Source organism: Caretta caretta, chromosome 7 (assembly GCF_965140235.1).
Source record: "Caretta caretta isolate rCarCar2 chromosome 7, rCarCar1.hap1, whole genome shotgun sequence".
Classification (NCBI taxonomy): domain Eukaryota; kingdom Metazoa; phylum Chordata; order Testudines; family Cheloniidae; genus Caretta; species Caretta caretta.
The window spans coordinates 84,957,286-85,101,464 of NC_134212.1; the positions used below are offsets into that span (position 1 = coordinate 84,957,286).

A 144,179-nucleotide genomic window follows, 5' to 3' on the forward strand; every position below is an offset into this window, starting at 1 on the left:
TCTCCCACACAGAACTCTCTCAACCCACACCTGGATCCCCCCACACTAAGCCCCTCCACACTTGGATCCTACCTTGCTGACCCTGCCTGCCAGCACACACCTGGTGCACCTGGCACGGAGAGGCAGGGCCCTGGGGTGTTTCTGGGGCAGGCCTGGTCCTTGCACTGTGTCAGGGTCAGGTGTAATCTCATTGCTGAGTCCGTTTCCCCGGGGGGAGAGAGGGGGAAGGAGCTGCACAGTGATCTCCTGATCTCCCACCTCTGTGCAGCCAATGGCCTGTGCTCCCCAATGCCATGCTGGAGCCTCCAGTGTTTTGCAGAATTTTAACATATTGTGTGCAGAATTTTTATTTTTTTGCCCGAGTTGTGCCGTGTGGGCAGGATTCACCCGTGCTGACACTGGGACAGGAACTGAGAGGAGGCATCTTACACCTCCATTGTTCAGATTAGCTCAAATTATTACCAGGCCTTAGGATAACCTCAGGTCTCTGTCCTTGTCTCCTCTAGTCCAACCTATTATGACCCCTGACCCCGGGGCTACTGCAGTGGGTGTACAAAGCTGACACAGCCAGTCTGTACCTGCAAAGTGTCCCCCTCCCTCTAATCCACATATCCCCCACTCTGGGGACATTCCCCAGAAGAGACTCCAGGCTGCCAGACTCCAGAATTTGCACCTACATGGATGGAGTCACTCCAGCCACTCTCTCCAAAACTGAGCTGAGGCTGGCAAATTCGTTGCACTGAAATCTTCAGCCCTGCTTATTTAAAGATGTTTTGGTTTTTTTAAGGGATGGATCCCCAAGTCCATTATCAACCGTGTCATACCTCAGTCTCAAGTGGACTTTATCAGACACCTACGCCGGCACCTTTCCACCACAGCACAACCCTAAGCTTCTGGGAGGACGGACTCTCTCACAGCACAAGGCTGCCATAAAGGGAGAAGGAGGCTGCAGGAAACAAGGGCTAGGCCTGTGCCTTTCATGTTTACTTAAACGCTGCTACAGCCAAGGCGGCATTATAACTGGAGATCGGCTGAAAAGCAAAATTCTCATCCTGGCGTGAAACACCCCAAAGCTTGGAGGGTGTGCAGCTGCAGCGCATGGGCTGCATTGTAGGGCTAGGGCCTATAGGGATGGTTTGGGCTTCTCTCTACTTACGTCTTTCTCCACCACTTTTCTGTCCACAGCTGGACTGGGCAGCGTCCCCAGCAGCCAGCAACATACAAGTTGCGATCCGGGTAGCTTGTAACACTAACAGGAGCTCAGTTAGGGGCTGTTGGGCTGTGTCCGGAAGTGTGGGGATGTCACTGAAATAATCTGTGCTCCCTTGCACTACATTCTGCCCAAATGACAAGGCACTTGCCTCCAGAGCCTAAGGATTACCCCTAACTGTGAGCTCACCCCTTCCTGTACTAGAACAGTAATATGGTGTCTGGCTCCCTCTAGTGGTAAGTCAGCTCCTACCACAGGACCTACAAGATATTTTATACTTTTTCATATTAACTTCTGTTCGACGTTTATGAAGCAGAGTTTCTCTGCTTTAGTCTGTTGCCAGTTTCATCTGACACTGAAACACTTGGATGCTGGTCTTTGGCTTGAACTGGTCAGTCACCTTTTCTTTAGAAAGTCGAAACTCATTTTTATTTTTCTCTAATTTGATAGTACCAGATATTAAGAGGGAAGCTTCAATCCCCAGAGCCCTAGGCCCTGTCTTGATTGGCAAAAAGGGTGTGTTTTTCAAACACGTTAGCCTGTGTCTTGACGGAACTTTCCAGTCTTATTAAGCTAACACATTTGAAGCCATGTTAGCAGGCTGTGCAGTAGCCAAGGATGTAGTCAAGGTTAAAACAGGGCCAGGGAACATGGCTTCAAACATTCGAGCCTAGGTCTTGATGGGGCTCTCCAATCATGTTAAGCCAAGTTGAATGAGGTAAGACACTTTTTGTCCATCAAGGCAGAGCCCTGACAATTAAACTGTACAGAGAAAAGAGATAGAATTGCAGTGAGTTACAAATACACTTGGATTCCAGTGACATTCTAATCTGTGAATAGAGGTCATGATCTGTCCATGAGATGGGATTTCCCAGTGGTTGCATTGCTACACATTTATAACTAGGATAAACCATACTAACTACTCCAAATTAGAATCTTAAAACCACTGGGAGCAATTTTTCTGGCCCTTTAACTAGCATGGCCTTCTTAGAAATGGGATGTTTGTTTGAATGAATCCATCCCCATTTTGCTCACCGAACAGATGGCCGCATGTCTCACTGCACAGAAACTATGAAACATAATTAAAACCAAACACTGTAATAGTGGGTCAGACTGCATGAACCAAGCAGGCTCATCTGGTTTTTATGAAATGTAGTTATTGCAGCCATTTCAGTGTGCTTGCTAATTTATAAGTGTGTGTGTTTGTGTGTTTCTTGGGTCACTCTCATTTACTGAATAGAAACATTGCCAAAATGTCTCTAAGATTTCATGGGACACAGCCAGGAGTGTGTGTGTCGGTTTTGTTGAAGTTAAATAAAGAAATGAAATACTGTTCTCCTTAAAGCCTGAATTAACTGATAGTGCTTCTGATTTATACCCCAGCCAGAGAGGTGGACTGGAGGTGAGGAAAGGGTTATTGAACACAGTCCCCTAATGATAGAAATATGGACAAAGCTCATTCTTTGGATGTTACACTCCACTAATCCAGACTCAGCAGTACTGCATACTCACTTTAAACAGGTGCAAGGCAGTGGAGTCACTTTTATAACCCTCCTCCCCATATCATTCTTCCTGAACCCAGGACCCCTGCTACTGCTCAACCCACTTCTCAATAATCACACACAGGTTGCATTATTCACATGGTATATTTCCCCCACTGCCCTCAAAAATAAACCAACAGAAAAGGGTGAGGGCAATGACTGGATTTTTTACATTAAGAGTTTCAAAAAAACCCCACCAACAACAAAATTAATAAATATTAAAAAGCTCTGAATCTTATATGTACAAAACTTTACACATCGTAACACTGGACAAGGTTACATCACAGGAATGATTTGACGTGTTCATCGGCCCAGGAGGAGATAGGAAACTATCCCAAGTCCCAGCTCCACTCACCCGGTTAGGTATCAGCTGCAACATACAATCTTCTTGTGGGTGGGAGTGGCAGAGGTCGGGGAGACAAATCTTCACTGCTGTGGGATGGAGAGATTGGTGATGTGACTTGCCCCATACACAGTGTCATTAGCTGTTGTGACACTGGTACATCCCTGTGCAAGACCTTAAACTGCACCTACTTCACATAAATTTGAGTCTCACTGTTGTGCCCAGCTCTGGTGGTGACTAGTGTTTTCTCTGGGTTTGCAAACCAAGTATGTATTAGGATCTCACCAACATCAAACAAATGCCCAACTCACTATAGATCTGTCTACACTACGCAAGAAAACCATTTTAGGCACATCAATCACATCAACTGGTTTGTTGTGTTGCTTGTCCATGCAACATTAATACTTTTGCAGAACTCTCTTGGTACATCCACACACAATCTTACAACCATTGTTGTACCAGTGGGTTCCAGGATTCTTGAAGCACCATCCTACAGCACTCAGTCATGTTGCAGGGAGTGAGGGCTTTGGGGTAATTTCCAAATCTGACATACTGCACTGTGGAACATAGGCGGCAGGAATCCGTGTACTGGTGTAGCTGCTAAGCCTATAGCTTCCTGCTCACAGTAGGGACAAACTACTATAGACTGTGCTTATTCAGCCAGTCCTGAGATAAAGACTTGCTCCTAGATGCTGCAATACAGAACTCGTACAATGCCTAGGACAGCTGTTGTGTGTGGAGTGCAAGGGCCTGCACGTGTGCTGCTTTCTGGAGACATCCCAAGCAATGATGGTTAGCAATCATTTTTTAATGCTTGAAGTAAACAGGTTTTGTGAGAGGCAAAGAGCAAACGTGTTGAACCTGCTTGAGGGAAAAGTTTTGCTTCACGGGGAAAAAGCTGAAAAACCGCCTATGTTCATCTTAATCCCAACACTGTATTGAGTTGCCACAGGCCACAGAACTAGCAGGAGAGATGCATGTTACCATCTCCAGCAGGGAACAGTTCCCTCCTCTCAGCTTTTCCCTGTGGATTCAAAGTAAATGTCATAACAGATGTGGCCTACAAGTTACTAGTTCACGTTGTGATTTTGGAGCTGATGCAGTGAGTCATCACAATTATGGACTACGTTTTAGTGCATAATTTATATTAATTATGTGCTATGTTTATATAATGTGTCACACCCACCCCCTGATGTCAGGGCTCTCAGTTTGACTCCACATGTGACAGGTTTCCAGATCTTAGCCATGCTGGTGCACTGGGAGTAGTTGTTGATGAGATGGAGAACGGTTCCTACCCCACCCCAAACTCTCCAGAGGCTGGGGCTGCAGTGGAGCTGCTGGCATTCTGGCACTCAAACCTGCTCACAATACTGATCAGGGATGACCACTGACTACAGACAGTAATTGTGGAGCATGATGCGGTATTTCCTAACCCATTCGTCCCAGTGGGTGTTGCCATCTAGGTAATGTACCTTGGTGGGAGCTGTAAGCTTCAGGTGAAAGTCTTAGAAAAGAATGCTCTTTAAAGAGTAAACAACACACAAAATGAAGCATTATCTCTGGCATAATAAATAAACACTGACACTCAAGCACTCCCTTAAAGAGTTCATAATGATATTTCAATCAGAGGGACAAGCCACTAATGTTGTGTGCAGTTTGCAGTAAGAAGTTATCTAAGGGCCAGATTCTGATTTGTTACACCAATGTAAATCTGGAGTGACTCCATTAAAATCAGTGAGGTTACTCCAGATTTACATTGGTGAAGCTCTTGCCAGAATTAGGCCCAAGGTTTGCAGCAAACCTATGAAAGGGTCCCTGATGGTTCCAGAAACCTGCATGCCTCTATCACAGACATCCTGTTACTACATTTCCTTAAATGTGTTGTTTGTTTTAAGAATGCTTGTTTCTTACATTTTGGTAAGGGGTCTGCGATGGTCTGACATGAAATTGCACTAGCTCCCTGAATTAAATGAACCTTTGTAAACCAATCAGGTTTCTGCTTTCACTAAACCCATTTTATACACCAGTATAAAGTGTCTCTGAGGGACAGCGGGTCACAAGCAGTTTGCATTCAGGGACTGATTGATCTGATCTCCAATAGCTTCAAATTCCTTACAACAGAAACTAACCAGCTGCAACAGACCAGGCCGGTATTATTGATACAGCATGCACAGTGTACCAACTAGACACTCTGTCCATGGCTTCCTTTTCTTGGGCTAAGTCTCCCGCACTACACTGGCCTTTAAATACTTAATGTAGCCTTCAGAAGCATATAGCTGGGACTCTGAGTTCCGAGCCTGCCAGTGACCTCACCTCAGGCCCAAAACACGTGGGCAGCCCAGCTATCCCTCCCCTGTCTCAGATTCAGAGAGAGAGTTCCCTACCCATCTTGTCAGCCACCTGTGAGGGTGCAGAGAGTCACTACCAACCCAGACACTCAGCATTTTTTGCCCTTGGTTAAAATGTCACAGCAAGCCTTCCAATGCAGAAGGTAAAAAACATAAAAATGTAAGAGGCAGTAAAGAAAGAACAAACCATTTTTCACTACTCCCCATTCCTTCCAAAAGGCCCCAAAGGATTTCATTAGTTTAACAAATTATTGTTTTTTTGAGCATTTCTACCCCTTTTGTCACTTTGGTGTATGTACACTTCATTCATATTATAGAGCTCTTCTTCTTGCAAACATATCATTTAAAATTAAAGCCTTAAAAGCACTAACCAACAATATATGCGTATGGACTGGATTACACCTTGTTATGGGCTGAGTTAAAACCTCAATGCAACTGACATATGAATGTGACCTCCACTTAAAATCGCTGTGAGACATTTAAGGAACCACACTTAAAACAAGGCCAAACAGAGCCCACTCAGGAGTTTTGGATTGTGTAGGTGGAGGGGTTGAGTTGGGGGAGAGAGGGAGAACACACAGAAACTAAAGACAGACAAGAACAGAGAGAGAGGCACGCAAAAATCAAGAAAGCCAAGCAACAGCCCGTGAGCACAGTGTGATCCTGGACAAAGCTAGTGAGAAAAAGCTTTTGGGCTGTTGGCTAAAGAGGCTTGGGGCAGTAAGCTAAGGAAATGTCCCTTTGCTCTTGATTCCTCCTGCGATCAGAGAAACAGGGCTTTGCACATTCCTTGTAAATAAACAAGATTGCAGCACAGAAAATAGCAGACTCCATCAATTGTTACTTCCAGCTGGAACATCCCCATGGCCCTGAAATTTGACTAGCTGCTCGGGTCAAAAAGGGGTAACAATATCTTTCTCTTTACAGCATCCTTTTGAGGCAAGTGAGCGTCCTAGTCTCTGACACAAGAGGAAGATTATCTAGGCCCCACACCTTCTGGATGCTGGGCATCTCCTACAAAGGGCTGGACTTCCTCAGCAGCCAAGTCAAGAGGAGGTCTGGACCAGCCCTTCACACGAGGCATGAGGTGGATCTGACGCTTACTGAGCTGTGAACACTCCATGAGGCTTGCAGTCTACAGTCTGAGGGCATACTGCAGATCAGCTGACCCACGTTCTTTCCTGCACTAGTGACAACTACAGGGGCACAATCCTGCTCCCACTGAAGACAGCAGGGAATTTTGTCACTGATTTCCGTGGGAGCAAAAGTAAGCCCACAGTAAGCACAAATTTCAGAAAAATGTATTTTTGAGAACGCATTTGCAGCTGGACTAATGTCTCAACATCCGTCTGCCAAGCATGGCCTCGCTTTCAAACTCACCTACTATTCCAGCAATTTTGCCTACCTTATTCTCATTTGCAATCGTCCCTCACCCGCCTTTGCCCGAACTGTTGTCTTGTCTTATTTGTGTCCATCTTGTCCAGATTAGGCCTGGCTCCTGCAAAGCACTGAACGCCAGCTGCAATCTTCTGAGAGCTCTCAACTCCCACTGAAGTCAGCCCTCTCAGGAGATGTTCAGCACCTTGCTTGACTGGGCTCAATCCTGCTCGTGGAAGTTTTGCCATTGACTTCAGTGGGAGCACGAACAGAGTCAGACTAGATGGGTATGTCCACACTGCAATTGAACACCAGTGGCTGGCCCGTGTCAGCTGACTTGGGCTCACAGGGCTCAGGCCACAGGGCTGTTTAACTGCAGTGTAGATGTTTGTGTTCAGGCTGGAACCTGGGCTCTGGGACCCACCCACTCATGGGGTCTCAGCAGGAATCAAAACAGCACCTTATAGAACAGTTTTAAAGGACAAGCACACGCCCCCACAGCCAAAATTTCAAATGAAGAGAAGTGCATTGTGGGAGCCACACGTCGCTAACCAAACTGTTCTACGCAGGGGCTGCTCTCCTCAGCACCTTCAGGCAACACACTTCTGTCACAAACACAGGAATCTGCAACATATTTATGTACTGAATTCCCTCATTTTCTCTGTGGTTAATGCCACCCTCCTTCCCCCACTTCTGCCTCCTTCTCTGGTGACTGACCTTGCCATTGCCTCACTGCGTAGGGCCTCCAGACACAAACACAGGCTGCCCACCTTGAAAGGACACCCTACGCAGCTGGAGACAGGTTGTGAGCGAAGTGCAGTCCAAGGACCACCACACCCCCTCCCAAAGAAGCCAAACACCCCTGCCATGTACCATCCCTCTGCCAGCTGGGTCAGGATGCTGACAGCCCCTCCCCTGACCCTGCTTTTGAAACTGGGTCTCCCTATCCACATGTATGGAGTACAAGTCCATCTGGCCTGCTGTTCCCTTGCCCCCTGCTCTGCTCTTCACTGAGGTTAAGAATAGAAAATCTATTTGCAGCACCATTTCCAACAGGATTTCAGAGTCCACTGTGATCCTTGCCACATGGATAACAGCAGCAGGTGAGTGAGGACTGAGCTGAGGGTCAAAAGGTCCTTTCTGTTGCCTTTTGTTTTATTGCTCGAAAAATCTCTTTGTAGCACCTTGGAAGGAAATGCCCGATTGATTCAAGCCACTCTCTGAGGTAACCAGGGGTTGGCTGCACAAGCCATGCAGGCTCAGCCACTGCTTGGGGTTCATTTGCAACCCAGTGGCCTGTGCTGTTTCTTCCTTCTGTTTCTTCCTTTGATCTGATCTTTTTTCATTATTCCAATAAAGAATGAAAAAGTGCCACTGCCGAAAAGTCATAAAAATGAATCCATTTTTTCGGTAGCCTTCCGTTCGGTTTTTAATTCTGTGTCTCATTCGTTTCCGAAAGTGGCTCGGAAACTCAGCTGCTCTGCCCATGTAAACCGTCGACAAGAGAGACTTTGGAAAAATACTTCATGTCACAACAGGGGAGGAGATCCTGAGACTGTTCCCCAGCTGCTTGGTTCCAGTATTATGCCTTCTCCGTCGTGCTATGCCCTGGGAGGGGACAGAGGAATCACTTTCGCTGTGTGCACCGGCAGGTTTGTTCAAGGCTGGAGAGAACCACTGAAAGGCAGTTCTGCCCCAGAGTTCCCCAGAACTCTGCCCTGCTGCAGCCTGCCGGCTAGGAGGTAGTGGTCTTGAGGTGTCAACTTTTGAAGTATCATCGACTGGAGTGCCCCGAGACTGGGTCGCAGCATTAGCCCAAGAGGTTCCATGGGAAGCTGAACCTTCTGTGCTGGACAGCTGGACGTGAGCAGCTTGGGATGCATCTGTCTCTTTGGCAGCTGTGCCTTGTATCCTATGTGGGCGGTGCCGGGCAGTGGGATGAAAGGGCAGTGGTGTGACTGGGCTGGGAAAGAAAGCACCCTCATGACTTTCAGTCTCTAAAGCACTTTGGTCTACACTGGGCGGCATGCTGGTGGTGGAGGCCTTTTTGCCACAGGACTCACAACAGAGTTTGTTGTAGCCAGGGATGGAGCAGTAGCGAGCCAGAACTTCCATCTGACAGAATATGGACTTGTCCCCAAGGCAAGGCTCTTCTGTGACAAAGACATTTATAAAGAAGCTAGTGAGTATAACCAGACATACAATAATAATGTGCACAAAATACGATCCAAAATCACTGCATACATGGGTTTAAAATTATCCCATAAAGCTGCTGTCAGAGTAAAATGCCATATTACACTTGGTGTTACATCATGTTTAGCATTGGTCAAATTTCAAATTCAAGGTTTGGTTTAAGCATGGAAAACTGTGAACTCTCCTGTGGCCCTCTCTGATCTGTAGATCTTGACTTTCTGGTTTCAGGCATGTTGGAAGCACTCAGCTCCTCAGAGGAAAGGTGTAACAGAAGTAACAAAATATTATTAATTATTATTATTATTAGAAAGACTGTGCATACCAAAGGTACAGCTTGCTTCTCTGCAGTACTTTGGTACTCCCACTTCCTAATAAAATCAAGATGTGCAAAGATGCACAAATGTTTTCTTAAATGAACCAAAATGGTGAAATGTTTGGCTGAAGGGATTAGTAATAGGACGTAGGCCCTTTCCCCTTTAAGAGACCAGTTCAAATAAGGCAGGCATTTCAGCTACAATTGTCACTACAAACCAAGATAATCGAATGACTCCATTGTTTTAACTTTACTAGATGACGTTAGCGTTGAGTGGTGGGTGCTGGAGTCACATTGCTGCTGGAGACATCCACCCACCGACAGGACAGAAGTAAAATCAACAGCAGTGGAAGCTCCCCCACGCCAACAGGCCTCAATGCTTCTGAGGAACAATCATCTTAAGAGATGAGACGCTAATTAAAGACTCCAGGCTCATTTAGGGCCTGATGCAAAGCCCAGTGAAATCAGTGGAAGGCATTCCAAGGGCTTTGGATCAGGCCCTTAATCCTTCTCATGTCTACTTCTTTGGAGTACTGATATAGCAAAGTACTTAAGAACATGCATAATTTTTAGCATAAATCCCATTGAATTGAATGGAATTACTCTGTATGCATGTGTTAACATGCCTTGCTGAACTGGGGCCTGGGACAGGGACTTTGTCTTCTTCACACCTAGACAAGAATCTAGCATACTTTTGGCAGTAACAGATAAAAATGACAAGAAAGTCATTTGTTAGAATCATTTTCTGATGTTGACATTTGCCCACTAATAGAATGGGACTATCAGCTTAACCCAGAGAGGCCATTAAATGATAACTTCCTGTGACTACCTCCCTATCAGATTTGAAATAACTTAAAAGTTACTAATTCCCTGTCCATGTAGCTATCCAGTTTCCTACCACAACACAAGATGTCTAAGATTAGGAAAAGGCCACCTGACCCAACGTGTCACTGCTCTCTGTATCACCACAAGGACTTTAAAAAATAATGACAATATTTACAAGGGAATTCACGGGCAAAACCGATACTGGCGTTTGGCCACATTTGTGTGAAAGAGAAATGTAACGCAAGGGATCCTTTTAAATGCAAACTCCAAAAGTTAGCAAATGACATTTCTTATCCATAATGGTAGTATTGGTGAGGCAAAGGACAGAAACCTTATGCTCAAATAAATCTGTTAAGTCTTTAAGGTGCCACCAGACTCCTCGTTTTTGTGGATACAGACTAACACGGCTACCCCTCTGATACTAGGAAAATCCTTACAACTGTATATCAAGGGCCACTAGATGGCACCCTAATTTCAGGGTTAGATACAAAAGTGAACCCTCAGTGACTTGTTTAATTGTCAAGGGAAAGACTCAGAAGAGAGTTTGGGTCATCCTCCAACTGTAAAACCCACAGAAGGGAGCAGGGAGGGTGGCAAGAGAAGAAATGGGGAAGGGAACCTCTAACACTTGAACAGAATGCCGCAAAGGTCAGGTTTCTGAACAAGCAGCTCAGGTGAATGCTGACTTTAGGGAAGGACAAAGAACAGTGTTAGTGGTCTGTAGGGAGCCAAGGTGGCCTCCTTCCAAACCAGAGGGTAAAGAGCCACTCTCTCAGCCTGAGTGGGCGGGGCCAGGCCAAGCTTACTCCACCCCCCCGGAAGGGGAGGGGTGGAACCAGAAGTACAAAAGGTGGGGCCCTTAGCCCAGTGAGGGCAGCACCAGGGAGGGAGACAGACACAGACACAGACTGCTGGCTGTTCCCTGCAGACCCTGCTGCCGAGCCAGGGGAGGCCCTGGACCAGGGGAAACCTGACCTTGAGGAAGGACTCGGGCTACCAGGACTGCCAGCCGCAGAGTGCCTCAAAGAACTGGAGGAGCTGGGCAGCGACCTGAGCCAGAGGGAGCCCGACACTGAGGGTTAGCAGGAGCTACCGGGGCTACTGGTGGCTGAATATCCCGACGAGTTGGAGGAACCAGAGGGACCCACTCGAGAGACCGGGTAGGAAGTAGCCCAGGGGCAGAACTGGACAGTGTGGTGAGTCAGTATTTGGTCAGCATGTTGCGGACGGATCCCCGCTGACCCAGTGGTGGGACCCTCTCCTCCCGCCACTCTCAGGGCCCTGGGCTGGAACGCAGTGGAGTCAGGTGGTCCTGCGTTCCCCTACCCTGGCCACCCCACCTCAGGTAGCAGAATCCCGATAAAGACCACGGACGCGTGCCGGCGCTCCCCTGCCTGAGGGGCGCGCCACGGACTCGTGCCGGCACACCTCCCTCCGCTAACTCCCCATCGACAGAAAGGTGTGACCAAGGCCTTTCGGTGAGGCAGTAGCTCTCCACCGCCCCCCAGCGGCTGGGCGGACCAACTGAGACCCTGCTACGTGGTCTAACTTCAATCTCACTAAGCATGAAATAGGGAGATGGTGGGACATTTTCCAGCACACCCATCTTAGCACGGTAGCATTTGACAACTTCAGACTGCAACCAAACTAATCTTGTATTCTCTTCTGGTGTCCATTATGGAGCATTAACCTTTTGATCTCCCTTTGAGAAAGGTCTCCACTAGCCTTCAAAAAATGGTGTCCTCCATTAAGTTATTTCCACTTCAGTCACGGAAGAGAAAGAGGGCGGCTTGTAAACATTTAATAGCAGAATCCCTTCCTATGTAATGCAGGTAAAGAAACTTCTGCTCCAAGAGACAAACTTAGGAAAAGTGGAAACTTACTTGAAGATATCTTATTAACAGGATTTTTGGGCCCATCCTGGGGTACCCACTGTACTTTCGGAGTCACATGATCACTGGTGTCTGTGTTTGCTGCAATACTTGGTAGCTTTCCTGTAGGTAGATCACGGCCAAAAAGTTTAGTCATAAACATTAGCCCAACAAAGGCATTTCCAAAAAAATTTGAGACTAGGTGTGGTGGGGAGGGTTACTTGCACTAGCCCTTGTCTTCTAGAGACCCACCTCAAGATTTTTTAAAGTAACATCGGTTTTGGGGTGCCTCAATTTTTGGGTGTGCAACCTGAGCCACCTTAAAAAGGGACCTGATTTTCTGAGAGCCCGTGCTCAGCTTTCTGAAAATTAGGCCTCGTAAGGAAACTTAGATTGGGCACCCAAAACTGAGGCATCCAAAACCACTGTTAAAAATCTTGGCCAAGGATTAAAATAAATTTGATGGTCTCACCGTAACCATCAATTATTCATACATCACAACATCCTCAGAAAATTTTACACGGTCTTTGGTCCTAAAGAAAGGACGAAGACTGGAAAGGCCAGGAGTGCTATACATTTTGGTAATGTCAGTCTGGTCTGTTAACATTTTTCCCTGCTGGTCCTCAAGGTCACTTCAGCTGTGTTGCCAGTGTTTCATCAGCATTCCCCTGAAGCTGATGGAACATCAGGGCTTACTGACTAGTACAGTTAGCAGCACAGCACAGGTACTTTACTAAGACAGTAACAGTGGCTGTTTTAAATTGAAGCGAATGGGAATATGTGAATACCGGTATCTAGGGAAGTGGATTTTCAGGAACAACCTGAATCCTTAACTTATATCTTGTAATACCTTCTTCTGCTCCTCGGCATGTAAGCTATATCACCCTCCATAGCCTTACACATCAGTAGAATAGATCTACATGCAAAGGAGTCCAACCTGTACCACATCACTGACCATTTCTCAGTTTGATTCCATGACTGACTCTAGGAGAGTCTGCTCCAGTGACATTTCAGCTCCTCTCACCTGGGCATGCTGCCATTTTGCAGACATGGACAGTCTCTGGTTTCTCATCTTCACATTGCCCAATGCTATTGTCACTGGCCTTGCACACCACCTGGCGCTGCTGGATGCCTTCTCCACAGCTGACTGAGCACTGTGTCAAATCACCAAGGAGGGGAAAAAATACACCTATCAGTGCCAGGGGAAAAAAGCAGGGATGGAGACATCGAAATGCACCTCATGCTACCAGGAGCTTCAAAAAGAACTCTGTGTGTGTGTGCACACATGTGCAAGACTATATATATAAACACACACAAATTAGTATTCAGACCAATGGATAGAGATCTTCCCGGCTCTGGTGAAATTTGTCCCCTTGGCTGGATACTGCTTAACCTTCCAAGCCAGAATGACTTTCATCTCTATATCATGAAGGAGATGAAATGTTTGGCTTCTCAAATGCACTGAAGTGAATTAAATACCAAGTATTTCCCCCTAGCTTTGATACCACTGGTCACCCATTATAAGCGCCCCCCGCCCCCCATCCCTACTCTGCCACCAATGACTTAGCTTTCTTCTGGGCTGGACAGAGGCATTACCATGCCCACATATACACACCCCTGTCTGCCTCTAAAAAGGGACTACATGGAAAGCTACTTTTCTCTTGTCTTCCTACAAACCCAAACAATAATATCACCTGCCGTCTATGTCATTATCTAGTTCACTATAGAATTCATTTGCTATCTAGGTGATTTATATTAACCCATAGCAAATGGGTTCCTCCACACGCCTTGTTCTCTTGGGCCTGATGCAAAGCCCAAGGAATTCAATGGAAACCTTTCTGTTGACTTCACTGGGCTTTGGATCAGGCACTTAAGAGTGAAACATATCTCCAGATAATGTTACACTGTGTGTGCTGTATAAAAATATCCTCCTGACTGTGAAAACGCTCTCAGCTCCCACCAGAATAAGGGAGGTTTCAGTGCTAACCCCCAGCTACTTAGCATGGCCACTGGCCACCAATCACCAAAGATTGGTGGGTTTTCCATGGTAGTGAAGCAGGTTCTTTTGCAAGTCAGCAGGCTCTCGAGATGTATGATGATCATGCTTTCTGGAGTTTTTGAATCAGGTAACAACCAATTACACTGGAATTGTAATCTGCAGATCTTTGGAATAAAAGCTTTACTATACAACATCGTATGCATTGCAGAACCTGGGCTCACGCACCTGGGACCAGGCCCCTGTCCTCCATTGGGCTGGACAGGGCAAGCGGCTGCAGGCCCTGCGTGTGTCCGGTCGATCTCCTGTGCAGTATTTGGTGTGTACCGTCCGGTTCGTGCCATTCAGGAGGTGCTGGACACACTGCACCACCCTTATCTGAACTCCTAGCTTGCCACAGGACTTGCTGCAGGCTCCCCATTCCTCTGCCATCCAGCTGAATCATTAAAATACAGCACTGTCAACAGGTTGAGGGGGAGAATATTTGGATTTTTCAGATTCTGATTGGCTTATCTTTCTGGAGCTTTGAGATTGAGAGTCCTCAGAAGAGATCTGGAAGCTCATATTCCTAGCTGTAGCACAGTCTACAGATTAAGGAGCAAATCCTCCTCAGGTGTCAACCAGGATCATTCCATTGAACTCAGTAGAGCTACTTGATTTACAGAAGCTGAGAACCTGTCTCTCTGAGCCTTACAGTTGGGTTTTCTGCTGATCTAATGTGTTGGACTCCAGTAGGCCAAACAATGGCAAGTTTGTCTTGGTCCCTCTATGACAGCCTGCATAACCCATTAGGAACAGTTATGCCTTCCATGACTTAAAGTCATTGTCAGTTCCCTCGCACGTGTTCCTGCCTTATTTGGACAGTACTGGGTCACCAAGATTTTATCCTTTTGTACTTTTCAGGATGGGGGTGGGATCAGGGGAGGATTTAAAAGAAAACAACTTACTCTTTGCAATATTTGGATCCCTCCACCTCTTTGTCTTGGGAGGAGGAGGGAGAAAGGCTGCTCATGCTAGCTCTCACATCAACGCCAATAATGAAAATGACCAGAGCCTCCTGCCTTAACCCTGAGAACCTTCATGCAGGCACAGCACAGTGTCATGATCGTAGGGGGGAGAACTCACGCTGGCTGGGAGCACTCCTGCGGGTTACAACGCCTCCGGATTGGCTTGGGTTTCTTGCCATTATCACAGAAGTTCCGATGCACCATCCGGTTATCGCTTTTCCTCCGACAGCCATACTTGGTGTACTGGATGCCTGAAGGAACCACAGAAAGAAAAATACACAGGGAGTAAGGGAATCACAGGTATACACACAACTTGGTTTGGAACTCCATCTTGATAACCATTAGTTGGATCCCCCTAATTAGCTCGTCTTGCTTTTCTGCTATGACTTTGCACTCCAACTTTGGAGTTCAGCATGTCATACAAGGGGCCATAATGCAGCCAGATAATACTTCCTCTAGGCTGTACACACACAAACACACAAAGGCACCAAATATATTTGCAGTCAACAAGGAGGTGGTGGTGATATAATGCTACTCAGTCTGGAATACCCCAGTCATTCCCATATTCCTGCCTGACCCATATGGTTGCTGGCTGCTATGTAGCAATGGGAAATGCCATTTCACCTCTGCAAAACTAGGACCAGATTCCTGACTGCAATCCAATTCTGCTCAGACACAGTGTGAGTGTGCAAGAGAGTAGCTCTAATTTAGGCCACTGCCATAAGGTCCCTCAGGGATCACAAAGCAGACGAGCCCCTGAGCTCTGGTGAATTTTTGACTATTGAAAAGAGTTTGATGGGCCTTAGTTTGGAGCTTACTTCCCCTGATGGAAAAGAAAAGAATCCACATCACAACAGAGACCCAAAATGTTAGAATTTGGCATACTGGTCACATTTGCTTGCAAAAAGACCAGGTCTGGGCTAAGCTAGCCTGAAGCATGAGCTTCCATTCACTCTTCAAGAGGGTGGTCCCTCCATCTCAGGATTATGTTCATTGGTGGAGTACATATAAGAGAAGGTCATATTGTAGCCGCTTGTAGCTAAAACAAGGACTTCGGTTCCATCTTTGCCAGTCCCTAAACCTTCCCAAATGCCAATATTTATTTTTTAAAAATCACAGTTACAAGGAAATGCGGACAAGCTGGAGCCATCAGATCTGCATTGACTTTTAAAAACTGATTTATTTCAATGCTCTGGATAGAGTTTACATTTATTTGATCCATAATTATTATGATTTCACCTGCCTTGAAACGGGAGCTATAAGGATTTGGTAACTTGTGTAAGTGTGGCGTCTTATCCATTCATTTGGGTAACAAGCACCCCAGAACCTGCACACAGACACACACACTTCCTGTCTCTCAGTGTAGGGAATGACCCAGGTACTGGAGGGAACAAACCAGCAATGACAGGTGGAAGTGTTACTGGGTCTTACAGGTCTTTCCATTTCTGTAATTTGCTATGATTAGGCCCTTCCCCAAATCTGTAAGAATAACAGTGAGATGATTTTCATTTGTATAGAGCCTGGGTCTGTACTTTTAAGCAAAGCTTCAGAAACCTGACTTAAAGACCTGGTTACATTTTCAGAGATCCTCCTTAAGTGAGATTACAAAAATTGCTAGTGCATCTTGTGATTGTGCAAAACCAACATTCACACATAAAAAATGGCACCTGTGTGCACAATTACTTGTTCTGTGTGCACAAAAGATATCCACTCAAACTTCTGCAGGTGTAATTAAAAAAAATATTGAAAAATATGACATGCATTTGGAGTGGAGCTGCATCAGAGAATGCTCTGCAATAATTGCAAAGGTCTTTATAACTGTCATGGGGCAGCCCCTTTGGTGCCCTCCAGCGTCATGCTGCAGCACATGCCATGCACATGCCTGTTTCCCCTTCAGTGGATCATCCCAGAAATAGTGCACAAAGACTTTCCAAGGATACCTAGCCTTTGCAGGGTTAGTTTATTACCAAATAAAGCTCTGTGCACATAAACCATAACAACAGCCCCACAACCATAATCCAGAATTCCCCAGCACAGTCCAAATAGTACAGTCAGTCTCCAAGTCCCAATAGTCTATGAACACACCAAGTATGGTCCCATCATCTCTCACCATACTCAGGCTCTCCAGTACAGCTCCAACGTCTCTCACCATGCTCACCTTTCTAGTATGGCTCCAGTGTCTCTCACCGCACCTCCCCCAGTCTTAAGTCCTTTCCTGGCTCTCCAGCTCAGCTCTCCGGCTCAGAGAGCCAGCAGGTATCTCTCTCTACTGCTTTCAGCCTTCAGCCGTTTCCAGCCTTTTCTGGCAAAGATGGAAACTCTCTGGCCCAGGAAGGTCAGCAAGCTAGCCCCTCCATTGGCTTCTTGGCCCTCAGCCCTTTTCAGACTCCCAGCACTGGCTCTCTGGCTCAGGAAAGTCAGCAAACTAGCCCTCCCTCTTTTCAGCTTTCCCTGGAGACCTCCTCCAGATTCCTGATCTCTGACAGCTATCACCTTCCAATCCCCTGACTGACCCGGTCTGTTGTCAGGCTCTCCCACTTATATGGCCCAGGTCCCATCTCTTAAAATCCAATTGGGAAGCAGCTGACATGTCACAAGTGCATTGGACCACCCCAAAACTTCCTAAAGAGGCCAACCTCCCTGTGACACTCAAATTATCATCTTGTAAATCCCAGGTTCTAAGAAGCCACAGAAATCTTAAGCAAATGGGAGCATCAGATGATGCATCAAACCAGACTCAGAAATAAAGCAGTATATCAGAGTACTGCCAAAGGAAGTTAGATTGGCTCCCCAAGCATGCTGGAATTTAAGGCTTGGAATTGCTAAAGAATAGAGAATTAGGTAATTAAAGTATATGGATATCTAAAAACCAGAGGTACTTTGACTCATACTGCCCTACAGGTCCAAGAAATCTGACCGCAACATACATGTGACCGAGTATTACAACTTAACAGACATATAAAAGAGAAACAGACCTCCTCCGCAAGCCTTTGAGCACTGAGACCAGCTCTTGAGGGCCCACTCATAGGAATCCATCTCTTCAAGAAGGACATTATTGTTTCCAATCACTGGCAGCAGGTCTTCATGGATAATGTACTTATACATCAGGCTGCTCTTGGACTCATCTTCCTCTGGGATAACCTGTGATCAGAGAAACAACAAAGGCAGTGTAGAGGCAGCAAGGAAGAGAGAAAGAGAATGCAATTGTGGGAAAGGGTGAGAGTGGAAGGAGGAGAGGAATTAAAGAGGACGCAAACAATGACAATGTAGCATATAGACACATAACATGAAAAGTAGAAGAAAAGAAAGAAGAAGAAAGTAACAAGGAAGAAATTAAACAAGTACCACAGGTAGAAAAGAGAAAACATTTAGTTAACAAGAAGAACTCTTGATCCATTCAAAATATTTCAATTAATCTAAAATGAATCATAGAATATCGAGGTTGGAAGGGACCTCAGGAGGTCATCTAGTCCAACCCCCTGCTCAAAGCAGGATCAATCCCCAACTAAATGATCCCAGCTAGGGCTTTGTCAAGCCTGAGTGGAAGGATTCTAAAATACTCACAGAACATACTCTGTATTGGACCACTGCACACGTACAGAAGATGCCCATGACATATCAAAATATATGCTCAAACTCTAGACTTCATACACAGAACTTTCTACCTTATCTACATAAATAGGAACCTGTACTATAACTTTAGACAGACGAAGAGGCATAGAAGCATTGTTTGTAACACTCAATATCAATAAGTGAACATGTATTCCAAGACATTGGGGGGCAGGGAGGATGAGCTTTTCTTCCAGGGAGGCATGGGGAATCTAGATCCCGTTAATGCTGGGATAAGCCAGAACAGGGTGTGTATTGGTAGGCTATGGTCGTATGCCTTTATACATTGTCAGATGCAAGGTCAAAAACATTCAGGCTTCTAAGAAGTGCATTCATAGTGTATTTCTGCACATCCTGAAGTATCTTAATCATATTAGATTATGGCTAGTTACTTTCACTTTTTAAAATAACTTTTAAGAGTTTTGTAGGATTTACGCCCTATGTCCTTCCACTATGAAATTCGGCCACTCCATTCTACACTGTATATCAGTCTCTTCTAGCATTTGTAACAGTGATTGCACTGTGTGCTCTGCTTCAGTGAATGACTGAATGATTCTCCAGAGGAGAAGCCAGTGTGACTCACCAGCACACTGATTGCTTCATGCAGGGGGCCGCTGGTTTTCAGGCTCTCCTTGCCATTCTCAATTGTGTATTCCCACTCCAAGCCCATCTCAATGAAGGTTTTGCTTTTGCCTTCCTTGGCTTTGGCATTAAGGATGAAGTTTCCAGTAGCTTGATTCTTAACAGCTGGGAAAAGAAGTTCACAAAGTAATTTTCCCCTGTCAAAGACTTTTAGGGACAGAAAAATGAATTGTGAGCATAATGCATGGGAATTTAACTGATCAGAAGAAATCCCTAAAGATGGGAATTGTATGGATAGACCTTCATGGTGAAAATATTCCTCATAACAGACCAGATATTCATAAAAAGAATTCAGGCTCAGCTGGTTGGTCTTTTGAAAATCTGGCCATAAGTATCACAGTGGGAGCAGCTGGAAGCTGAGCAAACGGGAAAATCTGGCTCTTGTTTAGGTGCCAAAATGAGCGCTCAGCACCTGCAACTCTAGTCCTATATATTAGCAATTGTATACTATTGACTGTAAGCAAAGCAAGTCCTATTAGTCTTTCGATTGTGGCCTAAACATCAGAAAGGTTAATGTAATGTTATTCAAAGGATGAGACTGCAGGTCTGGACTGTGCCATGGGTTAATGCACTAGATCTTTACAGAAAAACATCTGGGCTCAAATAGTAGCTTAAATGGCAAGTCAAATGGGTTTGCCCACATCACAAACCGACCATTTAAGATAACACCCCTAGGAATCTACGTACAAGGAGGCCCAAAAAGGAGATAGCAGAGGTGCTGTGGGTCAAGAGTGAGATGCACTGGCAGAGCTGTGTAAGGCCCACGACTGGAATAGCAAAGTGTACTGCCAGTTGGAACTGAGGGGCACTGGCAGAGGCCTCAGGCCCAGAATTCAAGGGGACACACAGGCAGATGAAAGTGTCCCTTTTCAGCCCTTGTGTCACTTGTCTCCGCGGTGCAGAGAACAAGGCTGTGAGCAGCTGCTCATGGAAGAGCCTGGATACATTCCATTGAATGAACAGGCATGTGCATGTAGGGCTGGTGATCAAGAAAGGGGCCTTGGCAGGGAATAACCCTTTAAATGTGTAAAATCTAGTGACCACGCTCCACACCATGCCTCTCCAGCCTGAATCTCTTATTTCCCCACCCTTTAAGAGAATCACACTCCCTCCATCCCACCTCCCAGTTGTTCCAGGGTCCCCCTGCTTTCCTAACATTAACTCTCTTCATCTTCTCTAAACAGTCTGGTTTGACCGTGTTGCTGACATACCAATCCCCCTGACATTCCAACTCATCCTTTGAATTAATGGTCTTCTGAGCAGAAAGAAAACACACATACACATACACACCCTTCCTATGTCTGAAAGAGATTTGGCTTCAAGACCCAGCCCTCTGAGAATATACCTCACACAGAGGCATATTGTGTGATTTCTCACTACAGGATCACACAGGCAGAGCTCGACTTGCCAGCTTCACTGGAAGGTTCACTAAGAAGGATTTTGGAGACAGCAGAAAAGGAAAGCTGCAAATTGAAATGCAAGAGGCTGGGGAACAGCTACTCCAGCTTAACTCCTTGGTCATTTTCAAGTAACTTTCTCTCTCAATCGTACGCACACACACAAATACTCACTCACTCTAATGTGCTTTTAAACAGAGAGGAATAAGAGAAACAGAAGGGTCACTCTATAGAAGACCTTAAAGGCCAGGATGTTGCCCCGCTGTGCCTCCCTGGCTTAACCAGATACATGAGCTTCCCCTAGTGTGGAGAAATCCTCAAGTGGCCTCGGGCCAGCACAGCAGCTCCTACACTATCCCCTATGCTCCTGGTATAGGAAGATGTGGCTGGCGAGCTGCTCTATCTAGCCAATCCCCAGTTGCTGTAAGGTCCCTTGGGAGCCATTAGCAGCCAGTGCAGCTTAGAACAGCCATAAGGATGTTCTTAGATGCACCGCAGGACAGGCTTGGCACCCAGCAGCCATAGGACTGGGTGGGGTAGGATGGGTATTAAGGTTGCCCCTTAACATCCTTCCCCTCTGAAACTGTACCAGGCACAGAAGGCCCCGTCCCAAAGATTTGGCCCCAGGACTCTACACTTTCTTTTTTTTCAGCTGACTGTTAGTGCTCATGGAAGTGAAGGAATGGAACCAGTGGCTAGCGCCAGCCATGACCAAAGGCAAATGTTGTACTAATTCTTTGGCCCTCTGCTGCCAGCCCTGCCAACATACCTCAATTCTGACATGGACCACGCCTTGCTATTCCACTCCTGAGGACACACACCCAATTCTGCCCAAACAGTTCAATTCTTCACCACCCTCTGTTATTCCATTCCAAGGCTCCTCCTAAGCAGCAACTGATAGTCAGACAGAACTGGGCTAAATTGTCTGGTAGTTCTGTGATAAGAACAAATGTTAGTCTTCTCTGACGTTTGTGCAAGAAAGTGGGCTGAGAGCTACTCATTTTACTGTGATCAGCCTTTTGCACTCAGTTTCCCATTTTATCCATGCATCTAAATATTTTGTGTGTGCAACTGCCCCTTTGCACTTCCATACACATTTTGAAAGTGTGACTACCACATCTATTTTAGAAAAAAGAAAAGGAGTACTTGTGGCACCTTAGAGACTAACCAATTTATTTGAGCATGAGCTTTCGTGAGCTACAGCTCACTTCATCGGATGCATACCGTGGAAACTGCAGCAGACTTTATATATACACAGAGAATATGAAACAATACCTCCTCCCACCCCACTGTCCTGCTGGTAATAGCTTATCTAAAGTGATCATCAGGTTGGGCCATTTCCAGCACAAATCCAGGTTTTCTCACCCTCCACCCCCCCACACAAATTCACTCTCCTGCTGGTGATAGCCCATCCAAAGTGACAACTCTTTACACAATGTGCATGATAATCAAGTTGGGCCATTTCCTGCACAAATCCAGGTTCTCTCACCCCCTCACCCCCCTCCCAAAAACCACACACACAAACTCACTATCCTGCTGGTAATAGCTCATCCAAAGTGACCATTCTCCCTACAATGTGCATGATAATTAAGGTGGGCCATTTCCAGCACAAATCCAGGTTTTCTCACATCCCCCCCACCCCCATACACACACAAACTCACTCTCCTGCTGGTAATAGCTCATCCATGAATGAGCTATTACCAGCAGGAGAGTGAGTTTGTGTGTGTATGGGGGTGGGGGAGATGTGAGAAAACCTGGATTTGTGCTGGAAATGGCCCACCTTAATTATCATGCACATTGTAGGGAGAATGGTCACTTTGGATGAGCTATTACCAGCAGGATAGTGAGTTTGTGTGTGTGGTTTTTGGGAGGGGGGTGAGGGGGTGAGAGAACCTGGATTTGTGCAGGAAATGGCCCAACTTGATTATCATGCACATTGTGTAAAGAGTTGTCACTTTGGATGGGCTATCACCAGCAGGAGAGTGAATTTGTGTGGGGGGGTGGAGGGTGAGAAAACCTGGATTTGTGCTGGAAATGGCCCAACCTGACGATCACTTTAGATAAGCTATTACCAGCAGGACAGTGGGGTGGGAGGAGGTATTGTTTCATATTCTCTGTGTATATATAAAGTCTGCTGCAGTTTCCACGGTATGCATCCGATGAAGTGAGCTGTAGCTCACGAAAGCTCATGCTCAAATAAATTGGTTAGTCTCTAAGGTGCCACAAGTACTCCTTTTCTTTTTGCGAATACAGACTAGCACGGCTGTTCCTCTGAAACCTGACATCTATTTTAGAGAACCCAAGTCTTAAGGTTTCTTTGATTAAACAACACTAGGCCAAACTGGCTAACACCCACCTCTGAGTCTGTCTGTGCTCTCTGGTTGTTCAGTACTCACCAATGCTATGGGAGGCCGGCTCCATCTCTTCTATCTGAATGTACCTGGCCCCAGCCGGAATCTCAAACATTTTCAAAACACCCACTGAAAATCAAACAAAAGTAAAGCATTCTCAAAACTGATAGCAAAGCAGGCAAGTTTAAATTCTGTGGAACACTCCCACTAGGTTTTGAAACCACAGGATTCTTCAGTGAGAGAAAGGAAATGGAGAAGAGCATTTTGGTTGGTGCATTTACCTTAGGTTTTTGCTAATGGTAAAAGACTGGTTTTATATAACTGTGTTCACAAGATCAGCCCCAATCCAATTATGCAGATAATAAATACAGTAAAGCACTAGGAGGCAGTTTACTGAGCTAACAGGAAATGTGTGTTTTTATTAACTATGGGTCAAATTCAAAAGATCCAGTGATTCAATTCAGATAATCATCCAAAAATATGGATTCTTATCTAGAATGTATATGAACATGAGTCGTTTGCCCTCCCATTCTGCAGTTCTCTCATAACTCTGTTTTCTCTCCTGAAACCTCCCCAAGATTTGCCTAACAGCCTCCTAGCTCCCCTTCTTCTCCCTAAATCTTACTTCAATGAGAGCCTTGCAGCTTCCTATCTTTCTCTTTCTGATGACCCCACCCCTGCAAAAGTATTGCATTATCCTTCTCATCTCCTGGTCAGGTTCCCAGCATTCTGTGGCTACCCCCTGCACTCTTCCTTGCTCCTATCACATCTCTCCCTTCTTGCAACACCATGTTTCTATAGAAAGGCTCTTGCCTTTCCACTACTTTGTCCTACTCCTAACCCCTGTGAGATATCAGCTAAATAGACAGACATTTTCACATGGATTGCTAAAGATACTGTAGTATCTTGACTACTCTTATGCAAAGTGGTGCCCCCAGCAAAGCTCTCTATCCTTTCTCACTTCCTTCATAGTGTCTTGAAGGGTCAGACTCCAAGTGGCATCAGTGTGATTCCACCCATCTGTTAGCAAAACACCTACATGAGGATGTATGTCTTGAAACATGCACTGAAGTTGGTAAGGTTGGGGGCTCAGGCTGATTTACAACAGAAGCAAGCTCCATAACCTTCACAAGGTACGCCCTGGACTCTGTCAGCTAAATGAAGCTGCCACACATGGGCACAGACAGGGAAGCAGTAGCTGAGATAGCCTGGCCCCAGTGCACCAAGGGCTTTGTAGATGAGGACCACAACCTTGAACTCAATAGGCAACCAGGACCTGATCCAAGCCCCACTGACGTCAATGGGACGTCTCCCACTGATTTCAATTGGCTTTTGATCAGGCCCCTGGCACAAGGGGGAAAGCAGTGGTATGATACAGTTGTGCCAGTTTGTGTGGTTTAGCAGGTAATCCACCGTGTGCTGTAAGAACTGTAACTTCTGGGTAGTCTTCTCCTTCAGTGCATTGCATCGGTCTAGCCTGGTGATGCAATAGCTTGAATCATATAAATTGACAGATAATAGATAGGCAGAAAGAAACAGATACCATAAATAAGCTGTTGTAATTAACTGAATAAATGATTCGGTCCTTGCTCAATCAACAGAAGACCAAGCACAGTTCGGAGCTATCACTTTGGCAGTTATAGAGGGCACATCCTCAGGAAATGTCAACCGGCAGAGCACCAATGAAGTCAGCAAAGATACGCTACCTGACGACCATCGTATCTGAGCACAGAACCAGCACCTGGACATCAAATTTCTGGGCTTTCATTTTGTTTGCCAAAGGTCTGCAGAGTAAGGCAAAGGTCTAGTCTTCTTTCTCGGTATTTATTTTTCATTTCAAAATGCAAAACCTGGATGTAAAAGCCCATTGACTAATGTGCAGTTGTCCAGAGGCAACATAAGCAAGCACTCCGAGCCTGTAGATACACTTCTGGCTAGAAAGACATGGCCTTCATTTCAGCAGCAGTATCGCTCTGTAATGGTCTTTCTGTTCTGTTTGTGCTGTGCTTCTCACAATGGGGTCCTCATCAATGACTAGGGCTCCTAGGCATTACAATAATACAAATAAATACTACTACTACTACTGATGATAAACTACGAGATGTAGTTGTACTTCTGTCTGTAGGGCCAACTTCTCATTTCAGCGACACCCGTGTAAATCTGTAGTAATTCCAATGGACTTCAACAGAGATACTCTAGAATAGGTTTACACAGGCAGAACTAAGAGGAGGTTTTAGCCCACAGATGGATTATATTTGTTACGTGCAAAGGTATATTAAAGCAATCACTTCCAAAATATGAACACTCTTCCCCTACTCCTGGGCCAGACTCTCACCTGGCTGCTTCGGGGATTTGATGAAGGTCCCTTTCACCGTCCGGCAGTGCGAATTGTCACCCCCACAAACACCACACTTGTCATCCTGCTTCAAAGAACCAATTTCCTTGTCACATCCAACATGCTGTCACCAAAGAGGGAGAGAAAGAGATTTTAAAAAGGTCACATATGTAGAGCCTCAAAATGCAAGGCAGGCATCACACCTCATAGCTCATCCTGGGCTTTAGCCACCCTCCAATCTTACAGCAGTATGACAGCAGTGCAGATGTGTATGGCAGGGGAAGATGGTAATTACTTTCCGGCGCAAACCCTCACAAAAAACTCTGCCAGCTGGTGAATCATTCTCACTAGCAGTTGCTCCCCATGACAAACGGGAAGATGGATCTGATATCATGTGCCCTACTTCTTTTATGGTGCTAGGGAGCTTTTAGGCTGATGTAAGCCTTCAGGGTGGTCCTGCTTCAATCCTCTGCTACACTTGACCACCACCTGGTAGCTCCAAGTCCCCCTACTTCCCTCAGAAAGAGTCTATAGGGGTGAACTGTGCAGACTCGGGTGCCAACTTTGGATGGAAGTCTTAGCCCATCCACCACTATAATCAGCCACTCCTCTACAGGCACACTTGATTCTCTGTTTACAAAAACAGTGTGAAGTAAATAAACAGAACCTAGCGGAAAGTATTTAACGGGCTTCCCCACATTGCTAGTTGAATGCATATGAATTGCCTCCTACACACACACAGCTTCTTTACCATTGTGAGTGCCAGGGAAGCCTGGGTAAATAACAGTGCACCTAAAGCTTTACTTACTCTTCACACAGTGCTCCAGTTTAGAAAGGAATTTTAGATTCCTATGAAAAAGTCTATGAAAAATGTAAAATGTTTAAGATTCCACTGACTCCAGAAATGTTCATGCTTGTTCCCTCTCTCTTCCTCTCATTTGAATAGAGGACAGGCAAAAACTGCCAGACCCAATGATTAGTTACATACGTACCACACACTCCCCCCGAACACAGGCACTGTAGTGGTCTCTGTAGCTGCATCTGGTACCATCATGAACCACCTGGTTCATGAACACCACATCTCCTGTTTCCTCTGACTGACAAATCAGTTCACACTTCTGAGCATCTGCAGCAAAATACATATTGAAAAACCCATGTTCATGGAAACAAAATGGAGTCAATACAAAATACAAAACTATCTTAATAAGAGGAACTCGCTATCTTGAATTAGAATGTTCTCAAGAGCCATTCCCTTCTTGTCTCTAAGTCCCTCCTACATTTGCCATTCGGTACTCTATATTCTCTTACAACAAACTTAGGGAGGTGGATGTTCACCACAACATATTAAGATTTGACTCTGGCAGAGCAAATGAAATAATCTAAGTAGTACATGATTGGGCAAACAATTTTCAGACTTTGTTGAAATCTGAAATGATTGTTTATGTAGTGAAATACCAAATTCTGCCTGCAGATATGCACGTCAAGTCCCTTTGACATCCTCGCAACTGCAAACACGTTGAGTCAGCTGGTACTACAAAATCACTTGATTCCTTTAATTCAATGAGAGTTGTGCATATCTGAGGACAGAATTTGTCCCACAACAGCTACAAATACAACATATCGTCCAGCACTGTAAAGCAACACAGCATTATGAAAAGACTGTAAAACAGTGACAAAAATCCAACCTAAAAAGGTGCAGACAGATAAATTTATGTTTAAAACAAGCAGCAGATTCTCTCCTGTATCACAGATCCTATTGGTGAAAGACAGTGAGGGAGATATCAGAGCACTGATTATGGCTCCCCGATTCTGTTGGCTTTTCTTCACTGTCCCCAGCCCTGATGTAGGTCAGAGCAACTACCTATGGGCCGCACTAACGAATATCCGTGGCACAGGAAAATCAGTTTTGCTCCTCTCGCTTGCCTGGATCTAGGTGCAGGGGTTTTATTTCCCCTGCAATTACTGACAATATCACAGATAATGCAAAGAGCATTTTCCTGTTGTATTTCAGGTACTTGTGATGTCCTTAGTGCTCACAACGGAAACCCTCAGCTTCTGTAGGTAAGGGAAAGTGAGTTTTGGGAACCTAAAGGGCTCGTGATGGAATATGGAGCTTTTCACCCCTGGTCTTTAAAGAGCACTGAGATAATACAAGCATGAAAGATATCACATAAAACCCAATTCAATTTTTTCTCTTTAAATGACAGCTCAGTGGGAGGGTCTTTGATAGTGTCCTACCAGTGTGAAAGGCATAATCACATACACCTGCAGGAGCCACTACAGTAGGTAAACAGTGGCAGCAGTGTCATTCCAATAGCAAGGAAAAAAATATATACAGGTCATAAGTTGTGGTAACTCAGGACCAATCCCAGAACTGTCCAAAGAAAGAGCTATCCCCATTGCCATACTGTAGCCTATCCAACCTCTTCTGAATGGTCCCCAGGGAATGTATGCAGCCCACAAAGCAAACAGAAGTCCGGTCGATGGCTACACTAGCACTGCCTGGACGAATGGGCTGTCTCCACTCACCATCATGGTGCTCATAAGGAAGCCACGTGTGTTTGGAGTTCTGGTGGGTATAATAAGAGTTACGCTTAGAACACTGCTGGGCACGGAAATCTTCATAGGGTCCACGACACTCTTCAGTATTGCAGACCTGGTACTCATAAATGGCACCTGGGCAATGGCGCCCACCATAGGCTGGACTAGAAAATAAATAGGGGGATAAAGAATTTTGAAACTATTTCAGAAAGGGGTACTGAGACCTGACGCAGCACAGCTCTACTTGGGATTGTGTGTGAGGGAGGCTTTCATGACTACCTCTCTGAAGCATGGAGGTTCTAATACAATAGCATAAGGTCTCATGAAAACTTTAACTCTAGAAACACCGTCCACAGGTCTCCGTGAAATCTTTTTTTCTCTTCACTTGACTGACTTTCCCCACAATCCAGTCCAGACGACCATCATGTTAAAGGACAAACGGTACACAGAAAGACTTATTTATATTAGGTTAGTCATTAAAAGCACCAAAGTAACAGTGAAATCTGGTGAGCCCACAATTCATACCTATCACTACCAACTTCGTGCTACTTTGACAGTCCATGTGAGCACACTTGGCTCACAGGTTAGGATTCTTGTCCCCTGCCAGCATGTAAGAGCAATGAAGTGGTACAAAGTGCACGTGTATTTCCATAACTGCGAACTGCTATCACCAGGTCACTGAGCCGAGAAGCTGGGTTTGATCCGTTCGGAGCCCATCTGCCTTAACAGTGCTTCCTTATTGTTACTGCTCCTCTGGGCTAAAGGAAGGTGACCAGCTCAGTTTGATTACGTCAAGCTTCAATCCTATTAGGTGCATGTGGAGAGAAGGAGTTAAACAAATTGTAGCTCAGCGTTTAAATTTAGGGATTACAGCTGGGATTTTCAAAGGAGCCTAAGGGAGTAGGATAAACAAATCCTATGGGAGTTAAGAGCCTAATTCCCTCAGGCTCTTTGACAATCCCATCTTACATATCTGACCATAAGAGATGCCCATGATTTATAGCAACCCAAACGAAGAAAGGATGGACAAGTATATCCCTAAAGTTTGCTAGGCTCTGTGAAGGAGAGTTCCCTTTAATGCTCTGACACTCCGTGCTGTGGTACCTAGGCATGGCCCTTCCTCTCTCCAGTTTATTCAATTGTCCAGAACTTCGCCTTCCTTATGACTGACCTACTGGAGGAAGGAGGAGGTGGCCCTGGTTCTCTGCCACTTCCAATACGGCCAGGACTAAGAGAATCAGCAGAAAGCCAAACTTACGGTGGGTTGCTGCAGTTCCTGCTGCGGGAGCGCACCCCACCCCCACATGTCCTGGAGCAGGAGCCAAATTTGGACCAGGAACTCCAGCTGCCATCCTGGCTGTAAGGCTGCTCTGAAGTCTTCCAGATGCAGTGACCCTTGAAACACCACTGGAACAGGAGAAGAAACGGGTTACTGGAACACCTGCCTCTTCGTAACTGTCTAGTGTTAGTGAGGAGAGAGATTCTACAGCCACAGGGGCACCCGGCTTAACAACATGGTTTGGAATCTGGGTCTCCCTCTCCTATCGGTCAGATGGACATGACAGACAGTGGCGACTGTGAAGTCATGAAACCTTTACGTAAAGAAAGATCTCAGGGGCCTGAGTGGAGGAGTGGACTAATGAACTAGCCTATCACCTCCGGAGAGCCAAATTCAAATCCTGACATAGGTCACCAGTGAAAGTGAGCTGGGTTTGGTGGTTTCATCCTAGTTCCCATTTGTTCACATCACATTAGGTAAAACTTCTGCTTAGAAGACTAGGAATGGTTGGCAGGGTTCACTGCACAGGTACAGTTCTCTGGGTCCCAGGACCAATATATCAAAGGACATCACAGATCAGAACTGAGGTGCATTGGCAGAGCTTGCACAGCATTTGCCTCTATTATGCTTGGTTCTCACCATGTGCAACAAACTTCTCACTTTCACAAACACAAAATTCAGTAACAAAAGTTATAACAAAATCTCCCATAAACCAGAGATTTGTCTCCATGAAAATTGCCTGGCTCCAGAACCTCAGCTACAGCCAGAGAGCACACAGCTCAGTTCAGAAAGGGGTGTGAAGGCTGCTCTAAGTCAACAGTTGCCAACGGTTCTAAGGGGCACATACAGCACCAGAGGCACTGGAGGAATATAGAGATGTCCTAGCCATGCCTCCTTTCTCTCAGCCACACCCATTATGCTGGCACCCTGTGGCTGGTTCTGCTAGCTACGTGCCCAGATTACAATAGTGAAGTAGCAGCACGACACTCCAGGACCTGAGCCATAGTTTTGGTTGACTTTGGTTTTGGGCTTGATACACTGCATCTAATTATTGCGGACCGCAGGGTGTATCCCATGGATCCCACAGCGTGAATGGCACGTGTCCCTCAGCTTCACATTTAAACAGACAGTGAAGCAATCCAAATCCAGTGGCTTTGCCACAAGAGCATAGAATTACTCTGCGGCCAGGACTAATAGTCTATACTACTTCAGAGGAACATTGTCAAGCAGTTGAGGCTCAAAATTTGACTTTCCTTAGAACTGTTACAAACTGATGAAGAATATCCTCTAGTTAGTAAATATATAGGGCCAGATCCTCAGCTGGAGTAAAACAGCATAATTCAACTGAAGTCAATATAATGCTTTATACTAGCTGAGGGTCTTGCACCTGGTTTATTTTGGGTTTTTTTGTTTTGTTTTTGTTTTAAATCATCTCTTCATATCTGAGAAACTGAAAAACACAATGGTCACTGTTTATTCTTGACAATATCGTATGTTTGCCCCATTGCTGTAGAGACAGAGGCAGAAAGTACATGAGGACAAGTTCAAGTTTGTTACCTGTGAATGCACAAACCTTGCTAGAAGCTGTTGAATGCACAAACACACATCATTAGATGATTCATCTGCAAGAGATGCCCTTTAAGATCCTTTTTTATGTAAACTGTTTTTTTGGGTTCGTGGCTTGTCTTTCCCTCAACCCGTTAACTTTCTGTCTGTTCAGACACTCCAGCATGCACTGCATTGATGATGTCAATAACCCCTGTCATTAGCGCTGCAGTCTGCATATGAGGCAGGATAAGTCTGTTTGCATTCAATATTCAGCAGCTTTCTACATTTTCTGGATTTTTACATTTGAGTTCTATAGGATATCAAATAAGAATATTCAGCCAAAGCATTTCCTTGGCCCTTCTGCAGGCAAAACTCTTGTTGAAATCAGTGGGAATTTTGCTACAGTAAAAACTGAGTATAAATTTCAGGATCTGATCCTTTAAGGGGAAAATGTTATTTTGAATAAAAAATGACTGGCTGGAATGATTTAATTGAGATTGGTCCTGCTTTGAGCAGGGGGTTGGACTAGATGACCTCCTGAGGTCTCTTCCAATCCTAATCTTCTATGATTCTATGACTTGCCTTATCTCGAAAGCATTTGGTAACTTCTAAAAAAATTAGCTTGCTTCTTGACAAATCATGTCCAAAAATATTTGCCAAACTGAAAAGGTCCCAACCATTAGGAAAAGGAATATTAGGAGGCAATAAAATATGGATAATAAAACAAATAAGCATCTTAGCAGGTTTGGCTATATTCCTAGCTCTGCCACTAAACAGTTGTATGACCTTAGGTGAGTCACTTCATCTCAGTTTCCTCTGCAATCCTTTGTCTTTCCTCTCTATTTAGACTGTTAAGTTCCTCAGGGACTGTCTCTTAGTCTGTGTCTGTATAGCACCTCGCACGATGGGTCCCTGATCAGTAGATGCTACTGTAATAACAACAAATAATTTGATACACTGCATAGGCTTTCACATCTAGTCAGCCAATTCAAATCCAACCCAGGCAGAGATATGGAGCTGTCTCTACAAGGTCCTTTTTTGAAATGGGTTGGTCTTCTCAATCCAGATCAAGACAAGAATTCATAGCCCCAAACCACCACCACAACTGGCATTAACTAGCCCCTTTTTGGCAGCCACAGGAGAGAGGAAGGGAAATGAACAGGGCTGCAGACTGAACTATCTTTCACCTCTAGAAGCGACAGCTCGTGATCAGGGTTGAGAAACACTGGCAGGATGATGCCACTGCTGCCCATGCTATGCCTGCTGTGTGGATAAACCACAGATTTCAGTCTCCAGATGTTTCAATCTCGGCACCTTTCACCACCATTATATGTAATGTGCACACACACATTTACAACCTAATTTTAGAAGTTCTAGACAGGGCTCATTTAAGGACAAGCTGTTCAATAAGGCAACATCTTGTGTGAGATCACTGTGACTTATTTTAAAGTTATTAGAAATTGTTCATTATTTTAAACATGTCCATCCACTATGACAAGATTTCATTCTCAAATGTTGGCATGATATGGAATAGGAAGTTTCATACCACAACATCTAAGCATTTTATATCCAGATTTCCCCTTCAAATAAGTCTATTTTGGGGGCAGCTTCTTCAAAATGCAAAGTTTTCTGCTGTCATTGCCTCTGGGACTTCATGGCTGAATAAAAATCGAGTCCAACGCTCCAGTTGCTTTTCTGACTCATTGGCACTTGCATACTGTGGTAACGAACATTATAGGAAACCCTGAAGTAGACAGATCCTGTGATCAAGTCATAATCCTGAATTTATGACATCACAGTCTGTTACCATGGCATTAACTGTAACATCACAAAGTTAGCAAGCAGTGTGGCTTCACTTTAGAACAGAGTAGCAGGAGCAAATGGTCTGTAAGGAAGAAAATCCCTTGTCTGAACATAGATGTACTGGATAATTAGGGAAAAAAACAACAATAACTGTACTCCTTTAAGTGAGGAAAATGTTGAAAGCCACATAAGTGGAAATGATTATGAGTGAGTTATTATAAAGTAATGCTTAGCATGGACACTTCTCTCAAAGGCGCACTGTTGTCTCTAAAGGAATGGGCCCTTCCAATCTTTCTGAATAAAACATATGGTACAGAGCAGATGTAAAAAGAGATGTGCTTTTCAAGATGCATGAGACTATAGTTCCTCTTTTCCCCAGGCCTGTAATTTAAATATGACTTACAAACACTTTTCTTACGGAGTACAGTGTACATTCAGTGTGTGCACGTGCCTGGATCTGCATGAGTCAGTCTGTGCACACATAAATAAATATCAGTGCATGTATCAGTGAGTTCGCATGCCTCAGCATGTATGTGCATGTACATTTTTGAATGTACCATTATGATGAGGGTCATGTCTATTTCCCAGTAATAGTGAATCCAGTTTGTATCCTGCCCACTACCGCAGGTACCTTGCCTGATGAACATTCGGTCCCATCCAAGGGGGGCCCTTTCTTCGTTTTGCAGAAGTAAGGGTTATCTGGATGGCTGCACCACAGCTGCTTGCAAGGGTCAAAGGTTCTGAACTGTGAAGCAAACAAGAGCCCTTCTGTTATTGTAATGGGTAGATAGTCTAACCACCTCATCCACTCCCAACCCTGAAATTATGAGCATGTAAGAGAGAGAGCAGGTAGAGTCAAGAACTCTGAACCTTTCCCATTGCAGAGATTCAGACCCCAGGGAGGCAGAAGCAACATCATGAAATTAGTTTTGAAGTGAAGCTGAGAGTGCCTCTTGTTTCAAACAACTGTTTTCAACCCACTTGGACCCCTTCCCTCTCCTACAGTCTGAATGTGGACAATCCTAGCTCCTTCATTTTGAAGTCGCTTTTCTAACCCCCCCGTCCAGAAATTTGTTGCAGCTCTTCCATCGGGCCAACAGAAGATGCAATCATCCTCCAGGGTGCTCTCACTTCTGATCCAATCTGGTGAAGGGGAGGGAACAGAAAAGACTGGAGCCAGTCCCTCCACCCTAATCCTCTTGGAGGCTAAATAAGCCTAATAAACCACGCCAGACAATGATGTGACATTGACATCGCAGAGACATCGCAAGATGCTACCAAACCCAGGGCTACTTCACACTTGGCCCACAGAACCGCTACGCAACAACCCCCCCGCCACTGCCTCCTTAGTGCACTCTGTCACTGAGTGGGACTTCCTTTCATTCTACAGCCAGAGAACGGGAAAAAATCCAGACCCTATTAATAGGAGCAATACTCACAGCTGTGCATGTTTTGTAACCCACACCAAAGTCAAAGCGGCACTGTTCATCCATAGAGTAATTGATTCCCGGGAGCTCTGGTAACTTGGGCCATTCATGCTCAAAGGGATCGTCTAGCAGGCAGTCATAGGAACTGCAATGACATCAGGCAAAGACAAAGTTGCATTGAATGTTGCAAAATCTACTCTTTCCCCACACCTTTCTTCTTTATTGTTTTGTGATTTTACCTATCTATTCCCCTGACCTCCCGTATTAAGACATCTTTACTTTCTTGACCCTCCCCCACAACCCTTACAATAGCCACCACCACCATGTGCATTTTTCCATCAGCTAGGAGAAGATGATGCATGGCCTCCACCATAGCCACTTCACAGGCTGGGAGCAGCACCCTCTGAGAAAAAATTTGTCTCTGCTACAACAGCTCTGGCGGTGTCCATCATCACTCGCTGACAACTCCTCCCTTGGGGTGAAGAACTGGCAAGTTCACTACCAGGTGCCTAACTGTCACCATCAAGGAAAAACTCTACTTTAGCAATAGGTGCTGTAGTCACAACACATGCAAGGTGGTCAGAAGATTCCAGTCCAGGATTTATTGCTACTTCTCCTTCCCAAAATAAAAAGGTTGAAATGAAACCAAATCCTGGCTAGATTCAGCTGGTTATAAAGCTGTTCCTCCTGTAATTCTTTTTAAATTTTGCTTCAAACAAATGCCCAACTTACTGGGGTGTTACACTTTCTGCAAGATGCAAAACACTGGCCAGTCTAAAGGCTAGGCAGGGGCATTGCAGGTAGAAACATGTGAACTGCTCAACTCAAGCTGCAAAATTACTTAACATCAACTTTGATGTGTCCTCAAAATAGCAATGATTCACTTGAATTTTGTGTGAGAGTGTGTGTGTGAGAGAGACTCTGTGTGTGTGTATATAACTCTGTGTGTGTGTATATAATATCTGCATCTTTTTTCAGGCTACTATTTGCACAGTCCGTTGAGTAAGAACCTGATTTGTTAAGGCAAGTCACGGGAGGAGGTCACATATTTTTCTACTGTGTTTCTGAATGGCTAGACCTATCCCAGGTGATCAGAAGTGTCAGTTCAGCAAAAGTCACTTTCACATAAACATTTTTTAATGAAGATATGAACATGATCTTTGGAGAGACCCAGGGGCTCTCCCTCCCGTACGTTTTTTCATGTGTTGAGTATGGTATGTTCTGAGCCTATTCAGCAATGATCATCAGTCCATAGCACAAAATTAACAGATCAATAAATGCAATAAATGCAAAATAAATGCAATTCATTATATCACTAAAAGAAGGGGAGAATTAACAGGGAAGCTAAAGTAAGCACTATCTTTCAAGGTTGGGGTTCAGAGACCAGAGTTAAGGCCCTAAGAGAAAGTTTATATTGTGTCTGCTGCACAAGATTCTTTTTGGTTTTGCTTTCCTTATTCAAATGTATCTTTGCAATAAGAATGCTTCCACTCTCATTCTTCCATGTCTACACTAGTTCATACAAATGCATGCAATCATTCATTTGTACAATAAAAACATAGACTAGCTAGTCTAAATCATAGTTGTTGAAATTGACCTACTGTATGTATCGGTTCAACTCCTGCTTGCTGCATCGGGACCAATGGTAACGGTGGAATGCAGCTTGCACTAGTGGTGCCATAATGCTCCCCATGCTGGTCTCATCTGCACACCGGTTCCCCTGGCCATCATGTTCCATACCTAACCTGTTAAAAAAGCTGGTGAGTTGTGTTCCAAAGGGACATGCCAGATAGACAGTTATCAGTAGCATTTTGGATAAGGACATTTCCTGTAAAAGCCTCTATTTAACTGGATGAGGAAGGAGGCATATTCACTGCATCTCTTCCACTGGTTGAACCAATAGTTGCGACTTTTCCAGCATTCCATGCGATTCCTGCACCAGTAAGAGTGCTGGTCTGCACAGAGACAGAGCAGGAATAAAATGCAAGGAACTGAACTTACCAGCTATGGCTATTAGAACTAAGAGCCGGCCTCTAGGATATGGCTCAGGCTCAATTCAGGGGCATAAGAAAAGTCTTTGTCCAAGACAGGAACTTACAGAAGAGGCTTCTAAATTTTTCACAGCTAAGATCCTGAGTAGTGATGTACTAGAAATTCAAGGATTGCAGACACTACAGGTCCTAGCAGATAATGCTCCATTTTGATCCTAACAGTCCCTTCTGAGTTAAATAAGGAGCCTTTTTTGATGGAACATGTACTGTCTGCCTGCTGCACACCAAGTCTAAACGTGGGCACAGGCACAGACCTTGTTGCAGAACTTTATTGGTCACATTTGGCCTGTGGGCTTCAGTTTGGGCATTTTTTCTTTAGAGGAACTTCAGAATGCTGACTTGAGAAAAACTCAAATGTCTGAAAACCAGAAAATGCAAAGTTAAGATTGCCCATGAAACTTAACACATTGACTGCAGCTGGAGTGTATGTAAACAATTCCCATTGGCTACTGCCATGTCCAGGGGAACAGAGGGTAAGTGGCATGGATATTCTTTTTTTTTTTTTTAATTTTATTCTCTAATAGTGCTAGATGGAATCCTGTGAGAGACACTGAATGGATATATAAAAGGAGGTGAAGAGACTGTACATTTCTGGGGTTGATAAAGTAAAGATATGTGTGTTAACAGGGCACACTGGCGCATTGCTGAAAGACGGCAGAGTTAAGGTTGCATAGGCAACCTTAACTCTGCATTTCCTGGTTTTCAGAACTTTTGAGTTTTGCTCAAGTTAGCATTCTGCAAGATGACATACCACCAAGCAACCTTAACTCTGCATTAATGTAGGTTGGGTTTTTTTTGCCACTGAATACATATACATACTCCCATTAGCATTGCTGAGGAGAACAGAATAACGGAAACGAGATGGAAGAGGTCTATTCATATCAAGATTGCTCACTACAATATTATTTTCAGAATGTTTGTCCAGTCTAGTTTGAAATTATTCAAGCAATAGGGCTTTCTATCACTTTGTTCAGAGCCTACTGTTTCTCACTTTTGGAAATATTTCTTTCTGTATACACCAAATATTGCTATTCTTGATTCCATCCCATTATTCCCTCTTACAGCCCCTTGAATCACTCTGTTCTCGACTGAGAGGCTGTTGTACTCACAGGAGAAGCAGGCAGACAACCTGGGGGCACTTGTACATACCAGAATGTGTCTGGTAATTAAAGGACTTTGGAGGTTATAGTTTATATCTATACATGAGTAGTAGGTGAAATTTTATGTTTCTGCCCACTTTACAGCACCTCCACCTACAATTCATGTTTAGAAACAAAACACAACATCCAAGGACATTCAATTTCCAGATGCATTCTGGTACCAAGGTGACAGATTTTAAGATGTGCAGATATGTAGACTGTAAACTCTAAGGCAGAGATTGCCTTTGAGTTGCTCACTAGACTTACTATACTACAAAGAGATTTATTCACTCCTGTATTTGCCCGTTTTGGCAGCCATGTCAGTAACTTGGAGGGCCATTATTTCATCACATCACAACTTCTCATACGTCAGCAAGTCCACTGCATACAGCAATGCTGACCCTGGGGGACTAAACACCCTGCTGAACTACCATGCAACGATGAAGAAAAAAAAAAGATAAAATGTCCAACTGTCTCTTCCAATGACTTACACATGGCCGGTCTCGTGGGCAACCACGAATGCTGAGGAGAATCCATCTTCGTGGTTGAGAGTACAACTGCGTAGAGGGTGGCACATACCAGTGACGGGAGCATAACCTGGAGCAAGACAGAAGACAAAGCAAGAGAAAGGAGGTCGGTGGTTCAAGAGAAGGGAAAAACCACAAGCTAGAGCTATTCCAAATGTATTTCATGCCCAGCTCCCTGCTGAGGGACACGGAATCCACAGCTGCCTGGGAATATAAATGAAGTCTATCAGATGTTCCACCGGCTCATATCTCACAGAGGGAAACGGGCCTGGAGGGTATTAGAATTACACACTGTTTGAACCTTGCCTTGCCACCTGAAATAACTGTGTTGCATTCATTCCTGGCTCATTCTCACCCTAAGGGAACAGAAACATTGTCCATATCTTAAACAAATGCACCAGCAACTGCTATAATCCAATGGCCACCTGTTCAGATGGATTGAAAACATATTTGACAGCCTCCTCGCCCCTTTCTGCACCTATTCGCATCTCTGACTGCACATCTGACTTGCCAGCTCCTTCTCAGATTAATCTCATAGTAGTTTCCTCTGTAATTTTCCTCAGAAGCTTGTTGCACTAGGTGGCAGAAGGGATTGCTCATGGGTTACAGAGTCTTTTACCCTGAGATTGCTGTTTCGACTCTGGTCCAATCCACAGTCCCGAAAACTGTAATCATCTGATGGCTGTTTGATAGCCTATGTCAGTGGCTCTCAACCTTTGCAAACTACTGTACCCCTTTCAGGAGTCTGATTTGTCTTCCGTACCCCCAAGTTTCACCTCACTTAAAAACGGCTTGCTTACAAAATCAGACATAAAAATACAAAAGGGTCACAGCACACTGTTACTGAAAAATGGCGTACTTTCTCATTTTTACCATATAATTATAAAATAAATCAATTGGAATATAAATATTGTACTTACATTTCGGTGTATAGTATATAGAGCAGAATAAACAAGTCATTTAGTTTGTACTGACTTCACTAGTGCATTTTATGTAGCCTATTGTAAAACTAGGCAAATATCTAGATGAGTTGATATATCCCCTGGAGGACCTCTGCATACCCCCAGGAGTATGTGTAGCCCTGGTTGAGAACCACTGGCCTATGTGAAACGGACTGGCAGTCTCAGCCCAGTTTATAATAGAGAGGTGGACACCAACTGACAATCTCATCAGACAAAAACTTAATCAGCCTGGAAGCCAATCTACCTTCACAGTTTTCCAGGTCAAGGAGATGGGTGGTGTGGAGCAGCCTGTACGCTGCAGCTGCCAGCGCAATGGATATACAAGGGATAGTCTCTGTGGCAACTTTCATCAGCGCTAAATACAAAAAAAAATCCCTCTGAGCCTGGAATGCTCCCTGGCATTTCAGGCTCTTTTGGGGCAATGAGCAAATGGAGAGAACTGATCAAGGATGTGCGGGAAGTTCTCCCCCGTCCCTCTCACAAGTTGATTTAATTTGCACTAGTTATTCAGCAGTGAGTGACAGTATCTGGAGCAGTGCCACAGCAGGCAAAACTAAGAGGGCAACGTGTCAGGTAGGTGGCAAGAGGGGAAAACAAACACTACCAAGAAAGAAACCTAAGCCAAGGAGTTGACCAAATACCTCAACTGGTGAGTACCCAGTGGGACATGGACATGGTTTCTAGTGAGGTCATCTTGGTTGCCTGTGCCAAGAACAGGCTAATATTACACTTACATACCCAAACATTCCTAATATTTTCCATTCCATAATGGTAATGCATCTTGCCTAACCAGACTGCATGTGCAGAATGGCACCACTGTTCAATTTAACCCCATCTCCTCCTACAGGCAGCAGACGAATGTACAGATTCTATGTCAATATTGGTGGCTGCCACCTTCTGCGCCACGGGCCATGAGCACCCAATACAGCTGATGATTCTCATTGCTCTGAAGAAATCCGATATAAAACAGGCCATAGAAAAAGCACCCCAGCCAGGGCAGCAGTTCCTTTAGAGGGTGAATTTGGGGACTAATGAAAGGGAATGGATGAGAGGTAAGCATAATGTGTACTAATGTGCAAGGTTACACAAGCAGCCTTGTCAATGCACCTCTGTGCTAATCTGCAACACCCCTCAACTCTCCTATAGCTGTGTGAATGCTGCACTTCCATCCTGACCTGCAGATCTCTACTATACACATCCCGGTGCTCTCCAGACCAGAGATTACAAAAATGAAGAATTATGTGGCTGATAGGACATGGACAAATGTTCACAAGGAACTGAGATAGGATCAGAGAGCAGGGAAGGATATGCATCTACCCAGTACACTATCCTTCGATCAAGTCATGTGCAGTGGGTCAGCTGTGCATGGCGTAGCAGATTCAGTGATGTCCCATTTTTCAATCTTGTGGGGAGGGGTGGTTTCATACTTCATTTCTGCCAAATTCAAATTCAAGCTTCTCGAATGAACTCTGAAATATATGGCTTTTAAAAGACCCTTTTTGGGATCCAGGGAAAGGCAGCTAATGAAGGAAAGGCTTATAAGTTCTACAGAGGTTTAGTAAAAGTGGGGCCAGATCATGCTGTGCCACTTTGTCACCAGGCATTTTTGGATAGTAAAGATATTAAAGGAAGTCTAAATGAATTATTTATGGAGCTGAGCTGCTACTAATCAGCAGGAGATGGGAGTTTGGTGACCATATTCTCACAAACATCCATGTTCTCTGGGATAATTAGGATAGAGGAGAGGATAATTAGAACTGTAAGAATAGTTCAGGTGGAAATCTGAACCCATCAGAATCAATCCCATTCACATGTGACAAAGGAACTCAAACATATGAAAGTCTGGGTTCAACGCCCTTGGCATAACGTCATAGCCTGATGCTGCTTGCCTCACAGTGATCTGTCAGCACAGAAGAGTCTGCATTCCAGAGGATGGGCACAGGGAAGGTCTCTGTGCATGGGCAAGCAGTCAGCTAAGAACGCCCCTGAACTCTGGGAGCCTGTCCCTATGTCTGCTTTCCATGCCGCTGCCCATCTCATTCCCACGCTCTGGAAACTGATGCTTGGTCTATCCTGAAAAGTTGGCATTTTAAAGCACATGAGCTTGCTGCAGTGGCACTGAAATGTCCGGAAATGTGCAACAGACACACTGTCAAAACTCTCAGTGCCAGACTTATTACTGTGATCTCTAAGTTACTGTAGCTTCCATGTTTAGTCATTTTGGCCCAAATTTGTTCCCACTACAATCAATCAATGATCAGTGCTAGCAAATAAATCAATGCAGCTGACCTTAACAGGAGCGGCACTGTGCTCTAACGACTGTTTCAGCCTGACTGACTCCCTCCCCTGGCTGGAATCCCTATTTTGAACATTGACACTATGCTGCCATTTTTCCAGGAAGCTCGTGACTGCAGTGACATCTCTGTACTATGTATCTTCCAGGCCATTTGTTTCCCAGAAACCCAGTAGTGGTGGAACAACCAATATTAATTACTCTGGAACAAGGTGGAGTGGGAAGGATGTGAGTGGAACTGAATCTAATTCATAAACAATGGATTAGTGGATCGGCACTTTGTACAGCTGGCCAAGGATGATAAAATAACGCAAAAGTGAATAGTTTCCTGAGGACTCCTCCCAAATGAAGGTCCGGAAGACTTTAGTAGTTGACTCCATGGCCACCCTGATAGGACTGAATGCCTGCAGTAAAGGCAGTTGTTAAGAAAAAAGGAGTTCAATTAAATTGTTGTGTAATTCTTTACACTTGTGCTCTCTGTCTGTGTGTTTACCTCATGCTACAAGGAGTTTCCAAGACCAGCAGCTATGTTCCAGTGTTCCCATAGTAATGGTCCATCACAAGTAAGGTAGTCAACTGGGCAAACACGGAACTGGACAAGACATGACTTCTAGGCTTCTACAGAGACAATGGATTGGGGTTCCGGCCATGAGAGTCATGTTTGTAAATAGGGATCTTAAGGAGGTAAATAAACAGGGCCCTTCCAGGGACCTTCTGGAAATGCACTGAGAGAGTCATAGAAGCTACATATTTGGGGCAAGGGCCAACAGTGTAATACACCTCTAGGTGCTCCATGGTTGGTATCCTAGCAGCCGCCACTGTTAAACAGGGATTTGGGACAGGGAAAAAAGAAGCCTCCCTGAAATAGTCTGAAGGAGGCAGCTCAAAGACTGAGCCACATGGAGCCCAGAAGAGACTAGGGAAGAGGAGAGGAGGGAGGAACGACAAGAGACCATGTTGTCTTATTGGGCTGTGCTGGGTCAGATACAGCCAGTTATGACCATACTGCTGGGCACACTAGCATTACTGCAATACAATCCCCAGGCCATTAAAGAGAAATCAAATAGTGGAAGATGGGAAGCAGGACAGGAGCTATTGGGGCTTTGACTGGTACAAACAACACAAATACACTTCAGGAGGACAACAAGGGGGGCATATAGCTAGCAAGTATGCAGCAGTCTCCCAAACAGCTGATTCCTAATCATTCCTTAAGGAGAGTTCAATAATGGTACAAATAGGCACCAGTCAATCAAATGACTACTCCTGACTTTCAATCATTCCTATTTATGCGCCCTCAGGGTGCAATGGCCAACTCTGGTAGCTGCCTCTGACTCGAGCTCAATAGTGTGGACCTTCTGAGATGCGTGCGCACACACAGTATGTGCCATATTATGTGTATGTTTATTGAGAGACTGGATTGAGTACTATTTGGTGAATATGTTATTTGGCAATTTTGTCAGTTTTCAACAAATAATTTTTAATGATATTCAACCAGCTCAATAACCGGTGAAATACTACTTATCAATTAAATTGTTTGCTAAAAAACCCAGCAATTTTAAGTGACTAATTTGTTTGAATATTTTTTCTGACATTCAGCCAATTGTCCTTAGAAACAGAATGTATATTTTCTATAGAGCCTGCTTACTCTGGAATTTTCAAAGGATCATAAGTTTCTTAAAATACCATTTTTCTTTTTTTTTCAAACCAACCCAAGTCAAGTTCTTAAAAATGTAGCCTTCTCTTTGAACAAGTATGGTGAGAATTTTTTAACATGGAAAATCTGCGTTCACCCTCTCCAAACTCACATGGCTAAAGGGACTTTATTCAAACTCAAACTTTCAGACAAAAAAATATTATCTTCAAAAAAAGACTGATGCACAATTTTTGAGAGCTTAACGAAATCATCTGCTCTTGGTGAGGTGGTGGTCAAAATGGCAAGCAAGATGTAACAGGCTGAATCAAGAAAAAGACAGAGAGAAATGCTGAGAGTACAAGAATCTCATTGTATGGGCCACACCTTAAATACTGTGTTCAGTTCTGGCCAAACCTTTTAAATAAATATATTGAAATGGTCCCGAGAGGGTGCAACAAAAATGATTAGACCCATGGAAAGTTTTTCTATTTGAGGAGAGATTGAATAGATTTTGTTTAGAGTCCAATACTGAATGGTATAAGGAAGGTCAATTTACTCTCTCAAAACAGAAGACCACCAATGAAGGACGGTACCCAATGAATTAAAAGGACAATCCATTTGAAAATGATAAAAAAATTACTCAAAAAATACTTAACCTGTAAGCCTCACTGGCAAAAGGTTTTACTGAGGCAAAAAGCACAGTAGGATGCAAAAGATGAGGAGATATTTATATGGATAATAAAAATGTCCTAAGTTATCACAGCTAGCATTACAAAATATTCAGTAATATAGATGTTCGTGTTTCCAAACACTTGCTAACCACTAACTGGATTTAGCAAGAAACTTCCTCCAGCAACTGCCTGTTATCAAATTATTGCCCATTATTGAGGGTTTACTCCTTCCTGTGGCATATCTGGTGCTGGTCACTGCAGAGGAAGCTACCAGCCAGATGAACCATTCGTCTAACCCATTATTATAATTCCTATGTTCAGGCAAAGACCAGGCACGGAAAATTTCAAACCAATAGATTAATGTTTTGGAAAATTATGGGCATAGGAAAACAGAATGCTATAATGGACACAGTTTGCAACCTTAACTATAGTGGCTTCACTGTGTACATGCTATAGGGGGAGGGAGGGAATCTTATTTTGCTTCAGTTTAAAAATTCATTTTTTTCTTCAGTTTCAATGTGCGCTTGAGTGTGTTTCTGAATATGATCAACTTGATTCCCCTGATTCTGACACCTTGTGGGACAATTTCAAGAATAAGACACTAGCTACTGCCAAGGATGTCTTTGGAATAACAAAGGAAAAACAACCTGACTGGTTCGCCGTGCCTGAACATCTGCTGCTCCCACTCATGGAAAAGAAGAAGCAAGATCGCTTAACTTTACTTCAACTCTACTAGGTCCAGAACTCTTACGCTTAAAGAGGCTACAGCTGTGGTCCAGAAAGCCATCAGAAAATGTGCCCAGAAGTATTAGCAAGACCTGTGCAAAAAAATTCAGACCTGCTTAGAAAGAGGGGACATTCGTGGTACCTGTGATGGAATCAAAGAGGCACTTGGTTCAATTTGTAAAAAGACTGCAAACCTGAAAGCGAAAGATGGTAACTATGCTGACAGACAGGCAAGAACAACTTCTCTGTTTATCAGGGTTGTGTCCTCAGTACCTTCCTTTACGGCTGTGAAAACTGAATCACATACTCTGAACAGGAGCAGAGATTGAACAGCTTCCACCTTCGCTGTCTCAGAAAAATCCTTGAAGTCACTTGGGACCAACAGATCACTAACTACGAGATCCTTGAGAGAACCGGCCTACAGTCTATGCAGACTACGCTGGACACTCACAGACTTCACTGGCTGGGACACGTGGAACATATGCCTCAAGATCATCCGCCAAAATCTGTGCTCTATGGCCAACTCAAGAACTACTCACAATGCAGAGGAAGGCCAAAACTTTGATATAGCGACAAGGTCAAGCAAGGCCTCAAGAAATTCAGCATTCCCACTGACAACTGGGAGAACCCTGCCTACTGCTCAGTCTAGAGAAGCCAGGTCAAGGCTCATGCAGTCATCATGGAGAGCCATAAGAAACCCCAGCCTGAGGCCTGCAGGCATGCTGGGAAGCAGAGTGTGCTCCAACCTCCAACTGGTGAATGGATCTGTAGCCACTGTGGGAAGGTGTGCCGTTCATGCAGTGCACTCTTCTCCCACACTACTGTTAAGCACTATTGACTAACTGACTTTGCCATCTTTCCTTTCATCTCTCAAGATGTTGGATGGCCACGTAGTCCACATATTTAGGCTAATTCAGACACCTGTAATTTGTTTTATTGGGTTGGACTTCCCCATGCTATGGTTCTAGACTCTGAGGTCGGTGGCTCAGTGCTGTTCCCTGCAATTTGAGCCAGCTATGCTGCTGCATTCTGGCACCCATCCGCTCACTCAAAAATACTGTGTGAAGAACTGAATGACTATGGATGTCTACTGCAATTAATCTTTGAATTCACTGGTCCTAGGAAATTAAGAGGAGCTATTCCAATATGAAGTCTGTCAGTTAAGCACACAGATCCTATTGTTTGTTAGTTTGCACTATGTACTAGACTAAAGCACTCTGCTTTGGAATAGAGTTCTATGGGCTTGGCAGGTTCTGCAGTTTCTTGTGTGGATGAAGAGCAAGGGTGGACCTGTGATCAGCTAAAGACTGATTCTTGGAAGAGCTAACAGAGGCTAGCTCAGGATTCTTTTCCTATTCCTCATCCTTCCCACACATACCAGAATGACTCAAACCAAAAATGAATGTGTTTTTATGCAATGTTCCAGTTACTGATGTGTTTCATTATCTTCATCAAAAATCTCAGACATTGTCACCACAGAGGGAATGAGTAGAAGGAAGTCTGGAACTAGTCCTTTGAAAATGATGGTATTCAAAAAAATGGAACCTGCTAAGACAAAGAAAGGAATTAACCCTCATATGGCCACAGAAACCCTGCCACAGACACTCATTTTTCAAAATGAAAACGAAATGCTGGAAGGCACTTCATCAAATTCACTGATATCTGAGCTTTTGCGTTCCTATGCACAGTATAATCTCAGCCTCTAAGGTCAGAGGGCCAACAGAAGCACAGGAAGTGCAAGGGAAGAAGGCTTTTTTGGGTTCATGGAATGTTCCCATTCTCAGCTCTATGGTGACCAAGGAACTGGACCTTTTAAAACCAGGTTTTAAAATATTTTGTGTGCAGAGGTCCTCCCACTGGGCACAATGAGCAAAGCTGAAGTTTTATGCTTTCTTTACATTGTTGTTGTTTTGGTTTGGTTTGGGTTTTTTGGCAGTACCTGGGACATTATTGATAGGTAAGTGTCTAATGTCCAACATAGTCCTAGTTGGGTTTGTGATGACCAGGAGAGCCACATGGTGAACTGACAGCCAGGTGTAAAGATTTCGGATCTCTCGAGACACATAGCAAGACTTATGTGCAGTGCTGGGGAGGAGCTGGTGGTTCTGGTACATGTAGGTACCAATGACAAAGGGAAAGGTAGGAGAGAGATCCTGGAGGGCAAATTTAGGCTACTGGGTAAGAGATTAAAATCCAGGACCTCCATGGTAGCTTTCTCTGAAATGCTTCCAGTTCCATGCACAGGCCAGTTAAACAGGCAGAACTGCAGGGTCTTACCGCATGGATGAAATGACGGAGTACGGGAGGAGAGGTTTCAGTTTTTTTAGGAACTGGAGAACCTTTTGGGAAAGACAAAGTCTTTACAGGAAGGATTGACTCTACCTAAACCAAAATGGTACCAGATTGCTGGCATGTAGAATTAAAAACTTTGTATAGCAGTTGTTAAACTAAGGGTTAGGGGAAAGCTGACAGATGAGGAGGAGCACATGTTTTGGACAGGGACATCCCTTAGGGGAGGATCTATAACAGGGATTATCTATATTCTAGTAAAGAGGAGATGATAGAAGTTGATAAATACAGGTAGGAGCTGAAGAGAAACAGTCAAATGAAAAGAAGTACCATTCAATTACATCACATGAAGGTGGACAACTAAATATCGACAAATTTTATAACTGCTTGTGTACAAATGCTAGGAGTCTAAAATGGGTGAATTTCAGTACCTGGTATTAAATGAGGATATTGATATAATAGGCATCACAGAAACTTGGTGGGACCATAATAATCAACGAGACACAGTAATATCAGAGTAAAAAATATACAGAAATGACAAAGTAGGTCATGCTGGTGGAGAAGTGACACTTTTTGTGAAAGAAAACATAGAGTCAAATATAGTACAAATCTTAAATGAATCAAACTGTACTACAGAATCTCTATGCATAGAAATTCCATGCTTGAATAATAAGAGAATAGGAGTAGGAATATACTACCAACCACCTGCCCAGGATGGTGACTGTGACTGTGAAATGCTGAAGGAGATTAAAAGAGGCTATAAAATCAGAAAACTCAGTAATAATGGCAGATTTCAACTCACAGATCAGTAACTGGTTAAAAGACTGGAAACAAAGGGTAGGAATAAAGGTCAGTTTTCAGAATGGAGAAAGATAAATAGCGGGGACCCTCGTGTATCAGTACTGGGATCAGTGCTGTTCAAAATATTCATATATGATCTGGGCAAAAGAGTAAACAGTGGCGTGGCAAAGTTTGCAGATGATCTAAAATTACTCAAGATAGTTAAGTCAAAGCACACTGCAAAAAGTTACAAAGGGAATTCACAAAACTGGGTGACTGGTCAAGAAAATGGCAGATGAAATTCAATGGTGATACATGTAAAGTAATGAACATTCAAAAACATAATCCCAACTATACATATAAAATGATGAGGTCTATCTTTCTTGAGTGGTAACAGCTAATTTATTTTGCAGTCATTGTGGATAGTTCTCTGAAACATCTACTCAATGTACAATGGCAGTAAAAAAACCTAACAAAATGTAAGGAACCATAAGGAAAGGTCAAAATAATAAGACCCCCCCTGGGGTGCAATTTTGTCTTTTCTCCATTCCTTTTATTAAGTTCTCATCTGTATAACTTTTTCCAAAACCTTTCTGGACAGTAACCTCAGCCTGTAGGCACACAGACTGTGTCAGCAGGAAACCCCTTCCAATTACTGGCTTTCCCCCAAGCCCAGCAAACTGCACATACATGATCGAGATGAATACAGTACCTTGCATACCTGCAGGACCAAAATCTTGCCTGGTGAGGAATACGGCATGGTCATGGTATTCAGCATGGTCTGGGTCTGAGCGCTGCTGAGAATGGGCCCAGCGGCAGACCTGTTCCAAGCTCCGAGATGGGTTCCCCCGCTCTATCAGGCTGACTGACTGGGGGGGTGAAAAGAAAGGAGGGGGCATTAGTAGGTGACAATGAACCTGACCAGAGTTTTGAGGTAGAGGGTATGGAAGATCCCCAGATAGAGTTTCCACAACATTAAAAATGAAAAAATAGTGTTTTAAATTTCATAGATCATAGCTTAAAGCCAGCAAGGACCACAAGATCATCTAGTCTGACCTCCTGTATGTCAGAGGCCACTAAACACCACCCAGCCCCGCGCTCTAAACCCAAAAGCCAAAATCAGACAGATGAATTACTGCCCTCAAGAGACTAAGCTCTTGTGTCCCACAGGGAGAGAACAGGAGGGGCCAAGGTGCACCGGTGCCCAGTGCCCCTCCGATGGCAGGGAACTGATTGAGATATACCCAGATGATCCCAGCAAGTGACCTGCATCCTGTGCTGCAGAGGAAGGGGAAAAACCCCCAGGTCACTGCCAATCTGATCGGGGGGAACACTCCTTCCCGACTCCATGTACGGCGATCAGTTAGTCCCTGAGCACATGAGCAAGAACCAGGCAACCAAGCAGAGAGAGAAAATGCTTCGTGCCACCTCAGAGTCCTGGCCCACTCCTCTCCAGCCACGGCCATCTCTGATGCTTCAGAGGAAGGAGACCAAAAAAAACACAAACAGAATATATTTGGGACAAAAAAAAATCCTTCCTTGGCTCCTCCCAGAAATTACAGACATGCAGCACCCCCAGGAGTGGAGGCTGTCTGGCACACAGTAAACAGAATAGCAGTATGGGGAGGGCTAATGCTGGACAAAGATCCCAAAGTAAGTGCCTAATCTGATGAAAACCTAGGTAAGATCTTCAAGCACAGCAGAGAGGATCTTGATTGTTAAGTCTTGTTCAGATAACCCATACATAGTAAACTGCATGGAACTCAATTACTGTAGAAGGATGAAAGGCTGAGTTGGCCCTGTCAGGATTGCAACCTGTGGCTTCTAGTTCACCTCTCAATGCTGAGACGTTCTGCTCTTGACTCCCTTGCATCTTCAGTATATCATCATCAATTAGATGCCAGCATTAACACCTTAGCTGAAAGGCCAGACACCCTATCTCCTTCCTCAGATGGAAATGATATTCTATTGTCTGGGGGGTGCCTGCCACACTGTGGGCTGTCTCAAGTCTTTGATCACTACCATCAGGATGCATGCAGTTTCTGCTCACCAGGAATATTTCTCTCATAATCAAATATCTTCCAGGAAATGCTGGTGTTCTGTATCTCCAGCAGCTCATAAAATGTCTATTTGCTCCAGTTCAGCAGTTACCAGACAGAAAAACCCTTCCATCAGTATAGGTTGTGTCTACATTACAGGGTTATGGCAGTACAGCTATGCTGGTAGGGAAGACATACCCTTTGACTCCTTAAAGGTGTTAAGGGTGTTCAAGACCTCAGAGAAAGCTCTTTATGCCATTTTGCTAGCAGCACCACAACACTTTGGGCTTGTGCTGTACATTATAGCACACTTAATGAGAGGATCTCAGTGTTCCACCTCAGCTGACCAGCTTTGTGATTTAAATATTCTAGTAAGTGACAAAATCAGGATTTCAACCCATGATACTTGACTCCCACTCACTGAGAGGCAATGTTGTCTAGTGGACTGAGAAGCAAACTAAGCCTGACTCCAATCCTGGCCCTGACACTGATTCACTGTGTGACCTAGGGCAGTTCACCTAACCTTTCTGTGCTCTGGTTTCTCCATTTGTAAAATAGGAATTCAAATAGTTACCTGATGGACTGTTGTGAGGATTAGTTAATACCTGTCCCCTGCTTTGAAGAGGTGAATCATGAGGGCCCCAGTTTGGGAAAGCATTTCATTAAGTGTATATCCATATTCAGGACAGCACTTAAGCCTATGCTTCACTGGAATTCAATGGGACTTGAGCATGTGCGTAAATCCTGTCCTGAGTAGCAACATTTTCCTGAATTGGGGTTTATGTAAGTGCTAATTATCACTGCTAGTAGACATTAAACCACACGGTTGCTGTGCACTTAATTCCCTTTTGAAAGGCGACAGGGGAGTATTGTGCCTTGACTCTTACTACATACTACACGCGCCCTCCACATTGCTCTTTGTCTTGGTGAAGAGCTCAAAATGAGAGCAGCTATAGCAAAACAAAAACCAAAGGCCACAGAACCAGTCCAAAAAGCTTCTTCTCGCTGCACTGTGGTGTGACAGAAAATCCCTGCAACCAAAAATTAACCTCAGTTAACCAAATAAGATGTTAATTACTGAGAGATTAACCCTCCTGCCCTACCCCTTCCCAAGCCAGCTCAGAGCTGTAGTCAGCAGCAGCAGTGGGGGAAGGGTAAGAGCTCTCAATCAAAAACACAGGGGTACTGTAAGGCACAGATGTCCTCATGTCTGCCTTCTATAGAAGGAAAATCTTTGGAGTCTAGGAATTTCAGCAAGTCTCACGTGAAACTGAGAGCGATTCAAGATAGTTTCGTTTCAGTCTGGCAAAGCCACAGCATGTGACAGCTGCTTACAGAGGGAATGGAACTAATATTTCATATTTAAACAGAAATCTATTCGCCTTTCACACTTTAGCAAAAGATCAAAAATAGCTCATCAGAGCAGGAAACTTGCCTTACTGTTTGTAAAGCATTGTGCAAATTTACCGCACTGCACAAGTTATTTTTAACAACAATAATTGTATCTGCATTTAAAGTAAAGCATTTGCTCCTTTGTTTTTCCATCCTAGCAGGTCCTGTGCTGAAGTTACAATGCTGACTGCTGACCTTGTGAGATCCCAATCATTTCTACGGTAACGGATTTTGATACCACAGACATATGCACAGAGGATTAGCTCAAGGAGAAGCTTGGCTGTGAGGAAGAGGATCTCTAATGCAAACACTAATATAGAACTAGAATGAATCCTGAGTCATCTCCCCAAACATACACACCAATCTGAAAGGAGAGGGTGCAGACAGACAGGGAAGTTAGCTGAAGGTGTTGTTTTTATAGACATAACCCAGTCTGGAAGCTCATTGCATCCCTCAGCCCAAGCCTAAGCATGCTGTATATTGTGACTGTCCTCTTCCCCTAGAGAGCATCTTCTGCTCACTCCACCCCTGTATTTACCTGTCTGTATCCCACCATGATCATTCTGACCAAGACAATGTTAATGTGAACCCCCAAGGACTCGTCGTGGTAAATTTCATCCACCTAAGAAAAAAAACAAAATAGAAAATAAAGTTAAAAATAACCCTGCTATTTTTAAAAAGAAACTGGCTTTTGAAACATCCTCATGTCTTCAACAATAGGCAAACCTCTCCAGATCCTATGACAGTTCAAAGGATCTGTTAGCTTTCTTCATGTGACTATTGATCTAAACAGGTGCAGTGGAACACTAAGGGTATGTCTACACTATGAAATTAGGTCAAATTTATAGAAGTTGGTTTTGCAGAAAATGTGTTTTTACAGTCGATTGTATGTGTCCCCACACAAATGCTCTAAGTGCAGTTAGTTGGCAGAGTGCATCCACAGTACCGAGGCAACCATCAACTTCCGGAGCGTTGCACTGTGGGTAGCTATCCCACAGTTCCCGCAATCTCCGCCGCCCATTGGAATTCTGGGTAGAAATCCCAATGCCTGATGGGGCAAAAACATCGTCGTGGGTGGTTCTAGGTACATATCATCAGGCCCCCCCTTCCGTCCTTCCCTCCGTGAAAGCACTGGCAGACAATTGTTTCGCACCTTTTTTCCTGGGTTACCCGTGCAGACGCCATACCACAGCAAGCATGAAGCCCGCTCGGTTCACAGTCACCGTACGTCTCCTGGGTGCTGGCAGATGCGGTACTGCATTGCTACACAGCAGCAGCTCATTGCCTTGTGGCAGCAGACAGTGCAGTATGACTGGTAGCCATCGTCACCGTACTCCAGGGTGCTCTTTTAGCCGACCTCGGTGAGGTTGGTCAGGGGCACCTGGGCAGACATGGGAGTGACTCAGCCAGGTCATTTCCCTTTTAAGTTTTGTCTCATGGCGATTCAGTCCTGCCAGCAGTCGTACTGCACTGTCTGCTGCCAGCAAGATGTATAAAGATAGATGAAGTCGTTCAAAACAAGAAAAAGACCAGATTTCTTTTGTATTCATTTTCTCTCCCAACTCTCCCTCCCTCCGTGAAATCAACGGCCTGCTAAACCCAGGGTTTTGAGTTCTATCCTTGAGGGGGCCATTCTGTTTCTCCTTGATGCAAAGCCACCCCCTTTGTTGATTTTAATTCCCTGTAAGCCAACCCTGTAAGCCATGTTGTCAGTCGCCCCTCCCTCCGTCAGAGCAATGGCAAACAATTTTTTTCAGCGCAGACGCCATAGTACTGGGAACATGGAGCCCGCTCAGATCACTGCAGCAATAATGAGCACTATAAACACCACACGCATTATCCAGAAGGATATGCGGAACCATAACCTGCAAGAAAAGCGAAACCAAGCGAGGAGAAGGTTTCCCCTGCAATGTGCACATCATGGTGTCAATTGGGCAGGTTCATGGCGTGGAACGCCAATTCTGGGCCCGGGAAACAAGCACAGACTGGTGGGACAGCATAGTGTTGCAGGTCTGGGACGATTCCCAGTGGCTGAGAAACTTTCACATGCGTAAGGGCACTTTCATGGAACTTTGTGACTTGCTTTCCCCTGCCCTGAAGCTCAAGAATACCAAGATGAGAGCAGCCCTCACAGTTGAGAAGCGAGTGGCAATAGCCCTGTGGAAGCTTGCAACGCCAGACAGCTACCGGTCAGTCGGGAATCAATTTGGAGTGGGCAAATCTACTGTGGGGGCTGCTGTGATGCAAGTAGCCAATGCAATCACTGAGCTGCTGATATCAAGGGTAGTGACTCTGGGAAATGTGCAGGTCATAGTGGATGGCATTGCTACAATGGGATTCCCTAACTGTAGTGGGGCAATAGATGGAACCCACATCCCTATCTTGGCACCGGAGCACCAAGGCAGCAAGTACATAAACCGAAAGGGGTACTTTTCAGTGGTGCTGCACGCACTGGTGGATCACAAGGGACGTTTCACCAACATCAACTTGGGATGGCCGGGAAAGGTACTTGACGCTCGCATCTTCAGGAACTCTGGTCTGTATGAACAGCTGCAGCAATGGACTTACTTTCCAGACCAGAAAATAACCGTTGGGGATGTTGAAATGCCTATAGTTATCCTTGGGGACCCAGCCTACCCCTTAATGCCCTGGCTCATGAAGCCGTACACAGGCAGCCTGGACAGTAGTCAGGAGCTGTTCAACTACAGGCTGAGCAAGTGCAGAATGGTGATAGAATGTGCATTTGGGCATTTAAAAGCGCGCTGGCGCAGTTTACGGAGTTGTTTAGACCGCAGCGAAACCAATATTCTCATTGCTATTACTGCTTGCTGTGCGCTCCACAATATCTGTGAGAGTAAGGGGGAGACGTTTATGGTGGGGTGAGAGGTTGAGGCAAATCGCCTGGCCTCTGATTATGTGCAGCCAAACACCAGGGCAGTTAGAAGAGCACAGGAGGATACAGTGCGCATCAGAGAAGCTTTGAAAACCAGTTTCAGGAATGGCCAGGCTATGGTCTGAAAGTTCTGTTTGTTTCTCCAAGATTGAACCCCCTCTCCCCCGGTTCACTCTACTTTCCATTGAGCTAAGCACCCTCCCCTCCCCCCTTCGATCACCGCTTGCAGAGCCAATAAAGTAATTGTTGCTTCACATTCATGCATTCTTTATTTATTCATCACACAAATAGGGGGATAACTGCCAAGGTAGCCCGGGAGGGGTAGTGGAGGAAGGAAGCACCGGGTGGGGTGGTGGAGGAGGGAAGGACAAGGCCATACAGCACTTTAAAAGTTTAAAACTTATTGAATGCCAGCCTTCTGTTGCTTGGGCAATCCTCTGGGGTGGAGTGGCTGGGTGGCCAGAGGCCTCCCCACTGCGTTCTTGGGCATCTGGGTGAGGAGGCTATGGAACTTGGGGAGGAGGGCGATTGGTTACACAGGGGCTGTAGTGGCGGTCTGTGCTCCTGCTGCCTTTCCTGCAGCTCAACCATACACTGGAGCATATGAGTTTGATCCTCCAGCAGCCTGAGCATTGACTCCTGCCTTCTTTCATCAAGCTGACGCCACCTACCATCTTCAGCCCACCACCTCTCCTCGTGGTCATATTGTGTTTTCCTGCACTCTGAGATTGTCTGCCTCCACATATTTTGCTGTGCTCTGTCAGTGTGGGAGGACCGCATGAGGTCAGAGAACATTTCATCGCGAGTGTGTTTTTTTCGCCTTCTAATCTTCGCTAGGCTCTGGGAAGGAGAAACATATGCAGCTGGTGGAGGGAAAAAAAAGGGAGAGTGGTAGTTAAAAAGACACATTTTATAGAACAATGGGTACACTCTTTCACGGTAAACCTTGCTATTAACATTACATAGCACATGTGCTTTCATTACAAGGTCACATTTTGCCTCTTATTGAGGGTCTGCCGGTTTGGTGTGAGAGATCACTCACGCAGGGCCGGGCAACAGAATTCGGCTTGCAGGCAGCCATGGTAAGCCACAGTCTTTTGGCTTCTTTAACCTTCATAACATGTGGGAATGGTTTCAAACAGCAGAGCCCTCATTTCCCATATGAAGTAGCCATTGGGTTGGTCATTTAACATGGGTTGGCAATTTAAAAGGAGGGGCTGCGGTTTCCGGGTTCACATGCAGCAGAAACCCAATTAACCCCCCCCCCACACACACACACACACCCAATTCTCTGGGGTGATGGTTTCACCCCTCCCCCCACCACGTGGCTAACAGCGGGGAAGATTTCTGTTCAGCCACAGGCAAACAGCCCAGCAGGAATGGCCACCTCTGAATGTCCGCTTACTAAAACCACCCTATTTCAACCAGGTGACCATGAATGATATCACTCTCCTGAGGGTAACACAGTGAGATAAAGAACGGATGTTGTTTGAATGCCAGCAAACACTGGTACCATACGCTACAATGCTTTGTTCTGCAATGATTCCCAGCTACGTGCTACTGGCCTGGCATGGTAAAGTGTCCTACCATGAAGGACAGAATAAGGCTGCCCTCCCCAGAAACCTTTTGCAAAGGCTTTGGGAGTACATCCAGGAGAGGTTTATGGGGATGTCCCTGGAGGATTTCCACTCCATCCCCAGACACGTTAACAGACTTTTCCTGTAGCTGTACTGGCCGCAAATTCCAGGGCAAATTAATAATTAAACATGCTTACTTTTAAACCATGTATAATATTTACAAGGTACACTCACCAGAGGTCGCTTCTCCGCCTTGAGGGTCCGGGAGCCCGCCTTGGGTGGGTTCGGGGGGTACTGGCTCCAGGTCTAGGGTGATAAACAGATCCTGGCTGTTGGGGAAACCGGTTTCTCCGCTTCCTTGCTGTGAGCTATCTACAACCTCCTCCTCCTCATCATTTCCTCGCCCTCAAAACCCGCTTCTGTATTGCCTCCCACTCCTTGGACGGAGTCAAAGCACAGGGTTGGGGTAGTGGTGGCTGCATTCCCTAGAATAGCATGCAGCTCATCATAGATGTGGCATGTCCGGGGCTCTGAACCAGAGCGGCCATTTGCCTCTCTGTTTTTTTGGTAGGCTTGCCTGAGCTCCTTAATTTTCATGCGGCACTGCTGCAGGTCCCTGTTATAGCCTCTGACCTTCATGCCATTGGAGATTTTTTCAAATATTTTGGCATTTCGTCTTTTCAGCCAGAGTTCTGCCAGCACAGATTCATCTCCCCTTACAGCGATCAGATCCTGTACCTCCCGTTTGGTCCATGCCGGAGCTCTTCGGCGATTCTGGGACTGCATGGTCTCCTGTGATGATGGGCTCTTCAGGGTGACCTATGCAGGTGAGCTCGCCATGCTGGCCAAAGAGGAAATGAAATTCAAAAGTTCGCGGGCCTTTTCCTGTATACCTGGCCAGTGCATCCAAGGTGAGAGTGCTGTCCAGAGCGGTCACAACTGAGCACTCTGGGATAGCTCGCAGAGGCCAATACCAGCGAACTGCGTACACAGTACCCCAAATTCGACCCAGCAAGGCTGATTTCAGCACTAATCCCCTCGTCGGGGGTGGAGTAAAGAAATCAATTTTAAGAGCCCTTTAAGTCGAAAAAAAGGGCTTCGTCATGTGGACGGATACAGGGTTAAATCGAGATAACGCTGCTAAATTCGACCTAAACTCGTAGTGTAGACCAGGCTTTAGAGGAGACACTGTCGGACAACATCCTTAAAAAGCAGTTTAATATTTTGTCTCTCTTGCAATTGCTTCTTCAAAACTTGAAAATAACACTTACAGTAACTGCTGATCCCTTTCCAGGTAGGGCTGGTATAAGCAGTATCTCTCTGAAGGTTCAAACCCTATTTCAGCTTGTTAATCTCTTTTATCCCATGGGAGTCTCTGGTCACAGTCAAGAGATTCCCTGCTGAGTGATACCTCAAGGATTTACTCCGCCCTTGTGTGGTACAGTAGCATGTTCTTTAATTTCCAGATACTGAACGCAGCAGTGCCAGCTGAACCCCTCTTTCCCCTCACAAGACCGCCAGTGTATTAGCTAGATCTTTCTTCCGAGCTGCTCCTGCACCTACATATAAGAGATTGCCATTTGCTGTAGTAGTTCTGGTTTGGGGGAAGGACTTACGTAGTATCCCAGCTCTGGGGGTGCAGTGCAACAGTCCTTATGAAGCAGGTATTTCTACACGTGGCTTTCATTACATCCATTTTAAAACTCTCTTGGGGAATACAATGCAATCATCCCCCACTGTGGTGGTTCCCTCTCCAAAAGGGTCTTGTTGCTAACTCCTTGAAGAAAAAGGCATTGTACTGGATAAGAAGCAAGTGACACTAGCCCACTACTGGGGGTGTAGTCCCAGAAAGGGGACACCCCAGATCACTCTCAATTGAAGGAGACAAAAGCATGCTGGATGCAGGTCCTTGTCCACACCATGGACCATCAATGGCTATGCAGGGTGTGGAAAGTTTTGCAAATCGCAATTCAGCTAGGTGGACATCCATTCAATGCTTTAAAATGTGCGTTATTGCTTTGATACATCACTGCCCAACCCCCAGCCCTCCAAAAGCACTTCACACCCATCCCCCATACCAAAAAAAACCACCAGGAAAAGCCTCTGATAAAAAGCTTTCAGAGTCTCTCTTCCAGCTATGCTGTTTTGGGCTTTGCTGGAGAAATTGTCCTTCTGCCACTGCCAAGAGATCCTACCAGGGGTTCTTTTTGAGGGGCAGCTGACAGAAATGTCCCAGGGACACCAGAGGATAATACAGAGACAAAGGAAACTTGCTAGATGTGATTCAACTCTCTTCTCTCTCTCACCGCTCCCTTCAGTACACAAGCCCTTTCCTCACCCTCTCAAAGCAGACTGAATTCAATCTGTTCCCACTCACTCTGTGAGGTCTCTCCAGACCACTTCACCTTCTCTCTCCTCCCAGCTCTTCGCCCCTCCCTTCCTTTCTCATGTTTGCTATGCATTCATCTTATGAAGTCCTAACTCACATGCCTCTCCGGAGCAGGAAATGGTTAAAATAATCTTCCCTTGCTTCATTTGAAGAAAAACACTGTAAAGCAAAACGGACAGCAGGATGACAAGGGTAGAATATCCTTCCTTTCCGGGGCGCCTATCACATAACCCACATGAAAACGCCTTTCATTTCTGGAACATAGTGGGCTGTTTGTCTCCAGACAGGGCAAGAGACAGACTCCCTTCAAAAGATGTAACACCAAATAAATATTTAAACACATACACATACACCTACACATAGTCTGTTTGAACAGTCTCCATAGTGACACTTAAACAAAGTCCCAAAGCCTTGCCTAACCCCACTCCCGCTCCTTTCCTCACTCTGATTTTGATATACAAAGTCATACATGGCTGGGTGCAGAATTAGTGTCTTTCTTTTTTTAATAAATGATCCATTTTTAAAAAACAAAATTTCCAAATGATCGGACGCTTTGCTGTCTGATGATATCCCTGTTATCATCAACTGAGTCCAGAACAGCTAGATTTCCCATGGCAAAAGGAGGCCTGCAAGGGTCTTTCCCATCAGCTTCAAAAAAACTTATCTTCCACATATGTTTAAAAGCAGAAATTCAGGTCTTGTCTACCCTGCTTTTCCTGGAAGACCCTCTGGACAGCTTGAGAACTAGTAGGATCATGACATCACATATAACAAGCAGGTGAAACCTGATTGAGTGAGGGGAAGTTATTTTTATTCAGACTGTTTACAATATTTATTTACAGGTTTTGTTTGTTTGTTTTTTCTGTTAACGCCTATTTCATGCATCATGTGCTGTAAGAAGAAGAAAATATCTGTTTCTTAAGATTTAACACCCAGCACCTTACAGTTAAAGTTTTTAATAAAAGTCTTAAAACATAACGGATACCTCCAACAAAAACAGAGAGGAAAAGACTTGACATTCTTTAAATTTCTTAGGTAAATAAAAGCGGGAAAAAATAATTTAAAAAATCAGCCAAGATTTCCAAAAGTCAAGAGTGATTTTGGGTATCTCGTTTTTTGGATGCCCAACTTCAGGCACATTAAAAGACCCCGCTATTCAGAAAGTGCTGAGCAGTGCCCCTCCCCCTCTCTGATAATCAGGTCCCTGTAAATTGTCTCAGGTCGGTCACCAAAAAATCACTAGTCACTTTTAGAGATCTTGGCCCTCAAACCTTCATTATACATCATGGAGAAAAGGGACAAAGCCAAGGTTTATTCTTTGCAGGTCACCTTTAAGAGAGACAAATCCAAGGTCTGAATTCTTACTGCTATTCCCATTGGTCCTTGCCTTCCATAACTCAAGAAAGGGTTTTCCTGCAGTATTTCACCGAGAGAGAGGATATGGGACAGCTTTAGGGGCACAGGAAATAGGTCATTGCAGCAGAAAGGAGCACTAACATGTGCAGGTACTCTTTGTGCCTAGTTATCTCATGAAATAATCTCTGCGTGATAGAATGTGTCAATTTATCATCTGGCCCAACAAAAATTATCATGAAGCTCCAATCTTACAGACCTCACAGGGCTGAGTCTGAAATTTTTTTTTTAAAACCTTGCTACTGCTATTCTCCTCAATAGCCTACTCTGTCCTTTCTTTTGAAAGCTATTGGAGAGTCCTAGAGTAAACAGCTGCCCAGAATAAAATTTTAGACTAATGAACCATATCTGCCAAAAGTGATAACTTGCATCCCAGTACAACTTCCTTAACACACTAATAATGCCTTTTGGGAGATGTAGTCCATTCAAACCAACTATATCCCGGTGGAAACACAAAGGGGGCTGTCTGAAAAGTGGAAGGAATAAAGCCTGAAATACTGAAAATGCTCTTTAAAATGGTTTTATTGATGAAGTCAGCCACTAAGCAAAACACTTGCACAGATGCCAAGAAAGCTAGTCTGTGCGTGCAGCTCCAGTGACAAAATATATACAAAAGCAAGAGAGACATCCGTGGCCCTCAGCCACCCACAAAACAGATGTGAATTTGGCAGAAAAACTGGTCTGTAAAATATTTTGATTTTTATAACATCAGACTTGCCTTTTTCAAATGCTGATCAGGTTAGCTCTGCTATTGGGGGCACACAGCTGGAGTGGGGGTAGGAAGGGTTCCAAAGCTATCAGAGTTGTTTGCTAGTTCCTCAGTCTCCCAACTAAACCACTGGAAATACAAAAGCCAGAAAGAACAGGAGGACTTGTGGCACGTTAGAGACTAACCCATTTATTTGAGCATAAGCTTTCGTGAGCTACAGCTCACTTCATCGAAGTCGTCACAGATTTAAGCAAAAGGTGAACTGGATTGCCAACTATCAGGAAATACATTTAAAACTGTCAGTTACAGTCTATAAAAAAATGTATAGTATGTCAGTAAAAATGGTAAGTTACTTTAAATAGTTTCCTTATTTCATCCCAGAGAGAAATATTTTTCCTTTACTCTTTCATAAATTTGCAGACTATAAGAATCTTTTAAATATGTCATCCATATTTATGGGACTTTTCTGTTTTGATGGCTAAAATTGTGGATTCTTTAAAAATTCATACAGACGTTGTATGAAGCCAGAATTGCAATTTTCCAAACTACATTAATACTTTTTAATGTATGGAACCTAGAATGTATATACTTATTTTGTATTTGAAATGGCATCAGTAATTAAAATCTGGAGTGTAAGTCAATTTGAATACAGTACAACCTTGCTAAATTTCTCTAGGGATTAATACAGCTACTAAGAATTACTGATGTTTGCAAAGGAGTAATTTAAGCCCTGATCCTGCAACTTGTTGTGCACAGGGAGACACAATTAAAGTAAGCAGGACTGCCCGTGCATTTATACAGTCTCGTCACATGCAACAAGCTGCAAATAGCCTTAGACATTTAGGGCCTGGTCCTGCAGCCCTTACTCACACGATTTGTCTCAGTGCTTCCTGTGAGACTGACTACATGCATGCAAGCAAAGTTTGCACAAATGGGCACTTATTCAGCAAGTGCAGTAAGCAAGCAAACAAGCCCAACAAAACAGCAAGGATAATACACCACAAAATGTTCTCTGATAATGTATTCAGCAAATGCAGCTCAGTGGAGCTGTGATAATATTTCATAGCACATTAGTAAGCCTTTTGAAGTATATTTTGTAAAAATAATGAAATATTTGTAGTAATTACTTGATTATTCTTTCTTATTGGAAAAAGAAAGCTTGGTTCTCTGAGAGTCATAAGCAGTTATCTATCCATCTTGGAATTTCTAGCATATTCATCATCATCATATCTCAGCACCAAGATCTGAGAGTCTCTTTGAGAACAGTTCTATCCATAGGTTTCAGAGGAACAGCCGTGTTAGTCTGTATTCGCAAAAAGAAAAGGAGTACTTGTGGCACCTTAGAGACTAACCAATTTATTTGAGCATGAGCTTTCGTGAGCTACAGCTCACTTCATCAGATGTATACCGTGCAACATAGTGATCCAAACTGCACTAGCTACTTACAGACCAGAAAAATATTCTGGCACTGGGAAGTAGAAGAGAACTGGAATTAGTATGACACATTTCATACTAAGTTCATATAGATCTCAAACGTGTTTCCCAAAGCAATGAATTCAAACTTGATCTAGAGTAGCACAATGCTTATGGGAATGGTTGGAGCCATTACGGGCTCAAAAATAGATTACGTAAAAGCAGGACACTGGAAACTATTTTACTGAGAGAGGGAATTCTATCCCTACTCTTTTTTTAAAGGAATGTCTTGGGATCTTTAACTTCCACCTGGACAGCTATATGCAGAAAGAACCTCAGCCTAAAGTCTCCCCCAGATGACTGTTGCTCTAACGAGCAACAGCTAGTAGCTCCTACCTTTTATGTACATAGGTGCTGAAGCAGAAATCTAATTCTCTACCACCAGATAGAAATCAGGGTGGTTTCTACAACACTTTAGGAAAGTAAAGGATACATATCTGATAGAAACGAATGTGACTTTTACAGCTTAATTTAAAAAAAAAAACACACGTGGATCAGCATTGCCCAAGGGGTAAACTGCACAGCATATTTTTTATATCCAGATTATATAATTGATTGAACAAAATCAAAAGTTTCTGCACTGGCAAGACGCACCGGGGTGCGCTGCTTTCCAGTGTGATGAGCCCGACCCCAATCAGGAAGAGTTTCTAGGAGGAACGCCAGCACGGCCAGCTCCTCCTGCCCTCGGGCTAAAGTGCCTGTTGAGTTAGAGAAAAACTGGCAGAGCTTCAAAAGCTCACCAAACGCCAGCTCCTTTCTGAACCTGACAGCTCTGACCTGAAGCGCCTTAAGAAGCATTTTGGCAGCTTATGCCACCCCCTCAACTGGGTTGGACTTGGCAGGAGTAGGAGAGGAGGTAAGAATGAGGGCAAGGAGAGAGGATGGGCAGCAAGAATTTGGGAGGGGAAGGGGAGAAGAGAAGGGAAGAAGGGAGAAAGGGAGAAGAAGAAGGGACATCAAGAAAAAACTTTAGGTTAAATCTGCCAATTGGTAGCAGTTTGTTTCTCTCCACCACGTGAAATAAATCCCTTCCCTTGTCTCCACAACTCAAAGATGATTAATCCTTTGCCATATACACTTATGATTTCAAGTTGGACTGAAGCTGAAGTGGACAGGAGGTGGGGGCACGGAGGGAATCCTTGGCCACTCTTCCTTTGCAGGAGATGCTGTTATGCTTTCCTTTCTAATCAATGGGAAAGATACAGTTACACAGACACTGGAATATCCTGGAACACACTCAAGCCTGCACTGAGTAGAAAAGCAGAGTGGCTACTGCTGATGGAAACCTTCTGTGCACTTGTTTCTAGGAGCAAGCCCCAGAGAATATTTTCATTGCCATGTGAGGAGCATTAAGTGAATGGCATGACTCTTCATGCCCCCTGCTGATACCATTAGCTGGTCAATGTCTTAAAAGAAAAATCCCTCTGTGCAAATACCTTCTCAGCAAATTAAAGGGACCAGACTACATGAAAACAGCTGGCGTTTTAAAACTCTTATTATCAGACTCATCAAATAGATTATATACCCAGCCCCCATAATGCTGTGATGAGGAATACCCTCCAAACCCAACATGTCTATTTAATAAACAAATTTATCACCAACATTATTGCTAATTCCTAGAGTCTACCTATGATTTAGGTGCCCAACAGCAAGAAAAGTCAATCTGTATGACCCTGTCTGGCTGTATAACAGTAGGTAACATCAAAGCTCCTAGGACTGTGCTGACACGGTGGATGATGCTGGTACAGTAAAACAAGAAAGTGAACATTAAAATACTGCATACCATCTCTCCTGTCAGTCACTTGATAACCTTGCCAGTTCCATTAGGTCCTTTCTGAATCCGGCTAGTTCTGGAGGTGAACTTTACAATTCTGCCACATACCATGGGAGCGTTCTGATGCTCCTAATTCACAGTGAGTACTTGCCCAAATACAGCGCATATCACTAATATGTAATCATGCAAGAGGCATTAGAGGTCTGCATGACAACAAAACACATTTGCAATTTCTAGACTTCACTGTCTTTGAGCAATGACTTGACAAAAAAAATAGAATTTTCCAAATGAGCAAAATCAATGACATTTCAAAATCCCAGATCTCAGATTGAGTTTGGCAAGTTCATCTCAAACTAACTTCCGCCCCAATTTCCATGCCAATATGAACTTGTGAAGAATCTTTTCTGGAGCTCTAAGGGGGGTGGGGGGGGGGGGCAAAAGCATGACTTACTATACTAAGTATACTCAGAGCTAATACTAGACAGCACCTTACATTTTTGGGTGACACACAAACTAAGTTGCTCTCCAAACATTTCTGTAAGTTAGGTAAGTGTTATTATCCAGATTTTACATATTGGGAAACTGAGGCACGGAGCAATTGATTTGTCCACAATTGTACTGCAAGTCAGGACTTCCTAGCTTCTAGCACCAATCTTCACCCACTACACAATATGGCTTCTCAACAAAACAATAACAAATGTGTGAAGAGCCTCATATCCAAACAGGCAACCCTCTCTGTTAACCACTTTACAACATACAAAAGAAGCCTGATGAAAGTTATGTTATGACCCTTTTAAGCTGCAAGTGGCTACAACCCTGCTGGATTTGCCCACCACAGAATGTAAATGATTTCCCCGTGTGGGACAGAACTGGCTAAATGATTTTTGCTGGTCCCTTTTGATGGCCACTTAAGACAAGTTTCTCTACATATGAACTTTGAAATAAAAAGGGTAGCTCATACCTTGGAGCCCTTCACATATAGCTGGTGATTAACACTGCCCCTGCTTAGTTACTGTACCAAGTTGTCCCTCCTTGCCCCAATGTCAGCTTTAAGAAGGGACTTTTCACGCTGAACCAGACTTGTAAACCAGTTTGCCTAAATCATAATGCTTTGACAGTTATTTTCTGTATTCACCCTGTCATGGCTGAAGATGTGTGTTTGAATAAGAGCTTTCTCTCCTTCCCCTCCCCTCCCTCCCCCCCCCCCCCCCCCAATATAGCACCACATTCAGCTAGTTAGCCCTTCAAAGTATTCAGGATAATACTTAATTTTTGATATCCCAATCATGGAAGTGACTGTGATCTCAGAAATGCATCACTGTGACTGGACTGCAAGATCTAGGCAAAAAATAAAAATGGCCTGAGAAGGGTAACGTTCCTCATTAAAACACCAATATCTTGGATAAGACTGTCAAGGAAAATTGTAATACATGAAAGGATAAGTGCAAGCCTGTTGTTCTAAAGATTTTCCCCAATGCGGCAATCTCCTTTCCAGGGTTAGAAACCTACAATCCACAGGAAGCTGTTTCTCCAGCAAGATTCTTCCAGAGGAAAATCTTTTCTCTTGAACATAATTGCCATCTAAAAGTAGTTTGATTTTTCTAAAATCTCTTAATAAGGCTTCACTAAAGTTCTGTTTTGCTGAGAACTTACAAACAATGAAATGCTTGACAGAATGGTAGGATGTAAGTCACTCTTCTAGCAGAACTCTGAATCAGGAGGTTTCCTTAGTAACCCAAAACAATAGGAAAATACGAAGTAACTTTGTATTGTCAAGCAAATTCATTGGAAATATTTTATCACCCAGGTTTTCTTAATAGGTAGATGCAGAGCATTGGTGAGAAAACACCAATAGGAAATTTCCTAGGCTGCAGTCTGGTTCCAGTGAAAGAAATCTTTGTCTACCTGCCCACCCCACTACACAGAAGTAGAAAATGAAAATCCTTCTTCCAGCAACTCAGTGAGTTTCCCTCTGCAGAAGGCAGAATTCCTGTTATAGCTACACCATCTTTGTATCTAATGATATTGGTTCTAGTCTGCCTACTGTCTCAGTTCTGCAGGTGGATAACATGCCCAGAATTAGTTCTGTGCGCACAAAGCATGTCCAGAATTGGCTCTGCAGGGAGAGAGAGAATGCCCAGGACTAGCTCTGCAGGCAGCTTTCAGAACGTAGAATAAGAACGAAATCCAACCCCCTGAGTTGATGACTTTGCACCTCATCTTCAATTCATTCCCGTGCTGAGTTGAGAAATATGGTATCGATTCCTCTCTGGGTAAATCCTCTAATCACCTGTCAAATCAAATGCTGCAATGAACATTAAAAACACAAATGAAAACAGTGTTTAACTTCAAAAATCAGAACCAAACTGAGTGATGACTCCCCAAAATCTAATTGAAGGGCACTTACAGGGAACCAGTGTGGCCTGAAAATTGGGAGAGATGGGACCTTCTCCAGATTAGGGGTGAGTGGAAATTCCAATTCCACTGAAGGATTCTGGCTGTGTTCCTTATAACTCTTTGCGCCAATCAAAAGGGAGCAGGAGTCTGAAATCTGATAACAGACCAGGGATTAACGCTGGGGAGTCCCACAGGGCTCCTGCTCTACGCTTGTTCAAAACAGTAACAGAATCAAGCTTTTTACCATGTCCCTCTGTTTTGTCTGTTATAAATTCACACTCCTTGCTCTTTATTTTTCCTATTCCCTTTGGCTGCAGATACTGTAGCTCTCCTGCTGCCAATATTTGCTCCTAGCCATTATGGTCTTGTGCCACATAGCACACTTAGGCTCCTCTGCCTGAACATGGCTGGTTGCTTTGAGTTAGGTCGTATTTTTAGAATATAGTTTTATCTGTTTGATTTCTCTGTAGGTTCTTGTTTTACCAGAACTTTCCCTCCAAATCAGAACCTGAATGCAAACCCCAAATCCTCCCCCCAATAACTCTTCCCTGCTATTCAAGCTTCTTCAAGAGCAGCTTATTAAGCAATCATGCTCCAGCCCATATACGCTAATATCCATTTATGGAGCCATAGCCAACAATTTTCTGTATTGAGTGCAATCCCCTTTCTTCTTTTGTCAGAGTGGGGCCCAGCCTGATCATTAAAAATATAAGCGTGAGTGGACAAATGCTGGTGGGAACTCCAGAGGAGAAAGCAAAATGACACCCTTTATGTGACAATGTTCCCCATGAAATCTCCTTAAAGGGATTAAAGATGCACGCATACATATAACAAAAAATCCCCATATAATGAACAGGATGAAGTTCCTGCCCCACTGGGGGAAGGGTATGAAGGGGGAAAAAGCTGACAACCTTCCATCCTTTCACCTCCCAGCATGGGCCATTCTCATCCCACCACCTTTCAGAAATTCAGAAGGATTTAGAGGTATGGCCAAATCCCGCTGCTATGATATGAACTCCGGTAGCAGCAGCAGTCAGTGAATGGAATGGTGATGCTGGGGTAAAAGGAGGAAACAACTCCTTTGCATTATTCTTTAATCCTAAAATCACATTTCCCATGTCTCGGCTTTAGAATCTCAGAGTCCCAGGCTTAATTGGTTAATTCCCTCTTCATGAGCTCAACGGAATGACAACAGATTGAAAAGCAAAGCTGGGTACAAAACATTTCCTCTCCTCTGTCCCTGAAACAATGTTAGATATAGTCTTAATTCCCACCCCCAGGAACCCCACACCCATACAGTGCCTCTCTCACAGAAGCTGTATAATCACCGAAAATGCTCATGTTTTAATAACATGAATTCTAATATTATTTTTCCCACAGGCAACAAACTTTACAAAGTAGGAGCTTTAAAACAATACAGATAATCAAATATTTATCTCTAGATGACAACATTCCGGACATATATAGGGATGTATACTTAGCTAATTTATCTCAGTTATATAATTAAGTTTATACTAAGTTCTTTGTTGGAGAAAATGCTTTAAAAAAGAGGATGGTAAGAGGAAGACAATTGTGGGAGAAGAAGGAAATGGAACGAAGATGAGAAAGAGGGATACGTACTACCAGATATTCCACACCGTTTTTCTTGGAGGATCATGCTATAAGATAAGTGAGCAATGGAGCTGCTGGGTGCTCTATTGTAAATCTAGCTCTAATTGTGTAATACGTGCATGCACGGAAAATTTAAATTTGTAGCTATACAGTACTGGCAAAGATGCTGCGGTTGATCAAATCTCAAGCTTCTGCGTCTAGGGTGACCAGATGTCCCTACTTTATAGTGACAGTCCCGATATTTGGGGCTTTTTCTTATATAGGCGCCTATTACCCCTCACCCCCATCCCGATTTTTCACACTTGCTCTCCGGTCACCCTATCTGCATGTAAGTTGGTCAATCATCTTTGGGGCTCAGAGAGGACTTTCCCCCTCATATTCAGCACTGCACAACTTTTCAGGGACATTATGGGAGCATTGAGAACAATGGGCTTCATGAGGTACTGAACTCTTTTGAAAATATGACTGACTCCTGTATAAACCCATGGAAGATGAGCATGACCTATGACAGTCTCACAAATCTGTGCTCCTGTTGCAAGAGGCATTTCTAGGGCTAAGTTCATATTATCTGAGGTCATAGTCAATATTCATAACTATTTCGCAGTCCGATACAGTTTAAGGCCAAAAGGGACCATTAGATCATCTAATCTGACCTCCTGTCTATCCTGATTTCTCCATGAGCTACAAAACATCCTGGATTTCTAAGTGTCAGTAGTTGTTCCTCATCCATTTACTACTTGCTCCCATGGAGTCCCTAGTGCAGTGTCAAACAGGTAGAAAAAAATTCACTTTTTCCCTCCAAATCATCTGGTTTTTCTCAAAATTTCAGAAGTCCAACTTTTCTTCCACCACAGATCAGTTTTCAAAATCCATTTATGGCTTGAAATTCTTGTTTTCCAAATTTTCCACAGATGTACCATATGGGGTGGTCATCTTTGGCAATTTTAGCTTTTCAGTGGTTAAAAAGAAAATGATCCACACTCCTCAAAAAAACACATGCATGCTTGCGTGCACACACACACACACACAAAGAGGAATCCATCAGAACAGCACAAAGAGGCAACCAAATCAGGGGAGGTATGGTGTTTCATCGAACTCCCGAAGCCAAACAGAAATCTGCCCCTCTACTTTTTCCCATTATCTGCAACTAAATAAAGTAAATAAGCAAGTGACTACCAATGTATCAGTAAGTTTGATCTGGGAGTGAATTCATAATAAAGGGTCTGCCTGGTGTAATTTAGAGCTGCCTGACGTGGCCCCCAGTTGGCCACTGGATCATGATAAAGGTGACACTGATAGAACCTTAAGTGCAGCAGTGCTGTGCTAAGCTCAGCAAATGCCAAGCTGACAATAAAGCCTATGTACTATACGTGACGCTCTCCCAACTCCTCCCTCTTATGGCTCCATTTACTTCCAAAATCAGCATTTGGGACACTGGATAATCAGGACACCTCATTAATGCCAAATGGTAACTGTTACAGATTGAACCTGGCTCAGTGTGAGAATCTGATGGGAAGGATTTTCCCCCTCTAATCAGATTAAGGTGGCAGGAACTAGTGGACCCTCCTAATGAAAAGCCAACAGGCTCACAGAGAGCAGCCTAAATTCCTTAAGCAGAGGATCATGTGGGAAAATAGCTTTTTTCTTTCAAAGGTCTGGAAAGCCCAATGCTGGGGAGTTTATTTGGTGAAGGTTCTGAGAGCCTTCTCTCTCCCCCTCTGTCTGGATTTCTGTAGTGCGGTTTCAGAGCCTCCAGCCTGTTTGTATTGGAATGCATGGCACACTCATTCAACGAGTCATAGCAAATATATTGGACCTGATTCTCAGGTCTGGCTGATATGAAGATACTGGTCCTGATTCTCAAAACTGCTCTGGTCAGGTGCCAGCTTAACCTGCCAGCTGAGAATTCCCCTGACCTGAAGAAAACCCTTGCTGGCATAAAGCCAGCATTGCTGATACTGTGGTACACCCTCACAGCATAGGCAGCATGGCTGGCCAAAAGGAAGTGTGGCCAGGGTGAGACGGTGCCTCGGTACTCCAGCAATCCCCAGCGACTGCAATGGCCCTCCTGGACTGTTGGCTGCCTGGTGCAATTCAAAGCAGCCCAGAGTGGCCCCCCAGTTGGCCATAAGATCATGGTTTAATCTTAATTTTCCTTGCTGAATAATTATCACAGCTTCATCGGCCTTGAAACAGGACCTCTGGGTACTTTGAGAAATGGACTGGAAGGTTGTCTACTGTGACGTTGCACTCTATATGATTTTATTAAAATATGCTAATGAGTGTGAATATAATATAACTGGAATATGCTTCATGCAAAAGGTCTCTTGTAAGGTATCATTACAAAGTTTATAATCTAGTGAGTGTGGTCATCCTATTTGTATAGATGTATCACTCTTGTATCTGAAACTAGAAATATGAAATATAACTCTGAGGTCCTATTGTAGTATTGCGAAGTGTGGGCCATTAATGGTGGTTTGGAATCTTTATGGCTCCCATCAACCAGGACAATTGACTGTGGATGGCTCTGTTTGCTTGCAGGCCTTCCTGTGAGTCAGGCTGGGACAAATGAGGGCTTGGAGTCTTACAGTGACATGTGATCATGTCACCTGAACTGGAACACACCTTTAAGCTGGTGCTTTTCCATTTAGAAGGAAGGGTGGGAACCCAGAGAGGGACAAAGGATTTCCACTTTGTGCAAAAGATATATAAGAGGGTAGAACAGAACAAAGGAGGCTGCAATCATGAGAAACCCCCTAGCTACCAGCTGGAACAAGGGCTGTACCAGGGGAAGGATTGTGCCCAGACTAGGAAGGTGTCCAGTCTGTGATAGAAGCTTATTGAAACATTTGAGGGTGAGGTTTTATCTGTATTCAGTTTTCTTATTGTATGAGGTTTCGACTTGCGTGTTTTATTTTATTTTGTTTGGTAATTTACTTTGTTCTGTCTCTTATTACTTGGAACCACCTAAATCCTACTTTTTGTATTTAATAAAATCACTTTTTACTTATTAATTAACCCAGAGTATGCATTAATACCGGGGGGAGGGGGGGGGAACAGCTGTGCATATCTCTCTATCGGTGTTACAGAGGGTGAAAAACTTATGAGTTTACCCTGTATAAGCTTTATGCAGGGTAAAATGGATTTATTTGGGGTTTGGACCCCATTGGGAGTTGGGCATCTGAGTGTTAGAAACAGGAACACTTCTTAAGCTGTTTTCACTTAAGCCTGCAGCTTTTAGGGGACGTGGTTCAGACCCGCGTCTGGGTTTGCAGCAGGCAAGCGTGTCTGGTTCAAACCAGGCAGGGCACTGAAGTCCCAAGCTGCCAGGGGAAATGGGCGCAGGGGTAGTCTCAGCACATTAGTTGGCAGTTCCCAAGGGCGTTTTCTGTGATCCAACCCGTCACATCTACTTTCACTGTTTCTTTGGTAAGTGCTTCTGTGTCCTGTGCTGAGACAGCGTTTGGAACTTCTAATATGATTCCTTCTTGGTGAAACATATTTACCAGAGCAATAGGACACGAAGGCACAGGCAATGGATGTATCTATCACTGTCACAAAAAGCTGTACTGCATCCGGACACCAACCCTTTTTAGACTGACACCTACAAGCCCTGCAGTAAAATTAGGTCACTCACTTCCACAATGAGGCTCCAAATAGTAACTGCTAACAGGTGCATCACAGGAAAGGAGAATGGCACCTTACCACCATTACAACGTCCAGAATTAGTAGCTGTTGGAAGAGGAGAGCTTTATGCTGTTAAAGCCGGCAGGAATAAAGCACTGGCATGTTTATGCACCGCTACCTTACAGAGAGGCTTTTTACATATCACCCATCTCTCCCCCAGCACAAGACTAGGAAAGATATTTTTTGAGTAGAGAAACCAAGACGCACACTGCAAACCAGAAGAAAAATGGATTTGGGAACAGTTTCCCTAAAGAGACACTGCTCACATTGCCAATGTGAGACTACCAATTAAAAACAAAACAAAACTTCTTCTAAAGGTTCCCTGACAAACCAAGCTGGATAGAAAATGACATGTCCACAGCCTTGTGGGGACTGTGGAACTGTTACAACACAAATCACAGCAGCTTCCTACCTTCATCTTCCTCTAAAAATATAGTTCCATTCTACTTAACACAGCTGATGGGCTAATGGCCCAATGCAGCCTGGCTGCTGGAGATATGCTTCCTCTATTGTACTCTTTTGCCAGGGGTAGTCGCATTAGACATACTACTGCAACCTGGTTGGCTTTCTATTTTGCACTGGTTAAGTGCCATTATCATTACAGTCCAATTGTGCAAAGGTACAGTAACTCCTCACTTAACATTGTAGTTATGTTCCTGAAAAATGCTACTTTAAGCTAAACGATGTTAAGTGAATCCAATTTCCCATAAGAATTAATGTAAAGTGGGGGGGTTAGGTTCCAGGGAATTTTTTTCTTCCAGACAAAAGACTATATTATATATATATATATACACACAGTATAAGTTTTAAACAAACAATTTAATACTGTACACAATAGTGATGATTGTGAAGCTTGGTTGAGGTGGTGAAGTCAGAGGGTGGAAGAGGGTGGGATATTTCCCAGGGACTGACTTACTGCTCAATGATGAACTAGCACTCGGCTGAGCCCTCAAGGGTTAACACATTGTTGTTAATGTAGCCTCACACTCTACAACGCAGCACGAATGGAGGGAGGAGACACAGCATGGCAGAGAGAGACAGACACACATTGTGTGTGTGGGGGGGGGGGAACATAGATACACACCGTGTGTGTGAGAGAGAGACAGAGACAGGCTCTGCCCTTTTAAGTACTCTGACCCCATTCTAAGTACACTGCCTTTTTAAGTAGATCAGCAAGTTGAGACAGCAGCTGCTGCCAGCAAGCTCCCTCCTTCCTGAGCCCTGTCGTGTTTCCCCACCCCCGGCTCTGTGGAGATGAGGTACAAGATCATGGGGAAGAGGACACCCTGACATTAGCACTCCTCTTCCCTGCCCCTCTGCACAGCAAGCAGGAGGCTCCCAGGAGCAGCTCCAAGGCAGAGGGCAGGAGCAGCACAGGGCAGTGGGGGGAGGGACAGCTGAACTGCCCAGCATTTGATAGCCTGCTGGGCAGTTGCCGCACAGCGAACTAGGGGGAGCTGACAGGTGAGCTGCCGGTCCACCCTGGTTCCAAGCCCCCACCAGCTCGCTGCAACGGGCTGCTCTTCCTGCAATCAGTAGACAAAGCAGGCGGCTGCCAAACAACATTATAAGGGAGTATTGTGCAACTTTAAACGAGCATGTTCCCTAATTGATCAGCAACGTAACAATGAAACAACGTTAACCGGGATAACGTTAAGTGAGGAGTTATTGTATACAGTATGAACCACCAGCTTTTCCAGGGCAAGGGGATCAGGAGGGGAAGGCACAGGATGCCTGATATTTAAACACAAACTTCATATATATGAATACTGACACATAATTTTTGTTTACCTTTGCAAGCTCAACGTACTTCCAAACGGGTGAGGAACGAGTTAAACCGGTGTTTATATACAGCAATGAACAACTTGTTCACCAGATGAAACTATAGTTCAACAAGCATTTGTACAACAGTGTTCTCAGAAAAGAGAAAGTATTTGTTTCCAAACACAGCTGCAGAGGTTAGCAATTCCACCCTCCCCACACATACTTCTGATGCACTGCCACAGAAGGATACAACCACACAGCTCTCACAAAGCCCTGCAGAAACTCCCATGCCATGCTCCTGACTGCAGCATCCAAATACAAACCTCAAGTTCCCCCAGTGTGAGCTCCTCAGGGCAGAAGTCCCATCTTTCCTACAGTACTCAGTTGTTCACAGCAACAGCTCAATTAGCCTTCTGACAGTGAGTTAAAAGGGTAGTGCCTCTTTCTTCATAGTGCAGGTTGTTAACCAAGCGTGACCTCTGGTGGGAAAGGTCTTAGGGGCATTTCTCTTGTTGGTCAGACCACTGGTGCCTCAAAGACCTGACTGGGTTGCAATATGGAACTGAGCTCGCCCAGAGGTCATGGATGTTATCTCAGAGTCACAGATCAGTGGCAACAAATTAGCAATCTGTGAATGATGGCATTTGGGGTGACAGTTCCCTGATGCATTCAGCCACGGTAATGTCCGTCAGTAAAGGAGATGAACACGGTTAACACTACAGTGTCAAGAGCCTGACAAACTGCACTGGCCCAAAGACTCTGCATAAGGGACAGAAGCACAGAGGGGAGGGGTGCTCTTCAGTGGCTGAGAATAGCTAACTACTGTGAAGGGGCAAAAGCAGTGGTGGAGAGGCCTTTGACCCTGCAGTGGGCTGAAGGAGCCCTTATCCTGAGCTGCGAATTGCTGGTATAAATAAATGTAATTCTGTTTATGTTACAAGAAGTACTTCTTAGCCTATGAACTTTCAGAATCAGGACCTGGGCAAAAACTAAAGATGGTTTACATCTGAATACACCTCCATTACACAAGGGTTGAGTAGACATCTGGCAATAGATTTTTCAAAATATTTGTGGCAAGTTAGCCCCTGCATCTCAGTTTACAAGCACCAGTGGGTAGAAATCACTAACAAACACCTAGAATAAATGGCCCAGTCCTCCACTGGCATAAAATACCTTGAGATTCTTGGGGTTACACCCTCGCAAGAGCTGTGATGATTCTAAAGTTTACAAACATCTCTTGATGAGCTTCTGAATTCATTGCTCATCCAACCCTTTTACTTAGGATATATTTAGATTTTAAAACTCCAGGAGTCTTGGCTCTCATTTGAGCCTGCCTCACTCTTTCTAGTTAGTCATACCGCACTCCAGCCTTGCCATGGCTGAGCTACCAGCTCGTTAAATCCTCCCTTGTTACAGTCCTGATGGCACACCAGCCAAGCCGCTCCTCTTTAGCCTTGCCTTGAACTAATGGGATTAGTACTCAGTTGTGTGGTCTCGGTCAGGCTGTGATTTATAGACGCTGGCATCGTCCTCTTGTGCACTCCTTCCCAATGAACCCCCAAGCATCCTCCTATCCCCTGTGTCCTCCAGACCACAAAGCACAGGCTATGCGGCTGAACTGCACATTCCACTAACATGTTTTCAGTTAAAAAAAGGAAAAACAGAGAACTATTATAGAGGAATGTTACCGTCCAGCACACTCTTGTGTTCCCTCCGCAGTGCCAGGACAGTCTTGTCAGTGCTGTAACCTGTCTTCTCACTATGGCTATACTGTGTAATTCTCACGGCACACTTTTGGCTCACCAAGTGCATTTTAAAACCTTTCTCTGCTGAATTCGGTACTTTAGGGAATTACTCCAACAGTAGGTAAAAGGGAAGCAAGTCTGTCAATCTGAAGTGGGGGTGATGTGGAAAACTCCACACCAAGACACCTTCCCCCCCTCCTCCCCATAGACATCCTGTAGCCCTTTGTGACATCATGACATGGCAGGGGACTGGCTTGAAGAGAAGGCTCAGAGGGGTCCCAGACAATGATGGATAACTAGCAGGTGAGTCCATTAAACTGTGAGTATCACCCATTGAGTGCAAGAGATGTGTCAGAGCCAGAAGCAAGAAAGGAAAGAAAAAGGCCTCCTTGGAGGGAAATGCTTTGGTAAACTATTCATTTTGCGTATTACCCAATGGGGTCATGTTTTCCCCTTTTATTGATCTTTTCTTTTAAACTCATTAAACTCACAAACGGGCCCTTTATTTGAAAAGACAGCTGTCCCTCTTTCACTCTGCATAGCATCCTGAACATTCACACAGTGAAAAGCACTCCCTGCTGCGTATAAACCATGAAATGTGTTTGAAAATAAAGCTTTTGATTAAAACTGACAATTCTGAGCTTCCCATGCTGTCCCCCAAGCTGAAAAAATGACATCATCTGTGACACCAGCAGTGTGGGGAGAGACCAGTGTCAGAGCATGTAACCCCTTCCCTGCCTGATTTCAGAGCAATTTAACAAACAAATCAATGGGGCAAATTTTTGAAGGGGCCTCACCCCAACCTCTGTTCATGAACAGATAAGAGACTTACTTGCATTTACAATTCTTGTGCATGCAAATGACAGGATTTAGGCACATGAAACCCATTTGCACAGGCAAACTGTGGTTTACAGATGTGACAGAGCAAAAGAATTGTTACCATGACTGAGCACAGAAATGGAGCCAAAGTCAAGGGCCCCCTGATAAACTGGCTTTTAAGATTTCAGGGAAATATTAAAAATATTTTAGTCTCATCCAGGCTCTGACATTCATTGATGTCTTTCAGGAAGAGAAGCACACTCAGCCAACTACAATGATCATTTTAACTGAAAATGTTATTTTAAAAAATCGTGAAAGCTGCCCTGAGGACTCCATCTCCACTAAGCAAACCTCTCAACACACCACTTTAAAGAGGCTCCAATGTGTGCAGTAGTTAAAAGCCACCTGACCTTTTGTTAAAGAACAAGTAAACATCTTCTGCTGGTCTCTTTGGGAGTTGCTTAAGAAGATCTCATGATAGAATCCTCACTTTAAATCCAGTGAGACGCATGTGGACTTTCAGGCAAACCTGGATGTTGTTAGCTTAAAGTTGAAATGCAGAGCTCTCATAAAAGTGTAGTAAGCAATGTAAAGTCCCTGGTCACTTACAGGATCTTTGAATGGGCAATTACACCTTACATGAATTATCTGGAAATCGGATCTTCCCACATATGCTGAATCTATCAATTTCCATGATCAAGATTCAAGATTTCCTCTGCAACAGCTGAAGGCAAAACAGATACCCAGCCTTCTCAAGCAATTCCCAGCTCTGTCATCAACTGCTACTGGGGAGAGATGGAATCCCAAACTCAGGTTCTGGCAGGTAAGTAACAAAGGAACTGGATTTTCACCACTCTGCTTCACCGCTTTGTTAGCTTCCTTCTCTCTCTCACTCTCATCTTCTACCTTCTTCCATATTCTCCTTCCCCACATGCCTGGAATACCCTTTCTAGTCCAGTACACCTCATACTTAGCCTTCTTTTTATTCAAGTCTCTTTCTGAAAACTCATTTCCTCTATAAAGCTAATAATGCTACACCATACCTGTAAAACATAGCCCCAAACCTTTACTGAAAGAAAAACAAACACAAAGTAAAATGATATAATAGTGAACACTCCACGGCCCTGATCCTGCAAATATCTACCCACATTCTTTGCATATGCAAGTAGTCTAAACTGAACTCAATGGGATTACTCACATGCGTAAAGCTAAATAAGTACATAAGGATTTGCAGGATCAGGGCCTAAATTACTACCATGCTGAAGGGCTCTTAGTGAATTTTTGAGTTTATCTTTGTCTGACTATTTACCCTCTAAACTCTGGGGGCAGGAGCCTCATATTTCTTTGTGCCTTGTGCAGCATTGAACAAACCCTTGGTGGTTAATAAATAAATCAGGAGAATGCACAAGAATAAAAATTTTCACATACTTTGTTTTAAAATGTAAATCTCCCTGTAATTTTAAACCCACTTGTATATTTGGGGATGGCAACAGTGTTAAACACTAATGCAAGATAGCAATGGAGGATGATAATGCCATTTAGGAATGCTTAAGGAACTGCACAGTACAGCAGGCTCACGGTAATCTCTCAATGTCAGAACTATGTTTATTGCAATGAACAGAAAAGAATTACCATGAAGCATTACTATTTCTTTATTGTTACACTGATATGCCTTAAAATTCAGACTTCAGGAGGTAAATAGCTAGCAGGTGTGTTAAGAATTTAGCTAGCTGATTGACTCACACTGACATTAATGGGAGACATACAAGTAAATCCTTACATCTCACACTGATAATGTACCCCCAGCCTGATTGGCACCATAGCGGCTGCAATGCGAGTTAATGCTGTTTTGGTTTCTACATTTTAAAAAGTCTTCAGAGATTTGTCACTTCAGAGCTGGTCATGCCTGCATAACACTTCCCATGACGCTGCAGAAAAGAACTGAAACAGGGAGGAGAGGAAAATGCATGTAAAAAAGAATAGCTGTTTTCATTCTCCAGTTTCCAACTGTACAGAAGTTACCACTCAGTATATCTCAGCTGGTCCACCTGACATCACGTGGGAACATCTCAGTTATGAGAAATAGGGCTTTGAGCATAGAATCATAGAATATCAGGGTTGGAAGGGACCTCAGGAGGTTATCTAGTCCAACCCCCCACTCAAAGCAGGACCAATCCCCAACTAATCCACATCTCTAGCTTCCAGACACCAAAGCAGCGAACAAAAAAGCAGGAAAGACAACAGGGTTAGAAGGAATTTCTCTTCAGGCCCCATCTGGTGCACAGACACTGCATCTACTCTGTCCTGGCATGAGACATTGAGCCAACGAGGAAGGGAAATGAAGACTGAGGGAGGAGGAGGGAGAGAGAGAGAAAGACCTTTGTGAAGACTGTTCATATTTGCAGCTATTTCGGTGTCAAATGCTCAACAGTGCAAATGCTTTGAACGATTAGCAGTAAAATAAATACTGGTCTTCCAGGTCAACGAGCTCTTTGGGAATATGCACATTTTGCTTTCTTTTTTGTTAATAAATGGTTAAAGGAAAACTCCTACAGGTCAGTAGGAGAGAAGGTCTGGAATAGGGTTCTGGGGAAACCAGGAGAGGCTACTCAGAACTGATAGAGAGGAGCTGAGGATTGCCAAAGGGGAGCTTCGAAATGAGGGAGAAGCTCCTGACTTTCATCATGAATAGCTGCTCTTTGAGCACAATTTTCGAAAGCACCTAAGTGACATAGGAGCCTCTGAAAATTTTATCCTTTGTCAACATGAAGCAACAATTAAATAAACTAAATGCAATAGACCCTTCTCTGTTCACTCTGGAAGAACAGCTTTCACAGCATTTCCTGGACTTTGGGGGACAGTTTTCAGAGAGGTGCAGAAGGAGGTGACATTTCTCTCTCTCCATCCCTCTTGGGAACATCCAAAACAAACTGGACATTCTTGGTCTGTCTTTGCTGAAGAAGGCAATGCGAATGAACTCCACACTTTTGTTCTCTCCCTTTCTCCCAACCCGCCCACCCAACTTCAGTGCCTCTCACTCAAACAGGTGTTCTGGACAGCAGCCATCATCCACAAGGCCTCTGCAGAGATTTTCATACAGAGTTTTTTGTTTAGATCATAAACGCCCAGCTCTAGCCTGTCAAGAGTTCTGCAAAACCATGAATTGTTTATATACTTGCAGAGAAAGCAACGCCATTCTTGCTAATATCTCCCTTCAATGAGGACAGTGTCAGTAGAGCAGTGTTTCCCAACCAGTGTGCCATCAGACTCAATCAGGTGTGCAGCAGAATTTTCTGAAAAACTACATGTGAGAACAAAAAAACCCCTACCCTTTTATTTTAATTGGTGTCGGAGCCAGATCGTATTCTGTACTTTTCCTCTGCGGGACGAGGCCCCTTTCAAATATTATGCATGCATCACGTTCCATTCCCCAAAGTGAGGTTAAGAGGGACAAACAGTAAACAAAGATGACATGCCCTGATGAATGCAATGCACTGCAATGAGCCTTTGATGATGATGCACACAAAAAAGTCAAGCCTAAGTTTTATATTTATATTTGACTCGGGGTAAAAGCCAGAATGAGCCGGACCTGGGATTACATGATAATTAATTACATTGCATTTTAAAATGGTGGAGAAAGTTACACACACTTGGGAAGACTATTTTGGGAATGAGAAGAAATGACTAATTATTAATTGTTTGTCGTCCCAAATTATTATTCTCAAGTACTTATCACTTTTTCCACTGAGCATGCGTTTGTCCAGAATTCTTATATTTAGCTTTAACGTTAGTTTCCACTGTTGAAAATGTTAATTCTGGCACAAAAGACAGGTCGCAATCTACCATTAGCCGCTATGGTGGTTTTGATTTTAACCCTACTAGCCTCATTCTGGATTGGCTCATAAATACTCATGAGACAAAATTTACAGTGGCCTATGATATATGCCACATTACGCTATGCTTATATGAACCTGACGTAACGGGAGGCGAATGCATTTTTCAAATCTTACAAAGCTCAAAAGTTACAGTGGTGAATTTTGAATTTATGACCCCAAAATGGACAAATATTTAAAGAAAAAAGATTTTAGCGATTTCACATCTACTTGCAGTGATAAAGCTGAACCTAAAACTAAGAAAGTGAAAGTGTTGAACCGACACTTCTGCGAGAGCGAACCTCAATATAGGGAACCACCTTGCACTCTTCCACATTGTCTCATGTGCAGGGAGAAACTCTCAAACAAAGCCACGGGGACAAATAAGTTAAAATGACACCTTACAAGCAAACATTCATCCCTTGCCAAGAAGGACATACTTTGTTTTACACATTTGAGGGACCACAATGAGAAGCAAGCACGACTGATGATAGACTATGCAACTGTTTCTGACAAAGCACTGGAAGCAAGCTACGTGGCTGCTAAGCTTGTAGCAAAGGCCAAAAAGCCACATACAATCACAGAGACATTAATTTTACCAGCATGCAAAGAAATCATGAGAGTAATGTTAGGTGCACATGCAGTCAAGGAAATTGAAAAAGTTCCCCTTTCAGATAACAATGTAAGTCGCCGCATTGATGCCATCAGGTGATATTGAGATGGTGCTCGAAGAAAAATACAAGTGGAAAATTTGCATTGCAGCTTGACGAATCAACAGGTATCAGTGGCCATGCTCAACTCTTGGCTAACGTAAGGTACGTTGACAGAGATAGTATAAAAAAAAAATTTTATTTTGCAAAGAACTGCCAGGTCACATGACTGGAGAGGATACATTCAGCGTGACAACAGCCTACCTTGAGGAAGGAGAACTTTACTGGAAAAATTTTATCAGTGTTTGCTCCAGCGGGGCAACCTGCATGACTGGCAAAGTGAAGGGGTTTGTAAGCAAGGTCAGGGAACAAAACCCAGATGTGTTGGTGACGCACTGTTTCCTGCACCATGAAGCACTCGTCACCAAAACACTGCCAGAAGAACTGTCTTCAGTTTTAGATGGAGCAGTAAAAATAATGAACTTCATAAAACTGCAGGCCTTAATATCATGCATTTTCTCCTTGCTGTGTAAGGAAACAGAAACAGAGCATCAGAGTTTACTTTTCTACACTGAAGTACACTGGCTTTCCCATGGAAAAGTTCTCTCACGGTTGTCTGAGCTGAGAGAGGAGATCATAATGGTCCTAACTTCGGAGAAATCACGGTACATGGACTTGATCGCTTATGTGCCATGGTGTGCAAAGCTTGCCTACCTGGCTGATGTATTCTGCCACCTCAATGAGCTGAACAGGAAAATGCAGGTAGATATGAGCATCTTCCCTCCAACATGGATAAACTGCATGCGTTTAGGCCTAAGTTGGCCCTCTGGCATGAAAAAGTAGCAAAAGGAACATCAGAAGTGTTCCCCTTGGCAAATGCAGCAGATCCTGCTGGCACTATTTTGGTCAATGTCATTTGGAAAGTTTGGAATTAAAATTCAGTTCATATTTTCCTTCAGTTAATAGAGAAGTTTTGACTGGTCCGAGATCCTTACAGTGCCTCTGCAATGCAACGTGCTAAGAATGTTACAATAACAGCTCAAGGTCAGCTTGCTGAATTAAGGACGGGCCACATTTTGAAAACAAAGCTTGATGATACGCCCTGGGACTCTTTCTGGTTGAAGGTGGGAGGTGAATATCTTGTAATCTCGGACCATAGTATCTCCATTCTGTTGCCCTTTTCAACCTGTGCAAGTTATGTTTTTCAAGCCTGACTTACGTCAAGAACAACCAAAGAGAGCAGTTGAGCTCAGTGAAGCACGAGCTCCAAGTGGCACTGCTAACATTTCCTCCTAGGGTTAAATGACTCTGCGCCTCAAGACAAGCTCAGGTGTCTCGTTCGAAGTTTTTCATTATTTATTTTTAATTTTTGTATATAATTTGTTGTCATTCATCACAGACTGTGAATCACAGTGTGCATCGAAATCAGGGGAGCATTTCAGAGTTCCATTCTGTCAGGTGGAATGCGAGACTTGCAATCTCTGGAGTTTGGCTTTTGATGTTGCTCACTTCCAAAGCCATACAAAAGAAGAGGTGGCTCAAAGATGAAAAGGTAATACCGCAAGTCTTGATACATAATATCATTAGTTGATGTCTCTTGATTGGTACAACTTTTGTATTATTTGTTAATTATTATTAACATCATTAACTGTACTGTACACACTGTGAATGGCAAGGGTGGTAAACAACTTAAACCGAGGCGATAAGAGGGTGGGTTCATTTGGAGACAATATCGCGGTGTGCCTCAAAATAATTAAAGGTATCACGACGTGCCGTGGCAGAGGAAAGGTTGGGAACTACTGCAGCAAAGGGACAGTTCACTTGAGTTCTCTCCCATAACTATGCCTTATCTGCACTCCATCCCGTTCCCTCTTTTACTGCTGATGGTATTTAACGGGCTTGCTTAGCTCCCTCTCTCATATACTGCAGCTCCGAAGCTGTCTTCCAGATCTAGGCTCACATATGGGGAAGAGAAGAAAAAATCTTCACCCCTTAAATAAAACAACTGAGTGAGCCACTTAAACACCAGCCAGATAGCAACAAACACTGCCTACTTCCCCTTCTTGGGACTCCCAGGAACAAAAGAGGCACAGATTAGGAAGCCGTTTTGAGACACTCTGCAGTAACAATGCACATACAGCTTGATGGTGCAATAGCACAACTGGGTTCGATGAAATAAAAAATCCACAACCACCAACCAATACAGACCAGTAATATTATGGAGGACACTAAACAGTCTTTTTAGCATACGTGCAACATGCCACAGCTGGAACGTGACCAGGATTCATCACTGAGTTTGGTCTGCTGGTTGAATCTATGGCTTCCCTGGCCCAGGCTGGGTACTGACAGGGAGTGTGACATGAACACTGATCCATGCCCCAGTAGTATATCATTTTGCCGTGGCTGAGACAGTCACAGAGATGAGTAGAAAACCATTTGTACCGCATATCCACTTTTCATCATTTCAACTACTATATTTGTTAACTGTTAAAGACAACCCTTCTCAAGGCTTATTTTTCAGAACAACAGATTTGGGACATCACAAAAAGTTTTGTGTCAGAAGACTGTGATGGCAAAACAGAGGGTAAGGGCTTCACTACAGGACCAAACTAGGAGGGCACCCTCAACTCTGATCCAAATATCCAAGAAAGAGGGGGAAATTACACTAAAAATAAAACTGTCTTTTGTACACAGGCCCCTTCTGCCTCCTGTCTGACCCCAGTGTGAAAATTCCTCTTCGAAGTCCAGAAAGGAGAACCAACAGCCTTCATCAGGCAAATCCATCTCTCTTCCAAAGGCACCCCGAAATATACCTGGATTACTTGACTTATTGTTATTCAGAACTCAGCCAAACTGCTAGTGAATAAACTGGCTATAGAACTGCCACTATATGAAATCATACACACTGCATATGTAAAAAAAGCAATGCTTTGCATAGTAATTATCACTACCAATTTCTATTTGCATCCACTCAATCTCCACAACCTCCCACATCACTTCTAGGAGCAGTGCTTTATAAACAACAAAAGAAAAGAAAACCTCACTATGTTCATGAGTGTGAGGACATAATTCTGGACGTGTTCCTTCCCATGGAACCGCACAACTGAATCGTCCACTGCCAGCAAGACCTCAATGTTGTAGTCATCCTTCTTGGCGTGGCGTCTCTTCCGGTCCACTTCACCAAGCCGGTCTTCAATCAGGTCCAGTGAGTTTGGGAGCTCACCCACACTGAAGCTTGGAACTGTAGGGGTGAGAGGAAAGAGGAAATGGTGAGAGATTTCAAGGCTGCTGCATGCAGAACAATGTGGCTTTAACAATGTTTCCTGGCTCTAATACAGTTACTTGTCTATTTTCTTATATGCATGTGTCATCTGTCTGTATGAATACCTATAAAATACCTGCCTGCTCCCTGTATTGATTCATGCCCCTCTACCCCCAGCCCTGCAGTGCCCAGTGAAGGAGAAGCTGCCAGTATATTGACTATAGGGGAGGAGTCTGTGGACAGAGAGCCCTGTGTTTGTTCCAGTTCCCTGCCCCTCCTCCTGAAGGTTCTGGAAGGGAAAACACGGTTTTGTCAGCATGAGGAATAAAGACGTGCCTGGTGGCTGTTTAGCAACAGAGCTACAGTGTCTGGTCTTTTATTCCATTTAAGGAGAAGGTGCATGTGTGCTCCAGTTTTTATTCACTGGGGAACTGGAATGCAGTTTTAGCTCCAAGGCCCAGAACCAGCCGTTTCTAATGTCAGCTTTCTCTGGCAGTCACGACATCTCCAAGCCCAAAGGACTCCTCATCCTGGGTGCCAAAAGAAAGGTCACTCCCCATGTCTGCATACACCTTGAGATCCCACGCTGTGCCTACCCTCTCCGCACCTCTGCCAATAACCATGGAACAAGTGGCTATTTCAGATGCTTTTTATTTCTGCAGTGAAATGTTATCATCTCCCTGACAGGAAAAACAGCAACTCCACCATTCTGAACATTTTTTGGCTACTGTCTTGCTTAAAATCTCTAATGACAGCAATAAGAATGCACCTTTACTTTCACTATTACTGTTCAGGGTTTGTATCCAGGATTGGGGCCCCATTGTGCTAGGAGTTGTACAATACACATAAGAAGGACCATAGACCAGCAAGACAGACAGGAGAATGCAGGAAAGCGAAAGGGAATGGGAAGAGTGATCAAAGGGAGACAAAAGGAAACAGAAAGTTAAGGCCCAGACCCACAAAGGCATTGGAAACAGGCAGCTAAATACCTTTGAGGAGCTGGGCCAAAATCCATCAGATGTCATTTCTGGAAGCAGCACCTCTTAGTGGCCACTGAGAGCAGGCATTGCCAACACCAGAAAGGATGAGTTAAGGACTTGGAGCATGTTTTATTTTAAAAGTGACTATCATAGTGGTGAAAGGTACAAGATTAGACATCAAAGGGAGATGACGTCCAAGGATACTAACAGCATGGGAAGCAGGAACATTATCAATCCCACTCCTCACTGAATTCAACCTAAATTCACCACCCAAGCCAAAAATCTGAGTAAGTGCCCCCAAAATGAGTTATAAGCGTTCTCTGAAGACAACAACAACTTATAGGGGCAGCTGGGAAACCTCTCCACCCCCAGGCCTCTTGATAGCCACGTGATTCTTTGATAATTGTGCCCTATTGGGAGCATGTCATCTAGTTAAATAAAGCTGCATGACATTAAGAGAATTCCATTGCTCCAAACAGTGAGTCACATAAAGCATCTCTCTTCTGGTGTAAGAGCTCGGACCTCCGCACAGCACATCTTGCAGGAATTTCTGTATTTGCCAATGAGGGGTTCGTTTTCAAGCAGACGGATGAAGACTGTGAGGCTCAAGCTGTGAAACTGTGTTTAACATTGATCAAGAACATTAAATATAGCAAAGCAAAAAGCTAAGCTCTCACCACAACTCAGACTTTGGCCCCAAACCTCCATCCTACCACCTTTAAAATAACTTAGCCAGTCACAATGTTTCAAGAAATTCCTTCTCTATTTTTACCCTCTCTCCTTTCTACAGAGCAAGCTTTGACAGACACATCACACATTTGCGCCAGAGTTGTCGATCCACTCTTACATGATGTCCTCATTGGCCAGGGGCCTGGTTACAGCATAGAATGTGCAGACAGATGGGAAAGACCCAACAAGAACGCAAGTAAGTAAACACAGCCAGGGGGCTTTGCCTCAGGTGATGTATTCACTCTTCCTATGGTAAAGCCTTTCTTTTTAAAGTGAATTTAGTGCTCATGAAAGGTGCCTCATGGCAGCTCTGATTACCCACCACATAGCCAACAAGTGATGGTGACTTGCAGGGCCTGATTCCCCCTTCCTCTGTACCCTGCACTATTACTCGTGCAAAGCGGGGGTAACTTACTTACCATTCTAATGGGGTAGTGATTTACATCCACTTTACAGTAGTGTAAATGATGAGACAAGATGCAGGGTAACAGAATCAGACCAATTGGATCCACACAGGAAACAGTGATTTCTGGATGGCATCATCATCACCTGAGCACTCCAATCCTCCAGCCTCCTCTAAACAAGAACTAGTAACAAACATGAAAGGCTCCACCTCCAACCAACAGTCCCTATAAGTCATTCATCACCTTTTCTTTGCCCCTATTGCTTCATGACCATTTGCAAATTTTTTTTATCAGCTATACTTAATCTTAAAGAGCAGCTGACATCACATGGGAGACTTTTAAAATCCCATTCTCTTCAGAGGTAATTCTGCTCCCAAAACATGCTGCATTTTTGGTGTCTCTCTTCACCTCCTTCTTTACTACTGAAGTACATAGGCTTGCTAATAGAATCTTTTCTTTGTTAAGATTTATTTGCTCCTGCCTCCGTTCCATGCTGTGTTTGCAACAACACAACTTGTAGCTGTGGAAATGAGTACGATGTTACAAGAAGGAGACAATGCTAAAGAAAGTTAATTCTTACTCAAACATATACAAAGTGTCAGTGCTTTACAAACTGTGGTCCTGATCCTAAAAACACTTCTGCATGCACTTAACCTTATGCATGCAAGTAAAGAAGTCAGCAGGACTATTCATTTGTGTCAAGTTAAGCACATGCTCAAGTGTTTACAGCCTCAGGGCTATAAATAAGTCACACCTCATGCCCAAAAGACCTAACAATCTAAAAAAGAGAAGACAAACACGCAGAAGACAAGACACAGGACAAAAGTTCAAGAAAAGGAAGATTTAGGGATTGTTATTTACATCCAGAAAAAATCAACACCTACTTTCACTAAGTATATTCAATTAAAACAATCTACACATCTGTCTTCAAATCAAAAAAGTTGAAAAATTACAAACCATTACAGCCATTTTAACCTCAATTCACCCTTATCCCAACTCCATTTTGCCCTGGTGCTTTAGCTCATAACATGTGAGATTGTCTATTTTCTCCTTTCTTCTTCGCCTCGTCTCTTTATGTCAGTGCTAGGGGAACAAGTGGCTGACAGCAAAATCAATTTATTTTAAAGATAAATCTCACCTTTTCCTGTTGCTGCTAGGAGGGAAGGGGGAGAAAAATTTGAAATTTGAATCAGAACTCAGTTCCAAATGTTGCAATTATGGATTCTCGGTACAACAGACCAAACCATCCAATTAGTTTACTTAAAGGAAAAGCCTACAGAAAACACTAAACCTAACTAGTACCTTAGCCTCACTTCAAAGCCTAAGGTATTAACTCTCATTGGACCCCCAAACACTCATCAATGCTGAATGTAAATCTGCCAAGAAGATAGTTGCCTCTGTTTAAATGATCACTCAAGCGATTTTTCGTCATTTTTAAGACTTTTTTTTGTTCACTGTTGTTGATAACAATCCATTTGGGGGAGTTAAAACTGAAACTGGCTCCTTTCTGACAATTCTGTTTCCTCCAACACATTTGCCCAGGCTGGCTTGTTACTGTAGGGTTTCTCAGATGTGGCTGGGCTGCTGGCACTGATTATTTGTTTCTCTTTTTTTCTCACTCTTATTTTTTTTTTTTTAAGGAAAAAGAGCAGACTTCTCTGTGAAAAGTTAAATCATAAAGACAGACACCCTGTAAGTAAATAGTAGGAAAAAAATTAAGCAGGCATGATGTAGGCCTATGAACTAGACAGCATCATTTACATATATTGTCATGACACTTAAGGTTCTAGAAAAGCAGGTGCAGAAACATTGGATGGGGGCATCTCAAAATCGATTGAACAAAGCTGACTCCCACCCCCCTGATTCCCTAGCCCATCACCCCTTTCTCCACAGCAAAGCGTGGACGGGAAATGCTCATGGTCCTTAGTTCCCCACACCCTGGAAATGATGACTCTCCCTGAGGGCAAATGGTGATCTATGGATATTGGAGGCTAGAGTGATCTAGTCTGGGCTCCAGGCAGTTACAGGGAGCTCTCACCAGTTTTTCAAATATAACTAGATGAAAGTGAGACTGATTACACCCATCAACCAGATAAGCTTTGTTATCCCTAGACACCAGCTCCCTCTGACACACTGAGAAAGAGAGATCCAGGGGGAGTAGTGCTTAGAACAAAGACTGGACATCAGAAGACCTAATTTCTAATCCCATCTCTGACAATGTGTCCTTGAGAAAGTCACTTAACTGCCTTTGTAACAAAACCTACTTTACAGGAGTACTGTGAGGCTTAATCAGTTACTGTTCATGAAGCACCTTGAGAGTTTCAGGTGGAAGGTGTTATAGAAATGCAAAGTATTACTATTATCATTACTGGTTTCTTAAAACTGGCCTTCCCATAAAGGCATCCTTACAGTATTATGACCAAGAACAAGATCTTTAATTGCACTGAAACCAGTACGGAATTCAAAAACATGCCTTATGATACTGAAGAGAATAAATGAACTCAGTGACAGCAGACTTCTCCATTTCAATATTTATCCAGGGAGAGGAGACTTGGGGTTTTCTCTGCACCCAGTCACCTGCATTTTTATTTTTCTACAGATAAAACACAAATCATTTCCATTCATTGGAACAAAATTATGGAGCCGATTCATCCCGAGGTACTTTCACTGGATTTAGGAAACTCTAGCTGCCAAATTCTCTGGTGCTTTAGGGCATAAAGAAGCCATTAAGCTTAACAGAGCTCCAAAGGATTTTCACCAGGATTCCTCCCACTTCCCAGCACAGGTATCATGGCTGAGCAAACAGCGTGGCTAGCAGTGATTGCCAACTACCAGAAAGCTCCCTGGGAGCTGTGGGTAGCCAAGCACAATCTAGAGCAGCCCAGGTACTCTAAGAAGCACCATGAACAAATATACACCTGGTTCAGGGAAACAAAAAGGTTGCTGAAAGCACCCCTCATCAATCGGATTTCGTGCCCTAGCGCAGCTCAGCCAGAGCTAATGAAGCATGTGCATGCAGCATGTAGTAAACTCACGCACTCACACACACACACAGTCCTACCTTCATTATGAAGATCCTTGTGTGATTCTGCTCTTTCCTGTCTGACAGCGGATCTGCGGTAGACCACATGTGCCCTCCCATTCTCTTCCTTCTCCTGCTGCCCCTTCTCCAAAGGCTCAATGAAAAACTCACTACTGTCCGTCCGAATCAGGCCAGCCTAGAATGCACAAAACAAAAATGGGAAAAGGAAAGAAAATACATATACATTCACAGTACTGCTAAAAGAGTGCATTAAAGGGAACATAGAGTGAAAAGGAACACCAGAGTACAAGACCACCCCCATAACAGTGTGGACAAAGGCAATTTGCATTAAACTCTTTAACACTAGAGCATCACTGCTCGCTGCAAAAAAAGAGAAAGGAAGAAAACATAAAAGTCTCATGTTCAACAGCCAACTCCTAGAGTAAACTTGGATACTGTATTTAATCAATAAACTACCGACAATGACAGCTGGTGATGGAAATCAGGATAATTTGAAGTCAGCAAATTCACTTTACTTATGACCTTAAATTGGAAGAGACACACTTGCACATTCATTAGCCCACCCTTCTCAGACCTCACGTTATTGCCAGAGACATTTTTGCCAATATCCATAGAATTTGGAAATTAACTGATGCAACTACTTGCACAGAAAGGTACTACTCAACCAGGAGTGTGGCAGTTTCGGTCCCTTATGGCATAAGCTCTCTAGAGCTAGGACCTGTCTTCCGTGAATTTTCTCTGAAGAGCCTAGTACACCTGTGTGCGCTATAAAATAAAATAAAATGCACATCAACAAAGACAGAACTTTAGTGACATGTTCAGCTGTTTCTACTCCAAAACACTGTCTTATGTTCCATGATAATTTACAAAAACAATACCCACATACTAACCCCTAAAGATTGGAATAATCCTTATGATACTGCCTTAGATCCCTTTAGACACTTCTCAAAAGCATTTTAAACACTTTTGCAATATTTAGAGTTATTCACTCAAACTGTGCAGAAATTCCCATTTCAGCCCCAATGGGGCACATTTCCCCTCCTTGTATCCTCCATTGACTCCCCCTTCTCCACCACAAGCTTGCTATCTCCATCTGTAGCCCTTTACAATTAAGCCCTCCCCTATCCATTTGATGCATTTTACCATGTCAACTTCCACCTGTTCTTTACCAACATACTAGCCTTTGTCATCTGCCAGTATGTTGCTTTCTCAAACACCTCCATGTTTCCTCCGATGCCACTCCTTATGAGTGGGAAAAACGCTCTGAAAAGATCCACAAAGCCTCTACCTTATCCTCCTTCAAATATCTCCTTAAAAGTACCTTTACTGTCATGTCTACAATACAGCTGATTAGTTCAGCCCTCTTCCTATCGTACAATGACGTACTCACATTACTGCTGTCTTGTCTTGGACAGCATCTTTGTATCATTCACATTTTGCATCTTGTCATAACCTAAATCGCAAGTTCTTTGGGGCAGGGACTGCCCTACTATGTGTCTGTAGGGTGCCTAGTATAATGCACCCCCAATCCTTGACTGGTGCCCTTAGGTGCCACTGCAATACAAATAATAATTTCCCTTTGTTTTCCATACCCCACTATTCCCCTTACAGTAACGTGGAATAACTCATCACTTTCCACAAAGGGCCTTCGTTTGCAACCCTTCCATCAGTCCAAGAAGCAGTACTTTCTTTGGGAGACTCAAGAGAGGTATCTATTCAAATCAAATTTGTTTTGCAAAACTGATTGACAATCTATCAGCAAAGATAGACTGAGTGGGCATCTTTTAGCTGTTTAATTTCCTTTGACTCTTGACCACCGGCTGTAATAAAAGGTCCCTCAACTTCCCCTTCTTGATGGAAAAGAGGAATGAATGAAAAAACAATTTCAAACTAAGCTCCTTATACAGTTACAAAATCCCTTTTCTTTTGATCAGTTACAAGTGTTTCTATTTAACTCATCCACACCCTGGGATCCATCATCTTTCATGCAACCCTGCTTTCAAACTCTAGCAACCCTCCAGGGCCCTCCCCAAAGAGGAGATGGTGAGGACAGAGAGGGAAATCAGCCATTCTACCAAACATATTAACTCCACTCACAGCTACAAGAGGATCATCATCCTTGGCCATGAAGCCTTTTGAGAACATTGAATGAAAATCGACTTTATAAATACAAAGTATTATGACTAGTAATACCTCCCAGACAAGGAAAAGATGTATGAAATAACAAATGTTATTAGAAATGTTTTCTGGCAACCACCTGTTCTTAATTAGCATTAAGCTTCCATTACATTTACCTTGAAATTGACCAAATCAGTTATGCACTGAAACTCCAGCTGGCTAGGACCTTAGGCAATCAAAAGGAAATCACACACTGAGGGATGTCTAGTTTTAGCAAAAACAAGTACAAGGGTCTAGCGGTCACCAAGTCCTTACATCATATCACTTTTACTTCATCCAGCATCCAAAAAGCAAGTTCTTTCACAACACACACATCACAGTGCCCTTGGAGACTCAGCGGCAGGACTAAATATCTTTCACGGTTTTAAAAGTTTTTTCCCCTCATTATTAATCAACAGGCTCCTTCAGGAGTTTGAAACTGAACACTGTCATGTTATGAAAGTTGTTGGCCTCCATCATGCACATGTATGCTAATTTGTTCCTGCAGGCTTGCCCATGAATGATGGGCTGTCCACACTGGCTTATTATTTTATGAATGCCTGTGAGTACCAGGCTGAGCATGCTGGTTTGTTTCTATAATATTGCCTATGAGCGCTGGGGCTGTACATACTGGATTACACATCAGTACTAGGCTACTGGAAATTTTTTTAAGTGCATTGAAAAGCACTGTGTTTTACAAGAAGTACAAACAAATGACTGGACTTGGGAGACATATTTAGAAGGGATAGGAAAGGCAAATCAGGGGCCCTTCTAAGCTGCCTGTGTCATTTGATTCCCTTCATATTTGTGTACAGTTGTATTCATCATGGCATTAGCCAACCTGACTTGCTTGTACTCCACCAAATTTCCTGCCCCACTTCAGTTTTGTTAGCTGCTTAATGCTTTTGGAAACAAGTTTTTCCCAGGGAAAATAGGTATATTTAGTTGTTCTAGGATCGTAACAATGGCCTAAAATACCATTTCTCAGGCCCTTCCCATTTTACTATAGCCTTATGAAGGTCTTCTTTCAGGCTGCTTCCCATAGCTCCGATTAGCTTGATTACAACTGCAGACTCCGTTACTAGTTGGTGGCACAGCCCAGGATAGACTTGATCAATGCTGCTCTGACTCCAATCCCTCCTTTCCTCTACACCTGCCTTTTTTCTTCCTTCTCTTCAGATTCCCCTTTTCTATTCTGCTCTCCCCCTGTGATGTAATCTTATGAGAAGCTAGCTCATCATTGGGTGGTGCAGTTCTGACAGAGGTAGCTTTCTACCTGGATTCCTTGGGCTTTTCTTTAGCTTCCATCAGCATAGCATCTAAATGTTTTCCATTCATTGTCTTCCTCCCACTGAACATCTTATTGTTAACAAATGGGATGGTAGAATCAGTGTTGTCAGCCAGTCATTATTCTCCTCTTCTTCTCTCCTCCTTTTCACATCTCTTTGTTCCCCACAACTCCTTTCCTTTCTCCTTCCTTCAACTTTTACTATTCTCCACCTCCACTCCTTAATCTATTTGCATATTACAATCCTATGAACTAAAATGCCTTAACAGTCTTGAATCTTATTATTAAAACTTTAAATATTCTTCCTGGCTATGAAAATTGTGCTTTCCAAAGTGGAACAGGACCACAGCAGTAGTTTACTGCTCATGGAAACATCCACTGACCATTCAACATTATATAGGATTGATTTAATGACACAACCCACCTGTTACACAAGTATCGTTTCTTGGGCTTTTCCTTACTTCACTACTTTAAAAATAGAACATTTAACACAGAGATCTTTGCCTTCCCTATAGTCTCCTGTACTCCCTATGCTATTATTGAAGAAGGCTATGTTTGGACATGGGCTTCTCACCTTTGCAAGCCAGCTCCGCCTGTTTGATCATGTAGTGTGAACTCATGACTTTCTAACCGTCCTATTGGCCAAGGAGTGCTGAAGCCACTCATTAAGGGGACAGTCAACCAAGTTAGACCCCAAATGTACCACTCTTTGAAGGAAGATATATCCCAGGAGGATTCTATTATTTTATAGATGTAGGCCTAAATTTTCAAAAGTCACTAGTGATTCTGGGTGCCTCAGTTTCTGGGTGCCGAACCTGAGACACCTTAAAGGGGCCTCATTTTCTGAGGGTGTGTGCTCAGTACTTTCTGAAAACCAGACCCCTTTAAGATGTCCACTTGAGCACCCAAAATCACTGGTCACCAACAAGGATCTCCCTAGTAAATCTACCACGAGTACGCTACCTAGAAAATTTAGGCCATACACATACACGTATGTGAAAGGGATACACAGGAGATAGTTGCATAACTATGTGATAACTGCAGAGCCATATGGTATGTTGCAGATATCATGCAACCTTCAGCATCACAGGCCCTTCCACGTTTCTGGGTAGTACTAGGGCATCAATTTGTGTGTCCTGTTGGTGCCAACCATCTCAGCTCTTCACCCTAGTTCTCATAAACCCAATTACAATGGCACCAGAGAATTACACTGTCAAAAAATGCAAAGCCATCCTACTCCATTTTTCCTTCAGATTCCTAACAACATTATTATGCACTCACAGATGTTATATTTTTTAAAAACTCTCCAAATTTGAAAAATACTTGAAGACACTTGGTGACATTTAAAGGCAACAAATGTAACATGGATAAAATACCTTATGCAACACATCACCTGGGAAAAATCCTATGAATCAGCATACTGGGACAACCATAAACTTAGTCCAGACGAGTGACATTTAGTTACCTAGGCCCAGATCCCCAAAGGTAATTAGGTGCCTAACTCCTACTGAAATCAATTTTGTCCTATAAATGGAATGTGCTTAACAAGGTGCTATTGCATACCCTGAATTTTAGCTATAGCTGTCTCTTTCACTGTATTAAGATCTTTTCCCACCATTGTCAAGTGTTCAAGATATGGAGAAAGCTCATTAGCTAATACAGGGAACAAAACACCATAGAGTTGCCAACTTTGCATTTCAAAAATAAGGGACTGTTTTCTTGGCACCCTTGCCCCACCACTCCCCCCAATATTATTAATCAATAATAATAATAACAATCAGTACTCACCTACATTCACCGGGGTACTTCTTGCTGCTTTTTGAAGCACTCAGCTACTCCCGATCTTGTTGTACAGAGATGAAAAAATAAGGGACATCCCTTGTAATAAGAGGCTGTTGTAGTCACAAGGTAACTCCTATTGAAATCAGTGGGAGTTGGGAGTCTAAATAATTTGAGGATCTGGGCCTTACTACCTTCTGGACCTGTACTTAAAAAGGCTGGATATGTTGCTTGAATGGGGTATCAGAGTTGAGTATCAAATGAAAATTAGTCTCCTGTTTCCATTTCCTACAAATGCCACAAACTGACAAAAGGAACGCATGTTTTGTCTGTCCTACCCATCGCTTTGCTAAATTCTTTTCTGCTTCCCTTAGCCACTTACTAATAACAGTACTGATTAATAAATAATAATACTCTTGTCTGTCATTTTTTTCATATTTACAAAGTGCTAATTCACTTCATAATGCTCAAAACTAAATTGGTTGAAAATTTTTGAACAAAATTTAAAAATAATAACAATAATTGACTGTTTTTCAAAATTGAAAACTTTCACAAAACAAGTCTGAGTTTTCCTTTTTCAAAGTTTTTCTGAGATTTTTTTTGACAAAAAGTGTAACGTTAATTATTCTTTGATGTGGTTATCATATTTTGTTTGTCATTTTTCACCTTTCATTTGACATTTTCAGTTTTCTTGTTTATTTTTTAAAATTTATTTTCCATTGCCAATTTTGATAAGCCAAACGATGCAATCATTTCCAAACAGATCATTTTGATTTTGAAGGTTTTCAATTTAAAAACAGAAAAACTTAATTTAAAAAAATGCTGATTTGAAAAAGGAAACAAATTCCACTGAATTTTTTAGGTTAGTTTAGTTTAGTTTAGTTTCCAAAAACAAAAGAGGTTTGCTTAAGTTTTAGAAACCTCTGTGAAATTTCTGTTGGTGTTTGAACCAATTCTATTTACAATATCCATAAAAGGTAAGTATTTATTATTTTCCCTTTTTTAAAGATGGGGTAATAAAGCACAGAGGTTTGAGCCCTGACCCTGTGAACTCTTACATATATGCTTCACTTAACTCACATGAGTAGTTCCACTGATGTCAGTGAGACTCCATGAAGTCAATGGGAATACTACATTAAGCATGTGCTTAAGGAAATCACTGAATCAGGCATTTAGCCCCAGATTTTTAAAGATATTTAGGCATTGCTGTGCTCAGTATTGCAACGCCTACCTGATTTAGGAGCCTATGTCTCATTTTCAAAAGGGATCTAGGTGTTTAGAATCCTAAATCCCTAAGTGCCTACGTCTCTTTAAAATCTCATCCTTAGTGACTTGAGCAAAGCCACATAGTTAATCAGTGGCGGAGATAGGGTTAGAATATGGGAGTACCTGGTTCCCAGAGCATTTCTGCAGTTTTGAAATTGCGCACACAGCTAATTATGTATGGTCCGAAAAAAAGTCATATTTTCTTGTCAGTTAGATACAAAATCCATGATGGCCTTGGACAAAAATTACTCGCCTGTGGTTTTTTACATTCCTGTGAAGCTAACTGCTGTGGAACAATATTGAGGCAAATAACTCAGTAAAATTCAAAAGAGGATTAGACATTGTGAGCCAGATTTTCAAAGTCAGACAAATCCAAATTACTGTGCTTGCCTAATTTATGTTTGCAAATCTTTGATGCATGTGTGTAAATCAACTGCTTGTGATGCTTAGCTGCCAATGCATTATGAATAGTTGATTATGGTATGCACATAGAAGACTCCCATGTATATGTTAGACAAGTGCAATAATTTTGGCTGCTTCATTTTTGAAAATCTGGTCCTATATGAGAATACACTATGAATTTACACTAAGAACAATTAAACTTCAAGGGCTTTCAATCCTTATGTTTTAGAATTTAAACTGGCAACAGGAAGAAATAATCTCCACCTTCATACACGATAGTGTCATACATTTTTAGTAGTGCATTACAGCGGGGGAGTTTGCCTTGTTCTGAAGCATCCAGCCTTAGTCAAGAGAAGAGATAGAATCCCCAAGTAGTCACTGAGCAGTTTGAATGTTAGTCATGTTGCATACAGGAACATCTTTCCTTCAGAAAAGAGACAATGGTGTGTTTAGCAATTCAAGCAATCCTATTGCCTGAATATACCTGGGTGATTTTGAATTTTCTTTTGGAACTAAGTCACAGCTGTACATCTGCTAGTGACATATCCCAAATCAAACCAAAACAGGAGCCTAATGTCATAATTTTACCTCTCCTGACGGACCCAGGACCAACCATTTCAGTGAACTAAATCACGTGTTTCTCTCAGGAATCTTCTCTGCAGAGCAGCTCCAGAGTTTAAGCAGCTCAGAGCCAAGTGAGATTGCTTGGCACAAAATCCTGGTAGCCCTAGGACAAGACGACAGCAGGCAATGCTTCAGCAATCACTGCCAACGTCTGCAACCACTGCCAGCTGCCTGTGACCACTGCCAGACGCCTGGTACGGGTTAGAGCTTCAGCAATTAGGGTGAAGAGGGGGAGGTGATTACATCTTAAGATACTGAAGATTTCATTAATTATAAATTTGAAAAATCACAAACTTCAGAGCTTCCCATATCAGTGTAGAAACACTAACAGTTTCAGTACACAAAAATTCCACTGGCTTTTTGCAATACTGGTGTTCTTCTACCACTGGAAAAAAGAGGAAAAAACAATAAATAGCCCCCTTAGCGTACTGCTGTTGTGGGAGGCACGGGGATATAAATTGCAGTAGATTGAGTTTTACCTAAGGAAATTACAAAGGAGCATTTTTACCAGCAGGAGACACAGAGTCATTTGTAAAGTCTACAGTGATGCTGAGTGTAAGCTTCCAATCCATTTATCAACGTGCAGCATTCCCACTGCAAGGCAAGTGAAACACTAATGACTAATGTGCACACTTAATCTATAATCAAAGTATTCTAATAAATAAAAAGCACAAATCACAGTGGCCTTTTGGGTTCTTGAAAGAGAAGGAAGGCGCTTGGTACAAGTTTCCGCATTCTAAAACGAGTATTGCTTTATTTAAATATTTCATCTGTGTAAGAATTAGAGTGACACAGCAAAAAGCTCTCAGATGCAACAACCCTGGTTCAAAATCCTTAGCCTGAATCTTTATAAGAGGTTTATTGGGTCATCAGTTATGCAATGAGTTTACCACTTCTGGTCTTGCCCCCACATCTCGACTCCATCCACTTACATCAGGAGATCCAATAGTAACACACCATTTTAAGTACCACACCTGTCCTAGTGGACATCAGAAAACAGGGGCTCCATTCTGCCCCCACCCTCTGCAAATGCAGCGTGAGGGTGCCTGTCAGCATCAGTCATCGTCTGTTATTCTCTCTGCTCCTCATATTCTTAGATTACATGGGCATTCTGCACACAAGCCTCCTCCCTAACGCTATGGTTAGGGCATCATGAGGTAGTTCCATGATAAATGCATGAAAACCTTTTTATCACAAAGGGCCCAATCCCCAAGTGTGTGTTAAAACAAATCACATTGTAAAAATGGCACAACTTGCAGGGGTGCAAATTAGAGCTAATTATAACCTGATTGACCTGACTTGTACATTTTTTAAATACTAACTAGAACTAAATCTGTCTTGGCAAGATGGAAATATTGTTGCTAACTTAAGAAACTCACTGTTTTATGGAGCTGGCTGTAGTTCTCAGTCAAAGATAATTATCAAAGCAGGGCTTGCCCTAATCAGTCTTTGTGACAGGATTCCACCATAAACACTAGCAAATATATTTAAAACATTACAGTAAACTTATTTCTATCTAGGCTCAATCTTTACAAAGAGTACTGGGGAAGAAGGTTGGAGGATGAGCGGGGTTTGGGAGGGGGAATGTTAGTTCTTCACTGATTGTCAATGTACACTGAGGGACAGCGGAATTCACAGAGCTGGAGAGATGCCAGCCTTCCGAACGGAAGCCAGACAGTTGGGCTCAGAGATGGCCCACAGAGCCAAGGGTAAATCTCTCCCCCCATTAGTGTTTCCTCTATAATCAGTGGGTAAAAGAGGCTCAAACACCCACAAAAATATAAAATTACCATTTCATCTGGATAAACAGTACTGAGAAGAAGTGATACCTGAGCAGAGGTGCCTTCCTTCAGCTTAGACATTAAACTGAGCTCTCTTTCACCTGGAAACCCATCAGTAAGGATTCATCCCTTCTGTGGTCCGTTCCAGTAGAAGGCAGCACTGTGTTAAGCTGGCAACTGCGTTGGCCCACATTACTGGTATATAAGCACAGAAGCTGTCTGTCCTGGGGAGCTGAACTCTTGACATATTTCTAAGGTCCAGATTCTGATATCTATACTCATGCTGGGTAGGTGCTTACTCCAGGAGTAGTCTGCCTGAAGTCAATGGTGCTATTCCATTAAAGAAGGGGCAACAGAATCTGGCCCTAAAAAGGGTAAAGGATAAACCTGTCGCCCTGACCTACATTCCCTCCTCTGATAAACAGGTTCTGATGTTTGACAATTGTTGTCATGAGTGCATGATGGCTGTGGCATTTAGCTGGAGAACTCTGTATATGACCCATTACATTGGAAAGTAGCGTACAATTCCCTAAATATGAAAGGCACTACTCAAAACCAAATTCTGTTCAATAATAAAATTTATTGCACAGATGGTATGTTTCAAATGAGACAATGTATTAAAAATATTACAAAATTAATAGCCTTTTTGAATATGTTATGGCATAGTACTCTGCACCTTAAACAGATCCCATATGTCATAATCTGGGCAGCAGTGTAACACACTTCCAGTATATTTTATACATTGTTACATGTGGAATAAATTGTATAAAACACAGCAAAGTATGGAACAAATATACTGAAACTAAATTAGAGGCCTTTTTAGCCACTTGGATAACTCTAGACCAGTACATTACTTGCAAATGAATATGGCTTGATCCAGCACAGTTCTGCTCGATGAAGTTACTGGGAATTGAGGTCTCTATCTGCCCTATTTACCCTGTTGGTCCTGCGTCACAAACTCAGGAACATGCTGAGTGGTGATGTGGGATGTGTCTAAATGTTCTTCCCTCAGACTTTAAAGTGGGAGCCAAATTCTCCCCTCAAATATGTTTGCCTCGTTTCCATTAAAGTCAATGTGAGTGGGACGCTCATTTATCCTGAGGGTAAAATTTAGTCCTACAGCACTTTGGTTGAAGCTAAATGATCAGGAATCAAAAAGATTAGCTTCAAATGTGAAGAGAATTATTGAAATGGGACCCATATGTACAGAATTAGTGCACAGCTATGTCTGAGAAACGTGACTCCCCTGCAGACTAAATTTCCCAGCTTCCTCCTTTGACTTGCTCAATCTTCCACAAAGAATAACAGGCTATATAATGAACCCATGACCCTGCAACCAATCAAATGAAAGCTAGGTAGCTATTTTTTTTTAGCAGATTTAATGCTCAGGAAAAATTAGAAAACAGAACTGGGTTGAGCCTGGCACAGTCAAGGCAAGAACTGTGCAAGTTTTTCCTGCAAATCTTAGACAGCGCACCTCAGTCTTGATCTTCAGCATCTCCTACTGCTTTAGTTCTGGGCTTCCACGCGACCCTGTCTATGCACATCAATCCTGACCTGCAATAACCTTCCTGTTCTAGTTATGGACCTCTCCTTACCAGAGATTGCCAACAGTGCAAAAGTGTGCCAAAATGAGCCATGGTTTTGTGATGTCTACGAACAGGGACTATTCTGAACTGTTACTTGTGCCCTAAATTGGAATTTTAATCTAGGTCTTGCAGAGGTCAAAGTCAAGGGGAGAGAATCACACCACTAATTAGCTCTTCAACCAAAATAGGGCCTCATTTTGATCTCACTTACACCACTGCAAATTAGGAGTAACTCCATTCAAGTGATAGCGTTACACCCCGGTAAAATCAGTCTCAATGAGATTGGTATAAGGCCTATAGTAAGCAATTAGATACACCTCCTATGAACCTTTAAATAAGTGACCTGTCTCCCTCCTAACACTAAGCCCATGTTCCAGAAATTACAAGCATAGTCCTAAAAGACCAACATCTACATTTTGGGGTTCAACCCTTCTCCTATTGAGATCCATGGCAAAACAATCTTTATATTCAATGAAAGCAGGAGTACCCCTTGTGGAGGAACTTACATAGTGCACAACTCTTGGGAAAAAAGATTCAAAAAGCAATTTATTTATCCCTTCACTTTCTTTTATTGCTGCTTCTTAAAGACAATGGGACCTGATTTTCTGTTGTTAAAATGCTAGCAGTCTGATGTGGTAGCATTTTACTCTTACTTTGCCCGAGAGTAAATGACTAGTTGCAGGATAACAGAGAATAAGACTCACTGATGTTGTCATAAATATAAAGGGAAGGGTAAACCCCTTTGAAATCCTTCCTGGCCAGGGGAAAGCTCCTCTCACCTGTAAAGGGTTAAGAAGCTAAAGGTAACCTCGCTGGCACCTGACCAAAATGACCAATGAGGAGACAAGATACTTTCAAAAGCTGGGAGGAGGGAGAGAAACAAAGGGTCTGTCTGTCTGTCTATATGCTGGTCTTTGTCAGGGATAGACCAGGAATGGAGTCTTAGAACTTTTAGTAAGTAATCTAGCTAGGTATGTGTTAGATTATGATTTCTTTAAATGGCTGAGAAAAGAATTGTGCTGAATAGAATAACTATTTCTGTCTGTGTATCTTTTTTGTAACTTAAGGTTTTGCCTAGAGGGGTTCTCTATGTTTTTGAATCTAATTACCCTGCAAGATATCTACCATCCTGATTTTACAGGGGGGATTTCTTTATTTCTATTTACTTCTATTTTTATTAAAAGTCTTCTTGTAAGAAAACTGAATGCTTTTTCATTGTTCTCAGATCCAAGGATTTGGGTCTGTGGTCACCTATGCAAATTGGTGAGGCTTTTTATCCAACATTTCCCAGGAAAGGGGGGGTGCAAGTGTTGGGAGGATTGTTCATTGTTCTTAAGATCCAAGGATCTGGGTCTGTAGTCACCTAGGCAAATTGGTGAGGCTTTTTACCAAACCTTGTCCAGGAAGTGGGGTGCAAGGTTTTGGGAAGTATTTTGGGGGGAAGGACGCGTCCGAACAGCTCTTCCTCAGTAACCAGTATTAGTTTGGTGGTGGTAGCGGCCAGTCCAAGGACAACGGGTGGAATATTTTGTACCTTGGGGAAGTTTTGACCTAAGCTGGTAAAGATAAGCTTAGGAGGTTTTTCATGCAGGTCCCCACATCTGTACCCTAGAGTTCAGAGTGGGGGAGGAACCTTGACAGATGTATAAATGAATACATTTCCACAACAACCTAAATTCTTCTTCTAATGGTCCCTGCTGTGAAGACACAATCTTGTGTTCAAAGCGTCAAAACTGGCAAACATCAAAAAATGGCAAAACTCCCATTGCCTTTAATGGGGCCTGGATTTCACCCCAAGTCTGTTTCCCTGGAATTGATTGTGATGTCACAAATTCAGCATTATCTTGTTACTGCAGCACCAAAAAGGAGAAAAAGAAGTGATTTAAAGGAGAATAAACCTTTGCTTCTAAAAAAATATCCTTGATTATTAGCAAAGAAAATTATGAAAGACGCAGGCATTGATCACACTAACTAGTGGTCAAGTATACTATTTTAGCATTTCTCCCCAAAATGGGAGTCCATCTTCACACCTGAATCCAGTGTCTCATATAACAGCAGGATATGCTCTCTCCTCACCAGCAAAGGACCTCTGCAATTAACAAAACACCGTGACAGCAAGATACGCAAAGACACGCAGAAAAACCGACAAGGGCTCTGCTGCTGATCTGGGTCTGTGCAATACTCAGTTGCTCTAATTACTGTTCCCATAAAAATACTTGGAATCTTAGCTCACTTTCATGTGTGTGTGTATATATATATATATATATAGTAAAACACTGCAAAAAAATGAGATTCCTTAACTTCCAAGAAAACTAAGGAGCCTGCAGAGGACTGTGTCTGGAGGGGAACGTGTGATGGCAAGTCAAAAGATTATAGCTATTCCACTCTCACTGTTTCTGAACTCAGGGCCGCCTTTGAAACGAATATGGAAGACAAGGACTCAACAGCCTATTACAAAAGTACCGGAGCTACCCATGACAAAATTTTCCAACACAGGTGCCTATAGCTAGGCATAAAAATGGGAGATGCTGTGGGCTCAAAACCTTTGAAATCAAATCAGGCTACCTATTTACATGTGTAAATATGGATTTCGGACAATAATTTTAAGCACTTTCTAAATAATCATGGTCCCAGTTCCCAGTTTTGACACAACATAATTTATCTGTACATGTTCTTCATTTGACTTTATCAACACTGTGTGGTACATCTACACTGCAATAAAAGGCACACAACATGGCTACAGCTGGCCTGGGTCAGCTGACTCGGGTTTGCGGGGCTTGGGCTGTGGGGCTAACAATTGCAGTGTAGACGTGCTGGCTCAGGCTGGAGCCCCGGCTCTGAAATCCCGCGAGGATGATGGATCTCAGAGCCCAGGCTCCAGCCCAACATCTACATTGCTATTTTCAGTCCTATGGACTGAGCCCCGTGATCCAGAGACAATTGATCTGGGCTCGGAATCTCTGGGCCACAGGTTTTTTATAGCAGTGTAAATGTACCCTTAGTGGCCCACACAAGCTATACTGGAATATAGGAGCTATACTCTCTTTTTGAAGTTCATGGATAACTGCTAGTAAAGTTAACAATTACAGGACATGTGCATAACAAAGGGAAATGCAACAACTCTTTGGCCAGATTCTCCCCTATTAAAGGGGCAGGTTTGTACAGCTCCACTATGTGATTATGTACATATTCTTCTATATTTCCCAATTATCGTACTGCCTACCTTGTAAATCAACACACCCACCGTTTCTAGGCTTAATCACATCTGCAAATACAGTGTGGTTATGATCAGAAAAGCAACTATAAATATTACCTTGAAAATTCTGCCCATATCTGTTCCCTGAGTGTCTGCTGAATTTCTGAGTTTTATTTAGTAAAACCAAGCTTTTATTCCATTCACTTATAGGTCCACTATGGGGGCCAGATCCTCAGCTAGTGTAAATTGTCATAGCTCCAGTGAAGGGAATGGAGCTAGGACAATTTACACCCGCTGAGGATTTGTCCCTGCATGCAGAAGAGCAAAACTAGATAGTACTTTGGACAAAAATGTCATTTGACACCCTGAAATCACAGTCTGCACTTAGGTCCTGTCCTTCTGACCCCTCCTCTCCCACTTGGAGATGCCACTCCCATTCCAGGTACTTGGACTAATGATGGGAAGGAACTTGCTGCTTGGGGCAAGGAACAAGAAATGCAATGTAGGGAAAATTAGCAGCCCTTTTCTTCCCCATGATTCTACTTGAGCTATAAAGAAAGAAAGAAAATACCGAAAGGCAACATATTTATTTTTTAAAAGATTTAACATTTTGTATTGATTTAGCTTGGATGACGGGAGACACCGAAAAGTGAGTTGCAACCATTGGAGTATATGGTTACTGAAGCTCTGAAAAGCAGCATACTGCAATTCTACTAATCTCGCTCTGCAAATCAGCAAAATCCAATGAATCCTGCTCTGCAAATCAGCAGGTCCTACAGAAATACTGTTTACTGACCATTTTTGAATGTATGGTTGAAGATACAAAACCCTTTATCCATCTACTACAAGAAAATTTCTGGACAGTTTAGTATGTCTTTGGGCTATCAAAAGCATGGGGTCCAATTAGTGGTATGTGGTAAATTAGCCAATGGAAAGAGGCATTCACAGACCTCTGACAAGGCTGAGAATTGTTTTACTCACTGGGTCATTGACTATGTGAAGAATGAGAGAATAAGCTGTTACAGGGGTAAAGGGGAAAAGAAGGAGCATAACTATCAGTGGACCATGACAAGAGGCAGAAGAAAAACTCCTGAAAGTCAAACAGGAAAGAGACATTGATCTCCACTCTCAGGAGCCAGGAACGGGGGAGTCTCTGCATACCTACCCATTAACAAAGCAGAGCTGTCCTCCTCTTAAAATCTTAATTCTACCCTACCAGCCACCATTCCTTTCCTCCAGGTGAACCAGAGCTTTGATCACTACACCAACCACTGCTTCCTAAACGTTATGTCAAACCTCTCCAACTTCTACAGCACACTGCATTCTGCAGCAAACTGTAATGCAAGGGAAACATCCGCAAACAATTTGTTATTGAATTCAATGCAGCAAAGACCTTTTCTGAAATTTATTTTAATATATAATTCAATACAAAGACTTCCGTTCAAAAATGATTTCTCCATGCTGCTCCGAAATTTTGAATTTGTTGCAAATTCCAGCACAATACACAAACCCCTGTCAATGTGAAATGAATAGGTCATTTTCGTCCATTTCTTATGCTTGGCCTATACACAGATTTTGTACTGATTTAACTAATTTGGTTCGGGTGTGGTTTTTTTTACCAATATAGTTATACCAGTAGAAGCCCTAGTTTGGATGCAGATACAGAATGATACAGGTAACTTATACTAGTTTAACTTATTACCTTTCCCGTACAGGAACAGTTATCCCAGTATAAAGCATCTTTATATCAGTATAACTACATCCAGACAAGGGGGGATTGTACTACTTTAACTAAAGCAGTGTAGTTCAAACAGTACAATTTTTGTGGGTAGACAAGCCCGAAGTATAGGAGCATCCACATCACATGCTACCTCCACAATTGGGGCTATTGTCATTAGACTGAGCAGGGAGCCTGAGGACTGAATGGGGCGAGAGAGGGAACACCTCTGACCTCCTGCGGTGAACTCTCCAGGTCAGAGGTGAGGTATATTGGTTTCAACTCCACCTACCCAGGCTTTTCCTTTCTTTGGAGCAGAGGATTTCAGTCTCCAGAGCTGTCAGCCGGGCATCCTTAAGAACTAGATTCATTAAAATGTAAAGAAAAGAGGATCTGCATCCCAGATTGCAGGTGGATACAAATCCCAGGCTAAGAGAATACAGATATCAAACAGCACAAAGGGCAACCTTAAAAATGTGCACTTCTGAAGAAAAATGTGTGAGTGTTTTGAAAGTGTCTACCATTTCTAGTGGAATCCATCATTCTGCACACAGGAAATCTTGCAGAAAATTGGAGAATCTTCGACTTGCATTCTTGTGACCCAGGCAGAGCTCAGCTAGTCTAAGGGATAGCACAGTGAAGGTGAAATCAGGCAGCTCAAGGAAGCAGTGTGATAGCATCACTAGAATAACTATAAATAGTGCCTGCAGGTACCCAAAGAGAAACTGACTGAACATCCCATCAAGACCTAGTGCCATAAACAACTGTTTCTTGGAGCAGCTCATTTGGAGCAGACGTTACTCTTGATTTGGGCCTGAGTAAAACACAAGAGTTGATTAAGGAGTGGCAGTGAGTGTGGCTGAGCCACCAAAAGCAGTAACCCATAACATAACTGTTTGACATCGTCATGGGATCTGATCGGATCGTTGCACTTGATGTCAGGTTAAAAAATTAAAATCCATTTGCTCAGAAGGGATGTTCCTGAATATAGCTCAAGTGATACTGTGACAAAATAACAAATATTGGCATGTGGAATAAGGAATAAATGGAGTCAGACACAATATGAAGGGCAAATATCCAAAGATGTAATAAATAATAAGGAATTTCCCAAGCGTATCAAAAGAAGCCTGTGGGAATATCAGTTGTACAAAGAAGTGATGCAATAACTCAAAAACTTAAATACTGTAGCAATAAATTAGCAATACTAGATGTAGTTCACCCATCAGTTCTAAAGAAATTAAAGTCTTGAAATATTAAGACTGAGCTATTAACAAAAACATGTAAGTTATCAGTGAAAAAAGTTACTATAGTTTGCTAGAGAAAAGGAGGGCAGCAATAGAATACCTATATTTCAAAAGGTGCTTAGTGTGATCTCAGGAATTCTGTAGATCACTGAACCTTACTTCAGTATCAGGAAACATAGCAGAGAAATTCCTTGGAAATAAAATCATAAAGCCAAATGAGTATAATTTGATATGAACCAGCACAGCTCTTGAAAGAACAAGTCACACCGCTATAACCCATTAGACCTTTTCAAAGGAGTTAACAAAATAGTGTCTAAAATGGAATCAGTTAATACAAAGCATTTACACTTTCACATTTTTGTAAATGAAGCTCTTCACAAAAGCTTATTGAGGCAACTTGGTAGCCATTTAGGGCTCAGTGGGAATTACAAATGCTCCAGCATGTGCTCAGCCCTTCGACTGGGAAGTCTCCACCTAAGCCTTGATCCCACAATGGGCTCCATGTGGGTGGTCTCATGAGCCTGCACAGAGCTCACTACAGACCTGAGGCCTTATTACTGTATTACTTTTACTTATTAAAAGCTCAGGGACTTTGTCTTTATACCTGTCTCTAAAGTGCCTAACATATACTGTTGGTGCAATACAAAAAGCATTTGTGGTGATCATCACTATCACCACAGGAAGAAAGTGAAAAGTCCTCTTATGGATTAAAAACTAGAGTAAAATTAATGGCCCGTTCTGAATGTGGAAAGTGATTACTCCTAGGCTGCCCTCGGGATAAGAATCAAGACTGGCATGGTTCGATATACACCATTTATTAGAAATCTGGAAAAGGGGGTGAATGTTCAGGTGGCAGAGTTTGCTATGAACAGAATGAACACAATTAAGGTTACTCAAGATTAGAGACCATTTTGAGAGAAGATTGCTCCCCCTCCATTGCACATCATAATGAGAAGGGACCACAGCTTGGGCCTGGAAGCAGACTGGGGCAACACAACATGCTCTCCTGCCCCCAAGCTCACAGAAGTCTCTTCTTACTAACAACGTGCAGAAGACATCTCCTTATACTAATCCACGAATGCTGTCAACCAGAACTGCAGCAGAGCTGGGGAGCAGCAATCCGGCAAGGCAAACACCCCTGGGACATCCACTGGATTTGGAGTGGATTTCCTAGACAAAGCTAATGCTCATCCAAAGAGAAGAGCAACTAAAACTATTAAAGACATATGGATGATTCAGAGTAAGAAATTATCTAAACATTTAGCAGTACTTCATTTGGGAAAAGAATAGTATGAGGAAATATCATAGAGGTATAGAAAATAACAGGTAGTGGAGAATGTTTTGTAAGTGGTGTTTTTTGCCCAATTCCTATTATTAAAGGAAAGGGGTCAGTCAATAAAATTAAAAGTTAACAGAAGAAAACAAAACTCAAAGAACATGTTTAATATGCAATTTACCATCAAGCTGTGAAACTCCCTGATACGAGACAGCAAAACTCCTCCATTCCTGACTTAGTTGTAAACTAGTAGTGGGTGAGATGATTTTACATTGTTTAAATACACAGATATACATATATATTTTGTAAACCACTATCGGGGCTTACACTTACATTATCTCAATGTAAGACATAATTATTACATTAACTTTGTAAGGGTCTAAAGTTATATGAACAAAAATGGTGCCTGCAGTTACACTGACTAGGACAACAATGACAAAGGCTGTCTGACAAACCTCATGCTTCAGGGCATAATATAGGAGAAGAGACATGTTGCACCACCAACATTGACCTCTCAGTCAATTAAACAAAGCTGATTGTTTCTAAAGAGGCTCCAATCCTATGCTCCTCACCCAGAAGATTGATGCAGGAAAGCAAAAATAAGAGGACCTATAGGCAGTGAGAGATGGACATGAAAGGCAGAGGAAACAGATATCTTCAGGGCAGAACCCTTTTGAGGGAAATAATAGACAATATACTGTAGGCCAACTAAGGGAAAGCTAATCCATGGCAATGAGCCAATGAATGACAACCTGCTGCATGATGCCGTGGTCAGCCTACTACCAGATAACATAGTTAATTGGATCTGTAGTTCATCTCTCAAGAGTACCACACACAGGGCACTACAATTCAAAATCTAATGAGACACACAGAGTTGGCCAGAAGGTTCCTGCCCTCAACATTTTCAAGTGGAGAGCAAGTTTCTAGGAAAGCCTGGCACTGCTGTGTGCTGGAAGAGAAGAACCAGCGGGGTTAACATACATGGAAAAATGTCTTCTTGGCTTGTACGTTTCCTTCTGTACTAGAAATAACCTCACATTATAGAGCTGGTCATGTATTTTTGGCAGCAGGAGGAGCACTGAGGGCACGTTGAGAGCAGACAGGATCTCCAGGGCAGGAGAAGGGCATTGCAAATAAGCAACCAGCATCTTCCTGTTATACTTTTAGATGGAAAGTTTAATTTTAGCAACAAACCAATATCATCAAACTTGTCATAGGCCTCTTTGCTCATTCCTTGGATCACCAGCAAAGAGGTACTAGAAGCTCTGATGCTAGTTGCTTCGATACAAAGCCAAAATTAAATAACCAATCATAGAAAGACAGCAAAGGTTAAATAATGAGGCAGAAGAGAAAGGGGGAACATTTGTCCTGAAAAAGGGTGATCTGCCTTCTGCTTACCAGTCCATCACAGTTGCTGATAACGACAGTGGCACCCGGCATGCCTGAGACGTCCCCAGTGAAGAGACAGTCCTGCTGGAGGGGCTCTCGGAATAGCTCTTGAAAATCTTCCTGCCATTCAGCAGAGGCTCCAGGTGGCACAAGTCGACGGTTGGGCTTCAGGCGGAGATGCAGTTCTTTCCCAAAGACCGTGACATTGAAGTATAACAAGCGATTTCCAGCTCTGCCTTGGTGCAGTGGCTCATCCAGGGTGCTGCGGGCCACCCTGTGCCGAGCAGAGGGTGGGGTAGAAGGATGGCTGGCTTCAGGACTGCCTGCTGCCACTAAGCCAGATACCATGTGCGAGAGGAATCGTCCCTGGCAATCTGTACTGAAGGGCACAATCACACCATACTCACTTAGCTTTCCAGACAGGAGGTGCTCTAGTGGAAATAAATACAGATAGAAAGACTTCAATACATTCAAAGCAAAGAGCAATCCTTTGTAAATGTGTTATGAAAAGTGTTTCCTCCATGGTACTGTATGTTAATTTCCATATGCATCAGGAATTTCATAGCCATTTCAACACTGGATTTTCTTGTTAAATTAGATAAACATGTTTAAGCCAATAAACTTTCTCCCGCTCCTATAAACTCCAGTTTATTCCGTGTCTACTTTGTATTTTTAAATTAGCAGGCATATCAAATGTAGCAGAATAAAGTCATCCTGACATACACTTATGCCTCTTGCATACCTAACGAACACCAAGCATCCAAACTATTTATTGTTCAGCTTCCATCTAACATCACTTCTCAAAAACAAGGACTCCCATTAAAATAAAACTATATCAGCATCAATTTAGAAGTGTTTGCTATGGACCCCCAGTAGGATACATACCTCCTTATTGCAATTTCCTATCACAATCAGCATAGCACAGTTCCAGCCAGTTACATAAAAATACACCTGTCAAAACAGCCTAAAACACCCCTATCGCCTAAATCAGAGAAGGCAAAAAATAACCAGTGGGACATGCAGACAAATAGAAATTACAAGCATAGGAGTCTAACATTTTCAAGTCAAATATAGAAATGTATCTTTTTAATTGGCATGTTATTGCACAGATTTGATACACCACACACCCACACTAAGTAAATTTAGTATGACAAAAATAACATGGGACACAGAAAGGTAACCTGTGCTTTCAATGAGACTGATGACTGAATTCCAATCCTGCATTCTAACTTTTTAGGCAATTGTATTTTCCCATGCACACTTAAACGCCAACTAAAATTGCTTTGCAAATCTGACAGAAGGCCTGGCACTTGTAATAGCAAGAGTGGTGATTTCAGTTTGAGCCTTTGATTGCCACTCCCTGCCCCTATCCCATCTTGAGAGTGTAAATAAGACTTAGGTAAGGAGTGGGGGTTATGCAAAGAAAGTATTTTTCTGCACTTACTGGCAATATGGAAAAATGCTAAATTCCCACCAGTTTAAATAACTGAAAGCCTAAAAACAGTTCAAAGGAAGGGAAGATGGATGGATGGACGGATGAACACACAGATAGAGAGATTCACACTGGAGCCAGGAGAAAAGGAAAGGAAATTAAACTCTTAACATTACACTCGTTTTCCCCTCTGTCCAACTCCCTTCTGTGAGCGCCCACTGCAGCCCTGTTGGCATTGCTCCCGTGAATCTCCCTTTCTCGTTCTGATCTCACGGATTTAAGTGATGTCTGACTGCTTTAGGTTAAAAAGAAAAACCAGCTCCATCCGTGAGCGAAGGGAACTCTCCTACCTTCGGGTTTTGCTGCCTTCGCTGTAGCAAACCAGTAGCTGAGAGGAAACAAGCAAGACAGCATCACACAGAGATAATCCATTTGGCGCTGGCGAAGCGTTTTCTGGCGGCTCCAGGGAGCAGCTCTCCAGAGGCAGATGGAGTGGAGTTTCTTCCCCTCGGCTTCCTGCTGCTCCTCCGGGAAGCCGGGCGGCGAAACGGGCTCTGGTGAGCTCAGCAAAGCGCCCTCCTCTTGGAGCGCTGCAGACTGGCAGAGGCAGAGGCGCACGCAGAGCAGGAGCCGGTGCTGCTGGTCCCCGCCGCACGGTGCACAAGTTGGACAAGCCCCCATGCAGCTGGCAATGCAAAGTGGGGAGGAGGGAGGAGGCGCTGGCTGGGAGGGAGCCCGGGAGCCTCCTGCCGCCGCCGCTCGATGCAAGGCTGGTGCCAGCTGGGGGGTCCGCGCAGTGACGCCGGCGTGTGAGTGTCAGGCCGGCTGCAGAGTCCTGGGGAGGTGGGGGGCAGCGAGGGCCTCTCCTGGGGGAGGCCCAGACAGGCGCGGAGGGGAGGTCCCTTGCACGTGGCGCTTTCAGCATTGCTACAGCTGCCATTAGCAAGCGGAGTGCAGATGCAGACCCTGGGGAGCCCCACGTTAGGGCTGCTAGCAGGCGGCTGCTCTCCTTCTCTTGCGAGCCAAGACCTGCCCCTCTGCTCCACGGCATGGATCGGGACCGCATTTTGCAGCCCTGAAACCCAGCGGCCTGGTTAGTGGGGCCCTGTTACCGGGGCAGCCAAAGGTGCAAGGTCTTCAGCGAACACCAGCGGCTGGGAGGCTGGTCCCTGGCTTTCTCAGTGTACCTGCAAATGCGGTGTTAGTCCCACAGCTTTGTTACAGTCTAAGGAAAGTCCATGATACCGGCACAAACAACCCAGTAATTATTGGGGCCTGTTATAAGCACCGGACGTACAGGCAGGGACGTTCAGATCCCGCTAGCCAACCATTATTATGCAGCTACAGGCACCTCCAGCCCATGACCGGGTTACTGGGCTAGGCGAAGGCAGTAGACATGATATATCTTGATTTTAGTAATGTTTTGGACGCAGTCCCACGTCATATTCTCATAAGCAAAGTAGGGAAAATGTGGTCTAGATTAAATTGCTATAAGAAGCCTACGCAACTGCCTGAAAGAAAGATCATACTAAATTTAGAAGTAATTATCAGTGGTTCCCTGTGAAACTGGGAGGGCATTTTTAGTGGGTTCCACAGACCTGGATCTGGTACTATAAACTGTTTTTATTACTTACTTGGATGATTGGAGTGAAGAGCATGCTTATAAAATTTGCAAATGACACCAAGCAGGGAAGGGCTGTAAGCATTTTGGAAGACTGGATTAGAATTTAACATGACCTTGACAAATTGGAGAATTGGACAGAAATCAACCAAATGAAATTCGATAAAGACAAGTGCAAAGTGCTACACTTAGCAAAGCAAAACCAAACGCACAACTACAAAATGGGGAATAATTGGCTAGGTGGTGAGTCAACAATGTGATGCAGTTGCAGAAAAGGGCTAATGTCATTTTAGGATGTATTAAGACCAGTGTCATAGGTAAGATACGGGAGGTTATTGTCCCACTCTATTGAGAACTGGGGAGGCCTCCGCTGGAGTGCTGTGTACAGTTCTGGGCACCGCACTTTCAGAAAGATGTGGACAAACTGGAGACAATCCAGAGGAGAGCAACAGTGATAAAATCTTTAGAAAACTCGACATGTTTAGTCTTGAGAAAAGACGACTGAGGGGGAGCCTCATAACAATCTTCAAATCTGCTAAGGGCTGTTACAAAGAGGAGGGTGATCAATTGTTTTCCATGTCCACTGAGGGTAGGACAACAAGCCATGGGTTTAATCTGCAGCAAGGGAGATTGAGGTTAAATATTAGTAAAAACTTTCTGACTATAAGGATAGTTAAACTCTGGAATAGGCTTCCAAGAGAGGTTGCGGAATCCTCATCATTGGAGGATTTTAAGAACCAGTTGGACAAACATCTGTCAAGGATGGTATAGGTTTACTTGGTCCCACCTCAGCAAAGGAGGTTAGACTCAGTGACTTCTCGAGGTCCCTTCCAACCCTACATTTCTATAATTCTGTGAGGAATTGAGAAAAAGGGGTTTCCATCTGGAAGCTCGAGGAGTGGATCTAGTGAGCTACTTCTGGTTTTCCACCCTGACTTTGGGTCTTCATCTCTACTGAAGCTAGGCAATGACAACTGTTTCCCTTTTTCTTCTCCACCAGGAGGCTCTGTAGAGGGATGCACTGAGGCCAGCAAGGAAAATCCCTCATCTGATGCATTGAGTTCTGGAAGCCACATTTCATTAAATAGCCACTAATTGGACGTCCGCTTTGCAAATCACGCCCGCACTCACTTTAACACAAAACAGACCTCCCACCTGGGACAAAAGTATTTTTTCTTTCCTATGGTTGCCAGTCCACAGTTTTAGCCAAAAAGAAGTTTTGCTGATGTGATAGTGTAACACTTGCTTATACAATCAAAGCGATTTGTTGAAACACTGCAAGTACCATCTCAAGCACACACAGAGAGGATGGAACTTCCTGCTAACCCCCAGCCCCAACCCAGCCCCCCCGAATCAAATACAACAACATAACACAATTTAACGCTAAGATATAGCACCATCTATTGGTGCAGCTGCCTTTTGCACTAGTCATTACATTATGCTTGAAAATTGAATGAGAACCCAAAGAAAAATGGCAAAATTGATAAAAGCATTAGAAAAATGCAAAGAAAAAATTAAGGTCCCAATGCAGCAATGCACTTAAGCACATGCTTAACTTTAAGCATGTGAGCAGCCCCATTGAGTTCAATGGATCTTTTACAGAAAAAAAATCACAGAAGCTTTGTGAGCATTGGCACCATTTGGATAACAACAGAGAAGTATGTAGGTGAAGTGCATAAGGACTGATCTGTTTCCCTATTCAGCCGGTGCTTTGCCAGCATCTAACTCTTTACTTTGTGAAGTGCTTTTGATTCAGCCTGTATGAAAGGAGGTTCAGAAATGCAAATATTATTGATATACCTATATATGGTGCAGAGAGAGAATGCCGCAAACTAAAAGAATGCATAACACTCTAAACAAAGACACAGAAATCGAAGCCCTGTCATTGTGATTCTTCACAACTGCCTTTTAAAATCATTTACAATTTTAATTTCATTTCAATACTGGTCTGTGCACATTAATCCATTCTGGCAAAATTGTGTCATACCAAAGGTGGATCCTGATCAAATAAGCCCGATGGGCTAGGACAAACCAAATTATTTTAATCCCTTAAAGAGCATCTTATGCCTCAAGAGAAACTTTGAAAAAGATTTTGTTTAGGAACAGTGGTGTTTACTTTTCATAATTCCCTCTTTTTTATTATTAGGGACATTTGAATAAGACTAGGATCTTGTTTCTTAAAATGACATGTCCTGCTGCATATTCCTCACCTGAAGCCATAAGACTTCTTTCATCTCATTATTTCCACATCCATTGAATGGAGAATTCTGTCTGCAGGTGAGAGAGGTATGCAGCAGGAATGGAAGTTATCCTAAGGACCTCAGTTCCCATATACCTAACCTTATCACTAGTGATAAAAATGAGTGAAGAGAAATACAAACAACACTAGCAGAATGGCTTTTTAACTACATCTGTACATCTGTAAATTGCCCAAGAGGCATCAGTAGCTCTTTAAGAATAAGAGTTATGGAGATAGCTTTTTGCTTTCTTTTGCTTTATAAACTTTAAGTTGTGATTAGAACTTTAAGATAAGTTGTCATTCTTATCAGTCTAGTGTGGGTAGAAACAGGGAAAAAAAGTTCCAATATTCCTTGCCAAACAAGAACGAGAATGACAAAGAGCTTAGAAATATAAACATCATGAACTAGCAGAAACTATCAGACAATCAGACCTAGCCTTTCTCAGGGCTTATTCACAAACTCTTCTGGGCAAGAAGAGAAAGTAGGGAAAAATAGGGGAAAGAAGTAGCGTAACAGAGATCCTAGAGAAGTAGTAAGTGCATTACTTCCACTGAATCTTTTCAGACTAACCCAGAACAAATATTCTCCTTAACGTTAAACAGCATTTCAACAAATTCTAATACAATACTCAGCATGTATGTTCACTGTAAAGATCCCCATCAGGAAACTGGCACCATATGATTACAGCACAGGTGATGTCTAGATCCATCTAGAACACAGGCCCACTAATGACTTACAGTCCTGCTGGTGAACCTCAATTGTTGTCCCATGTATTAGAGACCTACAACAAATAAATAAATACAAAAGATATTATAATCCTATTCATAAGGGTTGTCATTAATATTTACTAGGACTGTCGATTAGTCACAGTTAACTCATGCAATTAACTCAAAAAAATTAATCATGATTAATCGCAGTTTTAATCGCACTGTTAAACAATAGAATACCAATTGAAATGTTTTAAATATTTTGTATGTTTTTCTACATTTTCAAATATATTGATTTCATTTACAACACAGAATGCAAAGTGTACAGTGCTCACTTTATATTATTTTTATTACTAATTTTTGCACTATAAAAATGATAAAAGAAATTGTATTTTTCAATTCACCTCATACAACTAACAGAGTGCAATCTCTTTATTGTGAAAGCGCAACTTACAAATGTTGATTTTTTTTTGTTACATAACTGCACTCAAAAACAAAACCATGTAAAACTTTAGAGCCTACAAGTCAACTCAGTCCTACTTCTTGTTCAGCCAATCGCAAAGAGAAACAAGTTTGTTTACATTTACAGGAGATAATGCTGCCCACTTATTTACAATGTCACCTGAAAGTTAGAATAGATGTTCACATGGCACTTTTGTAGCCAGCATTGCAAGGTACTTATGTGCCAGATATGCTAAATATTCATGTGCCATCCAAAATCTGAGAGGGACGGGGTGTGGAGCATGGTTTCAGAAGTCTTAAAAGAGCAACACTGATTTGCGGAAACTACAGCTCCCAAACCACCAAAAAAGAAAATCAACCTTCTGCTGATGACATCCGACTCAGATGATGAAAATGAACATGCATTGGTCCACACTGCTTTGGATTGTTATTGAGCAGAACCCGTCATCAGCATGGACACATGTCCTCTGGAATGGTGGTTGAAGCATGAAGGGACATATGAATCTTTAGCACATCTGGCAAGTAAATATCTTGCGACGCCAGCTACGACAGTGCCATGTGAACACCTGTTCTCACTTTCAGGTGACATTGTAAACAAGAAGCGAACAACATTATCTCCTGCAAACGTAAACAAACTTGTTTGGCTGAGCAAAAAGTGGCTGAACAAGAAGTAGGACTGAGTGGACTTGTAGGATCTAAAGTTTTACATTGTTTTATTTTTGAATACAGTTATTTTTTGTACATAAGTCTACATTTGTAAGTGCAACTTTCATGATAAAGAGATTGCACTACAGTACTTCTATTAAGTTAATTGAAAAATACTATTTCTTTTATCATTTTTACAATGCAAATATTTATAATAAAAAATAAACATAAAGTGAGCACTGTACACTTTGTATTCTGTGTTGTAACTGAAATCAATATATTTGAAAATGTGGAAAACATAAAAAATATTTATATAAATGGTATTCTATTATTAACTGCATGATTAATCATGATTAGTTTTTTAATCATGCAGTTAATCACAACTATTTTTTTAATTGCACGATTTATCGCAATTAATATTTTAATTGCTTGACAGCCCTAATATTTACAACATCCGAAAACTTTAGATCTTACAAAATACAGGAGTACAACAAATAGTGCCATGATCTTGCGCAACGCCCTAGGTGAAAAAATATAAGAATGTAAGAATGGCCATGCTGGGTCAGAATAATGGTCCATCTAGCCCAGCATCCTGTCTTCCAGCAGTATCCAATGCCAGATACCTCAGAGGGAATGAACAAACAGGCAATTATCAAGTTATTCATTCCCTGTCGGCCACTCCGAGCTTCTGGCAGTTAGAGGCTTAGGACACCCAGAGCATGGGGTTGCATCCCTGACCAGCTTGGCTAATAGCCATTGATGGACCTCTCCTCCAGGAACTTCTCTAATTTGTTTTTGAACCTAGTTATACTTTTGGCCTTCACAGCATTTCCCTGCCAATGAGTTCCACAGGTTGACTGTGTGTTGTGTGAAGAAGTACTTCCTTTGTTTGGTTTAAACCTGCTGGCTATTAATTTCATTGGGTGACCCTGGTTCTTGTGTTATGTGAAGGAGTAAATAATACTTCCTTATTCACTTTCTCCACACCATTTATGATTGTATAGACCTCTGTCATATCGCCCCTTATTCATCTCTTTTCCAAGATGAAAAGTCCCAGTCTTTAAGTGTGGGCATACCAGGGATTTATATACGGTCTTACTATATACACCTTTCCTAATTGTTCCTGCCATTCTGTTCGCTTTTTTAGCTGCCGCTGCACATTGAGCATATGTTTTCAAAGAATTATCCACGACTCCAAATCTCTTTCTTGAGTAGTAACAGCTAATTTAGGTCCCATCATTTTGTATGTAAAGTTAGAATTATGTTTTCAACTGTGCATTACCTTGCATTTATCAACACTGAATTTCATCTGCAATTTTCTTGACCAGTCATCCAGTTTTGTGAGATCCCTTTGTTACGCTTCACAGTCTGTTTTGGACTTAACTATCTTGGGTAATTTTGTATCATCTGCAAACTTTTCCAAGTAGGGTGACCAGATGTCCCGATTTTATAGGGACAGTCCCAATATTTGGGTTTTTTTCTTAAATAGGCTCCTATTACCCCCCACTCCCTGTCCCGATTTTTCACACTTGCTCTCTGGTCACCCTATTTCCAAGTCACTGTTTACCCTTTTTCCCAGATCATTTATGAACATGTTGAACAGCACTGGGCCCAGTACAGATACCTGTGGGACACCAATGTTTACCTCTCTCCATTCTAAAAACTGACCATTTATTCCTACCCTTATTTCCTGTCTTTTAACCAGTTACTGATCCATCAGAGGATCTTTCCTCTCATCCCATGACTGCTTACTTTGCTTAAGAGAACTTTGGTGAGGGACCTTGTCAAAGGCCTTCTGAAAGTCCAAGTATACTATATCCACTGGATCACCCTTTCCACATTTGTTGACCCCCTCAAAGAATTCTGATAGATTAGTGAGGCATGATTTCCCTTTACAAAAGCCATATTGATTCTTCCCTAACAAATTGTGTTCATCTATGTGTCTGATAATTCTGTTCTTTACTATAGTTTCAATCAATTTGCCTGGTACTGAAGTTAGGCTTAGCAGACTAATTGCCAAGATCACTTCTCAAGCCTTTTTTAAAAATGGGGGTTACATTAGCTATCCTCCAGTCATCTGGTACAGGAGCTGATTTAAGTGATAGGTTACATATCGCAGTTAGTAGTTCTGCAATTTCCTATTTGAGGTCCTTCAGAACTCTTGGGTGAATTCCATATGGCCCTGGTGACTTATAACGGATTAATTTATGAATTTGTTCCAACATCTCCTCTATTGACACTCAGTCTGGGACAGTTCCTCAGATTTGTCAGAAGAATGTCTCAGGTGTGGGAATCTCCCTCACATCATCTGCAGTGAAGACCAATGCAAAGAATTCATTTAGCTTCCCCGCAATTTATTTAGCTTCTCTCTTATCTTCCTTGAGTGCTGCTTTAGCACCTCAATCATCCCAGTGGCCTCACTGATTGTTTGGCAGGCGTCCTGCTTCTGATGTATTTTAACAAAAATTGCTGTTAGTTTCAGAGTCTTTTTGCTAGGTGGTCTTCAAATTCTTTTTTTGACCTGTCTAATTATACTTTTACACATGACTTGCCAGAGTTTATGCTCCTTTCTATTTTCCTTGGTAGGATTTAACTTTTTTTGCCTCTGCTTCTTTTACTTTCTTGTTTAGCTATGGTGGCACTTTTTTTGGTCCTCTTACTATGCTTTTTTTTTAATTTGGGGTAGAAATCCTAACATAAAAAAAAGGAATAAGAACATGTTAGCATGTTTCTGAGCTTATGCCTTTCAGAACAATTTATGTTTTCTGGAAGCAGCTATTATTATTATTATTATTATTTGTAGTATGATAGTACTTGGGGCCCCCAGTGTAAATCAGGGCCCCATTGTGCTGAGCACTGCACAAACACAGAATAAGAGACAGTCCCCGCTTCAAAGAACTTCAAAGAAATGAGGCAGAGTGTGGTGGAAAGGGTGAGATCATGCAAACAGAGTGAATAACGTGATGGTCTGCAAACTTCATGTAGTTCAACTTTTTTATTTCCTTTCTTTTAAATTATATCTGAGTGGTGGAGTTTTGTTGGGGGGAGATTAGCAAACCAGAGAGACCAAGGAAGGGAAAGACTGCATGTAGGGAAGGGGAAAGGCATAGAGGGTGGGAGAAGAAGCACGGGAGGAGGGGACCATAGAGACTAAGAGGAATGAGGTGAAGACACGGTGAGATTAGACCTCAGATACACTCAAGCTGGTGTAAACTAGGACCTCAAAAACATTTCAGGAGGTGGAAACTACAAACACCGAACAACTGACTCTCTCAGCCTCCTGGAGAACAGTACGGCTTTTCCAGTTTCCACGCAAGATATGCTGTGCTGTGTGCAAAGGAAACTGTGAAGTGGGAAGGGACCATTCACACGCACAAAAAAGCTGTGTTAAGGAAGCCCCTCTGACACTGGCCTCTAACAGTGTGAAGGTTCCACGCTGTCCAGGGCTGATGGGGTGAGGGAGGATTCACATGTACCAGGGACCTCCCCCGACACCAGAAATGTCTGTGATACAGCCATTTTTTCTGCTTAAGTTCTTATGGCAGCTGCACTTCAGTGCTCATGAATCATAGTATGCAGAAGAGATGTTGCTGAAGTGTCACTGTGGAGTATTAGATGAAAAGGAAGAGCTATGTCACATTTGGTGGGAGAGGCTTTGACTTTTCTTTCTTGCAGTTACGAAAATTAAAGCAAAAATGAAGCAAAAGGAAAAGCAACGAACCACCTTCAGAAAAGAGACAGACCAATTTATTTAAATTCAATAAGTTGAGAAAACAATGGTTTTTTTTTCTAAATAAAGTATTTGTTTGATTTGTGTTTTGCAGAGTTCACTATAATTTGTTTTTTACCAAGAGAACCATCCAACTACCCTCCTCTCAAAAGTGCTGGCTTCACCATAACCAAATAACAGCATTATTGGTCAACAATTAATCTAAATGTGGCTGAAGCAATAATGGCTACACATTTAAATTCAAGTCTCATATTAATAATTTTTATCTGCAAACCTGAGTTACAGAGATAGCTCAGGAAATACATGCAATTTGGCCCAATCTGGTAACATGGGCATGGGCAGATTGCTGCACTTACATGGAACTCATGTTGAAGATCTGTGCACAGAATCCCCTCCACTCACAGATACTCAGGTAGCAATCCCACCCCACCAATAATATTACTCAAGTACTCAGGTAGCAATCCCACTCCACCTTAAATATTAAAAGTACTAATATTAAAAATGGACGTTGCTGTTCCCTAAAGTATATGATGATACCTTTACAAGGGAGAGGACCAATCAATCCTAATAGTGACAACAGCTAAAAAATAGAAGAAAACCCCCTTCTTTTGGAGAGAAAAAACACTGTCATATTTAGCTTCCTTCCCTCTTTAAAAATGGGGGAGAAAAGTGAGAAAGGAGTCAGATTTTTCCTACCACAACAAAATTATTTTTTTTTTTAAATTTGAACATTTTCATTTAGAAATTTTCTTCATAAAATGAAAAATGTTGTCAAAAACAAAACTTTTCTATAAGAATCTTCATTTTTGTAGAAAAGCCATTTGTCAGCAAAAGGGAAAATGTTTTGACCAGCTGTAGTATTAAGCAAATAGAGATCTATATAAACTGGAAATGAGTCTAAAAAATTACTCTAAAAACCTATATATTTTAATGGAGTACAATATCCTTTCTCTAGGTTTTTTTTTTAAAACCACCCCAGAGAATTATAGAGCAGGAATATAATTCTTTATTAAATTCTAGAGTATGGTTAAAAAAAAAAATCTATGAAAGAGTTATCATTCCCTATTAAATTCTGTAGGGCTTTTCATTCAGTTACAATCAAAGATAAGATCACAGTTATTTTATGGAGCCTTATATCTCCTCTCTCAGCTAACCCTCTCAAAAAGAAGGACAAAACACTAGACTAGAAATGTTCTAAAACCTCCAGCCTGAGGTAGGAAGGGTCTAGTGTACAGGTTTGTGATCCAAAAACAACGACAATAGAATTCTTCTTTAAATGAAGAATACAGTAAGATAACATTGTCACACAGGTTTCAGAGGAACAGCCGTGTTAGTCTGTATTCGCAAAAAGAAAAGGAGTACTTGTGGCACCTTAGAGACTATACAACCAAATAATCCAGCAAGGAAACATTTAATTGGAAGATAAGATATACTTCTACATAGAAATATACATCATTAACATTAAAAACACAAAACAAATTGTTTTCTTTTAAAATTGCTTTTAACGTTTTATAAGGATTGGAAAGAAAGCAATGGTGTGGTGAATAATTCTACCCTTTGCTTATTCACTTTTTCCTCAGTGCCTCTTTACTTTCTTGCAGCATTATTGCAATTTGCTCTAAAAACATGTTTTCACATCACCTGTACAGGATTGCCTATATCTGCCTTTGTTTGTTATATGGAGAAATATCTGTTGCAGTGGAGTGGGAGAATTTAACAATTTTCTTCCATAACTAGTACAGTGTCATAATACTTTCCTTGCAGAAAGTTGCTAAAAAAGTGAGATACCTTAATTGAATATGCAATGCTGTAGTGCAGGCAGGAGCCAGGGGCACAGAGAAGCACCTGTGCTTCCAACAGAAACAAGTGTCTGATTGCCAATAACCTGGAAGTGATAAAGATAGTCAGCAATCAGCATTACATCCAGGTGCTGTGGCCCCTTCACTCAGCTTCTTCAGTGCCTTACAGAACATCTCCCCTCTTTTTAGCTTCAGAAACACTTATTAATATTGGAAAGTCCAACAAGGCCTAACTAGAAACTGTAGCAGGAGGACAGGGTAGACCAGCAGTTCTCAAACTGTGGGTTGGGACCCCAAAGTGGGTTGCATCCCCATTTTAATGGGGTTGCCAGGCTGGTATCAAACTTGCTGGGACCAGAGACCAAAGTCAAAGCCTGAGCCCCACCACCCAGGGCCAAAGCCAAAGCCCGAGGGCTTCAGCCCTAGTTGGGGGACCTGTAATCTGAGTCTTCCACCCAGGGCTGAAGCCCTCAAGCTCTGGCCCCCTGTCCCAGGTAACTGGGCTTGGGCAGGTTCAGGTTTCAGTCCCCCATCCCGGGGTGGTGTAGTAATTTTTGTTGTCAGAAGGGGGTTGTGGTGCAATGAAGTTTGAGAACCCCTGAGGTATACTACCTGAACTTCTGGACTTGCTGGGTATATGCGTCTTATTCCACTGGCTCTCTTGGCTTTCTATGCTTCCTTCTTTCACTTTTTGCTTGCTCTTTTCCTCCTTCTTGACTTGAAGCTTGGCCTTCTTTTTGGCTTGGCCTTTCTATTCATCTCTTTGGCTTTATGCTTGGCCTTTTCCCTCCTCCTTTTCTGGTTTGACCTTCTCTTTGACTTTTAGGCTTAATTTTTTTTTTTTTTGTCTTTGACTTTAAGAGTGGGCCTTTTTCTGGTCTTTTCCCCCAGCCACTCCCTCTCCTTTGATTTTTTTATTTTTTCTTTCTCTTTTCCTTGGTTTCCACTTCCTCTAACAGCAGGGCTATGTCAGAACTCACATTTCTTGACAGAACAGGCCTTCCCCTTCTGCATCAGATATGTCAATGACATCTCTATAGCTCTTGGAGATTGATATTTTTCTGGGAGACTTAGTACCAGCACCAGCCTGGGCCCGGGCTCCTGCATATTGCTCCTTTCTTGTACAAAATTAAGAGGCCACACTAATTATAATTATAGAGAGCCTAGCCTCCACAAGGACTTCTCATAATTCAGGTGCTGAGAGGTATTCTCTAGTCAACATGCTGCGGCAGTGATATGTCCCCAGTTTCAACAAATCTGCACCAGAAGTCTTTCCTCCAGCTTGCTGACGCCTGCGTCTGCCCTCCACCACCAGAGGTACAGCCTTTGGGGAAGGGGAACAAAGCTGGCTTTAAGACCTCCTCCCTATTCAGTGCTGCTCCAGGGACCAGTGCAGCCTATGGTGTAATTTGGAGCTACCAGGAGTTGCTCTAATTATGGGACACAGCCACAAACCCTCCTCCAGGCTGGCTATGGGCTACTCTGCAGCATAGCACCCCTCCTACCCTGGGATTTGCAAGGGGCCTGTGTGAAACCACCTATGACTGGCCTCTGCAGGTCCTACATCAGGTGGGAATTGTCCTTCATCCAGCTAAGAGGCCTTTACAGCCCCTGTAAATACCCACAGTAACATACAAGGATTGTGGCAGGAAGAATCTGGAGTGTGGAGTTTCAGTGCTTGGGGAAAAAGAAGTGGAGAACTCCTGTAATTCTGCAGTGCTGCGTGGGCAAGGAAAAGCAGAACTAAGTATTGGAGAATAGATTCAATTTCTCTCCCCTCTCATTTTCATTTTATTTGCTGTAGCTGTTTATTTGGTCCTTTCAATATTTACATTATTTTCATTTGTCCAAGTGAAAAACTATGCAGCTCTCTTTTCATCTGGAGGCGCTCTGCTTCCGTTGGCAAAAAAAGCATCGACGCTTGGTTCCCGCTCATTTTGAGCACTGCTCTTGTTCCCAGGATTACATTTGTTCTTTGTAATGAACACCTTTCTAGTCAAAACCATGAATAAACATATAACTATAAAATCATATCATATGCACATGCACTCACAGACTTACATGCTGCATGTGATCGTGTGGTGCGCTCTAAGGGTTTACTTGACCTGTGTTTGGAACGTCTGAATTACTAAGAAGTGGTGAAGACAGCTAATCCGAAACAAGGGCCAGTATAACTTTTATACCATACTATAATGCATTCTGTACATGCCACATGTTACAGAAGATCTATTTTAGTCACACTGGAGGGAGTTCAAAAGAAAATTAATTGGGGTTATTTTTTGCCTCCATGTGCCTTAGTTACCATGAGTCCAACTGTGCAGGCCTCATAGGGAGAGGAGAGTTATAACTAATAAAATGTGAGAAATCTCTACACATTACCTAAAATAGCTTGTCTACCCATAATATCATGATTTTAAAATCCAGTATCTTGGGACCTACCAGGGCTAGAAATGAGAGCTTAATTTCCCACTGGAAAGCTGCACGTTTTCTCTTTCCAGGGATATAAAGATCCCACTTTACAGACCTGATGTGGTAAAAGATATTGGACATTCAACCGGTCAGCGGCTCCAAGGCTTAATATTGACCATCCTGCACCTCAGGGCAGGGGGATTTGGGCAGAAAATTTTAAATTTGGGAATGGAAAAAGAGGACATGTCTCCGGCAGGTTGTTTTGTTTTATGTTCTCTTGAACGTGACTGAAGCTGCTCGGTGGATTGCCACCATATGTGACATTACATATATACAGAGAGAGAGAGAGAGAGAGAGAGAGAATGAATATGAGAGGAAGTTTGATGTGGTTGATTAAGGTGGAGTCCACATGATTTTAGTTTGTTCCTAAGCTCTGCATTGTTGCACAAGTTGTTACGACAACATTCAACACCCGTATACACTACTGAGCGTAGTGTGGTGTCCATGGTCCTACTGCCTTTACAGAGATAGTGACAGCCTCCCCCTCAAAGGACTGAAGAGAAGCGGCTGACAGTCTCTCCATGAATGAGCATGACCTCATCCCTCAGACGTGCAGAGCTGTGATTAGATTAAAATGGAAAATATTTACTGCTACACCATGAGTGGTGAGAGGGAAGCATCCCTGATGCAAGAAAAAACATCAGACCCCCCCACCCCACCCCACAGCAAGTACAAAAAGCATGTTAACTATGAGCAGAGAAACCCATCTGTGTCATGGAAAAGTCCTTACAGGGACAGAGCAAGCCAGGAAAACAGCTCCCCAGAGAATTCCAGAGCCACATCCTGGACGAAGCAATTTTAATCTCTATAATGCACATTACATTCTTGTCAAGTTGTCTTAAAATACTGGTAAAATCCAGATCCCACTCTTCCCTCCCCTGTCATTTGTAGTCTTCATACCTACCCCTCCCAAGCCCATTAAAAAGGCTTGCTGTCTGCCAGGATACGGAGTTGAGTCTAACATCAAAAGCATCTGGGGGTTGCAGCAAAAAAGTGGGGGTCACTGAAACGGTTTGAAGGTTTAGGTAAATGACAGATACACAGCTAGACTTTTGCAGAAGTGGTACCAAAATAAGGAGAGAGGGCAAGTAAAATAAATGCCTTTCTGGAGAAGAGCACACCTGCACAGTGGGCTGATCACCTTTTCTGGAGCCCCATAGGACAAATAACTAAAATGTTGTGAAGCTCTGTCATCCTGTCTTGTCTCATCACCGTGCAATATAATGACATTTAGGCCTCAGCACTGCAGGGCAAAGACAATCCTGCAAATTGCCATTACACAACTTAGGGTGGAGATGAAAAATAGTGAGATGAGGGGCAGGCTTACCCGAGGCTCGCTGCAAAGACATCATGGTCACCATACATGCCAGGGCCAGCATTCGAGTTCTGTGAAGAAGGATTTTAAGAGTCATATTAAAAAGTTGCTTCCAACAGAGTCTCCAAGATTTTGAAAAGGGCAACACTTACTAAGATGAAAGAAATGAGCATTTTCAAGTGGTATATGGGTTTTAGAGGCAGAATGTGGGGATACACTGAGCAAATTTCAAGAGGGTTGTACGGATCCCTGGCAAAAAAAATGGTAGTAAAGATTTAAAGGCTTTTTTCTTCAAAAATGCACATGCCTGACTTGTTTACTCACAAATTCCAGTGTATTCCTAACGTATAGAGGTACATATCAATCTGTGTGCACAAATCAGGAGCTGCGTGCCAACACTGACAATTTTGCAAGCATGTGAATAAGGACACTTGTAAAAATATGTATGCACTTCTGAAAATCTGGCCAAGTTCCTATTTTGAGGCTCCAAAACTATTGTGGGCTACTGGGAACATTAATGAGAGTTTCAAACGTCTTGCAAATTTTTTCAAAAGCATCTTAAATGCCTCTGCGTTGCTGCATCTTTTATTCAAGACACTGTTAGAAATTGAAAGATAATTAATACAGTATATACTATGTGAATTATTAATGAAGACTCTGCACTTAACTAGTGACCACTCATGTGAAATTCCACTTTTACGTCCTATTGCTTTTCAGTGGGACTAAGTCACTTTGATACATTTCACAAAACGCCTAAGTGAAAATCTCCATTTCCCCTGGGCAGTCAAGGCCATCCAGGTATGGAAACTACAGTTATGTCATATAAGAACAGAGCCCTAACCTCTTCCCTTCCAAGAACACTAGTAAAACACAAACACATTTTATGGCTTGCTTTTGCAAGGGAGACTGCCCTCTAGGTTTCCATGAAGTCATAGAGATGCTCTTAGCCATCGTTACATTAAGCCATTTCACTTTGGTAAAAGATTCTATGGTGCTTACTAGAAACAATAAACCAAAAACTCTGAAATCAAGTTATTACAGGGAGATCTTGAGGAAATATATGCAAATGAAGGGAAACTCCTTCCTGATAATAGTAAATCTTCCACTAAATGGGGTTATGAGGATGTCCATCATTTATTAACCACATGGGTTTCTATAACTGGATCCACGATTACGAGACTTTTCTGCTGAACTACAATTACTGAAAGATTTTCATCCGCTCCTCCCCCTGAGGTGATCTCCAAATGCTTGCTGGAGTTCTGCGTTTCCCGTTTTACCATGATTTAGCACCTGGTTCACCTGCAGTAACCTTGCTCCTTCAGGCCTGAGGCCACACACTGAACTGCCAGCATCTTCACACTAACCTGCAGGAGCAAAGACTCAAATGGGCTGTGAAAATATACTGAAGATATTTTCTTCTTTTTCCTTTCTTTTGGAATTTTGGCCTCCCAACAGCAGCAGTCTAAAACCATAGTCTGTCATCTGAGTGGCATTTCTCCAATCCAGTATCCTTCTTTCCAGACATTTATATGGCACGGGGACCAAACGGCTTGCCATGGAATGGAATGCATGTTACCCTACAGAGGTAAATTTCCTTCTTGTGCTGGTTGATAGAAATCAGTGCTGCTCTTTCCTAGGGAAGAGTTCTCTCTTTCTTATAACTCTGAACTGCAGGTGCTCCAGATTGGTCCTTGGGATTGTTGTTCTAGCACTCATTTACCCCTGTTATTTCCCTTTGTGACCTTCACCCAACCCATGTTTCTATGATTTTAAAACCTGTCTTCTGTCTGGGAGGCTCAGCACAGCATCTGCTCCTTTTTTAGCTGACTTGGTGCCGTGGTGTTGAGCTGGAAGGAGCCGTTTGCAGATCTTACAGTAACTTGATTAGAAGCTCAAAATGCAATTTATTTCTCAATGGATTTTGTCCTTTGTCAAATTATCAGTGATGTCAATGCCTCTCTGGTAAAAGAAGTTGTGACGGTGCACCCCATAAGGCTTTATGGAAATATGCTTATGAATGTATATATGACATAACTGGAATATGTTTTATGCTACATATGCCATGTAACATATCTCTGAAAAGGTTATGATCTATTGAATCTATTCATCCTATTTGTATGCATGTATCATTTTTCTATTCAAAGTTATGAATAATGGTTGTACTTGCTAGATTTTTAAGTAGCCTTAGTAAAGCATTTGGTCAGCTTCTTGAGAAAGGAATGTGCAAATTAAGTGCCCAATCAAGAACCACTTAATGGACAATGGATCTTGGAAGACTCCAATCCACATAAGAAGTCTACATGAGGACATTCAAGGTAGCATGTGAACCATGGCTATTACCTGTAAGTTCTGAGCCATGCATGGACATGTGACTTGCCCACGTGACTCCAAAAGTCCACCTTGGAGCTGGACTTTGCATAGGAGAGAGGAAGAGGTCTCCACCCACAAGAGAAAATCTATTTAAGCCTGTGGGAGACCCCTCCATTTTGTCTTCAGCTGGCTCAAGAGATAGCCTCTCCACCCCAAGGATACCTGAAAGAAACTGGAACAAAGGACAATAACAACAGGGGGTGTGAGTGATTGCTGGACCCAGACTAGAAGGAGACTAGTCCATAAAAGGAAGCTTACTGGACCTCCTCTGAGGGTGAAGTTTTTTCTGTATTCAGTTTTCTTACTGTATTAGGCATAGATTTGCGGGTTTTATTTTATTTCACTTGGTATTCACTTTGTTCTGTCTGTTACTACTTGGAACCACTTAAATCCTACTTTCTGTATTTAATAAAATCACTTTTTATTTATTAATTAACCCAGAGTATGTATTAATACCTGGGGGGTCAAACAGCTGTGCAAATCTCTCTATCATTGTTATAGAGGGCAAACAATTTATGAGTTTACCCTGTATATGTTTTATACAGGGTAAAACAGATTTATTTGGGGTTTGGACCCCATTGGGAGTTGAGCATCTGAGTGTTAAAGACAGGAACACTTCTTAACCTGCTTTCACTTAAGCCTACAGCTGTTAGGGGACGTGGTTCAGGCCTGGGTCTGGGTTTGCAGCAGGCTAGCGCATCTGGCTCAAACCAGGCAGGGCACTGAAGTCCCAAGCTGCCAGGGCAGGAAAGCAGGGGCAGAAGTAGTCTCGCCACATCAGTTGGCAGCTCCCAAGGGGGTTTCTGTGTCCAAGCCATCACAGACGTTACTAATTGTATGTTTCTGCAAAGGAAGCGTGATACATTGGGTTTATGTAAGCCCTATAAATACAGTGGCCCATACAGTTCCCTGTGTAGACACTGGAAAAATCAGTGAGCTCCCTCACAGAGTTCATTCTGGATTGTCTCCAGAATAGTGCTTGTCCTGACACCCTTGTGGAATGATCAGAGGGTTCAGCCTCTGCACTCCAAAGATCTACATAAATCTTGGGGGAGCAGGAAGGGCCAGGACAAGCAGAGGCCCTTTGCCTCTACTCTCCTTCCCTCGACCTCTGGCTCAATGGCAACTCAGCTCTCACTCCCCATCTGGCCCCAAACCACACCTGATTCGTGGTGCTGCTCAACAGCACAGAGCATGCGTGCAAATGAATTAATACTGGCTCCATCTTTATTAACATTCTAGCTCAATCACCGCACTGTTGAGATGAGAATGGTGATGCATTAATAGTGGATGGGTCCCTGTCTCTGCCCCCTCCAGGTAACACTGGAATGCGTTACCTAGGGAGGTGGTAGAATCTCCTTCCTTAGAGGTTTTTAAGGTCAGGCTTGACAAAGCCCTGGCTGGGATGATTTAACTGGGATTTGGTCCTGCTTCGAGCAGGGGGTTGGACTAGATGACCTTCTGGGGTCCCTTCCAACCCTTATATTCTATGATTCTATGATCTATGATTCCTGACCTTGGTCTGCCCTCTTGCTAGCCAGAGATTTGGGACCTCATGAAAGGTCAGCTGGAGGTTCTTGTGGAAAGTATGTCAGAGTCAGCAATTCTCCATCTGTGGCTTCCCCCAAGATTTTAGTATAGAGAGATGGGGGGATGATTTTGGCCATTGGTCATTTGATTTTCCCTACTCTTTAATTTCTGGGCAAAAAAGTGCTAATGTAATAAAAAGGAGAAGACAAAGTCTGAGCCTAAGCTTCATTACAGTGTCTTTTTTTATTTTGTTTAAGACACACTTGTTGAATACGGCTCTTAGCTCCTTGAGTGCTTGGGCTTTGTGATCTAACATCATTCCATTAAACTTCACCCGAGTCCTGCAGAAAGGAACCAGGAGCCAAAGCGGCACTTAAACAGCCTGCCTTTCACCAATATTGTTATCTTTTTTTAACTATTTTTAGATTAATTAACAAAAGTCTTTCTTTGCAAAGCTCCAACTACCTTTGTGCCTCAGAGTTCCTGGAAGATATTTTCTTTGGTGATATTGCGTGATCAAACCTGGGAGGTTTTAGGCCAGGAAGTAGGCCAAAAGTTGCATGTTGGCCCATACCCTCAAACTAGTGCATGTCAGCCCATGCCCTCAACAGTTGGCCAACTTCCTGGCCTAAAACCTCCCAGATTTGGGTGGGGATGGGGAGAGACAATGATAAATAGGAAAGCTGGTAAATGAAACTGTAGAGCTGAAAAACAAGTAAAATGTGCCAGAGACTTAAATCATGGTATGGAAACAAGTGCAACCCCAGCTAATCTCAGAAACTTGATTGCAAGGTCAGAGCTGATGAAACAGGGTCATTAGGATTTATACTGACAAGCTTGGATGCTTTCCAACCTCCTCTGTAACTGGCTAACGAGGGAGCTAGTGAAAAAGGATAGAGTTAAAATGGATCTCCTTCTAGGAACCATTTATCTGAAGCAGGAATAACTAATAGTTTCAGAAGAAAGCAGAGTTTCACAGATAAACGTTTACCATGACACATGTCAACGAAAAGTTCTTCTCTGCTTTAGAAAAAGCAACCAACCACTAGGAAGTCACACATTGTTGAAAGAAGAACAAAGGAAGTGTGGGGGAGGAGAGAGGGAGAAAGTGAGAGAGTGTAAATTAGACAACAACAACAAAAAGGTCCTTTCTTTATAATTATAAATCAAACCTAGAGAATGACTGAAGCTGACATTGAACTCCAGGTCAGCGAAACCACAGAGGAGTTCAGACAGTCTGCACAACCTCAGATTAAATAAGAAAGCCACACAGAGGTTTTATTACAAGCTTCAGTCCACACTGAAGTGCATAAAGCAAAAATACAAATGACATCACTTTAAAAGCTGTGACCTCCAAGAAAATAGGGAGTGATGGGGAAACAGTGCAGATTTTCCTGGTTTTCAGGCTAGGATTAACCTGATAATTCAGCACTTAAAAACTCTACAATCTAAAAAAGTTAAGTGACAGTGCAGACCAACTCTTGTGTGCCAGGAGCATGATTCCCCCTGGCCCACCCTCCTAACTTCTTTTGTTGTGAAGGGTCTCACCCAAGCCACTAAGGTCAAAAATTAACTTTTGAAGATCTGAGTTAAAATTTGCCTCAAGTGACCCGTAAAATAAATCAGGCTGTCTCTGTATAGTTCCCAGGAGATGTTTGACTGGATCACAAATCCTTAACCCAACTCTCCACAGCGGTCACACTGCTCAGCAAGCTTGCTTAGGACATAAATACCTTTAAAAATGTGGGCCTAAGGATTGTTGCTCAGGATTGCAATGCCTAACTGATTTAGGAGCCTCCTCCATCTCATTTTTCAGAGAGATTTAGGCAGATTTTTGTTCCTAAGTGCCTAAATCCTTCAGAAAATGAGAGTGAGGCTCCTAAATCAGTTAGGCATCACAACCCTGAGAACAACAACTAAATACCTTTAAAAATCTGGGCCTGAGCTACTATGGTGATGGGTACACTCTGTAAATACCACACATATTAGCTAAATATCAACAAAAGCAATTGCTACAGGTCAAAATTCAGGTACATGAGTAGAAATGAAGAGTGTCCAAGGAGGGCAGAAAGCAGGGAGTGTAGATGTCAGGAATGAGAGGCTTTGGCAGACCTTATCCAAGAGAAGCTTGCATAGCACCTGCCTACACTATATCTAGCTCCAGACAGTGCTATTAGTCTCACCAAATTAAACAGTGAGACACTTTGGTCATAAAAATAGAAGTATGGAAGTTACACAAATGCCTGTGGATTGACAAGAATGAAGTATTGTGTTCTGCACTGGACTGTGGAAGATGCTTTTACAATTAAGTCCTATTTTGGTTGGCTGAAAAGAATAAAACAGGATTGATGAAAGTTGCACCCACAGATGCTGGAACTTGGGGTTATGGGGGTGCTGCAGCACCCCCAAGCTTGAAGTGGTTTCTATGATATACAGGGTTTACAGTTTGGCTCCATAGCTCAGCATCCCCACTATACCAATTGTTGCAGCACCTCTGATTGTACCTGTGTTTCCAGTGTACAGTCCTGGTTTTACATGTTTAATAATTTATCTATGGAAACTTGGTCCAGGTATAGTATTTCCTTATTACATAGAATCATTGGGGTTGGAAGCAACCTCTGGTGAGTCATATAGATCATTCTAGGTAATGGCAGGACTGATTTCTATTCAAAACTGGCTCTTACACCACTCGCCAAGTGCCTTCCAAAAGTGCCTTAAATGACATGATGAACATTGGTAATGTGTGGGTTGTTTCTTCTTTCCTCCTCTCCCCCGTGGGGAATTGTGTGTGCAATGGAATATTTTGTATTGGTGGGGTTTTGTATTTGTAGAGTTTTTTAAGTGTACATGTTGGCCCATTTATTTTAGAGAAGGCCAGGTTGGAGGAGTGTACCTTGCACTTAGAGGCAAAGATGGTAAAGTTTGTGATGGTCTTTAGTCCTGGGGGAGTTTATTCTGCTGTCACGGACTGGTCCCTCAGAAAGCTCTGTTTCCTGCATCAATGAGCTATGTCCTTACTGTAGAAAGTTCCGTTGTGCCAGAGGAAGGAAGCTCTCAACCACGGTCCTCATCCTGGAGCATTAGGAGAGCTTTTAGATCTTTCATTATTCATAAACCACCCCTGGGATATATTTCAAGTCTAGCCTTCAATATCTTCAGTCATCTTCTTTTCGCAGCTTGGTTCACTCTGTTATTGCTTTCATACAGGTAGCTATGAAGTTTTTTCTAGTGTGAAATATACATTTTCCCTGCTGCAGCTCAAGTCCATTACTTCTAGTTCTGTCCATATTTACTAATGAAAGTAATTAATCCCTGTCCACTTTTTAACATCCCTTTGCAAAATATGTAGATAGCTACCAGGTCTCCCCTCCATCTTCTATTCTCTAGGTGCAACTTGCCCAATTCACTTAACTTTTCCCCATAGGTCAGACTTTCCTGAACTCTTCTCTCTTCTCTCTCCTCTGAACTCTGTCCAGTTTCTCTGTCTTTTTTCAGGGTAGTGCTAATCAAAGCCAAGTAGAGCAGAATAATTGCCTCGTACGTTTTACATGCAATACTTCTCTAACCAATTGTCAGGGATCAGGCCCTGCAGCAGACTACCTGATTGACTTCACAACCTAATTGGTCAGGAAGAGCAGCTGCCTGGCCGCTGGCTCTGGCTGCTCAATGCGAATCATGCCTGCAGCTGCACTTGCCCTTGGTGCAGCCCTTGTTCCAGTTCCTATTCCAGACTCTGCTCCCGCCTCAGTTCCCCTTCAGCTCCTGTCTCTCCAGTATTCATTCTTGGCTCCACCTCTGGTTTACGACTCTGGCTGACCCCCTAGCTCTGGCATTCGTTTCCCGCCTCTCCAGTACTGATCCTCGGCTCTGCCTCTGACCTATAATCTGTTTACCCTTTCTTCAGCTCTGGCATTTGGCTTCTGTCCCTCTGGCACTGACCCTCAGCTCATTCCTGGACTCAGATCTAACCAGTAGGCTGAACTTTAGCCACTAGACCAGACCATCCATGGCCCAGTCTCTAACACCAATGCAGCATTTCTCTCTCTCTTTTTTTTTTTTTTTTGCAGCATCCTTTTGCTTCACGTCCAATGTATTATCCATTCTGATTTCATCCTTTTCTAGGGCATTCTAGTCTGTAGTTGTGCATTTTATCACTCCTGCTCATGAGAACCTCTTCCATGAAGCTCAATTTATTTATATTGACCCAGTTCTCCATTTTATAAATACCAGCTGAGTTTTTAATCCTACTGTATCTTTCAAAGAATTTGAGATCCCTCCTAGGTTCATGCCAGCCACCAATTTGATTAACATACTCTCCAATACATCTTTCCAAGACATTAATGAATAGGTGGATTGAATGACATTGGGACCAAGATGAGTTTGGGAGTTTCACAAGGGAATGCAATCCCCAGCTGCGCTGAACAAAAGCTCAGGGAGCAGAAGCAAGGGTAGCTCTGAGCTATCTTACTCCTCCCCTTGATCCTGGGGATGGCAGAGAACCAAGCCATCCTCCAGCACAAATCAAAGCAGCTGCTGGACAACAGAGCTGCTCTAACTTGGCCTAATGGCCATTCTACCAGCCGGGGATTAGTGGAGCATGTCGCACGCCCAGCTCACTCCCTTTGATCCCCAGGAAAATAAGTTACTGCACATCAGAGAATGTGGTTCCGATTCTAGGCAGTGCTTAACATCAGTTTACTTTCTATATGTAAAAACCAAAACAAAAGCAAACCCCACCACTTGATTTTAACATCTCACAACCTAACTTTTTGGATGCAACTTAGTTTAGGATTTTAGCTAATTATTTCCATTTAATAGTTGCTCTACCCAGTCTACATCATTTCTCTAGTTTCCCTAAGAAAATGTCACATGGAATGACAGCAAATGCCTTCCTAAGTAGACATAAAAAAGAGCTATGGCATTCAATGCACTTTTTTCCTCTAAGATAAAAAAAAGTTAACTTTGCATATGTTTTTGTCAAAACCACGTGGATTTCTATTTATTGCCAAGTTTTCCTCTCAGTACACAGTGACTGGGTTATTAATTTCTTATCAAGCTCCCACTAATGTTACAATGTAGTGGTGTGTAAATCCCACATCTCCTTTTCTCTCTCTCAAAGCTAAGAAATTTGCTTTTTCTACTCCTCTGGGTCCTCATTTGTCCCCTAGCAGTTCTTGGAAATAATGGTTAGGGTTCCAGTATGATCCCTGCCAATTCAGTTAGCACTTTAGAGTGAATTTCATTTAACTGTATCTTTCAATGTCTTCTGTTTGGTTCCTGAACCATGAAAATTATTTTTTCATTTGCAAAAGTGTTTGGGAAATTCAGAAAGAAAACACCCCAAAGCTAGGCTAATTCTTCATGGACAGGAAATTCTCTTGTCCACAAAATATGCTTGCATATTAAATGTGCAAAACAGGTGTAATTTGTCATTTATATGTCTTACTAGCTGATATGCTGGTATAATAGGGTAGCAAAACATCTAAATGACAAATTATGTCTGCACTCATATAGGAGAGCAAAATTACAGCCACAGCTATTTGTACCTGGAGAACTATAGGCACGAGAAGGGAGGCCTGGTTAAAGCCAAAATGAAATCAGGGCTCTACACACTTTTACGTCGTTGGAAAGATGAAAGAAAATGTATGGTTGACAATAGCATGTGGCAGATGTCAGGTGCTAGGTATATTGTGCTGGACACTTGACTGTGTGTCAACCTATTGGAGAGCTCACAACCTTGCTAGCCTAAGAACATCAGGCAGACGCTGTAAATCCCTTTTTGTTGGCTGAAAAAAGCCCAGTCTCTGACCAGTGTTTGAGGTTTCTAAGAGCCAGAAAAAATTAAAACAGAAGGTGATTAAAAGAGAGACGAGTACAGACATACAGTTTTTCTATAAACTAAACACACACAATTTTTTTTTATTGTATCCTTTCCTTTACTATTCCTTATCAGGGAAAGCTTCAATATACGAGAAAATGACTAAGCTTCCAGCTGAGAAAAGCTTAGTATGGCTCCTCCTGGCTTGGCTAAGTAACAGAAGCACCTACTTAAATGATAGGCATCCTGGTTATAGACTTAAAGGATCCTGATGGTTCAAGCTGCAGAGCAGCCATAGGTAACATACACACAGTTTGTCCCACCTAGAGGTGGACACACTCTTCAGAGCACCCAACTGATTCTTTGCAGTTAGCTCCATTTATGGTCAGCAGATTGAGGAAATGGTGACCTGCTCGTTGACAAATTTGTCAGTTGGCTGTATGTATTTCTTTTTGAACAAAGGCATTTCAGTCTAGGGCTTTGCTCATAGACATTTAAGCTTTATTATCATTAATCATCTCATCACATGGTATTTTTTCATTCCCTGCATGTTGTGGGAGGGTTGGGCCAGGTGCAGACTGGCTGGCCAGGGCTGTCACAAGGACTGTCAGGGAGAACAACAGAGGGTCAGGGCCTCTGCACTGATGCCTTGGTTCTCCAAGGATGTCCTGATAACCAGGAGATTTCCCATTCAGACCTTATACTCCCAGATCTGAGTTAGACAAGCCCCCTCCCATCTGATAGCATGATGTGGAAATTCTGTAGCCCTGAGTTCAGATTTTTCCAACCAGCTTCAGCTTTCCCCTGAGTTTTTTCTGTTGGTGTGCATTAACTGGGCCTGTGTACCACACAAGATAGCATGCAGTCATAACAGTTACTTGTGAGGCAGGAAGTTGAATGCCCAAGTGCCCTTAACCTTCTAAGAAGTATGGGTATCTGGCATTACAATATTTATCAGAACACATGGTTTCTTTTATAAGTGTTTCTGGTAAATTTTTGTAATACTAAGCTAGCGGGTCTGATACACTTCCAATTATACCAAATATTTACAGTCCAACATTCCTCCTTTCATAACATTCATTTTATACATACATATGCATCACACTCATATACATAAACTCAAGCAGTGTACAGCATACCTGTGCTCTAATCCAGGGCCTTCTCCGGAGTTCGCTCCCAGTACCCTGAAATGGAAACCAGCAATTTGGCACAGAAATGAATTACACTTGAGGCTCTGACAGGGCTGGAAGGACAAGATGGGGGAAAAAGAAAAGTTTATGATGCTCAGAGGGATGGTCTTGTGCATAAATGGATTTTTTTTTAAGCTCTCCAAGGCCTGGCTCGACAAAAACTTCTTAATTACTGTTTTTTAGCTATTAAATGAAACACAGATGCTTTCTTTTTGCAGAGGGCCCACAGCTTAATGAGGGTTTCATGTACAGTGGTGCTTCATGGCAATAAAACCATGGGAATTACTATTATTTTAAAAGAACAATTATGTCAGAGCACGTTGTGGCAGCTTTACAGCACCACATGCGTTCCCAGCATGGTTTTAATTATTTCATTTCTATGGCTCGATAGCTGTGGCCCTTGTGATGGCTTCTGTCAGCTCAAGTGCATGCTTTTGGCCCCCTCTTCATCCCGCCTCCAGCCTAGCATTCAAATAAATAGGGAATATGTAAACCCTGATCTCTGAAATGTACCTCTTTCTTGCTTCTGCCAGAAGTAAGATTAAAACATGGCCAAGATAGAAATCAGGAATATTCTCAAGGGAGAGACATTGCTTCTGGTCCTTCTCACTGCAACAAGCTTAATTTAAAGCACTGAGACCCCTAGTTAACCAAAGATTTAAGCCCATGCTTATGTCTCACTGTAAGTGGGATTTACGTGTTTTACTAACTATGGATGGGTAGCCAAATCCAAGACAAGGGTATGGTAAGATGGTGCATTTTGTCTATATAGTCCTCTTGGAATTATTGAAGGAAGATAGGTGCAAGCACGCAAACAAGAGCAATGAATACGGACTCTGCTGTCCTTTGGCAGCTATTATGGAGCTGATACAGGCAGGTCCTAAGCATCTTCCACTCCCACATAAGGCAGTGGCAATGGAGGAAACTCAACCTCTTGTAGTAGGCCAGTCAGAGCCAAATAGAACTGAGCCTTATACGTCAACTACAGCTGTGCAAAGCTTCCATAGCAACACATAGCTAGGCAAGTTGGTTTAGTTACAATTCTGGTAACAAGACCTGGGGCATAAGCTCCCAAAGAGATGCATGGAATTTTAGCTGCATGACTCCCATTCTCTTTAATGAACCCTAATGTCCCATTACATCTGTAAGGCAAGATAGCAGGTGTTGCGAATTAAATCAATGGACCAGCTCCTGTCAACTATCATTTTATACCTCATATAGACAAAGCTGCAAATATTGTGTTCCTGCTCACTTCAGCGATTTAACTCAAACAGAACCTAAATGGGAAACTTGGTACAATATGCCAGTGGAATATTGGCTTTATGCAATATTTTCCTTTTGGTTTATGAAAAACGTTAAGCAATGTTAACTAACTCCTAAGGAGTTCTGTTCCCCCACATGAGAAAAGAGAACTGGCAGAGTTAACGGGGCTCCATTCCTTGCACCTCTGCTTTGAGGCCAAACTGTGAAATGTGTGTGTACAAAACAAGAGGAGTGTGTGTAAAAAACAAACTGAGCATCTGACTGGGAACAACTGCATTTGTACATACTTTTACAATTCAGAGCCTAAAAATGATTGCTAATAGTAATAAAAGCATGTAGGAAGCAGCTGGAGCGTGGTCCCCAATTTAAACTTGCAAATATATTTTCAATAGAATTAGGCATTTGGCTTTGTGTCTAAATTTGACAGGACAAAATAATATCTAGCTATTTTTACTCTGTTGGCTACAATGGAGTTACATCAGGGATGAATTTGGCCCAGGATTCATTTTTCCATACACACAGAAGAAACTGTGTACTTTCAGTCTGAATTACTCACTTTAGATGAAGAGAAATGACTAAACTAATATCTGAATGAAAGTGTGTGTCTGATCTAAAACACTTGTCTGAACTCTGGCTTACAAAGTGTCTACTGCCCCTGCTGGCAGACACACTCCTTTGAAATTGAAAGCTTTAATACAGAGAAAATAGAGTTTTGATCAATTACATAGTTTTGTATGCCACAGTCCAGTTGATGTGTTTGGAATTGCTATATACCTGTATTTCTTATTCATTTTAAATTATAACTTTTCAGGTGAGGCAAGCCTCAAATGGCTGCCAAACCTGTGTGTCTCTACTAGTAGGTAAGCCAAAGGAAGGATTACATGCCTCCTGTACAGCATGGAGTGGTACTCGGTGTGGGGTCCCTGATGAGTAACTGCAGGGGCTGGATGAAGATGAGACCTGGGGGAGCCAGAGGAGAAAGCAGAATTTCTGCCAGTGGGCAGATACTCCCTTGCAGGAGAGTGGAATAAGGGCCCACAAAAGCTACTTCATCCTCTGTGTAGTGGCTCTGCAGCCTTAGGTAGGAGAATGCTGTCTTATCTTCCTTTTCCTTCTAACACCAAACTCATCTTCCCAGCAACTGACTCAGCTACACTGGCTGAGGACTGGGCATTTGATTTGGCCTTCACAGTACTTTGTACATTTGCCGCCCTTTCTTCCATTGTTGATGTCAGAAAATAAACAGAATTGCAGGTACTTTTGAGTAAAATTAAGTTTGCTTGTGCATTTGGTGCTTTAAAACTATCTGATAAGCAGGGCTTGCAGGACACAAGGCAGGCCTAGTGAAATCAGGGTGACCCAATGATTTTTGCAATGAGTGGCAAGCTTATCATGTAATTATTAAGTACTCGGACTGCAAATGCCTAAAGCCAGCCCTGAGTTTGAGGTTTGTTGGCAGAACTGAGCTGTGTAAAACCCAGGACTGGATCAACAGGGGATGTTGCACTTTAGGACTGTATTAACAGAGATGCCGTACGTAGAGTAGATTATACGATGTTTGCCTACATTATTCCAGGCTCTCCTCTGTGCTACTGTATTTGTTCCTTTTTCATGAGTAGTAATTCTGTCCATGACATATTAAAAGAAAATAGGAATAACGAAAAAATGCAAGGTTATTATACTGAATCAACACTTAAGTAAAAAATATTAAGACTGTTTCATTCAAATGTCACGTGTGGATGTTCAAAATTAGTATATTGTGTGCAGTAATATAAAAATGGCAGTTGTCACATTAACTCAATCCATAGCCATCATTCGTTATTTTCATGACAGCTGAGCTGGTCTTGCAAACTGTCCAAAACCCCCTATGATGACAGTGCAGAGTATTTTGGAATTTACAAACCAGCTTTACTAGTTTGTTGTTGTACGAATGCCTCCCAAAATGAGGCTGCAAAAGGGAGATGGGATACCGCCCTATGAGTGGAAGTTTCCTGGCTTTTGTCAGACCAAACATTTAAAAATATGTTTAGGTCCTGATTCTTCACTGCCTTGCACTCTGTGCAGTAAACCCCTGAGCAAATGAGTACAATAGTGGATGGCAAACAGGTTCTATTCTGATTTGGTAGTGTTTTACGCTCACTTTGCATAAGTGTAAATGACTACACAAGGTACATAGTAGTAGTGGAAAATCAGTGCCTCCCTTATTAATATCGGAACTCTCAGTACTAACCAGTACTTTCCATTGATGAAATGAATTAGGGAAATACAAATTTACTGAATACGCATCAGGCATCTTCCTGTACATTACAATTCCTCCATATCTTATTCAACTATATTTTTTTACATCATTCCCAACAGTAACAGCCCTAGAAGACAGCACTTAAAATTCACACCACAGTAGCAGTCCATTTACATGGACTGCTGACAAGCCATCGTTACAGGAAGTACCACTTTCAGTGGCAGGGAGAATCAGTTCTTCTGAGAACAGAGGTATGTAGACCACACAGCTAAAACAACCAGCCATCTCTTGGAGGTGAACCTAATCCAGCCAGAACCTGTTCAGTTAAAACAGGAAAACAAATGTGTCTAAACCCCCCCATACTCTAGTCTTAGTATTGCTAACTGGAACTCAGTCACCTCTGTTGATTTGCATAAATAATCACTCCCATAATGCACTGCAGTTTTTGCCATAAATGGTTACTACAGCAGAAGCTTGTTGCTCTCTCTCCTTCCTTAAGGTCATAAGAACGGCCATACTGGGTCAGACCATAGGTCCATCCAGCCCAGTATCCTGTCTACCGACAGTGGCCAAAGCCAGGTGCCCCAGAGGGAGTGAACCTAACAGGTAATGATGAAGTGATCTCTCTCCTGCCATCCATCTCCACCCTCTGACAAACAGAGGCTAGGGACACCATTCCATACCCATCCTGGCTAATAGCCATTAATGGACTTAACCTCCATCAATTTATCCAGTTCTCTTTTAAACCCTGTTATAGTCCTAGCCTTCACAATCTCCTCAGGCAAGGAGTTCCACAAGTTGATTGTGTGCTGAGTGAAAAAGAACTGCCTTTTATTTGTTTTAAACCTGCTGCCCATTAATTTCATTTGGTGGCCCCTAGTCCTTATATTATGGGAACAAGTAAATAAGTTTTCCTAATTCACTTTATCCATAGCACTCATGATTTTATATACAGTAACTCCTCACTTAATGTCCTCCCACTTAACGTTGTTTCAAAGTTACGTCGCTACTCAATTAGGGAACATGCTCGATTAAAGTTGTGCAATGCTCCCTTATAATGTTGTTTGGCAGCCTGCTTTGTCCACTGCTTGTAAGATTTTGTGGAAGAGCAGCGACTTTACAAGGGAGCATTGCACAAGTTCCTCTTCTCTGCCTCCTTCCTTCCAGCACTTCCGCGTCTCCACTCCTCCCCTTCCCTCCCAGAAAGTCCTAAGCGTGAAGCGCTGGGAGGGAGAGGAAGGAGCAGGGAAGCACCGTGTCTCCGCTCTTCCCCCTCCCTCCCAGAAAGTCCTAAGCGCCGCCAAATGACGGTGCTTAGGACTTTCTGGGTGGGGGCGGGAAGGAGCGGGGATGCGGCATGCTCCAGAGAGGAGGTGGAGTGGAGGTGGGAAGAGGTGGGTCTGGAGTGAAGCAAGGATGGGAAGAGGTGGGCCTGGAGCATCCCCTAGCAAAGTCAGCGCCTGTTCTTCTCCAGGTAAGCTGCCACTGCTGCTGCAGGGAAGGTGCTTCCAAGTGTCCTTGCCTGCAGCAGGCTGTGCCTGTGTGGGGTAAGCCAGGGGTACTTCCCAACCACAGTACAGTATGGTACTGTACAGTATATAATGCCTTTTGTTTGCCCCCCAAAAATTTCCATGGAACCTAACCCCTCGCATTTACATTAAATCTTATGGGAAAATTGGATTCGTTTAACATAGTTTCACTTAAAGTTGCATTTTTCAGGAACATAACTACAACGTTAAGTGAGGAGTTACTGTACCTCTATCATATCCCCCCTTAGTCTCCTCTTTTCCAAGCTGAAAAGTCCTAGCCTCTTTAATCTCTCCTCATATGGGACCTGTTCCAAACCCCTAATCATTTTAGTTGCCCTTTTCTGAACCTTTTCTAATGCCAGTATATCTTTTTTGAGATGAGGGGACCACATCTGTACGCAGTATTCAAGATGTGGGCATACCATGGATTTATATAAGGGCAATAAGATAGTCTCTGTCTTATTCTCTATCCCTTTTTTTAAATGAATCCTAACATTCCATTTGCTTTTTTGACTGCCGCTGCACACAGCATGGATGTCTTCAGAGAACTATCCACGATGACTCCAAGATCTTTCTCCTGATTAGTTGTAGCTAAATTAGCCCCCATCGTATTGTATGTATAGTTGGGGTTATTTTTTCCAATATGCATTACTTTACATTTATCCACATTAAATTTCATTTGCCATTTTGTTGCCCAATCACTTACTTTTGTGAGATCTTTTTGAATTCTTCACAGTTTGCTTTGGTCTTAACTATCTTGAGCAGTTTAGTATCATCTGCAAACTTTGCCACCTCACTGTTTACCCCTTTCTCCAGATCATTTATGAATAAGTTGAATAGGATTGGTCCTAGAACTGACCCTTGGGGAACACCACTAGTTACCCCTCTCCATTCTGAAAATTTACCATTTATTCCTATGCTTTGTTCCCTGTCTTTTAACCAGTTCTCAGTCCATGAAAGGATCTTCCCTCTTATCCCATGACAACTTAATTTACGTAAGAGCCTTTGATGAGGGACCTTGTCAAAGGCTTTCTGGAAATCTAAGTACACTATATCCACTGGATCCCCCTTGTCCACATGTTTGTTGACCCCCTCAAAGAAATCTAATAGATTAGTAAGACATGATCTCCCTTTACAGAAACCATGTTGACTTTTGCGCAACAATTTATGTTCGTCTATGTGTCTGCCAATTTTATTCTTTACTATTGTTTCAACTAATTTGCCTGGTACTGACATTAGACTTATCAGTCTGTAATTGCCAGGATCACCTCTAGAGCCCTTCTTAAATATTGACATTACATTAGCTATCTTCCAGTCATTGGGTACAGTAGCTGATTTAAAGGACAGGTTACAAACCATAGTTAATAGTTCCGCAATTTCACATTTGAATTCTTTCAAAACTCGGGTGAATGCCATCTGGTCCCGGTGACTTCTTCCTGTTAAGTTTCTCAATTAATTCCAAAACCTCCTCTAGTGACACTTCAATCTGTGACAATTCCTCAGATTTGTCACCTACAAAAGACGGCTCAGGTTTTGGGAATCTCCCTAACATCCTCAGCTGTGAAGACTGAAGCAAAGAATTCATTTAGTTTCTCTGCAATGACTTTATCATCTTTAAGTGCCCCTTTTGTATCTCGATCCTCCAGGGGCCCCACTGGTTGTTTAGCAGGCTTCCTGCTTCTATATACTTAAAAAAACATGTTGTTATTACCTTTTGAGTTTTTGGCTAGCTGTTCTTCAAACGCCTTTTTGGCTTTTCTTATTACATTTTTATATTTAAATTTGGCAGTGTTTATACTCCTTTCTATTTACCTCACTAGGATTTGACTTCCACTTTTTGAAAGATGCCTTTTTATCTCCCACTGCTTCTTTTACACGGTTGTTAAGCCACGGTGGCTCTTTTTTAGTTCTTTTTCTGTGTTTTTTAATTTGGGGTATACATTTAAGTTGAGCCTCTATTATGGTGTCTTTGAAAAGTGTCCATGCAGCTTGCAGGGATTTCACTCTAATCACTGTACCTTTTAATTTCTGTTTAACTAACCTCCTCATTTTTGCATAGTTCCCCTTTCTGAAATTAAATGCCACAGTGTTGGGCTGTTGAGGTGTTCTTCCCACCATAGGAATGTTAAATGTTATTATATTATGGTCACTATTTCCAAGCGGTCCTGTTATAGTTACCTCTTGGACCAGATCCTGCGCTCCACTCAGGACTAGATCGAGGGCTGCCTCTCCCCTTGTGTGTCCCTGTATCAGCTGCTCCAAGAAGCAGTCATTTAAAGTATTGAGAAATTTTGTCTCTGCATTTTGTCCTGAGGTGACATGTACCCAGTCAATATGCGGATAATTGAAATCCTGCACTATTATTGAGTTCTTTATTTTGATAGCCTCTCTAATCTCCCTTAGCATTTCATCGTCACTATCACTCTCCTGGTCAGGTGGTCGATAACAGATACCTACTGTTATATTCTTATTAGAGCATGGAATTACTATCCATAGAGATTCTATGGAACATGTGGATTCATTTAAAATTTTTATTTCATTTGATTCTACATTTTCTTTCACATATAGTGCCACTCTCCTCTCCCCTCCCCGACCCCCACCCCTGCCCCGCATGACCTGTTCTGTCCTTCCAATATATTTTGTACCCCGGAATGATGGTGTCCCATTGATTGTCCTCACTCCACCAGGTTTCTGTGATGCCTATTATATCCATATCCTCCTTTAACACAAGGCACTCTAGTTCACCCATTTTATCATTTAGACTTCTAGCATTTGTGTACAAGCACTTTAAAAACTTGTCACTGTTTATTTGTCTGCCCTTTTCTGATGTGTCAGATTCTTTATGTGAATGTTTCTCGTCTGATCTGGCTTTATCCTCTTCCATCCTTTCCTCCTGACTAAAACCTAGAGAATCTCTATCAATAGACTCTCCTCTAAATGAAGTCTCTGTCCGATCCACGTGCACCTCTGCAGCAATCGGCTTTCCCCCATCTCTTAGTTTAAAAATTGCTCTGCAACCTTTTTAATGTTAAGTGCCACAGTCTGGATCCACTTTGGTTTAGGTGGAGCCCATCCTTCCTGTATAGGCTCCCCCTATCCCAAAAGTTTCCCCAGTTCCTGATAAATCTAAACCCCACCTCTCTACACCATTGTCTCATCCACTCATTGAGACTCTGAAGCTCTGCCTGCCTATCTGGCCCTGCGCGTGGAACTGGAATCGTTTCTGAGAATGCCACCATAGAGGTCCTGGATTTCAGTCTCTTTCCTAGCAGCCTAAATTTGGCCTCCAGGAGGTCTCTCCTACCCTTCCCTATGTCATTGGTACCTACATGTACCACGACCACCAGCTCCTCCCCAGCACTACACATAAGACTGTCTAGATGCCTCGAGAGATCTGCAACCTTTGCACCAGGCAGACAAGTCACCATACGATTCTCCCCGTCTTCACAAACCCAGCTATCTATGTTTCTAATGATCGAATCTCCCATTACTAACACCTGCCTTTTCCTAATGACTGGAGTTCCCTCCCCCGGACAGGTAACCTCAGTGCAAGAGGATACCCCATCATAATCTGGAAGGAGGGTCCCAACTATAGGAAGGTTTTCCTCTGCTTCCATTGCCTGCTCTCCTTCTCTGGGCCTTTCATCCTCCTTAACACCACAGGGACTGTCTGACCAGAGGTGGTACAAATCTACAGTGTCCCAGAAAGCCTCATCAACATACCTCTCTGCCTCCCTTAGCTCCTCCAGTTCCACCACCCTGACATCCAAAGCCCATACACGGTTTCTGAGGGCCAGGAGCTCCTTGCACCAAATTGCTTTTGATGTATCAATGTGTTTAATGCACAGTACATCCAATGGACTAAATATCTCCTCCACTGTGGATGGCATGGGGCTCTGGCAGCTCCTGAACCATTGAAGAGAGGCAAGATTCTGCAAGGCTACAGAGAATGTGCAGAAACCTGCACATTGTGGAGCAAAGCTCTGCATAAGCTACTCCTGAGGGAATTCAGCACCAAAAAATTAAAAATTCTGCACACAATATTTTAAAATTCTGCCAATTTTATTTGTCAAATTAACACTATATAATCACGCCAGTTTCAATTATTTTGGTAATTTATTTCAAAATACCTGTCGGCAAGTATGTCTGTAACAATACAGACACACACAAGAATTCCCCTAGGAGTAGAGAGTTAAAGAAACCCCTACAACAGCCTGATTCCTGTTTCTCTGCCTCCTCTCCTCCAGAGCCCAGCTGGGGGACCAGACATTCACACCTCCTCCCCCCCAGAACCCAGCCATGGGCCCCCCACCAGCCCAGACACTCACATCCTCTCCCCACCCCCTGAGCCCAGCTGCACCTCCCTCCCGGCACAGACACTCACACCTCCTTCCCCCCAGGCCTCAGTTGCAGGGCCCTTCCGCAGCCCAGACACTCACACCCTCTACCCCTATCATGCCCAG

The 144,179-nt window shown here is 43.0% G+C and overlaps 1 protein-coding gene across 1 annotated transcript; it reads right to left on the bottom strand.

The window, feature by feature from the left end:
• Window positions 1-2,843: 2,843 nt before the first annotated feature.
• ADAMTS14 (ADAM metallopeptidase with thrombospondin type 1 motif 14) lies at window positions 2,844-109,545 on the bottom strand. Its single transcript, XM_048858432.2, has 22 exons — window positions 109,140-109,545; window positions 107,367-107,788; window positions 87,668-87,824; window positions 82,276-82,472; window positions 50,997-51,080; window positions 47,740-47,896; window positions 37,638-37,743; window positions 35,558-35,701; window positions 33,969-34,101; window positions 33,161-33,274; window positions 29,158-29,306; window positions 27,888-28,063; window positions 26,351-26,484; window positions 25,359-25,482; window positions 23,069-23,152; window positions 19,217-19,380; window positions 18,000-18,165; window positions 15,143-15,275; window positions 14,246-14,453; window positions 13,046-13,175; window positions 12,034-12,144; window positions 2,844-8,972 (listed from the first exon to the last, which is right to left on the bottom strand). Exons 1-22 carry the CDS (start codon window positions 109,468-109,470, stop codon window positions 8,344-8,346), a joined length of 4,053 nt encoding a protein of 1,350 aa, XP_048714389.2. The 5' UTR covers window positions 109,471-109,545; the 3' UTR covers window positions 2,844-8,343.
• Window positions 109,546-144,179: the final 34,634 nt, after the last annotated feature.

Excerpts from the sequence above, each read along its gene's own strand:
- ADAMTS14 (XM_048858432.2), bottom strand. The coding sequence starts at position 109,470 with ATGGGGGCTTGTCCAACTTGTGCACCGTGCGGCGGGGACCAGCAGCAC. Across the intron at positions 26,485-27,887 it reads TCCTTATGAGCACCATGATG|ATGCTCAGAAGTGTGAACTG; the intron begins GTGAGTGGAGAC and ends ATTTTGCTGCAG. Across the intron at positions 13,176-14,245 it reads GGACAGGGGCCTGGTCCCAG|TGCTCAGTCAGCTGTGGAGA; the intron begins GTGCGTGAGCCC and ends GATTTGACACAG.